Genomic DNA, 144,179 nt, shown 5'->3' on the forward strand with positions numbered 1-144,179 from the left:
TAAAGGCCCTTGTGATTGACATATGCTGCTGGCTGTTTCCAGGAAGCTCTAATGGCCACATACATGCAATCAATCACCTCCTGCACTCATGGAACTGAGTGAAGGTCCCAAAGGCCACTGCCCTTTTTGCCTGGCTCTCTGCATCTGTTGAAAAACCTGATTGGTTCTTTGAAACAGAACATTGGTGACCTTAAGTGCCAGCCTGGGCTATGCCACTCTCCTTCCCTGTGGATCCATGGAAATATCTGGAGGCATAGACTGCAGCCTCCTTGAGGGCGACTGGCATCAGGTTCTCTCCAAATCTATGGGGTTGCAGGCCTTGTTCAAGGAGAGCACACAAGTCAGTGACTGCTTCTTGGGATAGCCTCAGCTATCTCTATTTTGGCAATGCCTCTCAGAGTTGGAGGTAATTGATGCAACTTCAGAACACGTACTGATGCACCAATGCTCAACTAAGCCTTCCTTCTCACCAGTCACCCCCTCTGGTGCTGTCTATTGATGGCCATGTGGCCTCTATTGTTCGTTTAGCTATGGCCTCCTCCTGCAAATCTCTTCCTCCACCTCCCAAGTTTGCAATAAAACTGGGTGTATTACACCCACTGGAAATCAAAGTGAGCTGTGGGAAGAGTGCAGGCAAAGATATGAGCACCTCAGTGTACGTGGCCTTTGTCCATACAGCAGCTGATCAATGGAAATTACTGAGCCTCCTATGTACCACACCCAAGAGTTCTCCCATCCCACAGTTTCCTCCTCCCATTTAAACCTAGACTTCTACTAGCTAAACCTGTGTTTGGGGCAATAACATAAGAAATGCCCAGGATAATCCTTTTCATGTTCACCATCACCCTCCAGCCTCTGCCATTGAACTCGACTCTCCCAACATCACCCTGTGCTTTCCCTCCATCGCCATCACACCTCAAAAACCCTTGAGCTTGCATCTCTTACTCGTGACCCGAACACCCTCACCCTGCTTCTCTTGATCCTGGAGCCTCCATCCGTCATCCTTGACTTGCCCTCTGTCACTCTTCACTCGTCCTCAGACATTATTAACTTGTCCTCTCTCAAGCTTCAATTCTTCCCTTTGAATGTGGACCTTCCCTCTGCAGCATAGATGCCTCGCTTAGACGCCTCGCTTAGACATTCAAGACCCAGCATCTGACAGGACTAAACTGTCCTAGAGGTCAACTGTTTCTTTGAAACTGTTTCCCCCAACTGCCAACATGCCAGTTCCTTTGTACTCTTTCATTTGGCAATTCTACCCTTGCAAGTTTCACAGTTGTGCACTTTCATGCGTTGACCCCACCTGTAAGAAAACCCCCACTTCACCCTTACCGCTACCACCAATCCAGGTCCGTGAACAGGTCTTCTGCTCCTCTTTCCTTTTCTGCAGAGTTCAACAAACTCACTTTCTAATCTAAATCAACAATCTCACCTGGTGCATGCCACCGTTAAGTAATTATAAGTCAGGTGGCATGAGTTTCCCATTCGCCGCCGACTCAATCTTAAAGGTCGGACCTAATTTGGAAACATTGTAATGAAAATTCATGGAATGGTAAAGTACAGAAGTTTTCGCCACTAGACTGCATGAGTCCCAACCCACCACCCGAAATGTCACCAGCTTAATCCCTTAAACTCAATCCGGCATCGGGAAACTGAAATTATGGCTCCTGCCCGATTAAGTTACCCTGCCTGCTATGTTTCCTGCTGTAAGAAGTTTAACAACACCAGGTTAAAGTCCAACAGGTTTATTTGGTAGCAAAAGCCACACATGTTTCCTGCTCCCAGTGGCTTCTTTAAATTCTGCTCATACTGTGTGAATCACCGAGCAAAGGTCCCTCTATTACACTATCTACACCACAGTGCTAATTTCTGTGCTGGTGCTTGGTTGGGATTGATACATTGCTCTTTCTCCTCTTAAATCCTCATGAGCAAACTCCAGAAACTGAGAAGGACCTGAAAGAATAGAAATGGACAAAATGTGGTCCTTAGTGGCAAGAATAAGCAGAGTAGCAATGCACTATCAGATTGTGCTGGACATAGATGATTTCCAGATAGAGCCACATCATGCACAAAATAGTGATTTCTACTGTCTTGCCACATTAAATAGATTCAAAAATATAAGTAAATTTCATGTCAACTACACCCTAGTGCTGACTATTCTTCAAGCCAAACTTTCTCTATTCACTCGGTTGTCATATCATCTTGACAGCTTCAAGCTTATGCAATCTACTTTAATCATTCAAAACATCAGTCAATTTAAAATATGCCACTTACCAAAAGAGTCAATCAAAATCATTCCCAGTCACCAGTAATTTTATCAGTAATTACACTTGATTAATACCTAGAGCATCAGTCAAACCAAAATGAACAGTTACAATTAACCCACAAATTACTGGTTGTTGTTTAATTAAACAGTTACACATATGGATTTTGTGATAAAAACAATAGTGATGCCATCAGCACTCCATTATTAAAGGGTAAATTGGACACCAAGTACTGCCAACCACACATGCACAGTTAAACACTGAAATCAGTAGCTGTCCGAAATACCCTGCTCCTCTAGAAGCTTTACTATAATAATATCTCACCAAGAGACTTCCCATTGAAAGGAATGGAACGGAGTGAAATTGCACCCAATAGATACCTACTAAAAGTAGGGCTGGTCTATTCAAGTTTGAATTGTTAACAGAATGGCAAGTTAATTACTGCCAACCAACCTTTCTGGCACTGAAAATTAACTTTTACAAGTGCAGAGTTTCATTCCTTTATATTTTAATTATTGTCGAAGATTTTAAAAATTAAAATTATGTAGATTTATTAAAACATTTATTTACCTCCTCTTTCTCTGAATCCCTCTATTTAGTTTGCTGTGCTTTATTTGGCATTGAATTAACTGTTCTAACATATATTTTGTTGTTTAGAGTCTACATGCCTCTGTAAGGATTCTTCAATCTGATTAGTTAAGGAAACAAATGACTGCTTATCCAATTCACACAGGTCTCAGATCCACTGTAGAGGACATCACATTGTTTTGGATTTCTAATAAACACAACTTAGAGTGTGCAAAAGCTCACAAAATCTTTGGGCAAGCGTTTTGAATCGCCAGCACAATCCATTTACTGCTGACTGCAAAATATGAGCCAATATTTATTTCTTACCCACTCATTCCAGTTCGGGGCACAGCCACCCCATTGACTAGTCTCCCTTTTTACTTCACTGTTTGCTCACATGTTAGTGTGAAGGTATACAGAAAGCAGGACCTTCATAGGATTGTTCACCATCCTGAGAACACCAATGGTTCATTGTCAGGGGACATGAGTGCAACACAGCAATATGCCAATATTCAGTTGCAACAGGTAACTTTTATGTGTCCCAACTACCCAAGGAGCAAGTACAGAAATCAGATAGTTGGTGCATTTGCTAAAAATACAATGTTGTTGTGGTGAGGAACTTTTTCTAGCCAGATAGCTGTTGTGGATAGCAAGATAGCAAGTTTGTAGAGTTTTTGCAAATATTTAATTTACTATCTGTAGGAAGGGCAATCTGTGCAACACAGTTTGTTCATAGACAACCCAAGCCCAGCAAAGTAGCACCCACATTCAATGTACAGTGTTCAAAACCATAAGCAGGATAGTTTTAGACAGAACACACCTATTAAAAATATCCAACCATTTTCTGAAGTGTGCGTGTGTGTGTCTGTATGTGTGTATGGGGGGAGGGGGGAGTTAAGAAAGTACATCAAGCATTAGTCTGGGCTGTAATAATGGTGTCAAATTAAAAGGTATTACAATAAAATTTCCCCAGAACTTTGGAGGAATTGTTAATATCAGCTGTGTTGCTGGGCAAAGGCTGGGTACTTTTTTTAAAAGGAAGGAAAAACCACAGCCAGGCTGACAATGAAGGACTGTGAGGATAACAAGGAACATAGATTAAGGCAAAATTTGCGGACAAATACAATAACAGTCCAACAGTCGATTTCCTGGTGAGAGAACACTTTTGCAAAAGAAAAATATTTTATTATGTTTGGCCTGCCCAGTTGAAAACTGTATTGCTCATGCATGCAAAATTGCCGGAAAAATTGTATAAATGGGTAGCTTACTTAAGGGATGCAGTGGCTGGCAGCAATCAATTTGTCACTGGATGAGTGACCTTTGACACTCTTCACTAACATATTGTACATATTTTATATTGCATCTCTGATGGTACAGCAAAACTTGAGCTGTTAATAATCCTTTAGTTAATAAAAAAGGATTGAGATTCTCCACTTAACAGTTATTTTAAGCTAACCCATTTAATACTGAACCTTAAATTGTAAACAAAACATGCTATAAAATGATACTGCACCATTATGTACAGTACAAATTAACTACATTTGACTTTAAAATACAGAAGCAACAGCTTTTATTTCACTGAGACGGCAAAGTTGCTCAGCCCTATCATTTACTTAATTATGCATAATAATCATATATAACATATAAGGAATATTTTACACTTTGTTACAACTGAGGAATGTCACAAATTACAGCAGTTAATAAAAAGGAACTAAAATAATTAACATGGACAAAATTTTAAAGTAACCTGAAGTGCAACAATGTACAGTACAAATTAAGGAAGGAAGAAAAGCAGTGTATACAGATTTAAAGCAAAACAAATAGCATTTAAAATAATGTACAACATTGGTCTCAAGAAAGTACAGTATTAAGTGTCACTGCCCATATTTCTTTTACAAAAGTCTTGTTCTTTTTTACTGAGAGTCTTGCTCATTTCAAATCTTCTAAATCAATTCTGAAGAACTTAATTTGCCAGTTGCCATCCAGGTACAGCTGGTCCATTGGTCACGTGACGCTGAAAAGTGTCTCATCCATCTGCCATCAGCAAGACATTTCGTACTAAACAGTAGACAATTCACCTCAGACATAGAAAAGTCTGACTTTGGAAGTACTTACAAGAAGGTCATCATCATAGAATTTGGTTTCTATGACTACATTACCACTGTTGGTTAAAAAAAAGCAAACTTAAAACAATTAGAATTACAATATTTAGAAGCTACATTTGTCAAAATCTCTAAATAATAGATTTAGCTCTTTGCTTTAATCCTAAGAGCTGAAGTAAAAGGCTTTTCTTATATACACAATTTATACTTTTCCTTTCTTCCTTTCCCACACTTAATCTATTGTCTGTGTCATTTATTAAATGAACATAATTCAATGTATTGTTGATCTCTCAATGTGTTATTTCCCAAACATCTTGAAACTTTTATTCAAAATATTAGGTTGTATAATGGAATAGCATAAACAAACAGTACTCTAGAGTGAGAGGATGTTGATTCAATCTTCCACTAAACTTGTAGTTAAAGATCTAGCAGAATTGTCTTGAAGCTTGTCTGCAGGTTTTTACCTTATCAACTGACAAAAATGCCATTCCTGATATAAAACTAACGAACATGCCTGACATTGCAAAATTTACTATTGTGCAAGAGACTAAACAAACAGGAAAGTAATGGGGATGATAGCATTGTGGTAATGTCACTGGATGAGTAACTCAGAGGGCCAGGCTAATGCTCTGGGGACTCAGGCTCAAATCCCACCATGGCTGCTGGTGAAATTTAAGTTCTATGAAAATAAACTAAAATTGAAAGCTAGTCTCAATAATTGTAACCATGAAACCATCATTGTTTTTTTTATAACAATCAATCTGGTTCAGTGATGTCCTTGAGGAAAGCTGTCCTTACTTGGTCTCACCTCTATGCGAATCCAGACCTACAACAATATGGTTAACTCTTAGCTGCTCTCAAGGGAAATTAGGGCAAAAAATGTTAGTCTAACCAGTGACACCCACATACCACGAACAAATGAAAAATAAAATTCTGATAGCCCTAAAGAAGGAATTTTAAAGGAGACCAAATTGATGGTTAGATAGCAGAACTCTTCGCAAGCTACTGAAATTACTCAATCCTCCTAATAGATACCTGTGTCAACAATGTTCAGGTTAAAAGCTTGAGATCAAAGGACAATACTTGCTTAAATTGAGAACATAGAAATTGATTAATGATCAGCTCCAAAGCTGGGCTGATTGCTTTGGAAGGCTTAAAAAAATGTCATGGAATCTTGGTACTCCAAGTTCTAGACATATCCAGCAGGCTAATTAGCATAAGGTGGGCTTCAACCTTTAAAGAGCCGAATAAGATACAAGGTTATTTATGTGTTTTCACTTAATCTTCAGTTAATTAATCTTGAATTGATATTTGTTTGCTTTGAAAAACTTTGTTTGCTTGAAATGCTCTTGTCAGCCTTTTTTGGGTGGAATGGTGATCATATTTCTGACAAGACTATCTTCAGTCAAATTGTGTAGCAGCAACTATGTAATTCCACTGTTAATCTAGTTATCTTTGTCCTCTTCTTTCCGCATTCACAAATGTAATGACCATTACAATATTCATATGATTAGTTGATCCTATTCTGAAGAGACCATATATAAAATAGGACAGAAGTTACAGGAATAAGCCTGCATTGTGCCTGTAACTGATAATGTAAATGTCTATTTAGGACCAAGTAACCAAAAGTCTACCTATCCCAGACAATGTATTCAATGTATCTGTAGTAGTAGCACGTTATATGGCCAACCACTGCTCATCGGCTGAACCCAGATATAACACACTGACTTTGGGACAGGTACTTCTATATGTTGTAAAATTATTCAGGCTATCCTGCCCGAAATAATGATCTTATTTTCAGGAGGGATGTTCTGCAGACATTAGGTAGGTTATTCAAAACTATGCTGTTAGACAGAGTTTCAGCACTTATACGCAGTCTGGTAGCACGGTAAAGGTTCAGATTTTGATAGACCTGTTTTACTGGGAGAGGGAACGGAAAAAGAAATATGACAGGAATAACACTGCAGAGCAAATACAAAAGTTGGTAGTCTGAAGGCAGAATTAGAGCCGGCTTAAGCATTGAGTTGCTTTAAATATGCTGTGGTGACAACACACCTGCAGCTTAATTTGGGTCACTTTGGAGAATGTTCTCAGCTGGTGGGATTTAAAACCGGGGACCAGCACTGGTACAATCTTAAAGTACAATGTGAAGCTGGTAGACATGAAGTAATTATCAATCGATGGTGACTACATCCATGGCTCTTGGCAGATTGCACCATGGTCTTGAAAAAATATGCAACCCAAAGTATCCAACCTACTGATTTGTTTGCCTGAGGATTCTAGGCCACAAAAGCCTGATTCTAATGACTCATCATTCATGATTGTAGGATGTAAACCAAAGTATTTATAAACATGGAGTGCTAGAGTCCACCAAAGGCATATACAGACAATGCACATTGTAGATTTAACATACTTTTACTCAGATGAAACAAGGTTTCACATATCTAAACTTTAAACAAAAATATAAATTACATAAATTATTTTTAGAGCAGAATCTTGATATTTATATCCATGACTAAGGCCATTGGTTTACCATGGTTGGTTAATCAAAATTATTTTCGGTGCACAGAATTCCGGGACTTCCATCCATGTCTTTGCGATAACATTTGTGGTGATGAATCCATTTTTCTTTGGTAACGAAAGGGACACAGAAAAAAAACTTTGCCAATCCTCATGGATAAACATATGGATGATATTGGAATAGTGTAGATTAGAGGGGCTTTAGATTGGTTCCACTGGTCGGCGCAACATCGAGGGCCGAAGGGCCTGTACTGCGCTGTAATGTTCTATGTTCTATGTTCAAGTAAAGCTCACAAACTTTAAAAAATTGGAAGTTCCATTAAAGTAAGAGCAAGTCAATTTGGAAAAACTAATTTCATTACTGAGCTCAGTTTTATCCAACTGGAATCAGTCACTAGAAGGATGCATCTCAGAAATCTGACCTTGAACGAGCTTATGTCAGGATTTAAACCCTATAGACACAAAAGTCAGTCCACCCAATGAGAGGAAAGTTCTTCGGAGTTTTATTCTGAAAATGCTGAGTTCAAATGTTCTCCACTGAGAGAAGTTCTCACAATTATGTTTGTGCCAATGTCAAGACCAAAGTTTTACCCAGTTTGGCACTGACAGCAAATAGAAACTGCTGTCATTCTGGATTTATGCATCTTGGATGCAACTCGAGCAGAGTTAATCCATTTAACATTGATTACTTTTGATTTTACCTGAAGTGCAATTCTTCCCTTCACTTCAAAGCTGGCACTGGCAAGTGTGAAAACTGAAGATGATGCGAGATTTTAATATGCCATGACTCGGGCTTCCACTTGAAGCTGACAAAACGGCTTAACTGCCGGTAAATGGGAGTCAAAATTGGAGATGGGTCAGGCTGCCATCATGGACCCACATTATGGCCACTGGTAAGTTTGGGGAGAGAGGGTATGGGGTTGCGGGAGAGCTAGCTTGTCCACTATCAGGAGACAGCCTGGGGATGGGGAGAACCAAGGTGGTCCTCTGCTCTGTCTAGTTTACAATGAATCTTTAAAAAAATTAACTGAGCCTCCTACGGCCACATTCTTTGCCATCACTTTTTCTGGTAGGTTCCACAGAGCAGCACATTGTCCAAATGACATCACCAGAACACGTAGAATTTCACCGAATATATAACATAGAAAAAGCTTTTCATCCAACAAACCCATGTTGGAATTTGTGCTCCACTCGAACCTCCTCCCACCCTTGCTCATTGAGCTCATCATCAGCTCAACCCTCTATTGCTTCTCCCTCAATGCTTATCTTGCCTAATCTTAAATCAATTTATACCAATTTCTGAGACTGATTCCTGTGGTAGGAATTCAACTTTTCACCACTTCCTGGTTAAAAGGAAGTTTCTTCTGAAGTAGCAACACTTTGTGTCTAGTCTTGCAGAAAATATTCATAACCGTAAATACCTCTATCAGGTCACTTCTCAGACATCTCTTTAAGAGAAGATACTGAGGAAAGAAATGCATTCACATAATGCTGTTTCTAAAGGGGCTATGCACACTTTGTCAATTCCCCATCGATTGTGCTGTGGGATAATTAAATAATTCAACATTAAACATTAATAGCTTTGAAGGAAGCAAATGTAGTTATGAGTATTAACAGCTTTAAAAGAATAGTTCTTCGAGCCCTTTCTCAGCATGATGATATGGGAAAGTAACAATCACACACTTAAAAGACCTTCACGGGATGGTTAAACAAAAGTGTGATAAGGAGCACAAACTTGAGCTGCCCCCAATCAGATAAAGAGAGTAGCTGCAACCTGTGCAATTATGCTGATTTAGTGAAATATGGTAAACAAAAGATATCGTACACAGCCTTTGTATGAGGGAGACACCCAGTAACAGCAGATTGTCCCTCCTAAGCATGCTTGTGAATAAAAGGGCCCGATTTTACCATTGCGTCGCGCCCAAAACGTGGTAAAGTCGGGTGTGAGGCCATTAACACGATCCACGCCCGCGCAGATGGCCACTTTACCGAGACCTGGGAATGGCCGCGATCTGATTCACGGTTTAAATGCATTTGCATGCAATTAAATTGAATTAATGAACTGCCCGCCCAACTTGATCAGCATTTCCCCCTTTACCATCGCGTTCGCCAATCCGGAATCACGTTGAAATGGACATGCTGAATAAAAGTCTGTTTCGGGCGCTCCAGCTGCTGAAGAGGGGAGTTCAGAGCTTCCAACGGCTCTCTGACTCAGATCGGTGGTGGGGGGTTGGGGGCGGGGGGGAGGCAGGTCAGATCATTTTCTGGTGAGGAGGGGGGGAGGGAGGAGGAAGGGGGGAGGGCGGAGGGGTCAGATGTACCGCTGGAGGTGGGGGGGGGGGGGGTTAAGAGAGTGAGGCCACATCATTCTCGGGGGTGGGGGAGAGAGGGGAGTGAGGCCAGATCGTTCTCTGGCAGGAAGGGGGAGAAGAGGAAATGAGGCCAGATCATTCTTGGAGAAAGGAGGGCGCAGGTCAGATGTACCTCTGGGGGGTGGGGGAAGAGGGGAGTGAGGCCAGATCATTCTTGGGGAGGGGGTGGGTGGGGAGGAAGAGTGAGGTCACATCATTCAGTGGGGGGGGGTGTGAGTGAGGCCAGATCGTTCTCCCGGGGGGGGGGGGGGGGGGGGGGGAGGAGAGGAGGGGGGGATTGAGGCCAGATCATTCTCTGGGTTTGGGGCGGGGGGGGGGGGGGGGGGCGGTGAGAGGAGGCAGGCTGGTAAGATGCATCTCTTGGGGGGGGGGAAAGGCCAGGTGGATCTCTGGTGGTGGTGGGGGGCGGGGGGGGGGGGGGGGGGGAGAGGGGGCCTGCTGCCACTCTGCGGGCGATCGGTGGGTGAGGAGGGGGCAGGGGTCATGATCGGTCTGGGTAACAGGGTGGGGGGGGTGGATAAGGGGGACAGTGATGTCTGTGGGGGCCATCGCTCCCGCTTTTCACTCCCGGGCACTTTCTCCGCTTTCTACGGCTCGGGAGCGATCTGACACGGGCGCACTTTTTCAAAATTTTTTCTAACTGCACATGCGCAGTTCAGAGCTCCGATCGTTTCGGGCGCGCTAAGCCCCGCCCACAGCGTGATTCAGACTCGTGATTTTTTTTTCAGGCTAAGTGCGTATGGGGCACCTGAAAGCTGATTTCCAAGTCGGATCTGAAATGCGCCCAGATTCAGCACTTAGAATGAAAATGGTAAAATCAGGCCCAAAGTCTCTGTTACTACAACTTAGTGACTTGAATGATTTCAACTTTTACCACAAGTTGGCGTAGCAAGCAGGAACCTTGCAATATTGGACACAGGCACCAGATTGAATGCTGATAGCAGAGGACTGGCGAGTATGCTCATTTACCACCCATCAGGTAGGGCAGTCAGCATTTGGAACAAGGAGCGAGTGGATCAGTTTGAGGATCCCAACCAGCATGAGTGTGAGTGTAGCAACCAAAGATAGCATGGTGCCAAGAGCATGAGCTGGTTCCTTGGTTAAATGAAAAAGGAAGGGATTATTGTCATTGTCCTTCTCGGCCTTTTGGCGAAGATCAAGTGTAGTATCGACATGCTGTGCTTGGTTGAAGTAATTAGGTTACATTTTAGCTTCATTTGAAGCAATTTTTAAAAGCGGCATCTCGGCCTTTTGGCTAAGATGCAAATGAGATCAAGCCTTGGAGGAGGTGCAATGCCTACTCCAATCAGCTTGGATAATGTAGATCAAGCCCAAGACAGGAGGTGAGAGCCCTGTCTTGTCAGCTTGGATCGGGAATGTCTCAACTTGTTGAGACTCTGGATTGGACTTGATTTGATTGAATTGGAATTTTTTAAAAAATTGTTTCTTGGATAAATTAGTGAGAAAACCGGTGCGGTAAAACCGTATAATCTATTTCCTTGTTTCCAGTGCAATGAAAAAACCAGTGTGGTAAAACAGTACTGAACACTTCTTAGTGTCGGGTAGAGTGAGGAAAAAGTAACCTGGAATGGAGAGGGATCCAGCTCCTATTAAGAAGGCAATAATTGTGGTTAGACCATCAACAGAACATTAGCCATGACAGAAAGAAATTTAGAGGGTCACCCAATGGATATTTGGCAAATAAGATGATAAGTAAAATGACTAAGGAAGGTTGTGATCTATCATGTATCCCAAACGAGCATTAGCAATGATGGGATAAACAGATGAAAAGGGATACTCAACTAATGCCCAATCAATATCAGAGAGGGAACATGAGACACACAGGGGGATTGGTCAGGTAAGATACAAAGGGTTTGAAATGCAGTACAGAGAGCAGTGATGGCAGAAGCTCAGGCAACGTGAGCTTTGGTCATTTTAATTGCCCCTGTAGATTGAAGTCTTGAAGATTATTCTCTCCTCCCCCACTGCAACTGAAGTTTCGTTTAGAGTAGGAAAGTTTTAAGATAAATGTTATAGGAATGGAAATATATCAATCTTTGTGTGTGTGTGTGCTTGTGTGCAATGAAGACTTTGTGAACTTTAATGTATTTTCTTCATTAAATTGTCACTTGTCTGTGGAGTTTCAGCACTTTTGAGTTAAATACCTCACAATGAGTTGGATTATAAGGACAATATAATGAAACAAACTGATGTTGATTCTAAGCCAAAAAAATCACAATTTGAATGTACTCTAAGGATACAACAGGTTTTTCTGTATATAAAAAGAATCAGTCTTTGCAACACCCTCTTGGAGACTAGCAGGGAGTTAACTCTTTCTGAAAGCAGCTTGAACTGTTAGACTGATGAATTAATCCATTCCACCTCAAGCACAATGGACCCTTGTGCTTTATTTAGAATTTTTTGGCAGAGTTAAAGAAGGCAGCTCAATAACACGGAGGATAATTTTAATATTGAAAAAAGTCAGGCACAATAATTTACTGGGTTACCTTTGAGAAAATAAAAAAGTTGTTTAAGGGAAAGAAGACATAGAATCAAAACAGGCTAATACCTGGAATCAAATAGGAATGTTGGATTTCTGTTTTAAAGATATTGGGGGCGATTCTCCCAAAGAAATTCTGAACGTCGAATTCACGTGAAAACTGGAGTAAATCACACTGTTTTTTTCAGTGGGAGTTCAGAGAAGAATCTCCCGCACTCTGCGTACTCGCGTAAATCAGGTAAAAAAAATCAGGGCAGGGCAATTCAGCTACTTATGTCCAAGGAGTGAACATTACAGCAGAATGGACAAATGTTCCCCCATTTATCTGGGGACTGGGATTAGAGGGGCAATACTGTTAAGAGTGTTGTATAGATGTAATTAATCAACTTGGTTGTAGAAATACACTGTTTTAATTTGTGAATGTCCAGGTACCAGAAGCCCAATAGGTACCCAGCCACCATGTCACTGCACCCAGATAGATAATTAGAAGTGGAGAATTCAAAGTGATATTACATGATGTTACAATGGTTATGCTGGAGGTGGCTTACAATTTCACCAACTTCATCCTGACCTTACTGGTTGACTGGGCAAAACTTAAGTTCAGTGCTTATGCTTGCGAGGCAGCAAAAGTGACTAGATGGACTGTGATTCATTGCGCAGGGAACCAAATAAATTTGCAGCTATACAAGATCGGGGATGGTATACTGGAGGGATTAAAATCATTCATGTGACTGGCTCACAGTCTGGGGCAGCACATATGGCATGCTGGCTCAGGACCTGTGGAGGAGGACTTTCATCTTGCAGGCAGGGCCCTAAGAATTCAATCAATGGTGGGCTAATACATTAAAAAACTATGACCCCCGAGTCAATTAGCTTGAGTAGCAGTGGAAAGAGCCCTGATCACGATCAGGAGGTCATTGGAACAAAGCTGTTAGGAATCAAGAGAGGAAAGGGGCAGTTGAATCTGGCCATAGCCATGAGATTGGAGAATTCAGTGAATAATTGAGCCAAAATGACAAAAATGCAGTAGAACTGGTGGGAAGTAGGGAGAGTAACAGCAGCTGTTGCATCCATTGTGGTCTTAATAGTTATCATCTGCATTTTTTATCAGAGATAGATGATATTCCAAGGAGTTCAAAAAAGGTATGCCTCTCAGGAAATACAATGTCAGGAACATCAATGAAGATTTTGCAATTTAATGAAATTATAGTTCCAAGCCTAGCTGAGGTCAATGGGACTTGAGCAAAGTCGGAAGAACCGAAGCCCACTGGTCGTTCGTGAATTCCCCAGAGTTTCTACTGGGCAAAGGATTTTGGGAATGGCCTACCTGAGCCAGCTAGTGCCTGACCAGGAGGGCCAAAAGGAGGGACTGGAATGGGGTAGTTGAAATAATTCTACATTAAACATTAAGTTTTGCGGTAGGCAAATGTAGTTTATGAGCATTAACAGCATTAAAATAATAGTTTTTAGAGTTTTTTCTCAGCATGATGATATGGAAAAGTAACAATCACAAACTTAATGACCTTCACAGGACGGATAAGCAGAAGTGAGATAAGAAGCACAAACTTGTGCTATCCCCCAAATCAGATGAGAGTAGCTGCAACCTATACAATTCGGCTCATTTAGCGAAATATGGCAACCAAAATATGGTACACAGCCTTTATATAAGGGAGACACGCTTAGGAGGACCCTCACATATCAGACACCAGCACCGGATCGAACACTGTCATCGTCGGTTTTAACTCAGCGTTGGGTGGTGGGACTCTCCATGCCGGGACCACAACATGCAAACCGCTGCCTAATCAAGGGACCTGGTGGGTAGGGCCAGCAGGAATCCATTCCTTGATGCAGACCCTTCCTCCCACACCCTTCCTTTGTGAACCCACCCCTCCAGGAAACAGGCAAAATCCCCCTTCACTTACATTAAATCCAGCTCATTGGGTTCAACAATTTACCCTCATTTAAAAAAACTTTTTTTGTATGGCAGCTGTTGGCCACCTACACTGCTTACCGATGTGGTAAAAGATTGAAATCATTCAGCGTGTCACACTCCCGCCTGATTAAATGCTGGGGTCGAGCAGGGGTCATGAGGTGATCGCGGGAGCAGCTCGCTTTCTCAAACTCTGGTGCTACTCATCTTTTAATTCTTTCTTTTTTCCTAATGCATGACCTGTGATTAATATATATAATTTTTGTGCAATGTTTCTGTAAAATCCTAGTTAACTTCTTTGACTGCAGGGAGCCGAATTAAGTCGAAGCAATGCTTGTCAGTGTTGCATTCAGAGCTGACTTGGATGGGGCCTGGTTCACAGTGGCGCCGTCCCTGGTGAGCACGCCCATGCTCGGGAGGTGCTGTTGGCACCAAGATGAAGACCGTTTTAATGAGTAAAAATGTGGAAGACGTATTCTGATCCTGATCCCCAGCAGATTATGGGGCAAACTTTCCTGTTCCACCTGCCATGGGAATCGTAGCGGGTGAGGGGCGGACCATGGAAAGGTCCGTTGACGCGGGTGGGATTTTCCAGTTCGGGGCGGCCAGAAAATCCTGCCCTATGAGTGTTCACCAAGAGGAACTGTGAGATATCCTACAGAGAATGATTGATGTGGAGATGATAATCCTTTCAGTCGAGGAGATGGTTTCCTCAGGGAACGCTCACCTTTGACTCTTGGAAATTCTGCTGCACGGTGTGTCTAACATCCTATTTAAGTTGAGGGGACATGGCCAGACATGTCTGTGAGCGAGTTCCCCGGGGGGAGGAAGAGCTGTGGTGAGATTCCTGGCTGATTTTGAGAACTGGCTGCTATGCTTTCACAATCTCGATTTGAGGGCTGGGTGGCCTGAGCTCGATGAAGCACAATTAATTCGGTTTTCAAGGCCTGGGGTCAGATGGAGACCCTGACCACTGGCCTTTTATCATCTTGACCTCTGTGCTTAACAAAAGGGGCGGATCACTCCCCACCCAATGGACTCATCTGGGCTCTGGGACAATAACATGATTGGGGTGTGGAGATTTGATTAAATTCTGGATGATTCCAGGGTGCTCCGCGATGATCTGGTAATGGCTTCTGCCTTTACTTACTCTGTGGATGTCTTATAATCCTACAGCTTGTTGTTAATCCTGAAATTCGGTCCCTTATGATTTTGCTCCTGATAATGTGATGTTGTATTTTATCTTGATACGGGGATGTGTTGAACTCAGAGGCTAAGGATTTCTTTTCCTATTATCATGTAAATTCAGGATCATTATATTTAATATTCTTGTCGATGACTCTTCCACTGGTGTACTCTGGCAATGGGAGGGAAATGAGACTTCCTTTCTCTGGCAGGGGAGGGGGGTTCGCCACCTTCTTTCTTTTTCCAGTTGGGGGGGTTGTACATTTTAAAGATAGCGCAGTACATATTTCACTGTTTTTTTCTTAATTTGTTGTAGTTTTTGCATTTGCACAGAAGGAGTACATTCTTTTGCAGTATGCTTTGTTTTAGTTATAGAAAAGATGAGTAGCGCCGCAGCAGGGTGGTGAGTGGATGGATAGATGTAGACCTTGAATCCTCATTTTAGTTGAGAGAAGCCCCCCATCAAAACTATTGGTGTTGTGTTTTTCGCTAGTTATTCTGGGTCTAAGTAATCCTGTGCTTATCTTATGGTGGTGCAGACAAACTAAATATCCTGGAGTGGACTGGACTTCTTTTCCTTGCCGTAGGCACTTCTGGTTCATTGGGAGCGTGGGAAGGTGTGTGGTGGTGCACTCTGAACACATTTGATAGGACTTTGAGTTTCAAGTGTCCAGGGACTGGTTTTCTGAGGTTACTTGACTGGGTAGGCAGAGTTACTTGGGAGGGGAATCTTCTTGGTATGGGGGTCCCCTTTGTGTAGAGGGAGAACTGCATTTAGGGGCATCCCCTGTCTCGATGTTACCTTCCAGTGTACTTTGTCCTGAGAGACTCTCTTCCTATCTTGTTGCTCCCAGAAAGCGTGTGCACTATAGGGCCATGTTTTTTGTGGCCTCGTCCTGTTGTCCTGATTCCCCACACTCTTTCCTATTGTCCTTTCAATATCTGTACAAAAGGAGGTACTGACCACAGCAGCAGAGATAATATGTCTGATTCCTTTAATTATTTGTATTAATGTATGCATGTGAAATTATGATCATTCTGTACTGTGCTGAATTCTTGGAATTTATTGCATATCGTATTGAATATAAAGTTGAAAGTTCTCAATAAAAACATTATTTAAAAAAAAACACTTTCCCCAATCCAAAGATGAAGTGAGTTTTTCTCTTCACAAATGCTGCCAAACTTGCTGAATACATCCAGCGTTTTCTGTGTTTATTTCACACGTCCAATTATTGGGCGGTAACCCAAGATAAGGCAAGATAAAAAGTGAAACTTATTCTAAACAAGTATGAAGAAAATGCACACTTGAGGCAAATATATAACTGAGGATACTTCATAGCAAGACACAGTTATGAAGGATGATGACAGGATAAACTTCCTGAAATAGCATTTTAAAACTATGTAACCAATTCTGATAACAGAAGAGAATTCCTTAATATAGTTGCCAATAGAAAAGGTTGTGCTTTGTTTTTTAAAACAAACACTTCTTCCCATTTACTTGTTCAGGTATAACCTTACCTTTTGTTCAGGAATGAGTTTACCTTTTGTATATGGGAGGGCAGTTTGCCATTGTCTTTGGTTTTATTCTTTTATTTAAATTATGCAGGTGTGGAAAGTGAATTCCTTTGCACTAAGAGGCGAGACAGATTTTTCATGTTGCCATGCAGATTATTACAAAAAGCACAGAAGATGAAGAAAATTCTGGCCCTACACTGTAAATTTTCACTGCAAAAAGCATGCTTCACTCCTTAACACTTTCTTCTAAGTAACACAAAATGGCTTCCAATATCAAATATATATCTAACTTCAAATCAGAAATATGGATGAGACAAAGATGAATCAAGTAAAAAAAAATATTTTCACCAGTTATTAATATTCCATGTACACATAGGAGCTGTATCTAACAGCAATTGATTACAATATTAGGCTTGCAACCTTGCTATAATATTTGACCCCAAGATGAGTTCCTGACTCCATATCCATGCCACTGCTAAGCCCATCCATTTATACCTCCGTAACAGCATGCGACTCATCCTGTCTCAGCTCATCCACTGGTGGAACATTCATCCATGCTTTTGTAACCTCTGTACTTGATTATTCCAATGCACTCCTGGCTGGCCTCCACATTGTACCATCCATAAATTTGAGGTCAAGCTTCCGCAGTCCAAGTTCTATTCGCTTATCAGCCCTATACTTGCTGACCTAGATTGACTCCCGGTCGAGCAACGCCTCAAGTTTAAAATTCTCATCCTCGTTTCCAAATCTCTCCATAGCCTCACTCCTCCCTATCTCTGCAATTTCCTCAAACCCTACAACCCTCAACTAATTCTGCCAACTTAAGCCTCCCTGATTTTAATTACTCCAACTATCTAGGCCCTCAACATTCGAATTCTCTCCCTAATCCTCTTTGCCTCTCTTTCTTCCTTTAAGATGCTCCTTAAAATCCAATACATTGGCCATTTGTCATAAGATTGCCTTGAATGACTTGGTGTCAAATTTTGCTTTATAATGTTTCTGTGAAGTGCCTTGGGACATTTAATTACATTAAACGTGCTATATAAATACAAGTAGTTATTACTGTTTCAAGGACTTATGGAAAAGGATAAAATAAAACCAGATGTGAACAAACTCAACCGAAAGAGGGGAAAATTTTAATGAATGGCAAGATATTTGACACAAGTGGATTGGAATAAAATTTAAAAAAAAGAACTGGATAAATACTTGAAGTGGAAAAATTTGCAGGGAGTGGGACCAAGTGAATGACTCTTTCAAAAAGTCTAACACAGGCACAGGGGAAAAGAACCTTATTTTATGTAGTATCATTCAAAGACAGCAGCTGAAGTACTGTATAAGACTGATCATAGTTACAAAAGAAGCACACGAACATCTAAATCATGCAATGAATTTGTACTACAAGCTTTTAGAAAGGCAACTATCCAATGTTATCTTCCTTGGTTAATTTAGGGATTTTTTAGAGGTGGTAAGCACAAGGATAGTGTATATCAAGAATTTGGTAAAGAAATCAGGAACTCAGAAAAAAAATAAAAGAAAATGAGGTGGAAGTTTACTTTTCTTATGATCAACATAACCTTTTCATAATACAAATTCAATAACACACTAATAAAAAACATTGTATCACAGGTCACTTACGTTAACACATTAGCTGGCATCATCTGTGATTCTGGTGCTGCTTCTATTAGTGATTGCCAAGTGTTTGTGGAGTTAGGGATGACAAAGCCAAATTCAAAAAACCATTCTAGAAAAAAAATATAGAAATAAGTTTTCATAAAGATTAAATATAACGAGTACCATCTCATTAAATATTTACAATTATTTAATTTTACAGGGTCTCTTCCGGCATTTCTTATGGCTAATACAGGATTTGAAGCACAGTTCTTGATGCTTTTGTGGCATCACTATGAAATTTTCGATGGACAATTTTCCGGTGCTTAATACTTACCAAATGGAAGATCACATACTGCTTCAAAAAATCAAGAGTTCAATTGGTACAGTGCAAATTTGTAACTGAGTTCTCATCAATTCTCTAACTACACAAATGAGTCAAACAGGTGACTATTGACAATAAAACTGATCCCTCGTCTTTTTTTGTTAATCTGTTTTACATACTTTTCCGTGTCAGGAATTTATTCTGCCTACATGGCTTGCTCCTCGTGTGTTTTAATCTGTACAATTTCGAGGATTGGAATATTTCTCTTCAGTTTGATTACCAAAACTGACAAGAATATTCAAAATGCAGTTTGACCAACATTGTACAGTTTTGGCAATGACATACTCTAACTTGTACAGTACCATTTTAGCTACATGGATCAGCATTCTCTTTGTTCTATTTATAGCTGCTATGCAATGAACAAACATGTTAAATATCAAGTTTAATACGCCTGTATTTCTTTCAACTCAATTTGTTACTGCAGCACTATTCATAAAGAGTGTATGTTGCTCAATGTTTAATCTAGCATGCATATTCAATTTTATTTATCACAAATCCTTCCACTTATCTTTTAAACCAATTCATTTTGTGGATCGTTTATTGCCTTCTTAAGGGTTGACTACTCTCATAACCCACCTCTCCTTCCAGTATATTAAAACATTTCCATTACATTTATGAATCCAAGCCGTTAGTATAAATTAGAAAGTCAATAACAAAAAACCAATCCTTTAGGTGCTGCACACTCCACATTACTCTCCCATTGCTTCTCCAAAGCTCCAGTTTACCATTCAGCTATTTTCTTATCCCAGATTCTAACTTTAAGCCTCAGTCACCTTATTCTTTAGTTTCCTTTTCTGGAAGAACATTGTCAAACATTTTCTGGAATATTTATATGCCATAGAGTAAGGATTTTCATAGCCTTTCATGGTAAAGGATATCAATCCCTCTAAATGTCTAAGAATTTAATCAAGCAGAATCTTTCCAGAAATACAAAAGCAAAAATACTGCAGATACTGGAAATTGGAAATGAAAATGCTGGAAATACTCAGCAGGTTGGCAGCACCTGTGGAGTGAGAAACAGGGTAAATATTTCAGACTAATGATCTTTCATGAGGACTGATGAAGTGCAAACTATGAGAACTTCTGGCATGTCAATTCCATTCTCCAGAAATAATTTTCGACCTAGCTTGGTTTTATGAAGAAATTATTCTTGGAAAAGCAAGATGGCTGGTGATATCAGTGATAGCCTATTTGTTCAAGTGCATAAAGTTGGTTGTTTTAAGAATTGAGAATATTATTGCAATTAACTTAAAAAGCAGGAAAGATTATTGCAAAACCCAGACAAAGACTCCTTGTCCGCATCCATGTAGAGAATAAAAAGTTGGTAAAAAAAAAGAACAAATAAAGCATTCTCATAGAAGTTTGAGAGAGTAGATTTGGGCACAAGTAAACTTTTGCAGGGCTCTGATTTTGAATCAATGCTATTCATCATCTTTACAGTTTGAAGGAAGGCATTAAATAGTACCATTCTCAAGATTGTAGATAAACAGAAATCTGTACCAGAGTTGGGGATTTGAATTTTTTTTTATAGACTGATTCAATCAATTAAGGGAACTGTACCAATGTATGACAGATTTCCTTTGCTATCAGTAAGTACAGTGGGTTTGGAAAATTCCACCCACGTGTATACAGCTGTCTGTTAAATGTTACAAAGCATGAGGGATTCCAAGTTATAATGCTATCAATACGTTCATTAAATATAAACCTAACAACACCATACCTAAGCAGCCCACAGCTTTAATACAGCTGCACTTAGTAGCATTATTGCCAGTTACAAATTCCATACATTGCAGGGATACTGAGGTGCTGGAGAAGGGACAGAGGACAATAATCAAATGTTTTTGGGAGCTATTTATCAGAATAGGTCCAAGGGCTTTTGGGTACGTTCATTAGAGAAGTCCGGATTCAGAGGAATTGGCTGAGGATTTAAAAACACGGTAGCGCAGTGGTTAGCACTGCTGCTTCACAGCTCCAGGGTCCCGGGTTCGATTCCCGGCTCGGGTCACTGTCTGTGTGGAGTTTGCACGTTCTCCTCGTGTCTACGTGGGTTTCCTCCGGGTGCTCCGGTTTCCTCCCACAGTCCAAAGATGTGCAGGTTAGGTTGATTGACCAGGTTAAAAATTGCCCCTTAAAATCCTAAAATGCGTAGGTTAGAGGGATTAGCAGGTAAATATGTGGGGGTAGGACCTGGGTGGGATTGTGGTCGGTGCAGACTCGATGGGCTGAATGGCCTCCTTCTGCACTGTAGGGTTTCTATGATTTCTATGACTTCTATGATCTTGTACATCCAAGATAGGAATTGTAAGAATAGGGGAAAGGGTGCGCGTGCTCGTGCGTGTGTGTGATCACTCTCAACTTTTAACTTTTCCCAAAGCATTACAACAAAGTCTGGATGGGACAACGGGCTGTGTCGTGTTATGATCTCAGTCGAGGCCAGTAACTTTTTTTTCAAACAAAGGAATCAGAAACCCCAGTTATTGACAGGAAGATTGAAGTCACGAGATTTACTATACAAGAGTCAAGCAAATCTATATTGAGTAACCACCTATACTTTAAAACCAAAAATCAACATAACTTAAACACGAATTAACAGGCAAATTGTGGTTGATTATAAATTACACATTAAATGGTAGATATAACAAAGACTGATTTTATGAATTGGCTCAGCAATCGATTCAGCATACATGTCATCAATCTTAGTCAAGGCCACCTGTCTTGCTCACTCTCCTTCTAGAATTTAGCCTGATCCCCAGGTAATAGCAGCACAGAACTAACCCAAGGTCCAAGGACACAGTCTTCACCAAAAATGGCATCCATCTGCAGAACCACCTCAAAAACTCTACGATGGTCTGGATGGTGTAGATCCACCAATGTTGTCTTTAAGTAACAGGAATGGCTGCAGCAGCTGTATATTTGCCCATTCTCAGCATCTGGGTCTAATCTGTCTTCTTCAGCCTGCCTCTAATGCACTGCTGGGATCATCATCTGAACTCTGATGGCTGTTTTTTTTATATGATTTCAACCAGTTTCGGTTTCCCCCAAAGTTTTGGTTTTCAATCTGTTTCAGTCTTAAGTTTCCTTCGAAACTGGAAGGGTCAGATTTCTTTCTTTGTTTCCCTTTTTAGTTAAGGTCTTCCAAAAAAATACAAGCTTTGAATCCATGGATTCCATGAATGGGGCAGGCTGAATGAGTCAAATGACATGTACCCATCCCTCACTTTGTATGTTTCTATGAGTTTTTACTAAAGTAGCAAAGTGAACAGTGTGTCATATAGCATCTGTAAAGCTTTGAAGCCAGGTACATACTTGAAGCTTCATTACATCTTTCCTCTTTAGAAATGATTTACCACGTATCTTCACTTATTTCAGATGGTTAGTGACCCAGTCTACTGTGAGAAACGTGAAGAACTAATGTGCAAGGAGAAAATTCCAAGGCAGGTATACAATAAGCAGAGAATATCAAATTTCTTTATTTTATTTTGGCTCTTAAATGTTCTAATGTGAATGGCCATCCAAAGCATTGAAATGCAGAACAAAAAGCATATCAGTATAATATTGATTTAGCATAGATTGAACATGATTAGTATAAACAGCCATCAAGTTAAGTCCTCCTGCATAGCAACACAACTTTAGATTTTCAGTGCTATTTCCCCTTAAGTTGCAGTATAGTGACAGTATATTAGAGTTTGCTGAGGATGTATCAAAAATTGTAGTCCATAGCACTGAGTTTAATAAGTTAACCTCCTAAATAACTGCGCACTGCTTCTCATTTTCTAACCTTGAAGTGAGGCCACCTATAGGAAAAATAATGCATTAGTGAAGACGTAATATTTAAGTATATTTGCATTCCATGGCAATAGCATATAAAAAATCAGTTTTAGTTCCAATTGACTTTGCTCAAGTTACTCAGTTCATTAATATCGATCAGCAAAATATGACCATCTCCAAGGTTCCCGAGAAAGAGCTAAAGTTAAGTATAGGAATATATACACTGGCGTGTACTTTCTGCTCCTCCAATATTATGCATGTCTAAATAAGTAAAATATTAAAATTTTCGCCATGAACTATTAGGTGTATGAAAAATGACTAAACACTAGCATTTGTTTACCAATGTTATTCTACGAATCATGCCTGGGACAAATTATGATTATTTCATGAATTACTGACTGTTTGCATAATCTTTTCACACAATATAATCCTACAGTGAGACAATTAAACACATGATAATCACCTTCTAAGCATTGTCCTTTGAAGAAAACCTTTTGTTCTAGCCTGAATTTTTCCATCTGTTCAGATGAGGAAAAGTTTAGTTCTCTGGAAACGGCTTTACATTTCAGAATCTTTTTAGGAACCCGAGCTGCAGAGAAATCAAAACAGAAATTTTCCGTGATTTGCCATTCTAAACCACTTAACAGTCGTAGACCCACAAGGAGTCCAAATCCTTCAACTTTGGTGGAGAGAGGGAGCAGGAAATAAACAAGCACAGAAACCGAACTACAATGGATACTAAAAGAAACACCAAGTCAAATATCTAAACAGACCAACTGTATGTCGATGCTTCACAAATCTCACAAAATGCTTTCTAGAGAAAAATAAAATGCCACTCTTCCTCAATAAATGAAATTTCCAATGCCTAAAGATTATCACAATAACACGATTAAGTTCATCCATTTATTTTTTTGTGTCGTAAGACAACCTCTCTCAGAAGCCCGAGTTTGGACTTAATGTTTTGCCCAAAGTTATAGATACATCAGATGATCTCAGTTTCCCACTCCAAACACATAGTGTAACTAATGCCAGGATGCACCAGTAAGGTGTGGGGAACAGTGATATATTAGTTTTGTTACAGGATCAGTAATCTCGAGATCTGGTAACAAGTTCTTGTATTTTTAAAAATCTATCTCTTCCAGCTATCATGTGGTACACTTCCTTGACTGATAACACCATGAAGATTTGTGTAACCACATTGTTCCTTTCTGGCATCACTGGAAGATCACCCATAGCACTGCTCATTACGAGTCAGAAGTTTTAGAAGAACAAGGGTATTACGCCAAGAAATATTATCAGAAACACTGATTTATCAGGATGGTGGGGATGAGGGAACCAAGGTCCTGGAAGAAGGTCAATGGCTTGCCAGCACTGGAATGGGGCTTCAGTGAAGCATTATGGCAACTCTGAATAGAAATAGGCCAGTCACCATTATTAGTTTCTTATGCAGATATGCTGTCCTGGTTTGGTGCTTTATCATTTAGAAGTGCTTTTGACAGTGGGTCACAAGGTTTAGCATTCTAAGGGAGAGAACTGGAGCATTTTTGAAAAACTTTATGGAACACTAGAGCAGGACCAGAGGTCTGGGATAACTGAAGGGAACAGTTAGGATTTGCAAGCACTGAGGACACAGACTAAGTGGTTTGTGAGAACTTGGTGCAGGTGAAAATTCTGGCTTCATCTCGCTCTCCCTTTCAAAAAAATTCTCCTGCCTGCCCTGGTGTTTCACAATGACTTTTTTCTTTGCCTCCAGATTCACTTCCAATTCTGCCACAGGTCCTGTTTCCTGCCCCCGGACCTCCTGCTGCAGTCAGTATTGCCTGCCCCCTTTACCACTGCCATAAATCTTCCTGAGAGATGGACTGTGAGATTCCTGTTGTTGCTGTTTGCCCTTTCAAAAAAAAAACTTTAACTTTCCACTCAGTTGTTGGCTATCACTGCTCCCTACTTCTACTGTTTATTAACTGCCTCATTCAGAGAATCCTCTGCCTCCATTATTTCAATCTTGAATAATTTGCTACGGATAAGTATAGAAAGTGTAAGCCAGTTTGCGAGTTACTTGCACCAGGGAGAACTGCGAATTTAGACTCGGATACTTTGTTTCAGTCCAGTTTCAGCACTAGGAAGAGCATAGATCCAAATTCTCATCTAGGTCCTAGCAAATCAATGGTTCACTCACAACCTGTAGCATTGATTGGACCAAGTCTGTTTTAACCACTTTCCTTTCAATTCACTGCCTCAGGATAGCATCAGTGAAGGGGTCCATGGTGCTATTTTAAGGTAATGCCAATTGTTTTTTGGCTTGATGTTGCTAGTCATTCCTGTAAGTGGATCTTGCATCCCCTACCATCTGCCATGTACTTTTTTTGCCCTATATCTAAATCACTACTGGCTAACCCCGGATCATAACTGAAAACTCTTACTCCATGTGCTTACTACTGGAATGCATCATAGACCGGGAACTGCAGTCGATACAATTCGTGCATCGAACATTCTAAAAGGTTTTTGTAGGAAGAGAACTTTTTATCCCCCTGTTGCAGAGTGACTGGCTGACTTTGGGTACACCACATTAGAACAGAATAAAATTAAAAACAGAAACATTTAATTATGTAACAATGCTGGCTATTATCTAACTGCAGTGGTTAAGAGAAAACAAAGGAATGGAAGAGAAGATGAATTTTGGAACCTTTTTGAACAAAAATGGTTCATAAGTAAACTATTTCCAACCCACACAGCAATGCTGCTAAAACCCACAACACCCCTCCCCCTTCCGATGCTGTTAAATAATATGTCTAAAGACAGTAAATCATATTTATTTGAAGGTAAAAATAAAGTTTGGGTTTTTTGATATAAAATATGCAAATTTTGTCCTTAGAGTGTCAATCACCGGTGAATTGCCACTCTGTAGCAACTTACCTTCACTGGAATTCCAAAACCCATGTCGTCCTACCTTCCTCACTCAGGCTGGGTGAGACTGGAACTGGAAAGCAGCTCTGGGGCTCCAGCAGTGAGGTGTAAATAGAACAGAGCAAAGGAGGACACACCATTTTTAAAGCATGTGAAACCATTTAAAAGGGAGAAGGTAAATTTCAACGGTAAGTGAATGTGATTCAGGAGTGGGGGTTTCAGGGCTGGAGGGTGGGACAGGGGAGGAGAACAGAGCTTGTGTGTCCCGTGCACGGCTCGATCTGGGTCTTTAGACTTTTTCCAGAGTGACTGCGAGGGTAAAACTAGCAGAACCATTCAAAGCTTTGTTGAATGGCTCCCAGCCCAGTGCAATTGTCCAGGGGAAGTTAGCCCTTCTGGACAATTGCCGGGTAAACCCTAACATGGAAACTTCTGAGAGGGATTCCCATTATTCCCAAGGATAATTTGAGTTATCCCTCAAATGCAATGCTGGTGAGCCAGGATGTTATGGCCCATTATCTTTTCAACATTGGTTTTTTGTAAACAGGAAAAAAATGTGTGTTGTGGTTATCTATTAATGCAATTTATACATTTATTAAGCAGCCATATCTTTACCTTTTTTTAAATGCTATGCCCCAGACAAAGTGAAAAAGATAAAGGAAAAACTTTTCAACTTTTTCTAAGCTAGTTTATTCTAACAATCTTCCAAATTTAAAAATGGAAGCTTTCAGTTTTTGAGGTACACTAAATGGTTTCAGCACTGTCTTTTCCAATTTGACTCATTTATGTAACTATGGTGCTTTTATTTAACTATCTGTAGCGGATAAAGAAAATATTGGCCATATCTTCCAGTTTCCAGATGGCCATACCCTAGATGATGTACTGGGGGACCCTTAGGAGTCCCAATGCAGGAACTCTATAGGATTTGCTTGGGAAGTTTAATCCAATTCCTCTATGTCCAGAACCCTTCAAAATCATAGAAATCATAGAAACCCTACAGTACGGAAAGAGGCCATTCGGCCCATCGAGTCCGCACCAACCACAATCCCACCCAGGCCCTACCCCCACATCCCTACATATTTACCCACTAATCCCTCTAACCATCGCATCTCAGGACACGAAGGGCAATTTTTAGCATAGCCAATCAACCTAACCCGCACATCTTTGGACTGTGGGAGGAAACCGGAGCACTCGGAGGAAACCCACGCAGACACGAGGAGAATGTGCAAACTCCACACAGACAGTGACCTAACCCGGGAATTGAACCCAGGTCCCTGGAGCTGTGAAGCAGCAGTGCTAACCACTGTGCTACCGTGCCGCCCCAAATGGTCTCCAACTGAGACTTTGTAGGGTTCTAACTCACTTACCAGAATAGTTATCTGGGAAATGTTAAGACAGGAAAAAAACCATACCTAATGTCCCCCATGCCGACCCTCTGAACTCCTCTGACTTTTCTGAGTCTCCTCCTGACCCTTTGACTCCACCCCTCAAACTGAGCTGGGAAGACAGATCTAGGATTAACCATCCAATCTCCTATTCAGCTGGCACCCTAGCACATTGCCACCTAAAACTCTGCCCAGCTGGCATTTTACCCACCGTAACACCCCACCCACCCTGCTCCCTGCCACCCTACCCACTTACCTCACTCACATTCATTCACTAACACATAAAAAACAAGTTAAATGTCTCAAAGCTTTTCACTGTTAGTGAATGAATACTTATCAAAATGCAGCAGCTCGTGCTTCCCCTGATGATCCTGTCCTATGAGGAAGGACTCCGAGAACAGGTACACACCATTTTTTTGAAGACACCCAGTTGGGAAGTCAGGGCGAGAAATGTGGAGCCCCGGCACTGTGTAAAAAATAGGAACAGCGTGGCAATCTGATAGCGATTTCCATTCCTGGGAAGATTCAGCTCTGAATTTAATTTCCAGGAGTTAATTAAAACACAACTTTAGGGTCACAAGACTCTTTTAAACAAAAATCCAAGCCCTTTCATTTGAGATACTAGGGGGCATGGATTTGCAAAGTCATTAAAAGTAGCAATGCAGGATAGCCAGGCCATAGAAAAATGCAAACAAAGCGCTGGGGTTCTTTTCAGAGGAATAGAACTGAAAGTAGGGAAGTTACTTAAACTTGTACAAAACTTTGGATAGCCCCCACTGAGAATACTGTGTGTGGTTCATATTGCAAAAAGGTTTGAGAGGCTTCAGAGAAGGTTCAAGAATGATACCAGAACTGAGGGGCAATAATTTTCAAGAAAGACTCAATAGCATGAAGATCTTTTGTCTGGAAAGAGGAGAGTGAGGGCTAACTTACTAGAGGTCTTTAAAGTTATGGACGAGGTTGTTAGAGTGAACATAGAGAAGATGCTTGTACTGGTGGGAAGTTCAAAAATGAGGGAGCATAAATGTAAGTAGCTTCAAATAAATCCAATGAGAAATTCAAAAGAAATCTCTTTACTCAGAGTGTCAGAATGTGAATCTTGATACCACATGGAGTAGTTGTGGTGACTGGCAAAGTGCATTCAAGGGAAAGCTAGACAAGTAAATGAGAGAAAGAATTAGAAGGATATGCTCATGGAGTACAGCAAAGCAGAGTGGGAGAAGGCAGAAACACCAGTACAGATCAAGTGGGCTGAATGGCCTGTTTACATGCTGTAAACTCCCCACCCCTCGAAGACTCTGACTCACTGCAAACTATATAGAAGATTTGCTAGGTATCAACTGTGTTTGCACTCTCACCTCAGAGTCTGGAGATTGTGGGTTCAAACACCACTCTATTGCTTGAGCACAAAAATCCAAGCTGACATTCCGATGCAGTACTGAGGGACTGCTGCAATGTCAGAGGTGCTTCTTTTAAATGAAGAATTACACCATGCTATCTTGGAACGGTCTTCAAACAAGGCTTTGTGGGTAGAACTTAGGAATGTGAAGGGATCAGCCACATTACTGGGAGTGTATTATAGGCCCCCAAAGAGTCAGCGGGAAATAGAGGAGCAAATATGTAGACAGTTCACAGAGGTGTGCAAGAGTAATAATCGAGAAATTATACTAGGAGCTTTCAACTTTCCCAACATAAATTGGGATAGTCATAGGGCGCAATTTTCCGGCCCTGCTGCGCTGGTCAAGTAGCGGGAGGGAAAAAAATCCGAATTGCGCTTGGCGTCTGGCCGGTCACGATTCTCCCGGGACATATTTTAATGACTTGGTTCTCCATCCTCGCCGGTGAAGGTTCTCACCGGCAAAGATCATAGCTGTTCCCCACCAATGGGGACCAGATGTGATGGCCTCGCCAGTAGGATCGGAGGCCATTGAAGCCGCCCGGTGATGGGGGCAAAGATGAGCCAGAAAATTACAGAATAGTGAATTTCACATCAGTGGAAGGGAAACTATTGGAGAAAATTCTGAAGGAGAGAATTAATATCCACGTGGAAAGACATGGGTTAATTAGGAATAATCAACTTGGCTTTGTCAGAGGGAGGTCATGCTGACAAATTTGTTAGAATTTTTTGAAAATGTGATCAAACGTGCGGATGAGAGACGTTCAGTTGATGTAACTTATGTGGATTTTAGCAAAGCTTTTGACCAGGTCCCACGTGGGAGACTGATTGAGAAGGTTAAAGAACATGGAATTAGGGAAACTTGGCGAGATGGATCTGAAATTGGCTTAGTAAAAGGGCACAAAGGGTAACTGTAGAATGCTGTTCGGGTGACTGGAGGCCAATGTTCAGAGGTGTTTCACAAGGATCAGTACTGGGACCCTTATTGTTATATACATAAATGATATCGATGAAAATGTGGGGAGGAATATTAAGCAAATTTGCAGATGACATCAAGATTGATAGGGTGGTAAATAATGAAGATGATGCCTGTAGGTTACGAGAAAATATAGATGGGTTTGTTAGATGGGGAGAGCAGTGGCAGATGGTATTTAACCCTGATAAGTGCAAGGTGATGCACTTCTATAACAAGATGGAGTATTTAATGAATGGCAGGACACTTGGTGGCTCAGAGAAACAGGGGAATCTTGAGGTAGTTATTCACAGATCCCTCAAGGCAGCAGAGCACACGAAGAGGGTAGTTAAGAAGGCATATGGGACACTTGCTTTCATCAGTCGTGGTATAGAGTACAAGAGAAAGGAGGTAATGTTGGAGCTGTACAGAACGTCGGTTAGAGGCCTCAGCTGGAGTACTGTGTGCAGTTCTGGTCACCTCACTACAGGAAGGATGTAATAGCACTAGAGAGGTACAAAGTAGATGCACCAGGATGTTGTCTGGGATGGAGCATTTGAGCTATAAGAAGAGACTGGATAGGCTTGGACTGTTTTCTTTAGAAAAGCGAAGGCTAAGGAATCATAGAAACCCTACAGTGCAGAAAGAGGCCATCTGACCCATTGAGTTTGCACCGACCACAATCCCACCCAGGCCCTGCCCCCATATCCCTACACATTTACCCGCTAATCCCTCTAACCTACGCATCTCAGGATACTAAGGGGCAATTTTAGCATGGCCAATCAACCTAACCCGCACATCTGAGGACATGATTGAGGTGTATAAGTTTATGAGGGGAATGGTCAAGGTGAGTAGAGAGCAGCATTTCCCCTTCATTGAGGGGTCAATCACGTGGGGGCATAGTTTTAGGGTAAGGGGCAGGAGATTCAGAGGGGATTTGAGAAAAAACATTCTCACTCAGAGGGTGGTGAGTATCAGGAATACATTGCCTGGGAAGGTAGTGGAGGCTGGGAGCCTTAAAATCTTTGAAAAATATTTGTTTAAAGCTTATTTATTAGTGTCACAAGTAAGCTTACATTAACACTGCAATGAAGTTACTGTGAAAATCCCCGAGTCGCCACACTCCGGCGCCAGTTCGGGTACACTGAGGGAGAATTTAGCACGGCCAATGCACCTAACCAGCACGTCTTCTGGACTGTGGGAGGAAACCCACGCAGACACAGGGAGAACGTGCAGACTCCGCATAGATAGTGACGCAAGCCAGGAATCGAACCCAGGTCCCTGGTGCTGTGAGGCAGCAGTGCTAACCATTGTGCCACCGAACCGTCCTGATGGGCACTTGAAATATCATAACAGTGAAGGATATGGTATTAGGGTGTTTTTGTTAGTTGTCAGTGCAGACTATGCACTGAATGGCATTTTCTGCACTATATGACTCTATGACCAAGACCCTGCCTGCCCTCTTAAGTTAGCGTAAAAGATCCAGTGGCACTATTTTGAAGAACAACAATTGTGAAGTTTTAGTGTTGGGTATTGAAAATATGTCTATAATGTCAGAGACCTTTGTGACTGCTCCATGTGATGGGGTCATGGGTGCGTCCCATAAAAGCTACCTATTTATCGTGTGCAATACAAGATCTAAAGGAAAGCAATCTCTCTGGAATCATTGAGCATTACCTGCTGCAATTATTTATATGGGTGGTATTTTCCACCCCCATTGCCAGTGGGTGGAAATGGAGGAGAATCGAGGGGCGAGTCTGAAAACGGCTTTTACGCCAGAGAGATTTGCTCATTCGACCACCCCCCAACCTGGCAGTGACGCAACAGGGTTTCCGCCATGTGATGACAAGAAGCCAATTTGAATACATTTTGATATAATTAGCGAACCTCTCCGCTGCAACAACCGCCCCACCCACCCCGGGCTGCATGATACAATGTCAGCAGGGTTTACAACAGGTTTTTAAAAATGGGGAACTGACAAACAGAATCCTCCCGGGCGCACTGGCCTGAGGGGGGAAAAGAGGGTCATGACCAGGCAGTACTCTGGGGGGGCGGGGGGGATCTGTGGGGGAGCTACCGGGAGTACTGTGTCCGTTGGTGGAGATGGGGGGGGAACTCTGTGTGGGCGGCAGGAGGAGGGTCCACTTTTCTATTTTCATCTTCTTTACATTTTTCTGTCAGCAGCTGAGGTTGTTGGTGGGGTGGGTTCATTCAGAGCCTGCCCTGCCAGTGTGATGTCCTAGGACCTGCACCATCACCTTCTTTTGGTCTAAGTTTCAAAATTATGACAGGAAAAGCCAGCAGTGCAGCCAGTGGGCTACACTCTGCTTTTCCCACCTAAGTTGACACTCAAATGAGAAAATTTCACCCATGGCATCAATTCCAATTGTAACACTAATGGTAATCTATTGACCTGTTTATGAAACATATGATTCCAGTACCTTCATGCTCCACTCCAGGTAATGAGAGATCTTCTGTGCCTTGCCACAAAACTTTTCCTGTCTCTGCATCACGCAAATTCATCCAGTTACTGAAGAATGAGATTTGTTAAGTAAATAATAATTGAGCATATCAAACATATGATTTCTCATAATTTCCACTGTCCTTACAACAAACTGGTTGTAGTAGGGTGGAAGCATCTTCCAGGTGTTTCAAATTGTTATTTTTAACACAATAGTTTCAAGACTCAAGTCTCATTCCCATACTCATGAAAACATAAACCACTTCAACAATAAATACATATTTGTGTTCACAATATAAACAATAAGATACAAGTTTTACTTCAATTATTTTTGCAAAAATTGGATGTTAATGCATCACAAATAGAACACAGTCAATTTTTACAATAAAAAAGTCACACATTGAGAACTCCAATACAGTTGTAGCTGGTTCATGCTATGGTAAGAAAATGACATTTATTGAGCATATTCACTTCACTACTGTTGGGTACAGCAACTGTTATGTAGGAAAACACAACAGCCCAACTGCATACAGAAAGATCCTGTAAATAGTCATGCGATAATTGAGTGGAAGTTCTATTTTTGGAATTGTTTGCAGAAGGAGGTGGAGTTGTAGTCTAAATGAGCAATAGACTACTTCAATGTTTTTAAAATTCTAAAATTCTGTTTCTTTAAGGTTCACTAATTGTAATATTTATTTGGAAAAGTTATACTTTCAACATGGCTCATTAAAAATTAAAACATTAAAAATATTTATTTAGTGAAAGTAACTAAGTTCAGTCTCAAAACATAAACAAAATATATTTACGTGACCTTGGAGGGAGAAACCATGAAGACATTGTTCCTGTTATGACATCACTTACAAAACTTAAAAGATCGCAGAATAGGAGTTGACATAGGGGTTTACAGCATGGAAACAGGCCCTTCGGCCCAACTTGTCCACGCCACCCTTTTTTAAAAAATTAAAACCCCTAAGCTAATCCCCTTTGCCCGCATTTGGCCCATACCCCTCCATACCCATCGTACCCATGTAACTATCTAAATGCTTTTTAAAAGACAAAATTGTACCCGCCTCTACTCCTACCTCTGGCAGCTTGTTCCAGACACTCACCACCCTCTGTGAGAAAAAATTGCCCCTCTGGACACTTTTGCATCTCTCCCCTCTCACCTTAAACCTATGCCCTCTAGTTTTAGAGCACCCTACCTTTGGGAAAAGATATTGACGATCTACCTTGTCTATGCCCCTCATTATTTTATAGACCTCTATAAGGTCACCCCTCAGCCTCCTACGCTCCAGAGAAAAAAAGTCCCAGTCTATTCAGCCTCTCCTTATAACTCAATCCATCAAGTCCCAGTAGTATCCTAGTAAATCTTTTCTGCACTCTTTCTAGTTTAATAATATCCTTTCTATAATAGGGTGACCAGAATTGCACACAGTATTCCAAGTGTGGCCTTACCAATGTCTTGTACAACTTCAACAAGACATCCCAACTCCTGTATTCAACGTGAAGGGCTTCTTTTAGTGAATTGTGAAAACAGCTGCTATATGGAACTTGTGCTGCACAGGGCACTCGTGGGTAGCAACCATGTCTGGTAGAAGGGACATCATTATTACCATCTTGCTAGGATAGAGGGGTTTAGGTCACATGCTAATTTTGTACAGGGCTCAGACGATCACGGAATCAATTTTGAGAAAGCTGTCTGATGGATTGAACAAACCAAATACCTGGTGCAATAGACAATCTGCATGAAGGTTTATGGATTGTGGCTGGGGATGTATGGAGCGTGCACATCCTCCCTATGTCTGCGTGGATTTTCTCCGGGTGCTCCGGCTTCTTCCCACAGTCCAAAGATGTGCAGGTTAGATGAATTGGCTGTGCTAAATTGACCCTTAGTGCCCAGAGATGTCTAGGTTAGAAAAATTAGCTATGGTAAATGTGTGGGGTTATAGGGCAAGGGAGAGGGCCTGGGGAGGATATTGTGTCAGAGTCGGTGCAGACTCAGTGGGCCGAATAGCCTCCTTCTGCACTGTAGAGATTCTATGATGCAGGTGTGCACCTCCACATTGGTCGGTGGTTCGACAATGAGCCTACATCCATCCTCTCCAGATTGGAAAGGCTATCAAATTCCAGACAGCAACCTGTGGAACCAGGTTGGAGCTTCCAATGCAGTAATTGCAATTTCCATGGAATAGTTGGCTTGCTTGAACAAAAGTACCAAGATAGTGCCATGAGAATCATGGAGCATGAACCTACTGACCACTGTCTGGATGCCAGTACTACTTCTTCCTCCACTGCTACTTCATCATTGTCTTGCAGTTTTCTGTCAGCTAGATGCCAAGATTGTTCAAGCCCATGCTGAGATGGTACAGTCAGAGGCTATCACGGCTCACAACATTTCAAAAATATCCTAGAAGGACTTCTGAACTTCTCTTTTCAGAAGCTTAGCAGTTGGATAATGTCCAGGTCTTGTTGCATTTGAACACAGAGTGCTTCAGTATCTGGGGAGTCGCAAATAGTGCTGAACATTGCACAGTGATCCCCACATCTGACCTGATCATGGAAGGAACATCATTGATGAAGCAGCTAAAGATGGTTGGGCCTTGGACATTACCCCAAGAAACTCCTGCAGTGATGTCCTGGAACTGAGATGATTGATTCTAACCACCAGAGCCATCTTTCTTTGTGCCAGGTATGACTCCAATCAGTGGTGAGTTTTCCTCCGATTCCTATTAACTCCAGTTATGCTGGGGCTCCTTGATGCCACACTTGGTCAATATGCAGCCTTGGTGTCAAGGACAGCCACTCTCATCTCACCTCTGGAATTGAGCTCTTTTGTCCATGTTTGATTCAAGACTGTAAAAGGATCAGGAGCTGAGTGGTTCTCAAGGAACCCAAACTGAGCATCAGTGAGCAGGTTATTGCTAAACATGTGCTGCTTGATAGCAATACTGATGACCACTTCCATCACTTTACTGATGATCAAGAGTAAATTGATGAGACAGTAATTGGCCAGGTTCGATTTGTCCTGTTTCTTCTGTGTGGAACATACCTGGGCAATTTTCCACATTGCCGGGTAGATGCCAGTGTTGTAACTGTACTAGGACAGCTTGACTAGGAGCGTGGCAGGTTCTAGAGCACAAGTCTTTGATACTATTGTTGGTATACTGTCAGTGCCCAAGACTTTGCAATATCTAGTGCCTTCAGCTGTTTCTTGATATCACGTGGAATGAATCGAATTGGCTGAAGACTGACAAGTGTCTCAGCCTCATCTTTTGCACTGATGTGTTGGGCTTCCCCATCATTGGGGATATTTGTGGAGTTGTTTAAGTGTCCACCACTATTTATGACTGGATGCGGCAGTATTGCAAAGCTGAATTCTGATCCGATGGTTATGGAATCACTGAGCTCTGTTTAACACTTGCTGCTTATGCTGTTTGGCATGCATGTAGTCCTGTGTTTAGCTTCACCAGGTTGACACTTCATTTTTAGGTATGCCTGGTGTTGCACTCTTCATCGAAGCAGGATTGATCCAATGGCTTGCTGTTAATAGTAGAGTGGGGGATATGCCATGGCCAGAGATTATGGTAGAGTACAAGTCTGTTGTTGCTGATGGCCCATAGTGACTCATGGCTGCCCAGTCTTGAGTTCGCAAAGTGGTAGTGTTACACAACATGATGGAAGGTATCAATGAGAAGACGGACTTTGACTCCACAAGGGCTGTGCGGTTTACACTCCTACTGATACTGTCACAGACAGATGCACCTATGGCAGTCAGGTTAATGAGGATGTTTTTCCCTTTTGTTGGTCCTCTCACCATATCCAACAGACCTAGTCAAACAGCGATCTCCTCTAGGACCTGGCCAGCTCGATCAATAGTAGTGTTACCGGGCCACTCTTCGTGATGGATATTGAAGCCACAGAGTTCTGCGCCCATCATCAGCTGTGGGAGGTCAGCAGGAGGTCTCTTTGACCATATTTAACCTGATTTCATGGGGTCCGGAGTCCAATTAAGGACGACGGGTTTCCTCCCTGCCTCAAGAACATTAGTGAATCAGATGGGCTTTTCTTTTACAACAATCAACAATGGTTTCATGACCATCATTAGACTTTTCATTCCAGCATTTTTAATTGAATTCAAATTCCACCATCTGATGCAGGATGTGAACCTGGGTCCCCGAATTACTAGTCCAGCAACAATACCACTCTGCCACCATTCCTCAGAGCTGTGGTGACCTCCCCCCATGCAGTGGAATATGTAGCAGCCTGAAAGGTTCAGATAGCGTAACAATTAAATGTTGTGACCTTATCTGCCACAGGCAACACAATCTGCCTGTGCTACGAGCTCTTAGGCTTCATTCCACATGGCCACAGATCTTGTGATGATCTCCTTGGTAAAGTTCAGCCTGCTCATACACTGGTCTTAGATCATACGAGTGTACACATAGTGCTCTCTGAGGTCCTGGGTGGACAGGCATTTATGATGAGAACCCTTTTGTCCATCTTCCCAGCAGCAGTTGATGCTACTTGTCTTGGTCTCATCATCTCCCATTCCTCCTGTAGATCAAGAAGTCCCCTTAGCAAGATGCCCATGACCAATAACTCTTTCTCCTGGTAAATCCTGTACATGTCCAATAAGGTATGGTAGAGTAGCACAGCACTCTCTTTTTAGGTATATCCTGAGAATTTCTAGTAAATTCCAAGATGTTGTCAAAGTGTCCAGAATGTCTCCCGATTTGTCTCAAAGGTTTGCCTTCAAATATGATCACTTGATCTCCAGAATCAAAATTGGTCAAACAGCGAATGGCAGAATCTTATCAAAAAATGACAAAGGGCGGGATCTTGAGCCAACTCATGGGGAGGCATGGTGGCGCAGCAGCAAGCACTGCTGCCTCATAGCGCCAGGGACCCGGGTTGAATTCAGGCCTTGGGTGACACGGTGAAGTTTGCACATTCTCCCCATGTCTGCGTGGGTTTCCTCTGGGCGCTCTGGTTTTCTCCCACAGTCCAAAGATGTGGGGGTTAGGTTGATTGCCCATGCTAAATTGACCCTTAGGTGTCGGTGGATTAGCAGGATAAATATGTGGGGTTATGGGGTAGGGCCTGGGTGGGATTGTTGTCGGTGCAGGCTTGTTGGGCCAAATGGCCTCCTTCTGCACTGTAGGGATTCTATTCTATGAAAATTGAGCACAGAAAACTAAGCAGTGTTCTAAATTCTCAAACATTTTCTCATTCCTGTTTACCTGGTTGCAATTATGAGAAAGGTTGTTTATTGAAGCACTACACACCAAAGTGTTATGCGACATCTTTCTTGAGCACTCGCAGACAATCTAATTATCAATCAGCCGCTTAATCATCCTCTAGACAAATATTAATAGCACATGTTTCAAATCCTCTGCCAAGATAGCATCTTACTCTAAATGCGTGCTAAATCAGTGTTGCTGCTTAAGACCTCATTTTGGCACATCAAAGAACAAAGAACAATACAGCACAGGAACAGGCCCTTCGGCCCTCCAAGCCCGCGCCGCTCCCCGGTCCAGGATTGAATCCTGAATCCAGGATCCCCGCCCAATTTTCCAGCCTATCTACATACCAATATCCTATCACCGAGCTGTCCCTCACAGCTACGATGCTTTGTTCATTACAACCTATTAACTTACCCCCACCCCCCCATTCCAGACCATGTGATCTCCAGGGAGAGGCGAAAACCCAGAGTGAAAAACCCCAGGGCCAATATGGGGAAAAAAAAATCTGGGAAATTCCTCTCCGACCCCCTGAGGCGATCGAAACGAGTCCAGGAGATCACAATGGCCCCGATCGGAAAATGCTTCCCAACCCTAGTCATTTCCACTTCCACGAACACCATATGAATTCCCTGCCCCCGAGACAGGTTCCCAACTATCCGCAGTCTCACTCTGTACTGGCACCAGCAAGATGATCATAGAATGAAGCCTTGAAACGAGAAACCAGGAACAATTAGCCCGCGCCGCTCCCTGGTCCAAACTAGACCACTCTTTTGTATCCCTCCATTCCCACTCCGTTCATATAGCTGTCTAGATAAGTCTTAAACGTTCCCAGTGTGTCCGCCTCCACCACCTTGCCCGGCAACACATTCCAGGCCCCCACGACCCTCTGTGTGAAATATGTCCTTCTGATATCTGTGTTAAACCTCCCCCCCTTCACCTTGAACCTATGACCCCTCGTGAACGTCACCACCGACCCGGGGAAAAGCTTCCCACCATTCACCCTATCTATGCCTTTCATAATTTTATACACCTCTATTAAGTCTCCCCTCATCCTCCGTCTTTCCAAGGAGAACAACCCCAGTTTCCCCAATCTCTCCTCATAACCAAGCCCCTCCATACCAGGCAACATCCTGGTAAACCTCCTCTGTACTCTCTCCAAAGCCTCCACGTCCTTCTGGTAGTGTGGCGACCAGAACTGGACGCAGTATTCCAAATGCGGCCGAACCAACGTTCTATACATCTGCAACATCAGACCCCAACTTTTATACTCTATGCCCCGTCCTATAAAGGCAAGCATGCCATATGCCTTCTTCACCACCTTCTCCACCTGTGACGTCACCTTCAAAGATCTGTGGACTTGCACACCCAGGTCCCTCTGCGTCTCTACACCCTTTATGGTTCTTCCATTTATCGTGTAGCTCCTCCCTACATTATTCCCACCAAAATGCATCACTTCGCATTTATCAGGATTGAACTCCATCTGCCATTTCCTTGCCCAAATTTCCAGCCTATCTATATCCTTCTGTAGCCTCTGACAATGTTCCTCACTATCTGCAAGTCCTGCCAGTTTTGTGTCGTCCGCAAACTTACTGATCACCCCAGTTACTCCTTCTTCCAGATCATTTATATAAATCACAAACAGCAGAGGTCCCAATACAGAGCCCTGCGGTACACCACTAGTCACAGGCCTCCAGCCGGAAAAAGACCCTTCCACTACCACCCTCTGTCTTCTATGACCAAGCCAGTTCTCCACCCATCTAGCCACCTCCCCCTTTATCCCATGGGATCCAACCTTTTTCACTAGCCTACCATGAGGGACTTTGTCAAATGCTTTACTAAAGTCCATATAGACAACATCCACGGCCCTTCCTTCGTCAACCATTTTGGTCACTTCTTCAAAAAACACCACCAGGTTCGTGAGGCATGACCTCCCTCTCACAAAACCATGTTGACTATTGTTAATGAGTTTATTCCTTTCTAAATGCGCATACATCCTATCTTTAAGAATCTTCTCCAACAACTTCCCCACCACGGACGTCAAGCTCACCGGCCTATAGTTACCCGGGTTATCCTTCCTACCCTTCTTAAATAACGGGACCACATTGGCTATCCTCCAATCCTCTGGGACCTCACCTGTGTCCAGTGACGAGACAAAGATTTGCGTCAGAGGCCCAACGATTTCACCTCTCGTCTCCCTGAGCAGCCTTGGATAGATTCCATCAGGCCCTGGGGATTTGTCAGTCTTTATATTCTCTAACAAACCTAACACTTCCTCCTTTGTAATGGAGATTTTCTCCAACGGTTCAACACTCCCCTCCGAGACACTCCCAGTCAACACATCCCTCTCCTTAGTGAATACCGACGCAAAGTATTCATTTAGGATCTCCCCTACCTCTTTGGGCTCCAAGCATAAGTCCCCACTTTTGTCCCTGAGAGGTCCGATTTTTTCCCTAACAGCCCTTTTGTTCCTAAATTATGAATAAAATGCCTTGGGATTCTCCTTAATCCTGTCTGCCAAGAACATTTCGTGACCCCTTTTTGCTCTTCTAATTCCCCGTTTGAGTATTTTCCTACTTTCATTATACTCCTCCAGAGCTCCCTCCGTTTTTAGCTGCTTGGACCTAACATACGCCTCTCTTTTCCTTTTGACCAGTCCCTCAGTTGGCTTTTTAGCACATAAAGTATCCAATGAAAATAATGACCCATTATCCACATTGGTAACAGTATGAGAAGAAGAGAGGAAAAGACATTTTCAAGTGAAAATGCTTCAAATGTCCATGGATTTATTTTACCATGTGTAACATACATTGTTTCTATTAATAGAATTTTTAAAAGTTTAATTAGCACTGCCTAGAATTCCAGTGAAAAGGTAATGAGGAAATTGAACAAAAGATTTAAAACATGATTTGCCTAGAATAGAATGAAATGGAGGATATTCAATTTTAATTTATTAACTGCTACATTTATTTCAGGCTTGAAGAGGAGACGGTAACTCAGTTAGAAATATTTCAAGTAGGAATCATATTTTAAAGTAAAATGGAAAAAGCTGTAAATGGTGAAAAATCCTGAGTACACCAGAAGTACACAGCAGATCACCCAGTATCTGTAAAGTATAGGCAGATTATGAAGAGCAATGGATCAGCGTTTACACCACGACCCTCAGGGAAGCTAATGATCCTACCTGCAAACTAAATTCCAAAGGAAACTTCATGTGAAGAGTCCACACAGGGACTCCTAGTCAAAGTTCCAAAGCCAAAAGGAACAATGAAAAATTGCCCTAAGATTACTTTGCAGTCGGGCCCACTCTCTGAATCTTCCAACTCAGCGTTGAGGGCCATTGGCAGCCAAGCAAAGCCTCAACAAAGTCCTTGCTGCTCAACATTCCATTGATATCATTTATCTGCAAGAAATCCACATTGGAACAGAAGAAGCAGGCTGCTATTCAATCAAAGACTATGACCCCTTGTGCTACCACCCTCATGTCAAACTTGGCCACACCACCCATGTACGAAATGACATTGCTCAAACAAATCATCTGGCAATGACCATTTTCTCTAACACCCTCGCGGTTGGTGGGTTCCACATAGCCAATGTCTACAAACCCACAAGCATCAGCTGGGAGCAGCAAGTCTTACCCACCTTCCCCCTCCCAGCCATTAGTGTGGGGGACTTCAACATCACCATTCCCAGTGGTGGTCAATGATGGTGAAGCGCTTGCAGAGTCGGCATCCAAAAATGATTTGACACTTATACACAACCCCAAACAGTGAGGAACATTCATCCAGACGACATAGCGATTACACCCGCAACCTGTGCTGGGTTAGTTCCCTTAATGGGACTCCCTACCCTATATAGAGCCTTGCCTTAGATGACTTCCTGCACAACCAACACTGTCCTCTACTCCTTCACATAGGCTGACATGTTCGTCATTAACAGCCCCAACAAGATGTGACATAACTTCCGGAAAGCTAACCGGACAAAATACAGTGAAACCTTGGAACGCAGCAACTCAACAATCCCACTAAGAAACATCACTGTTGACAAAGCATACAACTGAATCTGTGGTGCCTTCTACAAAGCAGTCTGTATTGCAATTCCCTTAAGCTACCAACTCATCTCCATTCCATACTTAGATGGAGAGTGCTGCCCTCCTAAAGGCACACAAGGAATCAAGGGACCCAGAGGTAGGAGACCATCTGAATGAGTCCCTCAATGCTGTGTGCCACACCAAGTGGGAGGAAACCTTAGCAGAGCTAAATTTCACACATTCCAGCAGGTGCTGGAGTCTAATCTGTCACCTTGGAGCACCCACCCAAAACTGTCCCTCAGTTATCCCAACCATGTCTCCAGCCATCTACTTGCCATAGCTAAGGCACCCCTGGACAAAACACCCAAAGAAACGTCCAGGATGAATCAAGATAACACCATCAGCAACACAGAGAACACATCAGCCCCACCCCCTTTAAGGTTGCAGAACTAAAGAAAGTCCTACAGGGCCTGAAGTGTGGCATGGCAGCAGGATATGACAATATCATACCACAATTTATGAAAACGCTGACACTCCGAGCTCTTCCTGGCTGACCGAATTTTGCATGATGGTCATAAATTTCAACACCATTCCAAAGAAATGGCGGACAGCAAAAGTCATTGCCATACCAAAACCCGGAAAGGACCCCATACCTGCAGCTAGCTACCATCCAGTCTCTTTCTCTCTCCTGTTGGTCCCATACAAAATCCTTGAATGCCTCATCCTTCAGCGCTTATCCCCAATCATAGAAGTCCTTAACGTTGACCAAGCTGGTTTCCACAAGGACCACAACACAGGGGAACAGGGACTGGCCCTTATCACTTGTATTGAAAACGGCATTCAGTAAAACTTGAAAACACGTGCTGTGTTCCTCGACCTCACAGCTGCCTACCACATGATGGGCACACAGGCCTCCTGAAGCTGTCACGATCGTAATCAACTTGTACACAAATGATCTTCCAAAAGCTACCTCCCGAAAATTCACGTATGCTGACGACAGCTGCCTCGCAACTCAAGCCCCCGACTTCAGCACCTTGGGCCGGACCCTAAATGAAGACTTGTCAAAACTTGATACATGCTGACTCAAGTCAAGCCCTGCAAAAACAGTGTTGTTATAAAGCAGAGGTTTATTCCTCCCTCTGAGAACTAACACCGAAACACCCAAAGAAGAGTACCTCGCCCGGTAACCTGTAAAAAGTGTGTATGAAGTGGTGCGACCTGCTCTTCAGCAACTTCTGGCTGTTAAATAAAAATAAATCCCTTACACACTCTCTCTGAAATCAACATGTAACAATTTATTTATCTAACTAACAGTGAGCAAATTAACTAAACTATTAACAAGCCAAATAAATCCCTTCCAACTATTAACTATTCTCAAATAAAACATGATTCTAATGGTATGCTGTTCAAATAAATACAATTCCCACTCATTAACAAAATAGAATGTAGTCACTCTCTGAATTACAACCAGGTTTTGTGTCTTCCAGAATATTCTGGGCCTTCTCTGTTGATTCTTCTGTCTGGAACTTCTTTCTTCTTTGGTACCTTTGCTCTCTAGATGGTGCTTTCTCTAAGGCATAGATGAAGCTATAAGAGCCAGCGATTCTCTCTCTAAGTTGAGAACTGTTAGCTCTGGCAGGTAGCAGTTGCTCAGCCCTCTTTGTCCCACCACCCCCTTCTTTTATACTCGTGATGACATATCAATATTTCCCACAATAGGATTGGTTCTAGATTGTCAAAACCATCTGATTTAAATTTAATAGGTTTTTGGTATCTAAGTGCCCAATTCAAATTGATTGGCTAAATTCAAAAAATTCAAAAGGCCATTGTCTTGGTAAATCTGCTGCTTGGCCTTTCGGTACAAACGTTTCAGTTTGAGGCTCTCTATGACCTTGCATTTTTAAATCTCTAAGCACAGAAAAGGCACCACCTTTTAACGGGACCATGCAATGCTTTCGCCCCAGCACTTTACAATTTTACAAACACCAAATTCTAACTTTCTACCTCCCAAGCTACAATTACTCTACCCAACTTCGCAACAGTATCCAGCTTATTCCATCTTAACAGTGCAAAAGCCAATAAAGAGCTCAACATTCAGATGAATGGTTACAAGTTAAAACACCACCCAACTCAAACATACCTCAGAGTGACCCTAGATAGAACACTGACCTTCCGGGAACACCTAAAAGCAACTGCAGACGAGATGAAGTGCAGAAACAACTTGATTGTCAGACTAGCCGGCTCAATGTGGGGTGCTGCTACCCCCATCCTCCAAACCTCAGCACTCGCACTCTTACATGCAGTAGCACAATACTGCATCCCTGTTTGGTCAAGGTCATTTCATGCACGCAATGCTCACACACCCAAGGTACGACTCCTATCAAGAAGGCCAATCTGGAAAAACTCTCCACACAGGACTTCAAAACTGTGCAAGAGTGCGAGTGCTGAGGTTTGGAGGATGGGGGTAGAAGCGCCCCACATTGAGCTGGAAAGTCTGACAATCAAGATGTTTCTGCACTTCATCTTGGCTGCAGTTGCTTTTAGGTGTTCCCAGAAGGTCAGTGTTCTATCTATGGTCACTCTGAGGTATGTTGGAGTTGGATGGTGTTTTATTCCATCTGAACAAATGAATGGGAATAAAAGCAAATTACTGCAGATGCTGGAATCTGAAACCAAAAGAGAAAATACTGGAAAGTCTCAGCAGGTCTGGCAGCATCTGTAAGGAGAAAAAAGAGCTGACGTTTCGAGTCCAGATGAAAGTGAATGGGAATCTTTGGACATGACAAACTAGCACCTGGTCTCAAACCCAACCCAACAGTTACCTGGTTGCAGTCTTCCAAGGAAAAAGTGGTCCACTCTCAACAGGTTCAGAACCAGTCACTGCCCCTGCCTGGCCAAAGTCCACAAATGGGGCTTTAGTGGCAGCCCCCTATGTTCTTGTAGGAGGAAGTAAGCTATGCACCACATCATTAATGTGCGGCCAATCCACAGGCTCAGTGGAGGCTATTTTGCACTCACACAGGACAGGAAGAAACTGCTTGGCTGAGGGACTTTGCTTTCACTATATAAAAATGAAGTTTCAGATGTGTATGAACTGAAAGAACATTGAACATCTTTCAGACTTTAGTTTAGATTTAAAAAATACATATCCAAAACTACATAATCTGCTTTCTCTCCTCCAACTTGATCGAATTAACCTTGCCCTTGTAACCCTGCTTCATCTAAAGACTACAGCCTAAATTCCTCATGTTGGCCGACACAGGGGATTTATTAGCAGCTTTAGTTCAATAAAAGTGTCCCAAAATGTCTGACATCAACAAAAATAGGGATGAATGAGGCTAAAGAAATAGGAAGAAGCAAGGCCATGGAGGAACACATAAAAGGATGGTGGAACATGTAGAGGAGAGAAGTTTTCAAAGACGACTCCATCAAGACAATGCGTGTATTTTTAAAAACTGGACTAAAATAAGTATGCTCGAAATTGTTAAATGCATCAAAGTTTTAGTATTAAATATATTCACATCAACTCAAGTCAAATTACTGACAATCTGCAGTTTTAAACTGCAGTTGTACACAACAAAAGAAATGTAAGCGAAGCACTTCTCTGCTTTCACAAAACATTAGTTCCTGACATTCTCTGATTCTCACCGTCTCCAGCAGCTGCTGGCAGTTCAGTGCACCATCTGGACATGTAATACCATCAAACCCCATCAGAAAGTTTCCATTATTACACAGGCACAAGATAACTGACTGTATGTCTTCTGTAAACTAATGACCTAATTTAAACATAAACCAGAACTCTGAATGAACTCTTTCCTACCTCTGTATAATTTATTGATTCTGGTCAGGTAATGCTGAAGTCACTGACTATTTACAAGTTTGTTAAGTGACTGGGATAAGAATCTATTTAGAGAACCAATAAGGTTTCAGTTTTCATAAAAAATGCAAGTAAATTAAATACTTGCAGAAGATTGGGTTTCAAATGGAACATTAAATACAAGGACACATTGCTCATAACGTAATGATATAATGACCTTCAAGGTGATCTCTAACCTTCATAGAGCTGTTCAACAGGCTTGGGGATCCTTCCACCACTTCCCTCACTATTCCTCAAAGGGTAAAACAGTGTGGGTGTGAAGATATGCTAAAAAAAAAAGGTGATCTCTGCCCTTTATCTGAATCTTCCTTCATGCCTTCTCTGAACTCATCCTGCCCAAGTGACTCTCTTGACCCTGTCCCACCAACCTGCTGATCACCCAACTTTTCTTTGAGTCCTATGCTTGTTGACATTGTAAATGGTTTGCCCACCTTAGGTACTGTCACCTTCCCTTTCAAAGCCACTGTAATCACTGTGCTCAAAACATCCACCCTCAAGCCCCTCTACCCCTTGAACATCTCCCAAATTAGTGCCCAACCTTCCCACTGCTCCATATTTAGATTTTTTAAATGAGGGCTTGCATACCACCACATGACTGTTACTGTACCAATTATGTAATATCCCTCATTATCCTTCTAGCTGCTAGATTGGGTCTGTGGCACGTGTTTTCCTCACCACCAAGAGGGAAAAGCATACCTGACTTTATCCTCATCGACCTGCATTTGTCCATGACAGTATCGGTAGGAGTGGCCACTGCACACTTCTTGTGGAGACAAAGTCCTATCTTCATCATGTTGTGTGGCATTACCACCACGCTAAATGGAATAAATTTCAAATAGATCTAGCAACTCAAGACTGGGCATCTATAAGACACTGTGAGGCCACCAGCAGCAGAAATGTACTCAACCACAATCTGCAACCTCATGGCCCGGCATACCCTCCATTAGCCCGGCATATCTACCATGACCTCTGAGCCAGGGGATCAACCCTAGTTCAGTGAGGAGTGCATGCCAGGAGCAACACCAGGCATATCTGAAAAATGAGCTGTTAACCCGGTGAAGCTACAATACAAGAATATTTGAATGTCAAACAGCATAAGGAGCAAGTAATAGACAGAGCTACGTGATTCCACAACCAATGGATCAGATCTAAGCTCTGCAATCCTACTACATCCAACCATGAATGGTGGAGGACAATTAAACAACTCAATGGGGGAGAAGGCTCTACAAATATCTCCATCTTCAATGATGGTGGAGCCCAGCACATCAATGGAATAGATAAGACTGAAGCATTCGTACCAATCTTCAGCCGAGTGGATGATTCATCTTGGCATCCTCCGAAAGTCCCCAGCATCTCAGATGCCAGTCCTCAGCCAATTTGATTCACTCCATGTGATATCAAGAAACAACTGAAGGCACTGGATACTGCTAAGGCTATGGGCCTTGACAATATTCTGGCAACAGTACTAAAGATTTGTGCTCCAGAACTTGCCTTGCCCTTAGCCAAGCTGTTCCAGTACAGCTACAACACCTACAGGACAAATCCAACCCAATTACTGCCCCATCACTTCCATCACTTTACGTAGAGTGGTCAACAATAGAGCTATCAAGTGGCACTTCTATACAATAACTTGCTCACTGACGCTCTGTTTGGGTTCTGCCAGGGTCATTCAGCTCCTGACCTCTTTACAGCCTTGGTTCAAACATGAACAAGAGAGCTGAATTCCAGAGGTGAGGATGACTGCCCTTGACGTCTAGGCAGCACTTGAATGAGTGTGGCATCAAACAGCCCAAGCAAAACTGACATCAGTGGGAATCAGGGAGAAAATTCTCTGCTGATAGGTGTTATACCCAGCACAAAGGAAGATGGTTGGAGTCAATCATCTCAGTTCCAAGACATCGCTGCAGAATTTTCTTAAGGTAGCGTCCAAGGCCCAACCATCTTCAGCTGCTTCATCAATGACCTTTCTTCCATCACAAGGTCAAAAGTGGGGATGTTTGCTGATGACTGTACAATGTTGAGCACTATTCACGACTTCTCAAATACTGAAGCAATCTATGTCCAAATTCAGCAGGACCTACACAATATCCAGGCTTGGACTCAGAACCGGTAAGTAACATCTGCGTCAAACAAGCCATTTCCAACAAAAAAGAATCTAACTATTGCTCCTTGACATTCAATTACACTACCATCACTGCATCACATATTATCAACATCCTGGTGGTTACCTTTGACCAGAAACTGAATTGAACCATCTGTATAAAAACTGTGGATATAAGAGCAGGTCAGAGGCTAGGAATCCTGCAGCAAGTAACTCACCTGCTGACTCTCCAAAGCCTATCTACAACCTACAAGAAGCAAATCAGGAGTGTGTCGGAATATTCTACACTTGCCTAGATGATGCAGCTCCAACAGCACTCAAGAAGCTCAACAAAATCCAGGACAAATCAGCCCGCTTGATTGGCATTCCCTCCACTACTGACAAACAGTGGTATAGTGTGTACCATCCACAAGGTGCACAAAACTCCTTAGAAAGCACCTTCCAAAGATGGCTACCGTTTAGAAGGACAAGGGCAGCAGACACACTGGAACACTACCAACTGCAAGTTCCCCTCCAAGTCACTCACCATCCTGACCTGGAAATATATTTCTCTTCCTTCACTGTAATTGGCTCAAAATCCTGGAACTTCCTCCTCAACAGCACAAGTGTGTTCCAACACCACAAGGACTGCAGCGGTTCAAGATGGCAGTTCACCACCTTTTTCCTCAAGGGCAATAAAGGATAGGCAATAAATGCAGGCATTGACACTCACTTCCCATAAATTAATTTTAAAAGGATCTTCGATTCCCTTGCATAACAAGAATCGATCTACCTCCATCCTAAAATATTCAAAGACCCCCACCTCCACTAACTTCTGAGACATGGGGCGGAATTTTCCCGTCCCGCCCACCACGGGAATCGTAGAGGGCAGGACACAGACCATGCAAAGGTCCATTGATCTCGGGCAGGATTTTCCAGTCTTGGGACAAGTGTGGCTGGAAAATCCCACCCAGAGTTCCAGAGTTGCGTAACCCTCAGGAAAAATCTCTCCTAATCTCTGGAGATCCCTAATTTTAAACCATACCCCCCAACAGTTCTGGATCACCCACAAAAGGAAACATCCTTTCCACCTTGTCAAGAGCGTTCAAGATCTTACAAACTTCAATCAACTCACCCCTCACTCTTCTAAACTCCAGTGGAAACAAACCCAGTCTGTCCAACCTTTCCTCATAAGACAAGCCACTCATTCCAGATATCAATCTGGTAAACTCCCTCTGAATCATCTCCAATGCATTTACATTGGGGTGGCACGGTAGCACAGTGGTTAGCACTGCTGCTTCACAGCTCCAGGGACCTGGGTTCGATTCCTGGCTTGGGTCACCGTCTGTGTGGAGTTTGCACATTCTCCTTGTGTCTGCATGGGTTTCCTCCGGGTGCTCCGGTTTCCTCCCACAGTCCAAAGATGTGCGGGTTAGGTTCATTGGCCATGCTAAAATTGCCCCTTAGTGTCCTGAGATGTGTAGGTTATTGGGATTAGTGGGTAAAGTATGTAGGGATATGGGGATAGGGCCTGGGTGGGATTGTGGTCGGTGCAGACTCGATGGGCCGAATGGCCTCTTTCTGTACTGTAGGGTTTCTATGATCCTTCCTTAGATAAAGAGACTGCACACAGCGTGCGAGATGAGATCCCACTGTTTCACTGAAGCATGACATTCTTACTTTTATGTCAATTCTTCTGGTAATAAAGGACACAATTCCATTAGCCCTCTTAATTACCTGTTGTCCCTGCATACTAACTCTGATTCAGAACACCAACATTCCTCCGTACTTACGGCACATTTTCCCACATTATACTCCATCTGCCAGATTTTTTGCCACTCAACCTTTCTATATTCATCTTACGTCCTCATCGCAACACACTTCCCTGTCATGTCATCTGCCAATTTAGCTGCCGTGCCTTTGTTCCCTTTGTCTAAGTCACTGATATAAATTGTAAAAAGTTTCGATGAGGCCCCAGCACAGAACCCTGTGGGACTATTCGTCACATCCTCCCAATAAGAAAAAGACCCATTTGTGCATATTATCTGATTTCTGAGAGCCAGCCAATCTTCCAGCCATAAAAATATACTACCGCTACACTTACAGCTTTTATTTTCCATAATAACCTTTGATGTGGCACCTTATCAAATGCCTTCTGGAAATTGAAGTACAGTATGTCTACAGGCATACTGTACTTCATAGCATTAGCATACTGTGCATGCTAATCCTTCAAAGAACTCCAATAAATATGTATAGCAACTTTAACTGTACACTGAAATTTTGGTTTACTTTTACAGCAAATAACCTAGTTGTAGGTTCAAATGCAACAAGGTCTGGACAATGTCCAGGCTTGGGCCGACAAGTGGCAAGTAACATTCGCTCCACACAAACGCCAGGTAATGGTCATCATCAATAAAAGTCACTCTAACTATTGCCCCCTGACATTCAATGGTGTTACCATCACTAAATCTCCCACTGTCAACATCCTTGGGATTACCATTGACCAGAAACTCAACTAGACATGCCACATAAACACAGTGGCTACAAGACCAGGTCAGAGGCTAGTAATACTGCAGCGAGTAACTCACCTCCTGACTCCCCAAAGCCTGCCCACCATCTACAAGGCATAAATCAGGAATGTCATGGAATACTTCCCACTTGCCTGGATGGTGCAGCTCCAACAACCCTCAAGAAGCTTGACATCATCCGGGACAAAGCAGCCCGCTTGATTGGCACCACATCTACAAACATCCACTCCCTCCACCACCGACACTCAGTAGCAGTAGTGTGTACTATCTACAAGATGCACTGCAGCAATTCACCAAAGATCGTTGGATAGCACCTTCCAAACCCACGGCTACTTTCATCTAGATGGGCAACAGATACATGGGTATACCACCACCTGTAAATTCCCCTCCAAGCAACTCACCATCCTGACTCAGACATTTTTTTCTGGTCCTTTGCAGTCACTGGATCAAAATCCTGGAATTCCCTCTATAATGCCATTGTGGGTCAACCCATAGCACATTTACTACAGCAATTCAAGAAGGCAGCTCACCACAACCTTCTCAAGGGCAACTAGGGATGGGCAATAAGTGCTGGCCAGCAAGTGACGCCCTTGTCCTATGAATCAATTTTTAAAAAGTGAACAATAGCAGTACCCTTTACACTGCCGGAACTATGTTTGCAATCATGCTGTTAATTCAGTGGAATTTTGTGGTGCAATTTATATAAAATGGCACTTTAGTTGTGATGCTGTGTAATCTAAGTTAAGTGGCATTAGTGCAAGCCCTTGATTCGAGTTGATTGTTGCAGTCTCATTAACTCCAATCTGTGGCATCTATGTATAGTAGTCCAAATTCAATCTGCTGCATTGAGTTAACAGATCTCTAGGTTTATGATGCACCACAATTGACCTAAATGGCCTTATTTGGTGGCTCCCAGTCACTACTCCAACGGAAATATAAATTTCAGGTATGGGTGGCACAGTGGTTAGCACTGCTGCTTCACCCGGGACCCGGGTGAAGCAGCAGGGACCCGGGTTTGATTCCAGCCTTGGGTGATTTTTGTCCCCATGTCTGCATGGGTTTCCTCTGGGTGCTCCGGTTTCCTCCCACAATGCAAAGATGTGCAGGTTAGGTGGACCAGCCATGCTAAATTGCCCCTTGGTGTCTCACGATGTGTAGAGTCAGGGGATTAAGTGTGTGGGGTTATGGGGATATGGCGGGTTCGGGCCTGGGTAAGGTGCTCTGTCGGAGAATCGGTGCAGATTCATTGGGCCGAATGGTCTCCTTCTGCACTGTGATTCTGCTGATGAGTTGCATTGCCTGTAGCACTGTGCCCAGCTAGAGCTAACTGTTGGGTGGGGATGGAAGACAAATGAGGGAAGCTTCTAGTCCAGGCTCGAGTTACTCGTCTCTAGTTTGGGAGTGTGCCTCATATTAATTTAAGGGAGGGGGTGTCTGAAGTTCTTTCTGGATGCACTCTACTAGTTTTAAATAGCAAACAATGATTCTCCTTAGAAAAACAATTAGAAAGAAAAGCTGCAAAGGGATGTAAGCTGGTATGGTGAGTGGGCAAGAACATGGCAGATAGAATACAACGTGGTGGAATTTAAAGATATCCATTTCAGTAGGAGAACTAATAAAGCAGAATATTTTTTCAACTGAGATATACTGGGAAATGCTTGCAGTCAGAAGGACCTGGATGTCCTAGTACAAAGGAAGTAGGAGAAAGAATAGGCCATTCGGACCCTCAATCCTGCCCCACTATTCAACTAGATCATGGCTGATTACCTCAACAACATTTTTCTGCACTATCCCCATATATCTTTAATATCTAGGAATCTACCAATCTCTATCTTGAATATACTGAATTACCTAGTCCAATATCCCTCCAAGGTAGAAAATTCCAAAGATTCACCACCTGAGTGAAGAAATTGCTCCTCAAAACAGTCCTAAATGATTTACCTCTTATTCTAAGATTGTGTCCCTTAGTTCCAGTCATGCCAGCCAGGGAAAACATTTACTCTGTCAAGCCTTATAAGAATTTTGTGTGCTTCAAAAAAAATCACCTCTCACTATTTTAAACTCTAGAGGATATAGGCTCAATATCCTCAAACACACCTCATAGGACAAGCCTGTCATCCCAGGGATCAGTCTGGTGAACATTCATTGCACTCCTTCAATGGCAAGTATACCTTTCCTTGCGTAAGAAGGCCAAAACTGTACCTACTATTCTTGAGTGGTCTCACCAAGGCTCTGTACAATTGCAACAATACTTCTTTACTCCTGTACTCAAATCCTCTTGCAATAAAGACCAACATACCATTTACCTTTCTAATTGCTTGCTGCAATGCATGTTAGCGCTCAGCGACTCATGAACAATGACACCCAGGTCCCTTTGCCATCAATGTTTCCCAATCTCTCAATAGTCAAGAAATACTCTGTATTTCTGTTTTCCATACCAACGTGGACAACTTCACATTTTATTTCACCTGTTTTGTTCTTGCCCACTCACTTAGCCTGTGTAAATCCCCTTGAAACCACGTTGCATCCTCCTCAGAACTCACGTTTCTATCTAATTGTGCATCATCAGCAAGCTTGGAAATATTACATTTGATCCCTACATTCAAGTCACTGATTTAGATTTTGTGTAAATGGGAATCAAGCACTGATTGATCTGCTGCAACAGTAACTTATTTTCTCTTTATCCTTCCTCGGTCCCTCTCTTCTGTTGCCATACCCCACTTGTCACAGCCTTCCAACCTGAGAATGGCCTGTTTATTCCTACTCTCTGCTTTCTGTCCATTAACCAAATCTAAATCAAAGCCAGTATATTACTTCCAAATCCCATATACTCTAATTTTGTTTAGTAACCTCATTGAAAACCTTCTGAAAACACCACATCCCCTTTATCTATTCTGCTAGTTATATCCTCAAAACACTCCAACAGGTTTGTTAAACAGATTTTCCTTTCATAAATCCTGTTGACTCTGCCAAATCCAACCATTATTTTCCAAGTGTCCAGTTATATCCTTTTAGAAAAAAACTCAACATTTTCCCTACTGCCAAGGTCAGGCAAACAGGTCTATAGCTCCCTGTTTTCTCTCTCCCTCCTTTATTAGATAGTGGGGTTACATTTTCCATCTTTTAATCTGCAGGGTTCATTCCAGAATTTTGGTTGATGACCACCAACTTATCCACAATCTCTAGACAACTCTTTCAACATTCTGAGATGTGGATAATCAGAACCAGAGGATTTACCAAATTTCAGTCCCATTGTCTTTTTTTTAAACTAATACTAATTTCTTTCAATTCCTCATTCTCACTTGTTCCTTGGTTCTCTAGTATACCTGCAAGATTTATTTTTGTATTTTCCTCCGTGAAGACAGACACAAAGTATTTGTTTAGTTTCTCTGCTATTTCCTTATGCCTCATGATAAATTCTCCTGTCTCTGCTTATGGTGGGCCCACATTTGCCTTTGCTAATCTTTCTCTTTTCACATTCGCTAGAAACCTTTACAGTCCATTTTATGTTTCTTGATAGTTTACTTTCACATTCTTTATCAGTTTCTTCATCCTTCTTTGCTGAATTCTAAAACTCTCCCAATCTTTGGGCTTACTTGGCAACTTTATAAGCCTCTTCTGATCTAATACTATCTTTAACTTCTTTTGTCAGCCATAGTTGAATCACCTTTCCTGCTGGATATTTGTACTGATGTGGAGATGCCAGCGTTGGACTGGGGTAAACACAGTAAGAACTTTAACCTGGTGTTGTTAAACTTCTTACTAGGATATTTGTACCTCAGAGGAATTTAAACTTGTGGTAAACCATGCAACAATTCTTTAAATGCTAGCCATTGCCTCTCTACACTCATATCTGTCAATGTAGTTTCCCAATCTACCACAGTCAATTTGTCCCTCATAACTTTGTAGTTTCCTTTGTTTAGATTTAAAACCATAATTACTGATAGAACTTTCAAACTTAATGTAAAATTCTATCATATTATGGTCAATCTTCCTTAGATGCTCCTATACAACAGGATTATTACTTAGCCCTTTCTCATCGCACAACATTAGTTTTAAAATAGCCCATTCTCTGGATGGTCCCTCAATGTACCATCCTAGAAAACTATCTCATTTTCATGAATCACATAAGGCAAACTTGCAGATACAGCAATTAGGAAGGCAAATGCTATGTTAACTTTTGTTGCTAATATACTAGAGCTCAAGTGTAAAGAAGTCAGCACACTTATACAGCACATTGGTGATGCCTCACCAGGAGTACGTGTGCATTTCTGGTCTCCATATAGAGTTTTACAGCACAGAAGGAGGCCCTTCGGCCCATTGTATCAAATATAAGGAAGGACATACCTACCCAAGAGAGTGTGCAACAAGTAGTATAGATGAAAGGCCATTGAGCTGTTGCCCAAAATGTTTTAGATACCCCTTGAGCTGCGTATCGTACACACTTTTGAATAATCGTAGGGTCGCCACTTTCAGACCTGAAAAGTGCTGAGTCTACCTCAATTTAACCTGAAAGAGTAAGGTATCTTAGAAATTTCAGTAACAGGTGAAGCTAGCATTTCACACTGCTACCAAGCAGTAGCAACACAAGTGATATTTTCCACTACAGGATACTGCCATCAAGCCAAAAAGACGTTCTGTGAGTAATGTAGTATACGCATTTCAGTGCAGGTGCGCATAGGCTGTACATTCCAGTATCGGCCAATCATATAGGGATACAAAAGAATGGTCTAGTTTGGACCAGGGAGCGGCACGGGCTTGGAGGGCCGAAGGGCCTGTTCCTGTGCTGTATTGTTCTTTGTTATATCATGTCCCTTCAGCTGTTCACAGTAGAGTACTGACCATACTCAACCAGCCTGTGCTTGCAAAGCTCAGATATAATGTCTAATGTTAGATGTGATTCCGTGATTAGTCTGCACTTACTGAAAAATCCTAAGTGTGCTAAAGATTACTCTAACAATCAACTTAAGATCATCAGTCGGGCTCACAATGTAGCTAGCTCACTTACATGTGCCAGAAGCTACATATATAGAGCGACCTGTCTTCTGCAGGCAAAAGGAATTCATCCATTTTGTTTGAATTAAACAAAAGCATGGGGGACAATTAGCTCCCTGGTGGATTCACCACGGCAATGCCTCGATAAATCAGAGCTGACTTACCAACCAACTAGCACCCTTTTCTCATGCTGTATAAATTGCTTCCTTTGAAATTTGACATTCTTGCATCTGTCCTGATGAGTGCAAGATGAAAAGCTTTGACAGCATGTCTTTTTATCAGCAATATTCAAGTTCTGTTCGATCAAGACTGAGATTATCCAATCAACAGCCTTTCCCGCTTCCCTCCCTTTCCCACCAGGCCAAACTTATTCTAAAGCTCCCCGCAACCTAGCCCCAAACTCTCATCTTTCTTTAGTATCTCTCCCATCTCCCCTTGTGACCTCTCCAACCTCAGCTGCTCCAAGAGACTTATCTCCTGCTCTCTCAATCCGATTACCACTAAACTGCTGACCACACAACTTTTCCTCCTTTTCTTCATGGTATCTGATATTCTTAATTGTTCTCTCTTTTCACATGACTGTGATAAAGTTAAACCGTCCTGCCTCCTCCTTCTTGACTTGTCTGCAGCCTTTGACACAGTTGATCAAACCATCCTCCTCCAACACTACTCCCCTGTACTCCAGCTAGATGGGACTGCACTAACCTGATTTCATTCTTCTCTGATTAATCATAGCCAGAGATCACTTGCAATGGCTTCTCTTCCCCCGCTCCTGTGTCACGACCTTTGGTATCCGCGAGGATCTATTTTTGGCCTCCTTCTATTTCTTATCTACAAGCTTAGTGACATCATTGGAAAATACAGTATTAGTTTTACATGTATGTTGATGACACCCAGCTCCATCTTACCATCAACTCTTTCAGCTCTTCTACTTTTGCCAAATTATCAGATTGCTTGTCTGATGTTGATGTAATTATCCACAAAAAGCTAATGCATGGCGAGCAAACAGACATTCTGGAAAAAGATGCAGGGGGCAGCAGCAATAACTGTTAGGCTGTTAGAACCAAAAGGGTCAGCACAGGGAGAGGTAAGTGAGAAAGAAAGGAGATTGGCAGGTTTAACCCCAGCTTGCCCATTGGCCGGATGGTCAACAAGAAAGTGGAAAGTGGCGGTTGAGGCTGCTACTCGTATAGAGGCAGTAACCAGTGCCTTGATAGATGCAAATAGAAGCAGAGAGAAAAGCTGTAGACTCATCTAAGAGAGAATCAAGTTTAGAATGGCAGCAGTATAGTACAAAGGTCAAGGAGTACTGAAGGATAGCATTGGTCGAACAGAGTAACCAAGAGGGGAGAAATGAAAGGAGGTGTTGCAACAGAAGAGAGGGACCTCGGAAGGGGGGTAAAGAGAAAATAAGTTACTGCTGCAGCAGATCAACAATAGCATCAATATATTAAAAAGCAAAATACAGTGGATGCTGGAATCTGAAACAAAAATGGAAAATGCTGGAAAATCTCAGCAGATCTGACAGCATTTGTGAAAAGAGAATAGAGCCAGCGTTTCAAGTCTGGATGACCCTTCATTAGAGCTCTGAAACAAAAACAGAAAATGCTGGAAAATCTCAGCAAGTCTGACAGTATCTGAGGAAAAGAGAATAGAGCCAACATTTTGAGTCTGGATGACCCTTCATCAGAGCTGACGAAGGGTCATCCAGACTCAAAATGTTGGCTCAATTCTCTCTCCAGACTTGCTGAGATTTTCCAGCATTTTCTGTTTCAACATCGATATGGTGTTTTGTTTGAGAACGGGGACAGAATATCAACACAATTTTAGGAAATGTTCAAATTCTCGCCAAATCAGATTAAGATAAATATTGAGAGTTGTATTTTTCTAGTAAAATACTTTAAGCCGGAAAATATCTGTTGAGTTTCAGATTTGATGGAACCAATTGGGAGATGTTCTCAGAAGTACTGTAGCTTTAATTCAGAGTGCAACACATGCAAATATGCAACACAATATAAATCATGCTGAAATTTCATGGCATTTTATTGCTGTGCCAATTGCAACATCCTACTCCAGAAAACCAAGTAACCTAACTCTTCTCTCATTTCCCTGTAACGACCCAAACTTCTGCTATTAAACTAGATATGCAGATGAGGAACACTATGTTGCCAAACTACCAGAAGGATATGGTGGCTTTGGAGGGAGTACAGAAAAGGTTTACCAGGATGTTGCCTGGTATGTAGGGTATTAGTTATGAGAGATTGAATAAATTGGCATTGTTCTCCCTGGAAAGATGGAGGCTGAGTGGCACCCTGATAGAAGTTTAAAAATTATGAGAGGCATAGGTAAGGTGAACAGGAAGCTTTTTCCCAGGGCAGAAATGACAATCACAAGGGGGCACAAGTTCAAAGTGAGGGGGAAAAGGTTCAGTAGAGGTGTGTGTGGGGGGGGAGGGGGGGTTGTTTTTACACAGAGGGTGGTGGAGGCCTGGAATGCACTGCCAACTGAGGTAGCTGAGGCAGATAAGTTAGGGACATTTAAGACTTATCTGGATAGGCACATGAACAGGAGGGGTATAGAGGCGATTGGTCTAGGTAGGACAACTTGATTGGCACAGGCTTGGTGGGCCAGAGGCCTGTTCCTGTGCTGTACTGTTCTTTGTATTAACTAACAGGCAAGGAGAAACAAGTGTTAGAAATATAACTTTTGTTACAGGGGAGTCTATTCAGAAAGGTCTGCATTTTGTGTAAATTTAAAAAGTTGCATTCTACAGGCACATTAATACACAATGAGAATAGACTCATTTTCATTTACCATATTATCAATTAGATTATATATAAATCATGTAGGGCAATAGATCAATCGAACAATTGCAATTCTGTTCACATCCAACTTCACACAGGAATTGGTAGACTCCATTCACTATCATTTATTTGCCTACAGACCAGAAAGAAGCATCCCTATGAGACTTTCTACCTAATGATATAACTTGCTTTCAGTGAATAACTAAATCATTCCCTTTACACAACATTTTGTCAAAAGCTGTAATTTATTTTGAAATATATTTGGAAAAAAGAGACAAAACGTATAGGGAAGTCTGAGCTTTTGTTTTCCTGAGCTGTAAAATAAGAATTTAAGCACAAATCGGATTGGGTTATCTCGACTTCAAAGGCGCCATTGCCAGAGCTCATGCTCTTGAGCAGTTCTCTGGACTTGGGTCAGTAGGTTGTTTCTCTATGGACTCAAATTTGGAATAGTATTTTCCTGTATGACTCAGTGACGTGCATTTCTCCCCTAAATCATCTTCCAAGTTCTATTCCATTTTTTGATTAATTTACATTGTGCCCATGTCTTCATGGATAGGTTTGCTTTAAATATTCTACTTTCTCACATAACTTGAATCATTTACAAATAACTGTGAATAGCAGGAATTTCAGAACTAATTCCTGGGCTAATATTCTGGTACAGTTTATCAAATAAAACGACTACAACGACTGACTACCACCCTTTAAATTCCGTTATTTATATAATTTATAGACAATATATTGTTTCCACCTGATCCATAAGACCTTCCTTTTCAGTCACAACTTTTTATCAAGTTTATCAAATACCTCCTAAAAGTCTGCCTGTCAAACTCAAAAATAATTTACCCACATGCCAAGTACAGATCCCATCTCCCTAGAGGCAAATCCCTTAAGTCCAGAGAACTGAGGCACGGATGATAAAGCCAAGGCTCTGCAACTTCCCTCCCACTCTCAAGTATGAAAATATATTCTGTTGGTGTTTAAGCAGCAAAATCTATGCAGCTTAGTAATACCATTTCTTTTTTGCCCAGCAAGTTCAATCGAACTGATTAAGGGTTTAGCTTGAAGAGTTACCTAGTTCCATTAGTGAGCCATGTTGCCTGGTTAATCTTAGCCTGACATTCTGGAGCACTGATTTAATGATCAGATAACTAAACACATTGCAAATAACTGATCTGGTTCTGAAATTCTAACAACAGATATGTTGGGTAGGATTCTCCAGCCACGCTCATCCCAAAACCGGAGAATCCCACCCAAGGTCAGTGGATCTTTGCATGATCAGCCCCCCACCCGCTACAATTCCCATGGCAAGCAGAACGGGAGAATTCTTCAGGCCATCTCAACTCAGAGACCCTACTTACAAAGCACTTCATACAGTGTTTGTTATGTAGGCAGCAGTCATTTGCACCACTGTCCCATAAACAGCAATGAAATGATTAACCAGCTAATCCATTCTTTTTTAGTGTCAATGGTTAGAGGGGAGCATTGGTCAAGGCACTGGTACAGCTTTCTGCTAGGTTTTGAATAATGACAGAGTATCTTTAATTTCATTGGAACCATCTGAATAGGCGGATGCAATTTCAGTTTAATATCCCAAAGAATGACATTCCCTCAGCAACACACTGATATATCAACTGTGAATACATGCTCAGGTCTTACAGACTGACTAACACAGTATCAATGGCTAACATCCGCTGTGAAACTTACAAAGGACCCATAGGAAACAGCAAGGCTATAAAATCAAATGATCCAACACTCATTCCAGAGCCACAGGACCTTAGGAAGTCATTCTTCTTCTTCACCATTCTCGATATTCCAGATTCACCGTGATTTTACTACAGGGCAGGGCAAAGAGGCTAGCCCCAAGCCTACTCGGCCAGAATGAGGATTGAACCACATTCTAGCTGTCTGTGCGACTGAGCAACCCGGCCATCACAAAAGCCATTAGCATTTGAAAATACAACTTACCCAATATAGCATGTGGTAGGCTTACAAAAGTAACTTTAATGTCAGTCCAAAGTTATACTCCCTGATATTTTCTATGGAATTGCTCTAGGATGCTCCCTATTGATAATGTCCCCACAGCTGTCTAGAAGGCAGGGAGATTAATTTTAAAAAGTCAATTAAATTGTGCCTAGAGTCCATATTTTCTTCACTTTCCACTAAACATTGGTTGGGAAGACCAAATCCATTGTCCCCAGTCCACATCACAAGTTACTCTATGTCTCTCCCTGGCAACTATCTGAGGCTAAACCAGATTGTTTGCGACCTGGGCGTCATATCTGGCTCCAAGATGAGCTTCCGGCCACATACCCACATCATCTCTAAGACTGTCAATTTCCAATTCTGGAACATCATCAAACTTCACCCCTGCCTCAACTCATCTGATGCCAAAACTCCCATCCATCCATGTTACCTCTAGACTTAATTATTCCAACACATTTTTGACTGGCCTTCAACATTTTACTCTTTTTAAAAGGTTATCCAAAACCCTTCTCCTGGGTCCTTACACCAATTTCCAGACACCAATCATTTCTATACTTGCTGATCTACATTGCCTCACGATCCAAAAAAGCTAAGGTTTTAAAATCCTTGGCCTTGTTTTCATGTTCTCCGTCTCTATAATCTCCCCCAGCACCACAACTCTCCAAGATATCTGCACCTCTAATTCTGGAGGTCTTGAGTGTCCCTAATTTTAACTGTTCCACTATTGGTGACCATGCCTTTAGCTGCCTGCTATAAACCTCTGGAATTCCCTGAACTTCTCTGCGTCTCTTTTAAAGTACTCTTTAAAATCTACCTCATTGACCAAGCTTTTGATCATCTGCCCAAATATATCCTGATGTGACTCCAGGGTGTATTTTGTTTGATAAAGCTCCTGTGAAGTGCTTTAATGCACTATATAACTACAAGTTGTTATAGCCCTGAATATTTTACTCTTCGAGTTTTTATTCAATTTCCTTTTGAAAATTACTATTGAATCTACTTCCACCACCATTTCTGGCTCATAGTCATTGAGCTGGAGTGCAAGTTGGAAATACTCTGACACATAAAGGAAGGGGAGCAGTGTCTAGACAGTTTGCTCTGTCTCAGACTTTGGTCAACCACGTACAGAGATGCTGGTCTGTATTTTTATAGTTACAGTTGTGTTTTTCAGCTTTGCTTTTTCCACCATTTTCTCTAACATGTTCTTCTCTCCTAAAGATGCTAAACCCTCAATGGAATCGTTTTTCCAAGTGCTAGTTACCATTCAGCATTGAGCCTTTGGCACTTAGCAGAGGCATATTTCATTATCTAGCAAATGGTGCTGATTCCTGTTGTATCACTAGCATTTTAGTTAAGTCATACATCCTTGTATTTCTTGTTGCAGCAAAGTAAAAGTATGCATCACTTTGGAAGAATGATAACTCCATGAATGAACAGTAAACTCTGTTATCCAGCACTCTACCTGAATTCCCTTATAACTGGAATTTCTGACAGCTTGATAAAAGCCAATCACTTTCAGTGTTTAGATAAAGAATGCATTAAAAGGCAAATAATAGATTGTAAATCTGCACAAGTTGTTTTCAGGTTTTACACTGAAATTATTAAATTCATTCCTCAAGCATGCCAAGTAACAAAGAATTGGCTGGATCAATTAATTGTCAGACTATTCTCTGAAAAACTATCCAAATTGGCAAAGACTTTGTGATAAAAATATGCTAATAGCACTCATCATTAAAGTGCAAATCAGACGACAATTTCCGGTGACCACATTTGCACAGTTAAATGCAGAAATCAAGAAGCTACTGTCCAATGTGTCCTGCTCCTCTAGAAACTTCATTTTAATAAGACTCAACAATGAAACGCGTGGAAGGCTGTGAAGTTGGGATGGACAAATAATACCTATTAAACTCACCAGATGAAGCTAAGGACTGTCCATTCCAGTGTAAGTATTTTTTTAAAATGGTATGATAAGTCTTAATTAATTCCAAACAACCTCAGTGGCCATGAAAATTTACTTTTTGAAGTGTGAAGTCTCATTTCTTCAGATTGTAATCATTGTTGGGGATTTAAAAGAAAACATATTTTATTTTTTGCCACCTACCTGTCTCTCAATCTCATCCTTCTTTCCTTCTCTTTATGTTACACACTATACATGATTTAGCACTTAATTAGCTATTCTAACTAATACTTCCTGGTTCAGACTACATGCTTCAGTGAGGTGCTTCCAATCCCATTGCTAAGATACACAATTGCTTGCCCAGCTCACACAAGTCCCAAATCCCCTCTAGAGGGCAATGCACCAGAAGGGCTTTCTGCACACTGCAAGTTTCTGTACAATAGCCCTTATACAATGTCAGCTAGCGAAAATCTAGTGAAAGGCTAACACTGTTTGTTCATTACTGATGACAAAATCCAGGCCATACATCATTCCTTCAGACAAAAGTTTCAAATTTGCAGCTTCCAAGAGTTTAAAGTACATCACAAAGTACAATTCTTACCAGATTGTACATTATTTTAGATTTGCTCTTAAGTGGAGAATAGTAATTCCACAGCACTGTTAAATCATATAGCAGCTCACCACTACATTCTCAAGGTTTAATTAAGGATGGACAACAAATGATGACCTTCCCATGAACAAATAAAAATCAGATTATTATACCACAAAATTATTGCCAAACTACTTATTTCATTCTTTGAATTGAGACAGTAAACTTGCCCAATTGTCATTAAGTGACTTTTTAAATGCACATTAATTTGCAACCTGGATCATTTCCAATCATAAATGTCAGTCCCAATACCAGGGTCGATCTTGACAGCTTTTAAACAGCAATTCAACAAAACATGTGCAGAGTGTGATGTACAGTTAATCAATGGGGGGAAAGTACAAAGCAATCATCTTGAACTGCAGTGAAATTCAGATGTTTTGTCACCAATGCTGCTCATGTTATGACTTGGGGTTAACCTTTGGATATCTTGCCCCTGAAGATGAGCATTTGCCCTGACATGAATGATATGTAACCCCACACACAGCCCTGCCTCCACTGACTAGCACTGCGTTAAATCGCTCTCCTTGCAGGCAGCACAGGGGTGGGATTTGGGAATTACCGAGTGCAGCCTGCTTGCTTGGCCCTGTCCTGTGGAGTCACCTTCAGCGCCCTGGGCCACTGCTAAACTCGGCGCCCTTCTCCCTGAACGGTGGGAGTTTAGATCTTTCCAGCCACACATATATATGTGTATGTATATTCACACGCCCAGGCCCCGGGTGCAGGGCCGCACTTACCCCCGAACCAAGCAGCTCACACAGCGGGTAAAAGAGGCACATTCGGCCGGTAAAGGATACAGCTTAAAGCCCTTCAGGATCTCCTTAGCCCTGTCTTCCTTCGAAGACATTGCAGTTCTCCCCAGTCCGTCTCTGATAAATCGGAACAAAGGGATTAAGAGCGATTAATGTGAGGGGGGGGGGGGGAATAATATCCGTAATGTCAATAAATTTAAAATCGAGCAACAAGCTGATTATCGCCACAGCAACGCTCGGCTCATCGCCGCCGGACCCGCCCCCCCCTGCCTCCAGCAGCCAATCAGGAGGGGGGGCCAGCCGCCGCGGCCTGACTGACAGCCCGCCCGACCAATAGACTGCGGAGCAGCCAATCAGCGGAGCGATCCCGCCTCGGGAGGCGGGAGCTGCCCCACCAGCGGCGATTCCCATTGGCAGCCGCCAGGCCTGGAGCTGACTGGTCAATCCCGCCGTCAATCAAGCTGGGTCCCTCCTCCACTCTCTGCATTGTGCTGGAGAAACTGGGGCAAGGAGTCACCTGCACCTCCCAGACCACAAGGGCCCAATAGGTTCAAGCATTAGTTCTGCACTGCTGCAGAGTGGGAATATGGCACTTTTGTTTCACAGGGATATTACAGTTAGAGTCTAACTGTAATATCCCTAGAGCTAACAAAAATTAAGTAAGTTATAACTTTTTATTTAATAAAAGCAAATTACTGCGGATGCTGGAATCTAAAACCAAAAGAGAAAATGCTGGAAAATCTCAGCAGGTCTGGCAGCATCTGTAAGGAGAGAAAAGAGCTGACGTTTCGAATCAAGACGACCCTTTGTCAAAGCTGACGAAGGGCCGTCTGGACTCGAAACATCCAGACGACTACTGCTCGCCACTGGGGAAGGGATGGGCTGGACATTGGTGCGCTCTGGGGCGGGGGGGAGGGGGTGGTGGTGGTGGTGGTTCAGGACTGGCCTTGGAATTGCTGTGGGTGCCACGATCTGGCCGTGGGGGGGACTGGAGGGGCAACACTGCGGGGGTCTGCTGGTCAGCAAACAGGGAGACTGAGAGATCGGGACCACTGCACATGTGCAGAGTTCCAGAACTGTCAAACTCTGGCGCGAATAGACACCCAACTCCCCCCACCTCCCCCCCCCCCCCACCCCAAGATTTTAGTGAGATTCCCAATTGTGACCTCTGTGGTGCACAGAGTGGGAAGATTCGAGTGTGAAGTTGAACTGAGAAAACAGTCATGATCTAGAACAATTTTCCCACCAATTCAGCACTTTTGGGAGAATCAGCCCCATTGGTTCTATTCTCTCTCCACCAGATGCTGTCAGACTTACTGAGATTTTCCAACATTTTCTGTTTTTGTTTCAGATTCCAGCATCCACAGTAATTTGCTTTTTTTCTAAATCTAGAGCTTTCAGATGAGCCATGGCATTAAACTCACCTGATGAAGGGGCAGTGCTCTGAAAGCTTGTGCTGCCAAATAAACCTGTTGGACTTTAACCTGGTGTTGTGAGACTTCTTACTGTGCTTACCCCAGTCCAACGCCAGCATCTCCACATCATTAAACTGAATCCCACTGCAGATTGAAGTAAATGATTCCAAGCACTAATTGAAGGAGAGAAGGGGTATCCTAGCCAATTTTTATCCCTCAACCAGCATCACTGAAACAGAAAATACTGGAACCCGATGAAAGGTCATTAATCTGACATTTTTGCTAAAGTAATGCATAATTTTCAGGATTTCCTGTTTTTACTTCAGGTTTCCAGCGTCTGCAGTACTTTAGTGTCCATTAAATCAGAAATCAGATCGTTTAGAAATTATAGAAATTTACAACACAGGTGGAAGCCATTCAGCCCATCCTGTCTGTGCTAGCTAAAGAAAAAGAGCTATCCAGCCTAAATGTGCTTTCCAGCTCTTAGTCCAAAATAACATTTTGGAAAGTCTAATGAAGGGGAGAAAGTATACGGTAAATGGCAGAACCCTTAGAAGCATTAACATACTGGGTTCCTTGAAAGTGGCAACACAAGTGGATAAGGTGGTCAAGAAGGCATATGGTATGCTTGGCTTCATCGGTCGAGGCACAGAATATGAAAATTGGCAGGTTATGTTGCAGCTGTATAGAACTTTAGTTAGACCACATTTGGAATACTGTGTACAGTTCTGGTCACCACACTACCAGAAGGATGTGGAGGCTTTGGAAAGGGTACAGAAAAGGTTTACCATGATGTTGCCTGCTTTGGAGGATATTAGATTTGAGGAGAGATTGGACAAACTTGGTTTGTTTTCACTTGAATGTCGGAGGCTGAGGGGCGACCTGATAGAAATTTACAAAATTATGAGAGGCATGGATGGAATGGATAATGGGAGTCTTTTTCCGAGGGTAGAAATGTCAATTACTAGGAGACATAGGTTTAAGATAAAAGGAGGTAGGTTTAAAGGAGATGTGAGAGGCAAGTTTTTTACACAAAGGGTGGTAAGTGCCTGGAGTGCGCTGCTGGAGAAAGTGGTGGAAGTAGATACAATAGCAACATTTAAGAGGCGTCTTGACAGATACATAAAGAGGCAGGGAATAGAAGGATATGGATCGTGTAGAGGCAAAACGTGTCATGTGTCGACGCATGCTTGGTGGGCCACAGAACCTGTTCTTGTGCTGTACTTTCCTTGCCTTTTTCCCTATAAGGCTAAGATACTTGGAGTATGTTTCTGAGTATACTTTAACTGTGATGTGGTCGTCAGGCAAAGGGTCCCAGATCGACCCCCAATACCACTGGGTGAAAAGGTTTCTCTTCTCTCTAATCCTTGTACAAATTAATTTATATCAATACCCCGGTTATTACACTCTATACTAAGGGATACAGTCCCTTCCTATCCACTCTATCTAGACCTCTCATAATTTTATACACTTCAATTAAATCTTCCCTCAGTCTTTCTTTTTCAAGAAAACAACCTCAGAGTAAGCAATCTTTCCTCATAGTTAAATCTTTCCAATCCTGCCAACATTCCCATAAATCTCCTCTGTAGCCTCTCCAGTGCAATCTTCCCCTCCTGGGACAGACAAAGGTGCATGGAAGACAGGCATTAAGGGAATGAAAGAAGATGATTTGTTGACTTTTGTATGCAATATGGCATGGCTTGATTTATAAATTTTGTTTGGAATGCTTACTTTTTAATGAATTTTATATTAGCACCGTAAGCCTTTTTTTCAAATCCCTCCATAGCCTCACTCTGCCACATCCCTGTCATCCCCTCCAGCTACCACTACAGTCCTATCTATCCTCTTGAGCATCCCTAAACATTTAATTTTGACTTTGCTTTCAGCCTGCTCAAACTTTAGGGTTCACTCTCTATATCTCTCTTTAATTTTGGGGGCTCACTTGATGAGCACCACTCTTGCTAAGCTCCCTCAGTGTACTGAACTCTGGTTATTGCCTTGATTTACTTGCCTATTCCTGATGTTTCACAGGGCAGATTAGAGTTAACCACATTGGTCTGGGGTCCGGAGCCACATGTAGACCAGACCGGGAAAGAACAACAGGTATTCTTTCCTAAAGGACATTAGTGAACCAGATGGGTTTTTAACAACAATTGACAATTAACTGGTATTAAATTTAATAAATTCCACAGCAGCTACTGAGGGCAGGATTCAAACCAGTGTCTCTGGATGGATCCTAACCGATAGCGTTACCACTCTGCCAGAGTAGGGGGTCAGCACAGTGGGAAGCACTGCTGCCTCATCGTGCCAGGGACCCGGGTTCAATTCTCAGCCTTGGGTGACTTCTGTCTTGAGTTTGCATGTTCTCTCTGTGTCTGCGTGGGTTTCATCCGGGTGCTCTGGTTTCCTCCCACAGCCCAAAGGTGTGCAGGTTAGGTGGATTGACCATGCTGAGTTAGTGTCTCAAGATGTGTAGGTTAGGGGGATTAATGGTGTAAATGCGTGGGTTTACAGGGATGGGGCGAACTGGGTAAGATGCTCTGTCGAAGAGTCAGTGCAGACTCAATGGCCTGAATGGCCTCTTTCGGCATGGGAGGGATTCTATGAATATCCAAAGGGACAGTATGATGATCAGTAACAGAGAGAATGTAATGTCTGAGACTGTTGGCAAATGTGGGATTGGGTTGCATTACTGGTGTGCAAAATGGTTGATGCATTTCTCAATGTTACAACAGTGCTTACAATTCAATAATACTTTACTGGTTGTGAAGCACTTTGGAATGTACTGAGGTCATGAAAGTCACTATACAAATGGAAATTGTTCAGAGTTGATAGAAAGCAATTTCACACCAATTTGCAATGTAAGTGCACTCTTAAATATTAATTGCTCAAAAATGGTTTAACATAATGCATCTGAATATAAACACTTGAAAATTCAATTTAAGTGTTAGAGCTTGTGATTATTTTTAAGAGAAGGGTTTAAAAATACAGCAACATCTGGGGCTACTCGGATTTGATCACCTAAAGTAAAAGTAAAGTAAAGTTTATTTATTAGTCACAAGTAAGGCTTACATTAGCATTGCAATGAAGTTACTGTGAAATTTCCCTAGTCGCCATACTCTGGCGCCTGTTCGGGTCAATGCTCGTCTTTCAGACTGTGGGAGGAAACTGTAACACCCGGTGGAATCTCATGCAGACACGGGGAGAACGTGCAAACTCCACACAGACAGTGACCCGAGCCAGGAATCAAACCCAGGTCCCTGGCACTGTGAGGCAGCAGTGATAACCACCGTGCCACCATGCCGCCTATGTATAAGACAGGCGGGTAGCACCTTCCTCCTCAACTTGGACCAAGAGAAGGCCTTTGACAGAATGTCACATGATGGATGTGCTCTCAAAATGGGATCTAGGTAAGAAATTGGATCCAACTGCTCTACGCAAACTACAATATCATATTTCAATCAATAATCAGAAAGCTTTCTGATCAAACTCGCTGTCAGGCGAGTCTGTCCTCTCTCTTATAAAGGCAAAATACTGCGAATGCTGAAACAAAAACAGAAAATGCTGGAAAATCTCAACAGGTCTGACAGCATCTGTGGAGAGAGAATAGAGCCAAAGTTTTGAGTCAGGATGACCCTTTGTCCGCTCTGACGAAGGGTCATCCTGACTCGAAACGTTGGCTCTATTTTCGCACCACAGTTGCTGTCAGACCTGTTGAGATTTTCCAGCATTTTCTGTTTCTGCACTCTCTCTCTGTCTTGTTCATGTGCTGTATCAAACATTTTACCAATTCCCTCAGGAAGGATGTGGCATAAGAAGGAAACTGATCCTAGGCATAGAACATAGAACATTACAGCGCAGTACAGGCCCTTCGGCCCTCGATGTTGCGCTGACCAGTGAAACCAATCTAAAGTCCCTCTAATCTACACTATTCCAATATCATCCATATGTTTATCCAATAACCATTTGAATGCTCTTAATGTTGACGAGTCCACTACTGCTGCAGGCAGGGCATTCCACACTACTCTCTGAGTAAAGAACCTACCTCTAACATCTGTCCTATATCTCTCACCCCTCAATTTAAAGCTATGTCCCTTCGTGTTAGCCATCACCATCTGAGGAAAAAGGCTCTCACTATCCACCCTATCTAATCCTCTAATCATCTTGTATGCCTCTATTAAGTCACCTCTTAACCTTCTTCTCTCTAACGAAAACAACCTCAAGTCCCTCAGCCTTTCCTCATACGATCTTCCCACCATACCAGGTAACATCCTGGTAAATCTTCTCTGCACCCTTTCCAACGCTTCCACACCTTTCCTATAATGCGGCGACCAGAATTGTACGCAATACTCCAAGTGCGGCCGCACCAGAGTTTTGTACAGTTGCAGCATGACCTCATGGCTCCGAAACACAATCCCTCTACCAATAAAAGCTAACACACCGTATGCCTTCTTAACAACCCTATCAACCTGGGTGCCAACTTTCAGGGATCTATGCACATGGACACCCAGATCCCTCTGTTCATCCACACTACCAAGTATCTTTCCATTAGCCCAGTACTCTGTATTCCTGTTACTCCTTCCAAAGTGAATCACCTCACACTTTACCGCATTAAACTCCATTTGCCACCTCTCAGCCCAACTCTGCAGCTTATCTATGTCCCTCTGTAAACTGCCACTTCCCTCCACACTGTCTACAACTCCACCGACTTTAGTGTCATCCGCAAATTTACTAATCCATCCTTCTACGCCCTCATCCAGGTCATTAATAAAAATGACAAACAGCAGTGGCCCCAAAACAGATCTTTGCGGTACACCACTAGTAACTGAAGTCCAGGATGAATATTTCCCATCAACCACTACCCTCTGTTTTCTTACAGCTCGCCAATTCCTGATCCAAACCACTAAATCACCCTCAATCCCATGTCTCCGTATTTTCTGCAATAGCTTACCATGGGGAACCTTATCAAACGCTTTGCTGAAATCCATATACACCACATCAACCGTTTTACCCTCATCCATCTCTTTGGTCACCTTCTCAAAGAACTCAATAAGGTTTGTGAGGCACAACCTACCCTTCACAAAACCATGCTGACTATCCCTAATCAAATTATTCCTTTCTAGATGATTATAAATCCTATCTCTTATAATCCTTTCCAAAACTTTGCCCACAACAGAAGTAAGGCTCACCGGTCTATAATTACCAGGGTTGTCCCTACTCCCCTTCTTGAACAAGGGGACAACATTTGCTATCCTCCAGTCTTCTGGCACTGTTCCTGTAGACAATGACGACCCAAAGATCAAAGCCAAAGGCTCTGCAATCTCCTTTCTAGCCTCCCAGAGAATCCTAGGATAAATCCCATCCGGCCCAGGGGACTTATCTATTTTTACCCTTTCCAGAATTGCTAATACCTCCTCATTATGAACCTCAATCCCATCCAGTCCAACAGCCTGCATCTCAGTACTCCCCTCGACAACACTGTCCCTCTCCTGTGTGAATACCGACGAAAAATATTAATTTAGTGCCTCTCCTATCTCTTCAGACTCCACGCACAACTTCCCACTACTGCCCTTGACTGGCCCTAATCTTACCCTAGTCATTCTTTTACTCCTGACATACCTATAGAAAGCTTTAGGGTCTTCCTTGATCCTACCTGCCAAAGACTTCTCATGTCCCCTCCTGGCTCTTCTTAACTCTTTCTTTAGGTCCTTCCTGGCTAACTTGTAACTCTCAAGCGCCCTAACTGAGCCTTCACGTCTCATCTTAACATAAGTCTCCTTCTTCCTCTTCACAAGAGTTTCAATCTCTTTAGTAAACCACAGTTCCCTCACACGACTGTTTCCTCCCTGCCTGACAGGTACATATTTATCGAGGATGCGTAGTAGCTGTTCCTTGAACAAGCTCCACATTACAATTGTGCCCATCCCCTGCAATTTCCTTCCCCAACCTATGCCACCTAAATCTCGTCTAATCGCATCATAATTTCCTTTCCCCCAGCTATAACTTTTCCCCTTCGGTATATACCTATCCCTTTCCATTGCTAAGGTAAACGTAATCGAATTGTGGTCACTATCACCAAAGTGCCTCTAAATCTAACACCTGGCCTGGTTCATTACCCAGCACCAAATCCAATGTGGCCTCGCCTCTTGTTGGTCTATCTACACACTGTGTCAGGAAGCCTTCCTGCACACATTGGACAAAAACTGACCCCTCTAAATTACTCGAACTATAACGTTTCCAGTCAATATTTGTAAAGTTAAAGTCCCCCATAACAACTACCCTGTTACTTTCGCTCCTATCCAGAATCATCTTTGCAATCCTTTCCTCTACATCTCTGGAACTTTTCGGAGGTCTATAAAAAACTCCCAACAGGGTGACCTCTCCTTTCCTGTTTCTAACCTCAGCCCAAACTACCTCAGTAGACGAGTCCTCATCAAATGTCCTTTCTGCCACTGTAATACTGTCCTTGACTAACAATGCCACACCTCCCCCTCTTTTACCACCTTCGCTGCACTTACTGAAACATCTAAACCCTGGAACCTGCAACACCCATTTCTGTCCCTGCTCTATCCATGTCTCCGAGATGGCCACAACATCGAAATCCCAGGTACCAACCCATGCTGCAAGCTCACCCACCTTATTCCGGATGCTCCTGGCGTTGAAGTATACACACTTCAAACCACCTTCCTGCCTGCCAGTACACTCCTGCGACCCTGAAACCTCATCCATGACCTCACTACTCTCAACCTCCTGTACACCGGAGCTACAATTCAGGTACCCACCGCCCTGCTGAATTAGTTTAAACCCTCCAGAAGAGCATTAGCAAATTTCCCCCCCCCCCCCCCAAGATATTGGTACCCCTCTGGTTCAGGTGCAGACCATCCTGTTTTTAGAGGTCCCACCTACCCCAGAAAGAACCCCAATTGTCCAGGTATCTGAAACCCTCCCTCCTGCACCATCCCTGTAACCATGTGTTCAACTGCTCTCTCTCCCTATTCCTCTCCTCACTATCACGTGGCGCAGGTATCAAACCAGAGATGACAACTCTGTTTGTTCTAGCCCTAAGCTTCCACCCTAACTCCCTGAATTTCTGCCTTACATCCCCATCCTTTTTCCTACCTATGTCTTGAGTGTCTATGTGAACCACAACTTGAGGCTGGTCCCCCTCCCTCTTAAGGATTTCGAAAACACGATCCGAGACATCATGGACTCTGGCTCCTGGGAGGCAACACACCAACCGCGAGTCTCTCTCGTTCCCGCAGAATCTCCTATCCATCCCTTTAACAATGGAGTCCCAATGACTAAGCCTCTACTCCTCTTCCCCCTTCCCTTCTGAGCAACAACTTTGTTGTCTTTGACTTTGTTGTCTTCTGCTTAGAACCACTGTGGGTTCACAGACTGATAAGCATTTGTGACCAGTCCAAACTGACCTCGGGAGCAAAAGTAAATTATGGTAAGAGCAAAACCACATTCTTTGGGAACTGGATGACCAATCCTGTTATGATGGCCATGGGAGATCGTAAGTAGTTCTCCCCATGGGGTCTCCTAAAGTATGAGCTCCCCTCTAAGCGAACAGAGGCTCACCCAATTGGAAAGGAGCAGTGGGAGTTTAGATTTAGCTGTCTCTACTCGGGCCGACTGTCAAAGGACTCCTTGGGCTTGACCTGTGTACTGTAGCCGCAGAAACGGTGCTTTATTCACTATGTAAATAAAGAGTGTTGGTGCTGGAAGACTGGCCTCGGCAAGATTATTACAAACCACTTGTCCACTTCACTGTCAGCTCAGAATACCTGAAGGTGCTGGGGATATGGTTCAGAGTGCTTGGGATGTGCACCAAAAATCGGCAGGAGGACAGAGCCACAATAAAACAGAAACTATGAATGTGGGAGTGATGCTTCCTCTCCATTGTGAGTAAGCACCTGGTCACTGGGTGCAAAATACTCTTGGTGTTGTTGCATGTGACGTGGAATCTGGCCCATACCCTGCTCTTGTGCTGCAGTGGTCACCCAAGCCATCTTCTATTTTATCTGATGATCAAAAATGGATCATGTCTACAGGAATACCATGTACAAATCTCCTTATAAAGGAAACAAAAACATCCCCAATGTCACCATCATCTTGATGGCCACCTTTGTGTGTGGTTGCATCAAGCTGTGTGTAGACCAAGTGTCACTTCGTGCTGAGGTTCTGTAAAGTCCCCATTGTTGCAAAGGATGATTCTGGCCAGGTTGTCATGGAGTGCTCCAAACATTTGGGCCATTTTGTACAGGCTGTCCCCCTTGGAAAGGTTTGTGCAACGAAAAACCTTTGACCGCCACTCGACAATGGTCCTTGAGACCCTGTAGACAAAAGTAATGGTGGATCCTGTTGGATGGTTTCCTGAGCAGACTGCCAAAGTCGATTGGCCGAATGCCTCATTGTTGAAACATCTAAATAAGTACCAAGGCGTAGCTTGGTTGGTGGTGAAAAGTGCCATCTTTGTCAGGTCTTTCATGTACATTCATCGTCTCAGTGCTGTCATAGACTGCCCTCAAGATGGCTGCAGCGAGGAAGAGACCATTGTCCACTTCCTTCTGGAATATGCCTTTGCAAAGAATGTCTGGGAAGAGATGCATGAGTTTTGTCGAGATTCATCCCAAGCGGTGCCGTAACTCAAGGCTCTGTGCTTTCTCAGCTGTTCCCAGGGATGTTCAACTGCTACTAGAGGACCATCAATTCATTTTGGTTTGACCAAGTTTTGTTGGTTTTCCTGTATCAAAAGCTGTCCAATCCTCAATATTCCAGACTGACACATTCCAAGCTCCAGAATTACATGCATAGAATCATAGAATCCCTTCAGTGCAAAAGGAGGCTATTCGGCCCAATGAGCCTACACTGACAACAACCCCCCCGCCCCTCCCACCCAGGCCCTATCCCTGTATTTAACCCTCGTATTTACCCTGCAAATCCCACCAACACTAAGGGGCAATTTAGCGTGGCCAATCAACCTAACCTGCACATCTTTGTAGTTTGGGAGAAAACCAGAGCACCCGGAGGAACCCCACGCAGACATGGGGAGAACATGCAAACTCCACACAGACAGTGACTGAAAGCCGGAATTGAACCCGGGTCCCTGATGCTGTGAGGCAGCAACGCTAATCACTGTGCCACCGTGACACCGGGTGACCTCTGCAAAGGCTCAATGGGGAGCTGTATGAAGTTGTATGGTGAGTTAGTATGGAGTAATGAGTTGTATGGAGAATTAGAAAATCAAAGTTAAAGGAGAGGGTAGAAGTGCAGGTTAATGGAGCAAAGGGCTCAGGAGAGATTAATAAAGTGTCCAGACCACATAATAGAACAGAGAGTATAGAAGGTGGCAGGAATCTAACCTCAGGCAGAGCAAAAAAGATGACAAGTATGAGAAGGGAGGTGGTCAATGCAGGACTGAGGGTGTTCTTTCTACATGCATGCGGTATGCGGAACAAGGTAAATGAGCTTGTTGTGCACATTGAAAGTGGCCAGTACGATGTTGTGGGCATCACAGAGACATGGCTGAAAGGGGATCAGGGCTGCGATCTAAATATCCAAACATATGTGTCCTATCGGAAGCACAGTAAGAAGTCTCACAACACCAGGTTAAAGTCCAACAGGTTTATTTGGTAGCAAATACCATAAGCTTTCGGAGCACAGCTCCTTCGTCAGATGGGATGGATATCTGTTCTCCAACAGTGCACAGACACAGAAATCAAGTTACAGAATACTAATTAGAATGCAAATCTCTACAGCCAGCCAGGTCTTAAAGGTACAGATAATGTGGGTGGAAGGACAGGCAGATAGGCAAAGGAGGCGGGGTTGCATTGTTAGTAAGGAATGAAGTTAAATCAATAGCAAGAAGTGATATAGGATCAGAAGGTATAGAATCTCTGTGGGTAGAGCTGAGGAATCGCAAAGGTAAAAAGACCCTGAAGTGAGTTATGTACAGGCCCCCGTGCAGTAGTCATGATGTGGGGCAAAAAATAAATCAGGAGATAGAAAAGGCATATAAAAAAGGCAATTTTACAATAAACATGGGGGACTTCAACATGCAGGTGGACTGGGAAAATCAGGTAGGTAGTGGATCCCAAGAAAAGGAATTTCTGGAATGTCGAAGAGATGGTTTTTTGGAGCAGCTTCTGACAGAGCCTACTAGGGAACAGGCAAATCTGGATTTGGTGATGTGTAATGAGGCGGACTTGATTAGGGAACTTAAGGTGAAGGAACCCTTCGGGAGCAGTGACCACAATATGATAGAATTTACCCTGCAATTTGAGAGGGAGAAGCTGGAATCAGATGTAACAGTATTACAATTAAATAAAGGTAACTACAAAGACATGAGGGAGGAGCTGGCCAGAGTTGATTGGAAAGGGTGCCTAGCAGGGAAGACAGTGGAACAGCAATGGCAGGAATTTTTGAGTTATTCGGGAGGCACAATAGAAATTCAACCCAAGGAGGAGAAAACATGCTAAAGGGAGGATGAGGCATCCATGGCTGACGAGGGAAGTCAAGGACGCATAAAGGCAAAAGAACAAAGAAAGAACAAAAAACAAAGAAAATTACAGCACAGGAACAGGGCCTTCGGCCCTCCAAGCCTGCACCAACCATGCTGCCTGACTGAACTAAAACCCCCTACCCTTCTGGGGACCGTATCCCTCCATTCCCATCCTATTCATGTATTTGTCAAGACGCCCCCTAAAAGTCACTATCGTATCTGCTTCCACTACCTCCCCCAGCAGCGAGTTCCAGGTACCCATCATCCTCTGTGTAAAAAACTTGCCTCGTACATCTCCTTTAAACCTTGCCCCTCACACCTTAAACCTATGTCCCCTGGGAACCTCTTCCACCATGGGAAAAAGCTTCTGACTATCCACTCTATCCATGCCCCTCATAATCTTGTAGACTTCTATCAGGTCGCTCCTCAACCTCTGTCGTTCTAGTGAGAACAAACCAAGTATCTCCAACTCTCCTCATAGCTATTGTCTGCCATACCAGGCAACATCCTGGTAAATGTTTTCTGTTCCCTCTCCAAAGCCTCCACATCCTTCTGGTAATGTGGCGACCTAGACTTGAACACTATATTCCAAGTACGGCCCAACTAAGGTTCTATAAAGCTGCAATATGGCTTGCCAATTTTTAAACTCAATGCCCCGGCTGATGAAGGCAAGCATGCCATATGCCTTCTTGATTGCCTTCTCCACCGCATGGTAGGAGAAGGTAGTCTCCTACCATGCTGTTAACCTTATGCAACAACCTACCGCATGGTAGGTTGTTGCATAAGGTCAAATCTCACGGGATCCAGGGTGAGGTATCTAAATGGATACAAAATTGGCTTCTTGACAGAAACCAGAGGGTGGTTGTAGAGTGTTGCTTTTCAAACTGGAGGCCTGTGACCAGCGGTGTGCCTCAGGGATCAGTGCTGGGTCCACTGTTATTTGTTATTTATATTAATGATTAGGATGAGAATATAGGAGGCATGGTTAGTAAGTTTGCAGATGACACTAAGATTAGTGGCATAGTGGACAGTGAAGAAAGTTATCTCCAATTGCAACGGGATCTTGATCAATTGGGCCAGTGGGCTGACGAATGACAGATGGAGTTCAATTTAAACAAATGCGAGGTGATGCATTTTGGTAGATTGAACCAGGGCAGGACTTACTCAGTTAATGGTAGGGCGTTGGGCAGAGTTACAGAACAAAGAGATCTAGGGGTACATGTTCATAGCTCCTTGAAAGTGGAATCACAGGTGGACAGAGTGGTGAAGGAGGCATTCGGCATGCTTGACTTCATCAGTCAGAACATTGAATACAGGAGTTGGGACGTCTTGTTGAAGTTGTAAAAGACATTGGTGAGGCCACACTTGAAATACTGTGTGCAATTCTGGTCACCCTATTATAGAAAGGATATTAATAAACTAGAAAGCATGCTGAAAAGATTGACTAGGATGCTACCGGGACTTGATGGCTTGAGTTATAAGGAGAGGCTGGATAGACTGGGACTTTTTTCTCTGGAGCGTAGGAGGCTGAGGGGTGATCTTATAGAGGTCTATAAAATAATGAGGGGCACTGATCAGCTAGATAGTCAATATTTTTCCCCAAAGGTAGGGGAGTCTAAAACTAGAGGGCATAGGTTTAAGGTGAGAGGGGAGAGATACAAAAGTGTCCAGAGGGGCAATTTTTTCACACAGAGTGTGGTGAGTGTCTGGAACAAACTGCCAGAGGTAGTAGTAGAGGCGGGTACAATTTTGTCTTTTAAAAAGCATTTAGATAGTTACATAGGTACGATGGGTATAGAGGGAAATAGGCCAAATGCGGGCAATTGGGATTAGCTTAGGGGTTTTTAAAAAAAGGGCGGCATGGACAAGTTGGGGTGAAGGGCATGTTTCCATGCTGTATGATTCTATGACCTGTGTTGCCACTTTCAGTGACCTATGTACCTGTACACCCAGATCCCTCTGTCTATCAATACTCTTAAGGATTCTGCCATTTACTGTATATTTCCTATCTGTATTAGACGTTCCCAAATGCATTACCTCACGTTTGTCTGGATTAAACTCTATCTGCCATCTCTCCGCCCAAGTTTCCAACCGATCTATATCTTGCTGTATCCTCTGATGATCCACATCATTGTTCGCAAATCCACCAACCTTTGTGTCGTCCGCAAACTTACTAATCAAATCATTTATATATATTACAAACAGCAAAGGCCCCAGCACTGATCACTGAGGAACGCTACTTGTCATAGCCCTCCATTCAGAAATGCACCCTTGCACTGCTACCCAAAAAAAAGCATACAAAGTGGCAAGCATTAGTGGGAAGCCAGAGGATTGGGAAGCCTTTAAAAGCGAGCAGAGGACAACTAAAAAAGCAATAAGGAGGGAGAAGATGAAATATGAGTGTAAGCTAGCTAGCAATATAAAAGAAGATAGGAAGAGTTTTTTTTCAATATATAAAAGGTAAGAGAGAGGGAAAAATAGACATTGGACCACTGGAAAATGAGGCTGGAGAAATAATAATGGGAAACAAAGCAGTGGCAGAGAAACTTAATAGTTACTTTGCATCAGTCTTCATGATGGAAATCACCAGTGGGATACCGGAGCTCCAGGAAAGTCAGGGGCACAGGTGAGTGTAGTGGCCATCACTGAGGAGAAGGTTCTGGGGAAACTGAAAGGTCTGAAGGTGAATAAATCACCTGGACCGGATGGACTACACCCCAGGGTTCTAAAAGAGATAGCTGAGGAAATTGTGGAAGCATTGGTGGTGATCTTTCAGGAATCACTGGAGGCAGGGAGGGTGATGTGGAGATGCCGGCGTTGGACTGGGGTAAGCACAGTAAGAAGTCTCACAACACCAGGTTAAAGTCCAGGGAGGGTACCAGAGGACTGGAAAGTAGCTAATGTAACACTGCTGTTTAAGAAGGGAAGGAGGCAGCAGGCAGGAAATTATAGGCCCGTTAGCCTGACTTTGGTCATTGGCAAGATTTTAGAGTCCATTATTAAAGATGAGTACTTGGAAGTGTATGATAAAGTAGGACTGAGTCAGCATGGCTTCATCAAGGGGAGGTCATGTCTGACAAATCTGTTAGAGTTCTTTGAGGAGGTAACAAGGAGGTTAGATAAAGGAGAACCAGTGGACGTGATTTATTTAGATTTCCAGAAGGCCTTTGACAAGGTGCAGCATTGGAGACTGTTAAATAAGTTAAGTGCCCATGGTGTTAGGGTAAGATTCTGGCATGGATAGAGGATTGGCTGACTGGCAAAAGGCAGAGAGAATGGGGATAAAGGGGTCTTTTTCAGGATGGCAGCCGGTGACTAGTGGTATGTCCCAGGGGTCAGTGCTGGGACCACAACTTTTCACAATATACATTTATGATTTGGAGGAAGGGACTGAAGGCACTGTTGCTAAGTTTGCAGATGATACAAAGATATGTAGAGGGGCAGGTAGTATTGAGGAAGCAGCAAGGTTGTAGAAGGACTTGGACAGGTTAAGAAAGTGGGCAAAGAAGTGGCAGATGGAATACAATGTGGAAAAGTGTGAGGTTATGCACTTTGGAAGGAGGAATGGAGGCATAGACTATTTTTTAAATGGAAAAATGCTTAGGAAATCAGAAACACAAAGAGACTTGGGAGTAATTGTTCAAGATTCTCTTAAGGTTAACGTGCAGGTTCAGTCAGCAGTTAGGAAGGCAAATGCAATGTTAGCATTCATGTCGAGAGGGCTAGAATATAAGAGCAGGGATGTACTTCTGAGGCTATATAAGGCTCTGGTCAGACCCCATTTGGAGTATTTTGAGCAGTTTTGGGCCCCATATCTAAGGAAGGATGTGCTGGCCTTGGAAAGAGTCCAGAGGAGATTCACAAGATTCACATTCCCTGGAATGAAGTGCTTGTCATATGAGGAACGGTTGAGGACTCTGGGTCTGTACTCGTTGGAGTTTAGAAGGATGAGGGGGGAACTTATTGAAACTTACAGGATACTGCGAGGCCTAGATAGAATGGATGTGGGAGGATGTTTCCACTAGGAGGAAAAACTAGAAGCAGCGGGCACAACCTCGGGCTAAAGGGACGATCCTTTAAAACAGCGATGAGGAAGAATTTCTTCAGCCAGAGAGTGGTGAATCTGTGGAACTCTTTGCCACAGAAGGCTGTGGAAGCCAGGTCATTGAGTGTCTTTAAGACAGAGATAGACAGGTTCTTGATTAATAAGGGGATCAGGGGCTATGGGGAAAAGGCAGGAGAATGGGGATGAGAAAAATATCAGCCATGATTGAATGGTGGAGCAGACTCAATGGGCCGAGTGGTCTAATTCTGCTCCTATGTCTTATGGTCTTATGAAAGACCACAGTCTACCAGAGAACAACTGAGGGGCAGGAATCCATGTACAATCCCTCAGGCAGCCTGCAAAGAGAATGTTGGATTTGAAAAGTATGTGGTAAATATGACCTGGAACTGTAAGTATAATGAGACGCAGTAGAGAGCCACATACTGTATTGGAAACAATGAACTGCATTGCATTCTATGTAATAGCAAACAGTTACGTAAAGTAAAGTATGGGCAAGTGGGACTAGTTTAGTGGTTAAAACAAAGGGGCTACATGGACAAGTTGGGCTGTAGGACTGTTTTCATGCTGTAAACCTCTATGTCAATGATTCTATGACTAAGGAGTTCTACAAAAAAATTATGGATAAAGTATATTTTTGAGAAAATATTAACAATATTTAAATCAAAGTGATTGATTCTGACTCAACGGCAAACGATGATGGCCTACACAGTAAGCCTCAGGTGCCACGACGCTGCTCTTGCGACATAATTTGCTTCACGTTTTAAGGTAACCTGTATGAGTCCATAGTGCCCACCCCCCACTATTTGCTGCCACCTACTGAGTAGTATTTACATTACACTGCTGATCTCTTTTCCCCTGCTGCCATGGTTTTGGAGACCTGGGCAACTTCAGAGTGAAATCAGAAAACACATTTTTACACAAAGGCTGGTGGAAATCCGGAACATTCATGCTGCACAAAGGTTGTGGGGATCCTGAGTAAATTGAAGTTTGCAAGATTGATTTTTGTTATGTAAGGGCAGCAGCAGGTATATGGAATAATGGGAAGGAGGTACAAATTAGTCATGATCTTACTGAATGGCAGAACAGGCTTGAATGGCTTGAAAGAAATAAATTGTATTTGTATCGTCGAGTGCCTTTCATAACCTCAGGACACCCCGAGGTGCTTGATTTAGAGCTAACTAAATTGTTGTAAAACTTGAAATTGGGCAGCCAATTTATGGGCAGCAAAATTCCATTATGAAATAACTAGTTTCAGGTGTTGATTGATGGATAAATGTTACTCAAGGCACTTGGAGAACTCTCATGCCCTTTTTTCAATTGTACTGTAAATGGGATATATAATATTCACCTGAGAGGGCAGGCAGGGTCTCGGTTTAATGCCTCAGTTGAATGATGATGTCTCCAACAGGTCCTCAGTACTACACTTCAGACTAGATTACGTGCTCAAGTCTGCTGGTTTTGCAAGATGTAGAGATAAGCTTGAATCCACAACAATCTGATTCAGATGAGAGTGCTGCCACTGAGTTATGGCTGACATTCATTTATTTATTCATTCATGTCACAAGTAGGCTGACATTAACACTGCAATGAAGTTATCGTGAAAGTTCCCTAGTTGCCACACTCTGGTTAGGGTACACTGAGGGATAATTTAACATGGCCAATGCACCTAACCAGCAGGTCTTTCGGACTGAGAGAGGAAACCAGGGCACCCAGAGGAAACCCCACACAGACACAGGGAGAACATGCAAAGTCCACACAGACAGTCACCCAAAGCCGGAATTGAACCTGGGCCCCTGGTGCTATGAGGCAGCAGTGCTAATCATTGTGCCACCATGCCGTCCATGATCTGATAGGCTACTTTTGTCCCCATGTACAGAAATCCATTTTCTCTTGGGCCAAAGACAACTTCACAACTTCTGTTTGCTTCTGAACTTTAGTGATTCCACTGTTATCGACAATTTTTCATGGAGGCTATTTTCTGCTGAACTGTACTCTTGCATCCGTTTCCGTACCACCACTGGTGATATTTAACTCTGCACAAATTAAACCCTGATCTGCCAGTCTGCTCTGTATTCTGTTCCATTGTTGCTTAAGTGACCGATAATCGGTTCCTGCAGAAATTTCCTCCACTTAAATGTTGGGAAAACTGAAGCCATTATTTTTGGTCCCTGTTCTAGATTCCATTCCCTTGCTATTGATTCCATTCCTCTTCTTAGCCACAGTTTGAGATTGTGCCTATCTTTTCACAACTGTGTTGTCATGTTTGACCCTGAAATGAGCTTTCAAGCACACATTCATGCCATCACTAAGACCGCTTATTTCCACCTCTGTAACATTGCCCTACGTCACCCCCATCTCAGTACATCTGCTGCTAAAACCCTTGTTCATGTCTTTGTTACCTCTATCCTTGACTATAATACTTTCCTGGCTGGTTTCCCACATTCTACCCTCTTTAAATTTGATGCCATCTGAATCTCGGCTGCCTATGTCTCAACTCACACCAAAGTCTGTTCACTTTTTACCCCTGTCCTTGCTGACCAATATTGGCATTAGATATGACTTGATTTTAAAGTTTTCATCCTTGTTTTCAAATTCTTCCTTGGCCTCGTCTCTCTCCATCTCTATAATCTTATTCAGTCCCACAACCTTCCAAGATCATAGAATCATAGAATCCCTACAGTGCAGAAGGAGGCCATTTGGCCTATCGAACCTGCACTGACTCTCCAACAGAGCATCTTACCCAAGCCCACTCCCACCCTATCCTTGTGACCCCCATGCATTTACCCCACTAATCCCCCTAACCTACACATCTTGGAACACCAAATGGCAACTTAGCATGGCCAATCCACCTAACCTGCACATCTTTGGACTGCATTTATCTAATCCTGGCCTCTTGAGCATCCCTAATTTTAATCATTTCATCACTGGTGGTCGTGTCTTCAGCTTCCTAGATCCAGATCTCTGGAATTCTCTTCCTTGCTGTCTCTCTGTCTTACTTTCCTTCTTCAAGGCACTGCTTAAAATGTACCTTTTTGACCAAGATTTTGGTCATGTGATATCTCCTTATATGGAATGTTTTATATTTTGTTTTATCATACTCCTGAGAAGCACCTTGGGATGCTTTATTATGTTAAAGGTGTTTTATATATTAGTTGTTGTTGCTTCACTTTGCTTCTTTAAGCTTGTTTTCCATCATCATTAACTTCACACTTCATTTCTCTATCAGAATTGCTGATTCACTATTCAGTAGACTGGTTCATCAAGCTACTTCTGATGCCTTTGATCTTAAGTGTTCCTTGCCTCTCTATTGATGACCCTTGGACCAGCTCCTTCATCTGCATGGATGCCATGAATTTACCTTTTACTGTATCTATCCTCTTCCTTTCACCCAACCATATCACTTTTAATTTTTCACCCCTCAGGTATTTTGACCTCTCAATTCCCTACCCAGCCCATCGTTATCCTCTGTCTTCCTACTCAACTGCTACTGTCCCAAGCTTGAATCCATCTCATATAAGCCCACAGCCACCTTCTGTGCTTCTCTCAGCATTCTCTGCAAAATCTATCAAGGCTCTTGTTGCTGCATCCTTAGGATGGCTCGGTGGCACAATGGTTAGCACTGCTGCCTCACAGCACCAGGGACCCAGGTTCCCTTGGGTGACTGACTGTGTGGAGTCTGCATATTCATCCCGTGCCTGCATAGGTTTCCTCCAGGTGCTCCGGTTTCCTCCTACAGTCCAAAGATGTGCAGGTTAGGCGGATTGGTGTTTCTATTTGATGCCAGTGCTCCTAATAAGACCTTTATTCTCTTCCACCACATCATTCTTCTCGGTGATCCAATCTTGGCCTTCAAGCCAGGAACACAGACTTGAGCATATCTGGCATTAATTAGTCATCCACTGCCTAGCCTGCATTGAGAACTATCACTAAAGAGCAACACCATCCATTTATCTGCCTCATCTCACCTTTCTCTTGCCCACCAAGTAAAACCTCCCATGTGTTCGCTCTGCCGGAGTCCAAAATCTGGTTTTTTTTCTAGTTTCTCACCTAGCTTTACTTTGTACCCAGTCTGAGCTTATTTTTAATTTTTGAAAAGTTCATTCACAGTATGTGGGCTTTGCTGGCTAGGCCATCATTCATTGCCCATTCCTAATTGTCCTTGAGAAGTTGGAGATAAGCTGCCTTGAACTGTTGCAGTTCCTGTTGTACACCCACAGTGCTGTTAGGTAGGGAGTTCCAGGGTTTTGGCCCTGCAACGGTGAAGGAATGTTGATATATTTCCAAGTCAGGATGGGAGTGACTTGGAGGGGAACTTGCAAGTGGTGATGTTCCATGTATCTGCTGCCCTTGTCCTTTTAAATGTTAGTAGCCATGGTTTGGAAGGTGCTGTCTAAGAAGCCTTGGTGAATTTCTGCAGTGTATCTTGTAGATGGTGCACACTGCTGCCACTGTGTGTCGGTGGTGGGGAGAGTGAATGTTCGTGGAAGGGATGCCAATCGAGCAGGCTGCTTTGTCCTGAATGGTGTCAAGCTTCTTGAGTGGTGTGGAAGCTGCACTCATCCAGGCAAGGGGAGAGGATTCCATCACACTTCTGACTTGTGCCTTGTAGATGTGGACAGGCTTTGGGGAGTCACAAATTCCCAGGAACCAACCTCTCCTCTCTTCGTGCTATTCTCATTAAACCTGACCACCTAACTTCCCTTTCCTGGCCCCCATGTTAGCTGACATTACAAATAATGCCCTCTCCCTTTAAAAATCAGCATTAGACGCCCCCCCCCCCCCCCTCAGAGAACCCATCCTTAACTTCACTGCAAAGTACCATCTCATCCTGGAGGTCTTGTGCTGCAGTGGTAATGTCCCTACCTCTGAGCCAGAAGCTCCGGGTTCGAGTTCCACCCCACGACTTGATGGTCATGGAAGGTGGGTTCATAACCCAGCCAATAAGCTTGAATGTGTCAACCTGCAAATCCTTCCAATACTCCAATGGTTGGCGGAAGAGAGGAAGAGATTACTGGTCAGCCATGCTGATTATGGAGTGACGCCCTTAAAGCTGTAAGCCCCTGGCGATAGACTAGCGACCTCTTCTGGGAATCACTAGGTGCGGGAAGAGAATTGGAAAACTTTAGATTGGGTGGCATGGTAGCACAGTGGTTAGCACTGCTGCTTCACAGCTCCAGGGACCTGGGTTCGATTCCCGGCTTGGGTCACTGTCTGTGTGGAGTTTGCACATTCTCCTCGTGTCTGCATGGGTTTCCTCCAGGTGCTCCGGTTTCCTCCCACAGTCCAAAGATGTGCGGGTTAGGTTGATTAGCTGTGCTAAAATTGTCCCTTAGTGTCCTGAGATGCGTAGGTTAGAGGGATAAGCGGGTAAATGTGGAGGGATATGGGGGTAGGGCCTGGGTGGGATTGTGGTCGGTGCAGACTCGATGGGCCAGATGGCCTCTTTCTGCACTGTAGGGTTTCTATGATTTCTATGATTAGATTCATAGAATCCCTACAGTGCAGAAGGAGGCCATTAGGCTTATCGAGTCTACACCGACAACAATCCCAACCAGGCCCTATCCCCGTAGCTCCACATATTTACATTGCTAATCTCCCTGACACTAAGGGGCAATTTAGCATGACCAATCCACTTAATCCGCACATCTTTGGAGTGTGGGAGGAAACCGGAGCACCCGGAGGAAACCCATGCAGGCATGGGGAGGACATGCAAACTCCACACAGCTAGTCACACAAGGCCGGAATCGAACCTGACACTGTGAGGCAGCAGTGCTAACCGCTGTGCCACCGTACCACCCTTATCTTATCCCAGGTGCCACTCTTACTACTTTGACAAAACTTTTAATAACCCGCCGAATTAAGCTCCAGCAGAACCTGGATAACATTAAGGGCTGATAAGTGGTGGCAACATACCGGTCACATAAGTACCTGGTAATGGTTATCTTGAACAAGAGGAGCTCTGCTATCTCTCCTGACCTTCATTACCTAATACACCACTGTGATCTAGATAGATATCACTTTTCCTTCACCATAACAGGGTTAGAATGTTGCAATTCTCCATGAAGGAGCACCATTAACACAAGGACTTGCAGTTCAGAAATCGGGTCCACCCCAACATTCCCAGGGCAACTTAAGGACTGGCAATAAATGCAACTTTATTCTCGTTTGCAACATTTCAAAAATGCATTTTTTTAAAAGCCAACAAAACTTTGAAATATGTGGCAATAAATTCTGGATCAGGTTGTTGCAATATATAAAACATTTTGAAGCTTAAAAATACATTACTCTTCAAATATATAAAAGAGGATTTGAAGACAAATATAAATCGCAACTTCATCTGTGACTTTGAAATGGTTTCAAAACAAATTGCAGCCTTGCGCCGGTATTCTACCGCCTCGCCCACCACGGGAATCGGAGCGGGCGAGGGGCGAACCATGGGAAGGTCCATTGATCTCGGGCGGGATTTTACGGTTTCGGGACCAGTGAGGCTGTAAAATCCAGATGGTCTTATCTATCGAATACAAAAACAGACCAAAGAATGGCTTTTAAAACTTTATAGGTCCACTAGGTGGTGCCAGACTAAAGTAGATTTATAAAGCTAAAGGGACATACGCACAAACATGATATGAGAACAGAATAGAAAATATTGGTTTGCATTATGCTTGATAAATCAGATGTCAATGGAATGTTTATGTCCTGAGAGTAAAGCATGATAGACACCTTGTTCTATAATATTCCAGTTACTGCCACCTGTAGAGCAGCATTTTTATTATTTGACAATCCTCGCAAGTATCTATGCATTGTGATGGGGGAAAAATATGTGTAATATAAGGAATGCACATCTAGTTGAGATGGTATCATTCTGAAGGCAGAAGATCTTGGCCTAGAAATTTGATTGCGTCCATAATGAAGCACATGCCAGGGCCACTCAGTTCCTGACCTCATTAAAGCCTCGGTTCAAACATAGACAAAAGAGCTGAACTCCAAAAGTGAGGTGAGAGTGACTGCCCTTGACAGGAACAGCTGGTTAACTTCCAGCAAGCAGTGTGAATGAATCCAGATTTGAAAACCAACTGCTGGTTAACTTCAGGAGCAACCATAACAAAAGTCAAGACACCGTGAGGTAAAAGCCACTGGATCTTTATAGATCTTAAAACCTGAATAGATTGGGGAAGGTTAGATTTGAAGGTAGATAAATTAAGATGGTTTAAAATATTGGTATGCCATGAAGGCATTGCCTTATTTTAAGTATAATTCTGTTTCATTTTACTGTTTTTCCTATGTCTTAATAAACATTTATTTTGCTATAAAATCATCACAAGTAATCAGGGACATCATTTCTGGAATTCACAATCTCTCCTCATACTATACAAATTGCAATCACAAGCACAATCTCTTCTGAGATTTGAATAGCTTGGCATTTACCATTAGCTGTGCTTTTAACAGTAGATATTATCTGTATGGATTTTAACAAAGTGTTTGACAAGGTACAACATGAAAGACTTGTTAACAAAATTAAGGTATATGGAATAGGAGGGCTAGTGTGCAATTGGATAAAAAAAGCTTAAGGATATGAAGCATCGAGTCGTGGTAGATGATTGTTTTTTTGGACTGGAGGGTGGTGTTCCCTGAGGTTCAATGCTAGGATAACTGCTTCTTTTGCTATACTTAAATGACTTGGATCTTGGAATATGAAAGAAAATGGCAAAAATTTGCCCATGATACCAAGCTTGGAGGAGTGGCAAACAATGAGGATGATATTGGGGAGGTGATAGCTGAGTGATATTATCGCAAGATTAGTAATCCAGAAACTCAGCTAATGTTCTGGGATCCTGGGTTCAAATCCTGCTATGGCAGACGGTGGAATTTGAATTCAATAAAAATATCTGGAATTAAGAATCTACTGGTGACCATGAAACCATTGTCAATTGTTGGAACAACCTATCTGGTCCTTTAGGAAAGGAAATCTGCCATCCTTACCTGGTCTGGCCTACATGTGGCACCAGAGCCACAGCAATGTGGTTGACTCTCAACTGCCCTCTGGACAAGGACAACTAGGGATGGGTAATAAATGCTGGCCAGCCAACAACACCCATGTCTCACGAATAAATTTTTTAAATGCCTAGAATGGGACATAAATAGGTGGAGAATGTGTAGAGAAGTTGGAGATGAAATTTAATACAGAAAAGTGTGACGTGATTCATTTTGGCAGAATGGATGGGGAGAGGCAACGTAGACTTAATGGCATAAGTCTAAAGAGTAAGCGGGACAGAGGACCTTGGGGTGCATGTACATTGATCTTTGAAGGTTGCAGGACATATTGAGAGAGTGGTTAGCAATCATCTAGCATTTTGGACTTCATAAATAGAAGCATTGAGACAAAATCAGGGAAGTTATGCTAAACCTATATAAAGCTTTCTTTAAGCCTGAATGACAATATTGCATTCAATTCTGGGCACCACACTTTAGGGAGGATGTGAAGGCCCTTGAGAGGGTGCAGAGGAGATTTACCAAATGGTTCCAGTGTTGAGTTGGAAAGGCTAGGGTGCTTTCCCTTAGAGCAAAGAAGATTGAGTGGAGGTTTGACAGAGGTGTACAAGATCATGAAAGGGTTAGGTAAGGTATGATGTGGAGATGCCGGCGTTGGACTGGGGTAAACACAGTAAGGAGTCTAACAACACCAGGTTAAAGAACAACAGGTTTATTTGGTAGCAGTTTGCTAGTGGCGTTTGCTACCAAATAAACCTGTTGGACTTTAAGCAGGTGTTGTTAGACTCCTTACTTAGATAAGGTAGACAGAGAAAAGCTCTCCCATTAGTTGATTGCATAAGGGCTGAGGGGCATAGATTTAAGATTTTGGGCAAGGGATGCAGAGAGAATGTGAGGAAGAAGTTTTTTAGGCAGCATATGATATTGACCTGGGGATCTCTCTGCCTTAATATTCTTATTACAGCCTATTCAATGATTTGCAGAGGTGGATCCTCCCAGTTTTAAAGATTTTTGTATCTGTATCCAAAGGTTCCTCTAGTTTTAAACTTTTATGATTTTGTTTGATGAATGCCAACCATTTTTATTAATCACCAATGGGATGTTGTACAATAATGCTGATGTCTGAACTGAACACTTTGCTGCAGCAATACTGTAGAGAATTCTGTTAAAAAGGCAAATTGATTGATCATAGAGTACAGCAACTGCAATGCTTGATAGGAGAAAGTGGTGTGTGCTCAATAATGTTCTTGTATGCAGGTCTCTGGGGACTCCAATGAATAAATAGAAACTCTATTTGCAATGTTATGCTACCCAATTAATGGCTTCTTACTTTACATCAGGCAGAAGCTCAGTACAGAACACAAAATACCGTACAATCAACTTTTATTGTGATTTATTTTGTTCAAAAATAGCTGTACTCATTTTTTTTCGGTTGAGTGCAGCTGCAGCTGAATGTGATGTAGCTGTGTTCCTATACATCAGTCTAAATTATTGGCATTCAGTGGCTGACATCACATTTTCAGTAAATAAACCTGTTTCAACACACAAGGATAGATTTTCACATCAAGTGGTTTTTAGTTGGGTGCATTTTTGGGTTTTGTGTCCACGATCACCATTATGCTCCTCGTACCCGCCCCACCCCTGCACACCCCCCTCCCCCCCTGCCCCGCCACTTTTACTTTCATAGCTATCTCTGTGTCACCAACAAATGTAAGAATCATACCTGCTCCTCGCCACTCCTCCCCATAAATATCAGGCCTTAAATGTCAATGACTGGAGCATAAATCCCAGGATATACGATCAGTGTTACAAGCAGGTCATTCAACTTACCAGAGGGTAAGGATTGCATCATGCCATCTCTTTTATTCTGCATTACACCCTGCTACTGCACTTTCTGTCCCCCATCATTCGACACACTTTTCTCCCCCACTCCATGGGCAGAATTTTAATCATGACACATCTTCCTAAGGGTGGAACAGGAAGTCGGCGCCACCTCTGCTTTTTGCTGATTCCTAGGCAATTAAGATTAAAATTTCAAGTGTTGACGATCTGCACAGGAGACACATGCAATCACATGGCAGGGAAGCCTATCAGAGGTCAGACCTGCTGTCAGCTGACAATGCAGTAGATACAGGTGGGCTGTAAATAACCTCCTGGACATACAGGGAGGCTCTGCTTCACTGCAACAATGTTCCTGCCCAACTCCATTTCCATTACTGTAAGACTTATTGAGAGCACAAAGTTGCCAAGCACCTATTTCAATACAAAAATCCACTTGTAAATATTTCACATTATTAATACTTGTGTTATCATAAATTGTTGAGACTAAGCTTAGTTAAATGCACTGGCACACCTCATAGTTGGCACATCTTGATGTTCACAGGGGAGTTAAGGATATTTCTTTATCATGAAAGAAGTGATGTGTTTTTGCCTTCATTCTTATTGAATGTTCGTGTTAGTGTCCAATGTTATACTTACCACTCTGTGGGACATGGCTGAAGCTGCAGGCTCAGCTGGCGTTCCCTTACAAAGATATGAAGATATGAATTAGGAGCACGTGGAGGCCACTCGGCCCTTCAAACCTGTTCTGCCACTCAATAAGATCATGGCTGATCTGATTGGAACCGCAACCCCACATTCTTGCCTATTCGGATAACCTTTCACCACCTTGCTAACCAAGAATCTATCTAGCTCTGCCTAAAAATATTCAAAGATTCTGCTTCCACTACCTTTTGAAGAAGAGAGTTCAAGAGACTCACGCTCCTCTAAGAGAAAACATTTCTCTTCATTTCTGTCTTTTATACGTGACTCCTTAATTTTAAACAGTGAAACCGATTTCTAGATTCTCCAACAAGAGGAAACATCCTCTCTGCATCCACCCTATCAATACCTTTCAGGATCATAAAGGTTACAATCAAGCCACCTCTTACTCTTCTAAACTCAAGTGCATACCAACCTAACCTCTTCAACCTTTCCTCATAAGACAGCTCAGCCATTCCTGGTATTAGTCTAGTAAACCTTCTCTGAACTGTTCTAATGCATTTACGTATTTCCTTAAATAAGGAGACGAATACTCTGCAAAATATTACAGATGTAGTCTCACCAATGATCTGTATAACTGAAGCATAACCTCACTACTCTAGTAATAAATTAATTTCACAATAAAATATACCATTCTGTTAGCTTTCCTAATTACTTGCTGTATCTGCATACTAGCCATTTGTGCTCCATACACTAGGATAACCAAATCCCTCTGCACGTCACAGCTCTGCTAATTTTTCACCATTTAGAAAATATGCTTCCTTTTTATCCTTGCTGCCAAAATAGACAATTTCACATTTGGCCACATTATATTCCATTTCCCAATCACTTAACCACTCTATATTTTTTGTAGCCTCCTTATGTCCACTTCACACTTTACTTTTGTACCTACCTTTGTGTCATCAACAAATTTAAGAACCATGCCTACAGTCCCTTTATCTAAGTCATTTATATAAATTATAAAAAGTTGAGGCCCCAGCACTGATTCCTGTGGCACACCAGTTGTCACATCCTCCCAATCAGAAAAAGACCCATTTATGCCAACTCTCCATTTCCTGTGAGCTAGCCAATCTTCAATCCATGCCAATATGTTACCCCCAGCACCATGAGCTTTTATTCCCTGCAATAGTCTTTGACGTGGCATCTTATCAAATGTCTTCTGGAAATCTAAGTACACTACCTCCATCAGTTCCCCTTTATCCACAGCACATGACTCCTTCAAAGAACTCCAGTAAATTGGTTAAACGTGATTTCTCTTTCATAAAGCTGTGTTGACTTTGCCTGATTGCCTTCAATTTTTCCAAGTGCCCTGCTATAACATCTTTAATAATGGCTTCCAACATTTTCCCTATGACAAATGTTAAGCGAACTGGCCTTTTGTTTCCTGCTTTCGGCCACCCTCCCTTTTTGAATCAAGGAGTTATATTTGCTATCTTCCAATCTAATGGAAGTCGCACTGAATTTGGGAAATTTGCAAAATTAAAACTAATGGATCAACTATCACATTCGCCACACCTTTCAAGGTCTTAGGGTGAGGTCCATCCGGATCCAGGTATTTGTCTGCCTGCCCTCACATCCAACGATTTGCTCAATACCACTTCCCTGATGATGTAATTTTCCTGAGTTCCTCCCTCCATTCCATTTCCTGATTTACAGCTTTTTCTGGGATGTTACTTGTGTCCTCTATGATGAAGACCGATGTAAAATACCTGCATAATTCACCCACCATGGCCATACTTTCCATTACAATGAGTGGCTGGTCATTCCAGTCCTCCTGCACTGAGAGTTCCTTCATAAAATACCCAAGGACTACCTGGGCATCATCAAGTGCAGAGCATGGGCCCAATCCCCTGTCTGGTGGCCAGGCATTTCCAAGGCGATTGAAGACACCATTGCAAATTGTGTGCATTGTACAGGCAGGACCAAGGAGAGCCCCTCATCTCAGTGCAATTCCCTACCAGGCCACGGGAAAGACATTGACCAGTTTATCTTTAACAGCAAACTATTCCGTAGTATGGGATACTACTTCTTCTGATGAGAATGAGGTGAAACAAATATATACAACTACCACAGAGGCAGTAGTTGTGACACTAAAAGAAACAGTCATGGGCTACCGATTCCAGATGAGATTGTGTCCAAGAACAATCCACAATTTTCAAATGTGTACTTCACACATTCCGCTGACATGTATTCTCCCACTGATGCATCAATGAAACACATTGTAGCCAAACAGTCTTTACAGAATTTCATGTCATTGGCCTTGAAGATTTGAGCAGAGCTGAATCTGGAACCATTCAGGATCTTGGCCTCACCATCTCTAGTACTTTCAAAAGGATTTGAGAACACCCTCTTAGGTGCCTCAATCACATCACAAGCCCCCTACAACGTATTCTCCTGCAGGTCAATGCTAGTGATGAACCACAACCCCATCAGAGGCTTATATCAGCTTCTTTCAGGAACAAAACAGTAAGGGAAAGTTCATGGTGTTGAGAGTAACACATTGGCATGGATAGAAGAGTGGCTAGCTGACTGGAAACAGAGAGTAGCCATAAATGGGTCTTCTGGTTGGTGAAATGTAACAAGTAGTGTGCCACAGGGATCAGTGCTAGGGCCTCAACTTTTTACCATTTGTGTAAATGACTTGGAGGAAGCCACAGATGGTATGGTTGCTAAATTTTCTGATGACACAAAGATAGGTAGGAATGTAAATTATGAAGTGGACATAAGGAGGCTACAAAGTGACATAGATAAGTTAAGTGAATGGGCAAAGTCCTGACAAATGGACTATCATGTGGGCAAATGTGAAATTATCCATTTTGGCAGGATGAATAAATAGAAGCATATTTTCTAAATTGTGAGACATTGCAAAACTCTGAAATTCAGAGGGATCTGGGTGTCCAAGTGCATGAATCACAAAAGGTTAGTCTGCAGATACGGCAAGTAATTAGGAAAGCGAATAGAATGTAATATTTCATCGTAAGGGGAATTGATACAAAAGTAGGGAGGTTAAGCTTCAGTTGTACAGCGCACTGGTGAGACAACATCCAGAGTGCTGTGAACAGTATTGTTCTCCTTATTTAAGGAAAGATGTATATACATTAGAAGCAGTTCAGAGAAAGGTTACTAGACTAATATTAGGAATAGGCAGATTTTCTTATGAGGAATGGCTAGAAAAGTAAGGTGACTTGATTGAAACCTTTAAGATCCTGAGGGGTCTTGAGATAGTGGATGTGGAGAGTATGGTTCTTCTTGTGGGAGAATCTAGAACTAGGGGCCGCAATTTAAAAATAAGGGGTTGCTCATTTGAGATAGAGATCAGGAGAAACTTTTTCTCTCAGAGAGGCACGAGTCAGTGGGACTCCCTTCCTGAAAAGGCAGTGGAAGCAGAGTCTTTGAATATTTTTAAGACAGAGCTAGATAGATGCTTGATTATCAAGTGGGTGAAAGGTTTATTGTGAGTAGGCATGAATGTGGGGTTGAAGTTCAGTCAGATCAACTATCAGCAGGTTTGAGGGTTGAGTGGCCTACTCCTGTTCCTAATTTGTATGTCTATATATTTGCACATCCAAAATTCCAATTAAGTGGAGGCAGTTAAAATTGGCCCACAACATGCTTTAAAAATTAACTCTTCAATAATGTTCATGCATAATAACTTCGCAAGTTTTTATTTCTACTGTTTTCTGGGTTTTGAAAACATTTACTACTATAAGAGATTTATTGTAACTGCAATTCCCTTAAAGGGAATATTAGGGGGGGCTTCTTCATGCAGAGAGTGGTGGGAGTGTGGAGTGAGTGTGGAATGAGCTGCCGGATAAAGTGGTAAATGCGGGGTCACTTTTAACATTTAAGAAAAACTTGGACGGGTTCATGGATGAGAGGGGTGTGGAGGGATATGGTCCAAGTGCAGGTCAGTGGGACTAGGCATAAAATGGTTCGGCACAGACAAGAAGGGCCAAAAGGCCTGTTTCTGAGCTGTAATTTTCTATGGTTCTATGGTTCTATGCATCTGGATTGATCAAATCACTGTTCACCTTTTAAGAACATCCAATAAGGAAATTGCCCCTTGAGCATTCGTTGCAAAAACCTTGTATTATTTAAGAAATTTGCATTTAAGGTCTTTAAATTTTATATATTATCCTACCTTAGACATAAAGAGCAATTGATATACCATGGCAACTGGTGGAATTTAAATTCAATTAATAAATCTGGAATTAAAAGCTAGCCTCATGGTGACCATGAAACTATTACCAATTGTCATGAAAACCCATCTAGTTCACTAATGCCCCTTTCGAGAAGGAAATCCACTGTCCTTAATTGGATTTGCTGGCATGTGATTCCAGACCCACATCAATGCAGTTGACTCATAAATGCCCTCTGAAAGGGCCTAGCAAGCCATTCGGTTGTATCAAACCACTACCGAAAAGTTGACAAGACATTATCCCGACATTGACATAGGTACTTGAAATGACAATCCCACACTCAACCCTGTCAATCCCGCAAAACCCTCCTTAACAACAGCTGGGGTTCTCATATCTAAGTTGGGAGAGCTGCTCCACAGACGAGTCAAGCGGAAGTCACAGAATCATACTTTATGAGACAATATCCTTGCTACCATCATCACCATCCCTGGGCATATCCTGTCCCACAGGCAGGATAGACCCACCCATTATTTTCAACATGTCTGTTAATACAGAATGAAACATAATTCATTCAATGTTCGTGGAGATGTACAAGTAATTACCATATTTAAAATATTTATTTTCAGAGTCTCGCACTAATATGTCAGTGTAATTTCCATTTTCTTGTGGTAAACTTGACAGTCATTCAGTGGCAAAACATATTGGGCGGGATTTTCCGGCCAGGCTCACCCCAAAGTCGGAAGATCCCGCACGAGGTCAATGGACCTTTGCGTGGTCCGTGTCCCACCCGCTACGATCCCCATGCCGGGCAGGATGAGAAAATTCCACCCATGAATGCTACTCAATATACTATTAGACATTTTCTCTGACTAAACTGATGCTATGCTTTTTAAAAAAATATTTCCTTATCAAGACTGTTTTTTTCTGTGCGTAATGTTTAAGACATTTTTTTTACCAGAATGAATGATACAGCAATTATATTGCCTTGGGACATTCCTAATTTATGCTGAAACAATGTGGTCTAATTAGATGAGCCCTAAAGGTAGCTAGCCATACGTTTCAGTAAATTGATGTATATAGTATTTTCATCATCATGAACCATTTTACTTTTAATGGGTGCAGTGATTTAGAGCTTGAGTTGTAATAAGAGACTTCCTCCATAAAATAATTTAATTTGTGAGATTGATGCACAATGCAAACGAAGCAGATCATTGCATTGTTGATGTCGTAACTTTATCTCTTCTAGTCATTCCAGTTCTTTCCAGGATCTAAAATGAATGAATTATCCCTCTTTTTGTGGCAGGGTTTTGTGAAGATGTGGGTAAAGGAAGTATTATTCCTCCAAAAACGCTGACTAAGATTTGTAAAATATTCTATTATGAAAAACTGTTTTTATTGGATAATGCCTAGCAAATTGATTTTAGTTATGGTAAGTTCACTCTTGATTGGAGGGACATCTTTTAGTCAACTGGCTATCTGAAATGCAAAGAAGCTCATCACCAAATAGAGTACCCAAACTAAATTACTGCAAAATCCACATTACCAGAGTACCTGCTTGTCTGGTTTGAACTGCACAGTCACTCTCCACGGAAAGAATTTAACTAAGTCTAGAGATCTTGAACACAGGTTGGTTTGGCTGGCCAGCATTTATTGCCCATCCCTAGTTGCCCTTGAGAAAGTGGTGGTGAGCTGCCTTCTTAAATCGCTGCAGTCCACATGCTGTGATTGATCCACGATGCCGCCAGGGAGGGAATTCCAGGAATTTGACCCAACGACTGCGAAGGAACGGCGATATATTTCCAAGTCAGGATGGTGAGCAGCCTAGAGTGGAACTTGCAGGTGGTGCTGTTCCCATGTCCTTCTGCTGCCCTTGTCCTTCTAGATGTAAGTGGCCGTGGGTTTGGAAGGTGCTGTCTAAGGATCTTTGGTGAATTGCTGCAGTGCATCTTGTTAATAGTAGACACTACTGCTACTGACCGTCAGTGGTGGAGGGAGTGAATGTTTGTGGATGTGGTGCCAATCAAGTGGGCTGCATTGTCCTGGATGTTGTCAAACCTCTTGAGTGTTGTTGGAGCTGCACTGCCTTGAAGATGGTCAGCAGGCTTTGGGGAGTCAGAAGGTGAGATACTCACCGTCGTATTCCTGGTCTCTGACCTGCTCTTAAAGCCATTGTGTTTATGTGGCGAGTCCCATTGAGCTTCTGCTTAATGGTAACCCCAAGAATGTAGACAGTGGGGGATTCAGTGATGGTACCACCATTGAATGTCAAGGGGCAGTGGTTAGAGTGTCTTTACTGGTGATGATCATTGCCTGGCATTTGTGTGGCGCGAATGTCACTTGCCATTAAATCTGAAGTACTTCCTCTTTTCGAACCATAGCCTTTTTTAAACAGGCTTTCTCTTTGATCTGAAGAACTTACTCATATCAGCAGCTGCTGGTTCTAACCACAGCTTTTTTAAACAGGCTTGTTCTTTGTTCTGAAGACCTTGGCTGGCTTTTTTTTCATAGTGGGTCGTCTTCAACCTCTTATACTGAAATGGCATGCCTGCACTAGAGGTAGCTTTAAGCTATGGAACAGACTGGCACCACTCCCCCAGCCACCCCAGTCAAACTGGCACTGACATCCTGGCACTGACATTATCACAGTGATACCCTGGCAGTGACACTGCCAGATTGTCACTGTGACACTGTTACTGCCAGTGGAGAGTCAAGATTAACTCCAGTATAACTATTAGTCCCCTTAGCATGAAACATTACCACTTTTAATAAGCAGTTTTGCCTCGCTTAAATGAAAACGTACCATTGTGTGTTACATCGTCATTGGTGCAATGTATTATTACTTAGAATTAAATGACCAGAAGCTACCAAATACTTTTGGTGCCCTCAGCTTTATGAAGAGATAAGTTGCCAGATTACAGTGATGCTGAGCAAGCACATTACAGAAATTGTTTATTACAACATGTGTCTGTTCCTGAAAAATCCATTAAAGCTGATGCAAGCTCGGCCTAAATTCGCAAAGAACCTTAAAAAAATGATTGCGTCGGAACAGATGAGGCTTAGCCATTAATCATTATGAAGCACAAGAGGAGTCAGCACATTCTGCTTGCATTATAAAATATTTCCAGCGGAGCACTGTAAAATATATAACTTCTTACAGACTTGAATTGACATTACTATCGTATTTCTTTTTCAGCTGTATTAATTATGGTTAATGACAAAGTAAATATTACCTTGAGCAGGGGATAAAATGCTTTAAATTGTGCTTTGTTCTATTATTCATGAATGCAGCTGCAATTTTAGCTAAGACATTTATGTGGATGAAGGAATTTTACGCATGCACATTTGTTATTAATATTTCAAAGTATGATCTGAACTTCAAAATTAACTTGAATTTATTCTTAAAGCAATCCCCTTTTCTGAAGTGAAAGCAAGTCAAATGCTCGTAAAGTATTAGAAGTTTCCAGTGAGGTATGTATAGTATTTGTTTCATGACTGGTGTTTTCTATTTTATTCTTGGATTCAAATGCATTAGCCACAGGTTTCTTACTTACTGTCACTCAATACGATGGTTGAAAAATACTCTAAATTTGCTGCAGATTTGGAGAAAAATTTGCAACAATCTCCCTTTGGGAAGAAAAGAAATAACATTTTCAGATAACTGAGCTGGTCTGTAAAGGTTGTAACCTTCATACCATAATGCTTGGCTTCCCTCCATTAGTTCAGGACATACCAGAAGGTATGCAGGAGGTTATTTTATTGTTTTGGTTTTGTACTGCTTTGTGATAAGTTTCTTACGATTCAACTTGTCACTGTCGCACAACCATGAGCCATCCGGACTAACAATCTAGAGACATGGGGCTGAATTACATTGGGTGCTGGGTTTCCCCCCCATTGTAAGTTATTTTTGGATGGCCTACAAAATAACATTCAGTCAGTGAGTATGCCAACAATCTGTAAAATGAGGCGGAAGGCTGGAAATAACTTCTGTCTCCTTAACATCTCTTTGTTGGATCTGCACCTACTACAGGTACAGGACCATCTCCATCTCCACATCCACTAAAGCTCCAACAATTATAGAACAATGGAAGAATGGAAGAGACCTTGTGAAATGGGTACCCACTCCTTTTCATGACCTCTGTACTCAGAGAACTTGGTGTTCCCCTCGGGCAATGGTCAAGAAAATTGATCCATTAATTTCTGACCAATAGCGAAGAGGGGCACACTGCATGAATTCTGTGGTGCTACCTACAGTGGCCACCCATCACATGGGGAAAGATAGTCCTCAACGGAACTCTGCAACATTACTTTGGCTGGGAGTCACTTTTGTTAATTTGAAATCACTGGATGGAATTTTATGCAAAAATTCTAAGAATGGGATTTTAAGGCCGTGCTCACCCCAAAACTGGAAAATCATGCCAGAGATCAATGGAACTTTGCATGATCCCCCCCCCCGCCCCCCTTCCCCCCCGCCTGCTATGATTCCCATGGTGGGCGAGATGGGGAAAACCCCTCCGAAGTGCCAAATGAGCAAGAAAATGGGAGAATTTCAGATTAGTTTTTTGGGTGAGTTTGGAAATGCTATCTTATGGCACTTGGTGCAAAAAAATGGGGTGGTGGGGGGTAGGGGTAGCGCGAGAGTTCACCAGGGGAAGCCAGCTGCTGAGCTCTAGGGGCACCATAGCACAGGCACCCTAATCTCTCAGTGCATTTGGAGATCTCCTGCTGCCCTCCCACCCCTCCGCATTGGGAACCCCTCATGAACATTGGAAACGCCCCACAGACATTGCCATTCCCCCACCTCCATGGACATCCCCACTGCTCACCGCTCCATGTAGAGTTCCCTCCCTCCCTGATCACCAACCCTGCTGCAGACTTCACTCTCACTCTGCGGCCAATTGCCCCCCTCCAGCAGAATCCTCTTCCCTCCCACCCCCACCCCCCACCATTCGCCCCCTCCAGCAGAGTTTCCTGCCCCCCACCTGCCAATTGCCTTCGGCAGAGTTTCACACCCTCCCACCTTGCCAGAGCTCCCTCCTTCCCACCCCTGCAGAGCTCCCCTCCTTGTCTCCCCCCCGCCCCTCCCCTCAGCCATAGCTCCAGGTGGCACTGCCAGGGCACTATCTTGCCCTGCCCCCGACCATCTGGGGGGCTTCTATGTCCCCAATCTCCCCGATGAGGCCATTCACATCTGGCCCTCATTGGTGGGGACTATACCTGATTCTTGTTGGGGAGGGGAGAACCTCAGCGGGTGAGGTCAGGGAGCCCAGTCGATAGCGTATGGGATCCGTTAATGACATGCAAAGCATGCCATTAATATTTAAATCGACTTCACGGCCTTTCTGGCAATTTCACCGGCAAAACAGTACTGGTGAAATCGGGGGAAGTGAAAAACCGGGTGCGAACCTAATATTTTGCCTCCCACCCGATCTTACCACCTCACCTCACTAAAGGCCAGGCGGCACGAGGTCCTAAGATCGCGCCCACTATTTATGAATGTCTGGAAGTACTTTGTGAAACATACTGAAAATTTAAAGGGAGCTATGCACAATGAAATTATGGATTTTCATCTGGATGCCCGATTGTTCTTTGTTGTGGAGGAAAACAATGAGAACATAAAGGAATACAACAGCATGCAGGAGGCAACAGCCACCACATGTGCAAATGGGCAGGAAATTATCAGCTTAACATGGTCTCTGTCTGCACAGTAATCCCTCATGATCCCTTACCATGCTTTCAGATGATCTTTTAGCTAATCTGTCACATCTCTAATATCTTCCGTGCAAGTTAAAACGTTAATCAGTGTACAAGAGGACATTGATTAAGAGGACACTTTCCTCCCTGGAAATAATGCCCAAACATACTGAAGTGGAAAAAATGTAGTTTGCTATCATCTTGTCCTTTTGATACCTCATCACTTGACTGTTCCAACGTTCTCCTGGTTGGCTTCTCATTTTCTGCCCATCGTAAACTTGAGGTCATCCAAAGTTTTTCTGCCACAATCCTAAATCACACCAAATCCCATTCACCCAGACCATACACATAATTCTAAATGCATTGTGGGTTCACCAAGAAGATTAAAACATGTCTCAGCACATGTCTGCCTCGTAATTTATCATAAATGAGTCTACATTTTCCAAATTTATTTTTAAATTTAGTTACACTCCAAAGCAATTCAAGCATCATTTTCCATTAATTAGAGCTCTAATTGGAAAATGAAGAGCTTATATAGCTTCAAATAAAACACTTGTTGTGAGAACTGTTGTTTTTTTGCAGAGGTAGAATTTGTTAGGCAAACATTTTGGCACTTAACCACTTTAAGAAACATTGCTTGAGGCAATTTTAGATAAATGCTCCAGCTCTTTATTTGCTCACGTAAGCTGAACTAAGCAAAGGACAGTATGCAGCCTTACATATTCAGACTGACATTGTCATACTTAATCTGTTGCATTGTTTTTAGCCTTTAAAATGTCTTAAAAATTAAATTGTTCCAAAATGGAAAATGTTCAACTTGACAATGCTAACATTTACATTTCTTTTCTCATTGTCTTTTTGGTGCTTAAAAAACATCATGCAGTATCCTTTCTATTCTTTGAGGAGATGACAGCTGCACCTGGCACCAGTACATTGGGCCTGATCCACTCCGAAATCAGAATCCATGCAGTGTTGCACAACAGTGACGGGGTTGGGGTGGGGGTAGTCACATCGGTTGTATATTTGGGTGGGTTCGGTGAGCATTTGCTTCAGATCTTGGGGGAGGTTGGTGGGGGGGGGGGGGGGGCAGGGGGGCGGGGAGCGGAAATGGCGCTAGAGTCAGGTCAGGTTGGGTGGGTTGCCGTTTCAGGTTGGGGGCGGGTGGGGGTACTTGGGGTAATTGGGTCGGGTCAGGTTTGGTGGGTAGTTCCATCAGGTCAGGCAAGGGGACGGTTGGGGGAGAGGGTTGCTAGTATGGTCAGATCGGTAGGGTAGTTGCACTGGGGAGGTTGTCGGGTCAGGTTGGAGTAGTCTTGTCATGTTGAGTAGTCCAGGTGGATAGTCGAGTTGGGGTGGATAGTCAGTTTGGGTTTGAGGGGGAGGGATACACAGGTTGGGGGCAATAACAGGGTCAGGTTGGATGAATAGTTAGTGGGAGGTAGTCAGGTGAAAAGGGTTGATTGAGTTGGGGGTTATGGTGAGTGAAGGAGTCAGATCGGGTGAGTAGGTAACAGAAGTGGGGGGGTCAGTGATGGTGTTCAGTTCTGTTGCGCTGGTTAATCGCTGAGTTACATCAGAGATTAAACTGTGCAACATTTCCTTGGTAAGTATTCAGTAAGTCCTGCGTATCTCGTCCAAGTCTGCAACCTTGAGCTCAGGGTTGGAGACATTAGCAGATTATCCCGGGCAGCACAAGTCGGTTATTTAGAAGTTTAAGCTTCCTGGGCAATTACAGTGTATGTACATTCACCAGGATTTCTGCAGGGTCCAATGGACAGCACAGGCTTAGCCAGGATATTTAGGATGGTGGAGTTCCTCTTCCTGCCATCTGAAGGGTTGGCAGTGAAAGCAGCCTCACTGATATCAGATACCCTGCTGCCATTTAACTCTTCAATGAGTGTTATTTGACTGGAGATGGGACTTCTGCCCCCCACTCAGGAGGAAGTCCCGCCTCAGAGAACTGCTGTCCAATCTGATTGGCTGGCAGTGGTGTCAGAGGCTGCAGTGACAGGGCTGAGACTGCAAGCAGTCCCCAGAGTCTAAGGGCAGAATTCTCCCATGCTCCTACCAGCAGGGAACCTGTGGAGGTCAGCATGCTTTGTATCCCAATAATGTGATGCAGTTGAAGCCTCAACTGGAACATTCAACCCATGCCCAATTCTCTGCAATGCCAGCGATACTGAATGCACTTGGAACTATATGGCTTGCAGAAGTCAGGAAGTCACCTGAACAATGCCTGGGGCTGCCTCTGGAGTTCGGGATTGAGGCTGCCAGCAATCCTGGACTCTGGAACACCACAGAGGTGGGTGGAGGAAGCATCTACAGGTGGATCTTCCAGATTGAGTTTCATCGAAGAGGTTCATCTTCCAACCTCAGAATGTTCCTGAAGATCCATCTTCTTTTTCAGGAGGTCCATCTTGCAGCCTCAGAATGTTCTTGGAAATCCATCTTGTTTTTCTTTCTTCAATGGTGGTTCAGTGATAGTAGGCACCTTTTCAATATGGCACCCAGATATGATGGCAGACTACGCACAATCAAGCCCGTCCTGCCACAGAGTACAGTGCTAAACCCCCAAGTACATAATTAATGAGGTTGGGGATGGAAGATATGGCATGGCTTCCCGTCAGCCTCCATAGCAGTAAACACAACCCATTTCTGCCCTGCCACGGGACATATTCCCAGACAGAAGAATTCTGTCTTGGGAGTCCAGGACCAGTAAGTGTGGAGGGCCTCAGGGCAGGGAGGCAAGGGGAGATTGGGGCTGTTGGTGGAGAGGCCAAGGGCAGAGGGAGCACCCACAGAGGCCAGACATTTTGAGGGGGATGGGGCAGGTGAGTATGTGTCCAGTGTTAAAAAGAGACTACTGATGGAGACCACACCACACCACTTCAACTTCCTGCTCGAAGTCTGAGCATTGGCACTTTCCAGGCTTCCCCCTGTCCTTGAACATCACCCGCCAATCTGAAAATTGAGGCTGGGCGGGAAACAGCCCTTAGCCGGTCAATTATTGGCCACTTGAGGGCCTCAACTGGTGCAAGAATGTGGGGGGTGGGCCAAAGACTCACCTGTCTACCATAAAATTGGGGAGAGGTCATGGCACGCAGGAGCCTGGTGAGAAGCCCATCTGAGGAAATTATGCTACCCATCCCTTCAACTTGCAAACCTGTTGGCTTAGAACGTAGAAATTCTGCCTATAAGTCCAGATTTCACTGTCCTGGACATTGGAAGATTTGAGCTAAGTTTTGATCTCCTTATTTAAGGAGTTTCATGGACAATTTTAAGGTTATCTTTAATTGCTTGTGATCAAATATACTTGTATGTGGATATGTGTATTTCTTACCCTTGAAGTGATTCAGTCAATTTATAGAAACTCAGCAACAAGCTTTTGTATTTAAAAAGGAAAAAGTTAGTTTCACCTTGGAGGTTAATAAAATGATGATGTCTCGCTCACACTCTCAAACTTAAAAAATTAGTTACATATGAGCACAAAAACAGTAATTATAAAAATGGAATTTAATATATACACCTATCAAGTCCCCTTAGAATCTTATATATTTTAATAAGATCACCTCTCAGTCTAAACTCCAATGTGTACGGTGTTGTGGAGGTGTGTTGATGTCAAATGTTACATTTCAATTTCATCTGCTGGACTCACATGGTGAACTTTAAAAAAAAGACAGTTTCAATTATTAAAACAAAGACACTGAATTAAGATGGCTGCGATAGGTCACAGGCCATATCTGCAACTGCAAGTTGTTCCAGTTTCTGGAAGTTTCCAATGTGGATTACAATTAGGACTTGTCCAGGCAAACCTCCAGTGGAATTTCACACCTGCTGATGTTAAGAATTACTTCAAAGATGGAATGAAACTTAAAATAGCTGCCATCATTCACATCACTAAACAAGCCATGTTCCATTCCATTCGATATTCCATTAGGTGGATGCTAAGAAAGTGTTTCCCCTTACTGGAGAATCTAGAACTAGTTTAAAAACAAGAATCTCCCACTTAAGATGGAGATGAGGAGGAATTGCTTCTCTCAGGGGGTCGTTAATCCTTGGAATTCTCTAGTACAGAAATCAGTAGTAGTTGGGTCACTGAATGTATTTGAGGCTAAATTAGACAAATTTTTGAACAACAAAGGAGTAAAAGGATATGGGGAGCTGGCAAGAAAGTGGAGTTAAGGCCACAGTAAGGTCAGCTATGATCTTGTTGACAGGCTTAATAGGCTGAATGGCCTCCTTCTGCTTTAATTTCTGATATTTTGGAGTTCTTATATCCTTTATTGGAGGTTATGTAACATTAAAGAACCTAATTTTAACCATATGTGTAATTTCTTTATAATCTACTGTTAGCTATTTTTTGATAATACGGCATCACTTACAAAATACTAAGACACTGGAACCATGCACAAGTTATTCCCTTGGTTTAGCATTTGTATATTATTAAACTTAACATGTTTCAAATAGATTTCACTTACAGATACGTTCAATTGCAGAACTGCTTTTGGGTTTGATATTCTAACTCTTGTCCAATACACAACTTGCTCACTTAAAAAATGATTTTCTCAAGGCTTCACTAATATATAAAAACCAGAATTTTTCCATTTTTCAAAAGTTCCATGTAATGGATGACCAATTATCAAATATTAAATCACATTAGGTTACGTTATTACAATTTGAATAACTATTTAATGCAATTATAAAGCAATCACGTGATTACGTATTTTTAGTATCTGAATCAGGTCATTATCTTTACATTTTGAAAAGTATTAATGCAACTGAGATCTGTTCTGTTTCAGATGATAAAATATAAGTAGACCTTCTGATCAATGAAATTCATATTGAAATGGAATACTGCATTTCTAGTGCACCATTTTACACTGGCATTAACTCATTGGAAATATATGTCCTACTTTTAAGGAATTTTCAAGGCGTCCCTATCCTACAAACATGGTTTATTTAATTCCCTTGTAGGAACATGTGGGTTTAGTTACAGACAAGATTTAAGATAATCGAAAATTTGATCGCATTTGGAAACTGGCTTCAACAAGTTGACTTCCAAGTTTGACTGAACGCTTTTGGCTGCTTCAAGTAGCTCCCTATGGAGAGGTGGTTAGCGATTTAACTCGGTTAATTGGTGAACTCAAATAATATTTCAACTGGTATTTCAATTTAATGGCACATGAACAGGTTGCCTGGGCTTCCTGAAACTCTCCATTGAAACAAAGACAAGAATACCGAGAGGCAGTTCATGGAGAACAGCTTCGTACAGATCAGTGATACATTGTAAGGCCAAGGCTCATGTGACTGCCACCCTATTAAAGGAACCAGATTTGCTAGCATCCTGAATCTCATGGCAATGATCAAGACTGCCATGTATTCATTTGATTGCAGCAATTGATGTTCCACAGAACTGGCCATATTGTATGAAAGAAGAGATCCTTGCAATGCCTCGTCAACCCGATCATGTTTGAACTGAACATACAAACCTACAAACAAGGAATGTTATGGGGAATATTAAAAGGGGAGTTTTGGACAATTAAAACCAATGCACCAACTTCTTTTAAAATCCTTGGATGAATTCCATCAGGATCCAGTATCATGTCAGCCGCAGGTCAAATAAGTTACTCAGTACCAGTTAGTTCTTTGATGATTGTAATTTTTCTGAGTTTCTCCCTGTCTTCCATTTCCTGGTATATAGCTGCTCCTGGAAAGTTACTTGTATCGTTTATAGTGAAGACTGATGCAAAATACCTGTTCAATTCATCTGCCATCTCCTTGTTTTCCATTACCAATTTTCCAAACTCACATTCTGTAAGACCAATGCTCATTTTGTTAACTCTTTTCTTCTTGAAATACTTATAAAAACTCTTACTATCTGTTTTTATATTTCTGGCTAGCTTTCTCTCATGCTCTATTTTTTTCTTCATTAATCTTTTAGTCACCCTTTGTTGTTCCTTATATTCTGACCTGTCACCTGTCTTTGCACAATTATATGCCTTTTCTTTAAGTTAGATACTATCTTTAGCCTTTTCTAGTTAACTGTGTGTGTGGGTCCATCCCTTAGACTTTCTTTTATTTATAGAACTGTATCTATCCCACGCATTCAGAAATATCCCCTTAAATGTTTCTCACTGCATCTCTATTGACCTAACCCTATTAGGCTAATCAGCCAATTCACTTTAGTCAGTTCAGCTTTCATTGCCCTTATTTAAGTTTAAAAACATTGCTGGATTTTCTCTGACTGTTTTGCTGGTGGCACTGCAAACCCCCACGTGTTTCCCAGTGGTGTGGGGCGGGGGTGCATTGAATGGGAAACCACGTTGACAGTGGTGGGATCATCCATTGGCAGGCCACCTCCATGACTGTGGAACACACCACAAGGGATGTGGAAAATCCCACCCATAGTCTCAGACCCAGTCTTCAAACTGAATGTAAAATTCAACCATATTATGGTCAGTGCTACCTAGGGGATGCCATCACAATGAGATAATTAATTACTCCCATACCATTGCACAATATCAGGTCCACTATAGCCTATGTTCTTGTTGGCTCCAGAACAGGTTCTTCTAAGAAACTATCCCAAAACCATTCATTAGGCCAGCTTGCCTATCCGACTTTTCCAGACTATAAGTAAATTAAAATCTCCCATGATTATTACTGTACCTTTCTGACAAGCTTCGATTATTTCTTCCTTCATTCTCAACCCTTCCACGTGGTTATTGTTAGGGAGCCTGTACATGACTCTGACAAGTGATTTCTTGTTTGAGGATTTGAGTATAGGAATGTTATGCTGCAATTGTACAGGGCATTGGTGAGGCCGCATCTGGAGTATTGTGTGCAGTTTTGGTGTCCTTATCAGAGGAAGGATGTCCTTGCTATAGAGCAAGTGCAGCGAAGGTTTACCAGATTGATTCCTGGGATGACAGGTCTGTCATAAAAGGAGAGATTAAGTCGGTTAGGATTATACTCACTGGAGTTTAGGAGAGTTAGAGGGAATCTCATTTTATAAATTTGTAAAAATTCTAACAGGTTTAGACAGGGTAGATTCAGAAAGAATGTTCCCAATGGTGGGGAGTCCAGAACTAGCGGTCATAGTTTGAAGATAATTTCATAGTTAGAACTGAGGTGAGGAGAAATTTCTTCACCCAGAGGGTGGTGACTGTGTGGGATTCACTGCCACAGAATGTAGTTGAGGCCAAAACGTTGTCTGATTTCAAGAAGAAATTAGATATAGCTCTAGGGGCAAAAATGATCAAGGGATATGGGGGGAAGCGGGATCAGGATATTGCATTCGATGATCAACCACGATCAAAATGATTGGCGGAGCAGGCTCGAAGGGCTGAGTGGCCTACTGCTGCCTCTAGTTTCTCTGCTTCTTGCGTTTATCATTTCTCATCTTAACTCAAACTGTTTCCACATCCTGGTTTTCTAAACCTAGGTCATCCCTCTGTATTGTGCTAATACAATCATTAATTAACAGAGCTATCCCCACCTTTACTTCACTTCCTGTCCCTCATAAATATCTCGTATTCTTCAATATTCAGGTTCCAGTCCATGACCTTTTGCAGCATGTTTCCGTAATCGCCATCAAATCATACTTATTTTATTTCTGTGTGCAGTCATCTGTTTTGTTTCAAATGTAACATAAATTCAGATACCGAATTATGAGTTTTATCCTTTTATTCTTGTTATAACCTCCAGTCTCATTTGTTGATTTACTGTGAGACTTGTACTCTCTATCCCTTCCTGTCATGGTCTGTATTTCATTTCCTGTAATAATACCTATCTCTTTTGCCTTGTCTCTGCTGTTTGATTTACCACCATCTTCTCAAATCTGATCCTTTCCCCCAAGTATTAAGTTTAAACCCTTCTCTAATTCCCTAGTTTTGCAGCTCACAAGAACACTGACCCCGAGCAAGGTCCGGGTGTAGACCGCCCCAATGGTCCAGATACCACTTTCTCCATTATTGATGCCAGTGCATCATGAATTGGAACGCACTTCTCCCACACTAGTCTTTTGAGACATGCATTCATCCCTCTAATCTGATTTGGTAAATGTCACTTTGCAAATGCCTCAGGTAATAATCCAGAAATTATGACCTTTGAGGTTCTGTTTCTTAATTTAATGCCGAGACCCTCATACTGATGATGCAGAATCTCCTTCTTTGTCCTGCTAATGTTGTTGATACCTCTGTGAACCACGACAACTGGGTCCTTCCCCCTCCCACTGCCAATTTCTCACCACCCCTGAGCAGATGTCCCGAACTCTGGCATCTGCCAGGCAACATAGCCATCTGACCTCATGTTCTTTGCTTCAGAAAAGGGTGTCAATCCCTCTGACTATACTATCCCATCCTATCACTACATTCCTTTTTTCTTGCTCCACTTGAATGGCTTCCTGTACACGTTGCAATGGTCAGTCCATCCATCCTGCAGCTCCCACTTTCATCCAAGCTGAAAAAAACCCATAACTGTTGGACAATTGTAAAAGGTGAGGGTCCTGTTTTCCAGCGCTCTGAGTCCCCTTACCTGCCTCACTGGCAGCCACACTCTCCTGCCCCTGACACTGACCAAACCAACTGACCCTGTTCTAAGATATGTGACTGTCTCCTAATATGAAGAATCCACATAGCTTTCCTCTTCGCTGATGCATAACAGTGTCTGCAGTTCAGCCTCCAGCTCATAAACTCTGAGCTTAAGATGCTCTAATTTCAAACACATTCCTTGGCAGTTTTTGCCCTGGATCAAAATGGCATTCAGAAGCTCCCACATGCTGCAGCTGTGACACAATGCCTGTCCTGCCAGCTTTAATGCATTCTAATTAACTATTTAGAATAGAATAGAATCCTACAGTGCAGACCACAATCTGCATCGACCACAATCCCACCCAGGTCCTATCCCCATAACCGCATGCATTTACCCTAGCCTAGCTAGTTCCCCTGATACTAAGGGGCAACTTAGCATGACCAATCCGCCTAACCCCGCACATCTTTGAACTGTGGGAGGAAACCAGAGCATCTGGAGTAAATGCACACAGACATGGGGAGAATATGCAAACACCGCACGGATGGTGACTCAAGCCGAGAATTGAATCCGGGTCCCTGGCGTTGTTAGGTAGCAGTGCTAATTACTGTGCCACTGTGCCACCCTAATTATGATATTCAATTACATATTTTGCTTTTGTTTTTATGTATTTTATTAACCTGACCACCTGTTGCTAAATTATTTTGAACCTTAGGAATAGACTAAACCGTAGTCAGATACTAAACCAGATACTCTGCAAATAATTAGCTTCTTCCCCTGCAGCAGAGTAAGGCCACTTTCTGCAGGCTGGGAAAGTGTTAAAACAAAAAGCAAAAGAGCACCACTTTCCCTTCCTTCCTTTACAGCCTTAATTACCAACTCTCAGCACTCAACTGTAAGTCACAGCTCTTGCGGTAAGCCTCACCTAAAGCATCTCTTTCTCCCTTGCACCAAATTCTCACTTTGAACCAAATTCCTAAATATACTCACTCAGTCTCTGCCTCACTCAGGCTGAAGTCTACGCTCATTGATCCTGCATCCTTACTGCACTTCTCCATTCTCTCTGCTATCTTTGATGTTGTGCATGGAAAGCTTGCTATTTTGAATCAGATTTTTGTTGCCACTCATCTATTATCCCTGGGGTACAGTATCTGTGTCTAACTGAGCAGAACTTGAAGCGAGCTAAATCCTCATATATGGACTTTCCATAGCTCTCCCTGCCATCACTACCTTCCTTTGCTTACTTGTGAACTGAGAGTCACCAGGTGACATTCCAACTAAACCCCTAACTGGACCGATGTGCAAGTATCTGCACTGGTGCATGGTAGGTATGAGTCCTGTGAAGGTGCACTTTCAGAAGAAATCAATTTCGATTTGTCATCTGGGAGGTAAAGTGACATCTGTTGTATGAAGGTCCCGATGGAGAAAAAAATATATAGGGTGGGATTCTCCCAAAAAACTCGAAGTGTTGAATTTGCATAAAAACTGGAGTAAATCATGTTGGTCTTTCAGCGGGATTTTCAAAATGAATCTCCCACACTCTGTGCGCTGCAGAGTGCACTAGTCTCGTGAAAAATCAGTGGGCTGGAGAGGCCGGTGTAGCGCTGAGTGGGCCACTGCCAAGCTGGCAAAGCCCAGGGGGCACCACCCCATACCCCCGACCTCCTGGGCGGGCCTCCATGGCCCCCATTCACTGCAGCGGGGTCGGGCTGCCAACACCCCACCAGTGGGGAGCTATTGTAAACTCCGCTGGAATGAAACACTCTGGAGATTTTGGTCCCGGGCCCGCCAAGCAGATGTAAATTCTAATTTGAATAAATAATACAGCTCTGCGCCGATTTCTGGCGCGGAGCTGACAGCACTGGAAATCCGCCGGCCAGGGACTCGTGGAGGCCGTGGTGCCCAGCGGGGAGTCTGCAAAATGGCCTCCACTTGAGTCTCCCAGCCCGCTGCACTGCAAAAGCAGCACAGTGGGCTGGGAGAATCGCCCCCCCCCCCCCCCAATACCTTTTTCATTCATTCAGGGGGTGTGGGCATCGCTGGCTGGACCAGCATTTATTGCCCATCCCTAATCACCCTTGAACTGAATGGTTTGCTGGGCCATTTCAGAGGGCGTTTAAGAATCAATCACATTGCTGTGGGTTTGGAGGGGTGGGGGGGTTCTGGGGGGCAGAGGGTGTTGCTGATCTCTAATCTCAGGGAGGCGATGGCCTAGTGGTATTATCGGTAGACTATTAATCCAGAAACTCAGTTAATGTTCTGGGGACCCGGGTTCGAATCCTGCCACGGCAGATGGTGGAATTTTAATTCAATAAAAAATATAGGGAATTAAGAATCTACTGATGACCGTGAAACCATTGTCAATTGTCAGAAAAACCCATCTGGTTCACTAATGTCCTTTAGGAAAGGAAATCTGCCATCCTTACCTGGTCTGGCCTGCTTGTGACTCCAGAGCCACAGCAATGTGGTTGACTCTCAACTATCCATTGGGCAATAAATGCTGGCCAGCCAGCGACGCCCATGTCCCATGAATGAATAAAAGAAACTCTGCTGATTGAGGTGCCCTTTAAAAATGGCTCCCCAATCTCTGTGGATCTGGAGAGATGCAGCCTGGTTTTCAGTCAGAGCCCGACACCCTGACAAATTATGGGAAAATTACGCACAGTATGTCAAGTCTTTCCTGATATGTAAACCCAGGGGCATTTAATATCATCCTTGTAAATCTTCTCTGCATTCTCTTCAGTGCTTCTAATATGGCAAGCACTGAGGTTTAATTTGTTCTCTCTTTTAAAGCAATATATTTTTCCTGCATTCTGTTGAACAACATGTTAAATGTTTCCCATGTTCTACATCATTGCTTGACAACATAGCTGCCCATTTTATTTCCCCAAATTCTTTTCTCAGACTCTCAAAGTCAGCTTTTATCTAATCTAATCTAAGAAATTAGTTTTTGTCATCCTTATGTTCTTCTCATTCATAATCTTAAAGTGTTTTATATTATAGTCCCTGTTACCTAGATAAGCCCCTTCCATCACTTCCATTACTTCCATTACTAGTTTTTGTCATCCTTATGTTCTTCTCAATCATAATCTTAAAATGTTTTATATTATAGTCCCTGTTACCTAGATAAGCCCCTTCCATTACTTCTCTTATCTGTAATGATTAATTCCCAATTACTAGATCCAATAAAACAAATCTCCCCTTGTGTTGGGCTTTTTACATATTGAGTTAGGAGAGAGTCCTGTTCACATTGTAGGAACTCGATCCCCTTATCCCCTTTGCCTATGTTGTGCAATTTTACAGATAAATATATGTTTTTTTATGTCTAAGGGGAATGCTTTATTCTATGGGTAGTCAGTATGTCTGGAGGGCAGCTCAGGAGAGCTGGACTTTTGTCTACTTAAGTTCCCCTGGGATTTCTGATTAAAGCGATTGACACAGTCATGTGATGTTGTGTTTAATGTGCAGAGCTGGGTCTGTAACAAAAAAAAGCTTTTGCAGAAAGTAATTAGTTGCATCTGAACCCTGGTTGAAGTTAGAAGGATCTTGCAGACTTCTGGAACTCTATGTCTCTCTGAAAGCAAGTGTGCTTGGATTTGCTAGCTGTATTTAAAAGTGGATTTTATTTATGCATGAATATGGCTTATTTGAAACTAGAACAGTCATGTTAGAAAGTAAAGTTGCTTCTTTTCATTTTTAAATATTGTTCAATTGTTAATGGTTAGCTGATTCAGTTATATTTAAACTGTGCTATTAAATAAAGTCTGTTTTACTATAAGAGAAATGAAACCGCATTAATGCCTAATGGGGCTGAGATGGGAAATGGACATGTACACTAAAAGTTATGTAAGACTTGGTCAATTTTCAATGCAACCTTCATTTACACATAGTTTCCTGGTCCAGTGGCCCACAAATGGTTGGCCAGTAGATGTAGTGTTTCAAGTTTCAAGGGGCCATCAGCAAGGACCTATGAGAAAGTTATCCAGACCTAAGATAGGCTACAGACCAACTGCTGGAAAATGGGATTGAAATAAATAGGTGGCTATAAATGGCTAGCACAGACATGATGATAGTTGACAGAAGGGCCTCTTTCTGTGCTGTATACCTCTATGGCCAGGATTCTCCTATCTTGTCCGTTCCCACCCCACTCCCAGCAAGAGTAGAGAATTTGGCGCTCAGCCAAAACTCTATTCACCACAGCGGCACCGGAGAATCCCAGCCGCTGATGAGGTTGGAGGTTTAGGAACATAGGAAGACAGGAATTTGGAGCAGAAGTAGGCAAATTCAGCCCTTTGAGCCTGCTTAGCCATTCAATCGGATCATGGCTGATCTCTCCCTGGTCTCAAATCCACTTCCCCACCTGTTTTTGGTGTATGACTCTGTGACTAAAAAGGTAATTGCAATCAGGGGGTGGAATTACAGGGTAGGGAAAGCCCATATTTCCTTGAGGGCCCGAGCAGTGCACTCCTGCTTTAATTCCCAATGTACGGTATTTGCAGTACATGAAAGAATACAATTTTATAAAAGTCAATGACAGAAAATTTGTGAAACTCAAAAGGAGTAGCTGCACCTATGGGTCAACCTTAGATTCTCATGATTGATGCAAATTTTCTTGTCGTTTCTGCTTCAAGGCATTGGTTCACTTTGTTGTTTATGTTAATATTCTTCATAATGCTTTTGAGGCAAGTTTCCAGATCCCCATAGCATTCACGCAGTAATGAAATCTCATGGAAAATGGCCGTAAGGAGTTTGAAAATTGACTTCTTTAATTGGAAATGGGAGTTTTATTTTAATTTATTGGACAGCCATACCCACCAGCAAAAAAACATGAACCTGTCACAATTTTTCACACGATTGCCTCTGCTTATTATTTGTTTTTGTGGAAGAAAATAACACGTAATTCAATGGTTAAAACTATATTACAAATTCTTACAATAAGTTTATGTTTAACAGCAAATTAACTTAATTATCAAACACTGCAAAATTTCACAATCAGTGAGATCCAGCCCTCAAAGTAATCTTAGGTGGCAGTTTGATCTGATTTAAGAATCTTCAGTTTAAGGGAATGTTTCTGTTGGGGAAAAATAGGATATATTCTCATAAGTTTGCTAGTTCAAGTAGCTTATCGTCAAATCCATAACTGGCAGAGATATCTAGTTATTATCTTGATATCCTGTTCAATTATTTTCTCATTTGTTCCAAAATAATAAATCATAAAAATTCAAATAAATATAGACGTAATTCATTCAATTTACATCATATTAGGGCGTATTTAATGGCAGCCACTGCCTTAAATGTCCTCAGATAATTAGACTGTGATATATAGTCAAACTTCTTCAACATTTTCCACCTAATGTAGCTGTGAAAATTAATTCTCTAATGGCCTTGAATCAATCTCAGCTAAAGAGTTGGGCAAATGATCTGTCCCCACCAGATAGGTCATCCGGCCTCGCTCATCCAGAAACCGTAAAATTCCACCCGCGGTCAATGGTCCATGGTCCATGGTCCACCCCTCGCCCGCTCCGATTCCCATGGTGGGAGGGATGGTACAATTCCAGCCGTCGGTGTCAATAATGTTCATGAAGTATGAAGAGTAGGTTGAGGAGTCATATTCTGATTTTTCCCCTCCTAATGGGTAAAGAACACCTCATGGGAAAGAACATAGCCCTGACAAAAACATTGCTACATGTACAATGCAAAACTATGCCCTAGACGATTTTCACAGTAACTTATTTGCAGTGTTAATGTAAGCCTACTTGTGACACTAATAAATAAACTTTAAACTAGGATTGTGTGGCAGAGCAAGTTCAGGCATAAGTTTATTTTATCACAATGTCACTCTTCCATAGTAAGTTCCTTTGTCCTCCGTTCCTCAGTCCTTTGTTCCATTATCTCTTATTGTTGGCATTTCCATCAAATGCCATGATCCTTTTGATCTAATATTTGCAATTTGTCTTCACAATCGTACTTAATATTACATCCAGCTTCATGTCATAAATAATGAACTGACTCTAGCGCGGTGCTATAATGGGCTCTCACAGAGGACAAACTGCATAAATGTATCCATGAGAAAACTTTTAAAATGTTGCCTTCACAAGCTATCAAAAAGTAGAATGACAAAGCAAAATCTACAGCACTTGGTACCAAAAACACTGATATTTAGAACCTTTGTGATTAATATAGCTACTGCTGAACTTACAAAAATCATTATCAAACTACACTCTCACCCATTATAAGGCAGAAATGTGCAATTAAATAGTTTACAGATAAAATACCCAAGTACAAAAGTCATTATTAGCATTTCCATTCTCGTGTTTTAAAATGTTATCAGCATTCCAGGTCTCAATAATAGCCCTGAAGCTAATTTAGAGCAATACTGGGTGCAAAACTGTGAAGAGGTTTCAGCACATCTGCATAAGTTAAATAGAGCCACCTCATTGTAATTTTATTTCCACATTTGTCATTGACTGTGCACCAGTCGATGCAAGGTGAACCTGAGTTACATAATCTCAACTGGGGTATTTAAAAGTGCAATTCAAAGAAGGAACTTGGAAGAGTTCTGAGTTTTCATAAAGAGAAGTAGTTTAGTCATGAAATCTGGACATTCAGGTGTTGTGCCTTGATTTAGCAGCACATTGATGCACTGGTGGGCACAGTGTGGGACCAGAGGGAGATACTCTTTCCCACTAATAGATGGAAGAAGGTTGTTGCTGCCACAAAGGAGACATGGTTGGAGGTGACCAAGGTCAGTAGCTGGAGCATTGTGCTATGTTCCTAGGTTCAGTGCACAAGGTGCTTTAATTACCTAACTAGGTCAAGAAAGATGAGTAAGATTGTATAGTGAGATAGAGAGGTTGGGACCTCCCAGCTACCTGGCAACTAGAATTGAATATCAGCGATATACATGTCATATATGTCAGTCATGTTAACTTGATTTCAGCAGCAAATTAAATATAATCAACTTCATAACACTGAGTTGCAACATTCTTATATTTCCAATACAAATTCATATGCCCCCATCCTCTGCAGCCTTTGTGCACACAACAGCAGCTCCCTGACCTCCTGAATGATAAATTCTCAGAGGAGCTGATTTATCCTGAAAGCGAACTGTCATAGGACTCATGTTTATCAGGTGAGCATGAGCAGTGACATGTCAGTAAGACATTAAATAAATCATAAACTGTGTTAACAACCGTTATTTTTTTTGTTTTATTTAAAAATGAACTTTGCTGAACCAATCAGATGGCCATAAGAAGTCACCTGATGTATGGTAAGGTGATGGCTAAGGCACTGTACTGGCGACATGCCCTGACATGTTGCTCATGGAATCTCACACCTTGGACTGTAAAGGTCCATTTCAAAAAGGAAATGGACATCATTTGCCTCTTTATAAGCTCACCCCTCCAGCACAGTCTGAGGTTCCATCAAGATAATAGCTACCTGGAACAGGTCAGTAATATGGATAAAGACTCTTCCTGTGGCTAATGACTGGGACATTAAAAGCCATAAAAAAAAGTCAGGTCCAGACACGAGACAAACATCCCTTTATTAAATTATTGTGGATGAAAAAGCTCACATGACTCAAGTGATCATTTTAAATCTCTTTGTCCGCTCGAGAACTCAGAAGCAGATAAATCTGCTGATCTATCTCCAACCTGCCAACATCCAACAGCAAGACACCAGCTGACCAAGCAGCCTACAACAAGCCCTCCACAAAGCCTGTCATCTAGAAGCCACTGGCCACCATTTCCCAAACAGAACAAGTCTCTGAATAAGAATTTAATCTCACTGTGGTGCCATCAGCTCAAAAGAATTCTGCACTTCTCCCTTCAGTCAGGAATCTGCCTGAATTGGAACTTCTCTGTGAGGGAACCCCCAGTGGATTTGGACATTCTGACTCTGGAAATCATGTGAACTTCTACCTATTTTCATGGTTTGTTTTACTATTAAATTATTAATAGTTGTGAAACCCATTTTCTATCCCCGTGTATGTGTGTGTATGTGGTGTGTGGCGTGCATACGTGTGTGTGGTTGCAATCAGCTTTTGGGTATATACATGAATAAACGTAACTGCAATTTTAATCCTAAGCGAATTTGTGGGTTACTTTAAATATTGATGACACAAACCAGGTTTTTTTGGAACTACAGCCTATTTTTAAAACAAAAATCAGCTCTGCTTACGGACATATGGCAAGAGAATAAAGGAGTTTTACCTCTCTCTCCTGTCTGTCATGGCAGTTTGTGGTGGTGGCAGGAACAACTATGGAGAATTATTTTCAAAGGGTACAGCTCTCTCCAACTCTGCACAACTGGATGCAGGTCCTATAACCGCAGAAGCAGCAGATGGAAAGGATATTCATCAAGGGGAAATCTACAATGTATTATCATAGAAGATATCATAGAAACCCTACAGTGCAGAAGGAGGCCATTCGGCCCATCGAGTCTGCACCGACCACAATCCCACCCAGGCCCTACCCCCACATATTTACCCGCTAATCCCTCTAACCTACGCATTTTTTTTTAGGATTCTAAGGGGCAATTTTTAACCTGGCCAATCAACCTAACCCGCACATCTTTGGACTGTGGGAGGAAACCGGAGCACCCGGAGGAAACCCACGCAGACACGAGGAGAACGTGCAAACTCCACACAGACAGTGACCCGAGCCGGGAATCGAACCCGGGACCCTGGAGCTGTGAAGCAGCAGTGCTAACCACTGAGCTACCGTGCCCCCAGGCTTGCTAAGCAGTTGCAGAGAGAATGGAGAGAATGGAGAAGTCCAGGACAAAAATGGATGAATTACTTGCAAGGATGTCTTCATCCATGGTTGCTTTGTGACAGCAAGTTTTCTATACAGATTGAAGCACACCAAAATCAGAGGAGGTGATGCCCTAGTGGTATTATCACTAGACTATTAATTCAGAAACTCAGCTAATGTTCTGGGAATCGGGTTCGAATCCTGCCACAGTAGATGGTGAAATTTGAATTCAATAAAAAAATATCTGGAATTAAAAATCTACTGATGACCATGAAACCATTTTTAATTGATGGAAAAACGCATCTGATTCACCAATGTACTTTAGGGAAGGAAATCTGCCGCCCTGGTCTGTGACTCCAGAGCCACAGCAATGTGGTTAACTCTCAACTGCCCTCCTGGAGCAACTGGGGATGGGCAATAAATGTTGGCACCCATGTCCCATGAATGAATTAAAGAAATGATCATTCTTGACAATGTGACAGTGCAGCGCTGGAGGGATCCATCCAGGCACCTGAAACACAACTTGAGCATGCTTTCATAGTTGTCACATGGTTGAATCACTCATAGACATCATTTGTTGGGTGTCCATAAGTTTGAAAGAGATTTATTTTTCTTCTTATGTCTGCTTGCAAGTCCAAAGATATTGGGGATGTATCATTGCAGTTCCCTGGAAATCTGACACACATCTACATCAACCTTTTTAGGTGTGCACATTGATAGAATGAAATCTCTTTCATTCTACTTATAGTGCTGGGTGATCTATATGTGCATTGATTGCCATATGTGTGCACATTTGTGGGAAACCAGCTCGAGAGGCAAATTTGAGCACCTGCTTTTGCTGACAAGTATTGCTGCGGGCATAGTTGGCATAAATGCCAGTGGTGGTGAACATCTATTATTCTGCCTAATACAGTTCTGTGCAGCCAACTGGGAGATCCTGGATATGTTTCCCAGTAGTGCTTGAAGGTAAAAGGATCAGATTTGTGGTCACCTGATACGATAATCTATATCTCCAGTTACATTGCTCTTCCACAGGATAAGGGAGACTGAGCCTCTGCCTGTGCACTTTGTTCCACGTGCAATGCCTGCTATGCCCTGAGTCCCTGAATGCTGCTCTACTTTCTACTGACTAACTAAACGTCTCCCTGTGGTAAGTAACTGGTGCTGTTGATGGGCTCCTTCCTCCTCATCCAGAGTTGAACTCAGGCAGCCATGGTGTCACCCATCCTGCCCCACGTACCTCACCCACACACTCCTCAATGTTAAAATTCGGCACCCATCCTCAACACCCCATCTCAAATTTTACTTTTAGTAAAGTAAAATAATTCAGATGCTGGAAATTCAAAATTGAGGCAGAAAATACTTTTTTTAAAGTTCATTTATTATTGCACAAGTAGGCTTACATTAACATCACAATGAAGCCACTGTGAAAATCCCCTAGTTGCCACACTCTGGTGCCTGTACGGGTACACTGAGGGAGAATTTAACATGGACATTGTACCTAACCAGCGTGCCTTTTGAACTGTGGGAGGAAACGGGAACACCCGGAGGAAACCCACACAGACACGGGGTCCCAATCTGGGAATCAAACCCAAATCCCTGGTGCTATGAGGTAGCAGTGCTAAGCACTGTGCCATTGTACCACCCAGGTCTTACAGCATCTGTGGAAAGAGAAACAGAATTAGCATTCCAAGTCAATGACATTTCATCAAACATTGCTGCCAGACCTGCTGAGTATTTCCAGCATTTTCTATGCATCCTTTTGGACTTTGGATTAGCCTCCTTCCTACACCATAATTGGTGAAGCTATTAATCTAAAATCTTATTTCAAAGATTGTCGTGTTTCAGTTTATCACCATACAATAAACTGCACACCATATTCCGCTACCTTAACATAAAACTACATGCAAGACTTCATGAAATATCCTCATAATGCTTTGTTTACCAAGACATTAGCTAGAGTCAGGAAATATTCATATAATTAACTGTCAGACTTTTCAAGACACGGATCAATTTATATTTCTTAATTGAAGGCAGCTAATAACAATTGAATTTCATAGTTGGGAGTAAGTTATTGGAAGCAATTTTTAATTAGCTAGGAAGCCTTTTTCAATGTGTACTAGAAATCATACGTCTGTGTCAAAAAAAATCAGTGGAATGAACACAACATTTAGAAAAATGTGAAATGAGTAAACCAATGAATAATACAAATATTCTGTCAGCCAACCACATCCAATGTATTTGTGGCACATTCTATATATATCACAGACATGGCAGCAAATTTTTGCATCATTCAGCCACTTATGGGTGTTCAGTTACAAGACAATAATAGCCAAATGTAAACAACACCTCTACATGAATTTATAGAATGTATATAACATTTCACCATTCCTGCAATGTTTTTCTATTTTAAAGTAACAATTCCCGTACAAAAACAGAGGTGTGAAATCTATATAACAGACAATGCTAGATTTCTCTCTCTGACAGAATTCATGCTCCAGTTCTATAAACAAGGGTTACATTAGTAATAATCTTTATTGATTGTGACTCATTTCAGACAACCACAAAATACATATCTTGTATTGCACAGGTGTTTGTGCCACTTTGAATTCCTTATGTTACTGTTGCTCTTATCAATTGAACTGGCCCTGATGTAGGGTTCCCTTAGGCAGTGCAGGAAGAGAAAAATACGGCCAAATATGGAATAAACAAACAGTAGGCTTTGGACCAATTAGGTGACTGGGTTATAGATGACCTGCCAAGAATAAGTTCACTTTCTATAACAGTGAATTGTTGTCACCAGTGAACATTTATTGAAAATTGCTTACTTTTTTGTAGATGTGTTCTGTTGGCTACCGAATGCAAATGATGCATCCAGTAGCCAACTGTGAATCTATGTCATCAAAATGATGAGTCTAAAATTATCCTTCTAACCCCAATTAATTCCTAATCTTGCTGAAATATTTACTCCCTTTTACTGCGCAACTGTAAGAGTTATTTTGTGAACCGTATGGCTTTGATAAGCTGAAAAGAGACAAACAGTAATACATTATCGCGAATGCACAAAAAAGCAAAGGCTTTGTTAATGACCTTTCTGAAACCTTCAACACGTTCTTCACAGTACGGTTGCTATAGCTATGATTGTGGAAGAAATAGAAAAATATCTATTGAGTGAAATTTAAGATAAATTCTTGTATTATTTTAAAATTCAAATCCTACCTTCGTTGCACAATTGAAAATTATTTAAAATTTTATTTTTAGGTGTATAATTAAGTGAATAGTTCATTTAACGAATACATCATTTGCATCCGGTAGCCATCAGAACACATCTACAAAAAAGTAAGCAATTTTCAATAAATGCAGTTAAATCATCAGTTAGATGTCAAAGATAAATTTTCTTTGTAAGAAAGTTCATCATAAGATTCTTGGAAGAACACTGTGGTGTTTTTCTAAAGATAGGATCATTCTGATCATGATCATGTTCTGTAGTTATAGTACATTAGGGGAGGCAATGGCATCAAAATGGGTGGCACAGCAAAGACCATGAACCAATTGTCAATTATGATAAAACCCATCGAGTTCACTAATGCCCTTTAGGGAAGGAAATAAGTTCACCGGGTTCAATTCCAGCCCCAGGTCACTGTCTGTGTGGAGTTTACACATTCTTCCCCTGTCTGCGTGGGTTTCCTCTGGGTGCTCCAGTTTCCTCCCTCAGTCCAAAGATGTGCAGGTTAGGTTGATTGGCCATGATAAATTGTCCCTTAGTGTCAGGGAGATTAGAAGGGTAAATATGTGGGGTTATGGGGATAGGGCCTGGGTGGGATTGTTGTCGGTGCAGACTCGATAGGCCAAATGGCCTCCTTCTGCACTGTAGATTCTATGAAATCCGCCGTCCTTACCTGGTCTGGCCGACATGTGATTCCAAACCCACAGCAATGTGGCTGACTCTTAACTGCCTTTTGAAACAACCGAGAAAGCCATTCAATCTAAGGGCAATTAAGGGATGGGCATTAAATACTGGCCCAGCCAACGGCACCCACATCCCATGTCAAAATAAATAAAATATAAAATTTCATGAAAATTTAGTTCATTACAAGATTAATAAAAGGCCTGCAATATAAGAACATATTCATAAATCAATGAATGAACTATTCGCTTAATTATACACCTAAAAATAAAATTTCAAATAATTTTCAATTGTGCAACGAAGGTAGGGTTTGAATTTTAAAATAATACATGAGTTTATCCTAAATTTCACTCAATAGGTATTTTCCTATTTTTTCCACAATCATAGCTCATAGCAACTGTACTGTGAAGACCCTCTGTATAAGGCCTGAAATTATGTCTTGTTTGAGATATGAATTGCAGGCATAATGCGAGCATATAGAAAAGATGAAGGAGAGGTAGCTTTGGCCTTCAAGCCAATTTTCTCCACAGACCAAAGACAAATTGCTATCAATTACAGGCAAAATTTCCCATAAAATACAACACTGGTTTATTTTCCCCTGGCCGACAATATCCAGAATATTAACCTAGTCTTACAGCTCACAAATCTAACCAGAATCATCTTGTTCTGCAGCTTATTTTTAAGACAAATGTTCTGAAAGTAGCCCTTCCCATATGCATTGCAATTATACAGAGGCAAATTGCACACCACCAGCAAATAATTTTCTGCCCAGTAATTTAAAAATAGATTGCCTACAGTGCAGGAGGAGGCCATTCAGCCCAGCACCAACAACAATCCTACCCAGGCCCTATCCCCGTAACCCCACATATTATCCTGCTAATCTCCCCGACAATAAGGGGCAATTTAGCATGGCCAATCAATCTGACCCACACATCTTTGGAGTGTGGGAGGAAACCAGAGCATCCAGAGGAAACCCACACAGACATGGGGAGAACGTGAAAACTCCATGTAGACAGTGACCCAAGGCTGGAATTGAACCTCATTGGCAGTGCATTCTAGGTCCCCACCACCCTCTGTGCAAAAGAAATCCCCCCCGCATATCTCCACTGAACCCTTCCCCTCTTATCTTGAACTTGTGCCTCCTTGTAATTGTCATTTCTGCCCTGGGAAAAAGCTTCCAACTGTTCACCCTATCTATACCCCTCATAATTTTATAAACTTCTACCAGGTTGCCCCTCAACCTTTGTCTTTCCAGGGAGGGAGAACAAGCCCAGTTTATTCAATCTCTCCTCATAGCTAATACCCTCCATACCAGGCAACATCCTGGTAAACCTTTTCTGCACTCTCTCCAAAGCTTCCACATCCTTCTGGTAGTGTGGTGACCAGAATTGGACACGGTATTCCAAATGTGGCCCAACCAATGTTTTATAATGCTGTAACATAATTTGCCTACTTTTAGACTCGATCCTCCATCCAATGAAGGCAAGCATGCCATATGCTTTCTTCATCACCTTTTCCACCTGTGCTGCCACTTTTAAGGATCTGTGGACCTGTACTCCCAGATCTCTCTGTGTGTCTATGCTCCTGATGGTTCTGCCATTTATTTTATAGCTCCCACCTGAATTGGATCTACCAAAATGCATCACCTCACATTTGTCTGGATTAAATTCCATCTGCCATTTCTCTGCCCAATTTTCCAGCCTATCTATATCCTGCTGTGTTCTCTGACAATCTTCATCACTATCCGTAACTCCGCCAATCTTAGTATCATCCGCAAACATACTAATCAGACCAGCTACATTATCTTCTAAGTCATTTATATATATATTACAAACAGCAGAGGTCTCAGCACTGATCCCTGTGGAACACCTCTAGTTACAGACCTCCAATCAGAAAAACACCCTTCCACCGCTACCCTCTATTTCTATGGCCAAGCCATTTCTGAATCCATCTAGCTAATTCACCCCGATCCCGTGAGATTTAATCCTTTTCACCAGCCTGTCATGAGGGACCTTGTCAAATACTTTACTAAATCCACGTAGGCAACATCCACAGCCCTTCCCTTATCAATCATTTTTGTCACTTCCTCAAAAAACTCAATTAAATTAATGAGACATGACCTCCCTCGTACAAAAGCATGCTGTCTGTTGTTAACAAGACCATTCAGTTCCAAATGTGTATAGATCCTATCGCTGAGAATCTTCAACAATTTCACTATCACTGACGTCAAACTCACTGGCCTATAATTACCCGGGTTATCCTTGCGACCCTTCTTCAATAACAGGACAACATTGGCTATCCTCCAATCCTCTGGGACCTCACCAGTGGCCAATGAGGAAACAAAGATTTCTGTTAGAGGCCCAGCAATTTCATCTCTTGTCTCCCTCAGTAACCTGGGATAGATGCCATCTGACCCTGGGGATTTGTCGACCTTAATGCTTTTTAATTCACCTAACACTTCCTCCCTCATAATGATGACATGTTCTAAAGTGTTTACATACCCTTCTGAGACATAATCAATCGACGTGACCCTCTCCTTTGTGAATGCCGATGCAAAGTACTTATTAAGGATCTCACCCACTTCCTTTGGTTTTACGCATAATATCCCTCCTTTGTCCTTGAGTGGACCAACTCTTTCTCTAACTACCCTCTTGTTCTTCTCTTGGACTGTGGTTTCTCAATGGGCTTCCTTTTCTACGTTGTAGATAGGTTTAATAACAATAATCACCTCTCCTTCTCATTAGCTGCAGAAAAAAGATTAATAATAAAATGTATGGAAAATAAGAGTTATTCAAAAGAATATTGTTAATTTCTGTTTAGGAAGGACTATTCTCCACTCTGAAGACTTTAGAAAATTATGTTTACTCACCTGACTTTATCATGTTGCTGTTCACAGGCTTCTAAACCCCTGAGGTTAAGAAGGATGACTTTCTATTACAGTGACAACAAAGCTCCAGAATCTGAGGTGGAAATGAGATCTGCCAGGGTGTTGTCCCTTTATTAACACCACTGTAAATTCAGCTATTTTGATAAGATGTATATTATGCCCCCATATCACAATATAATGTAAGAAAGGAAAAAACATTATATAATGCTGTCACATTTAACACCAGGGATATGTGTGAATATTTGCTATCCTATGTTACTGGGTTCATGGGAGAAGTTTCAGAACTCCTATGGCACTATCAACAACGTAGCTGATTGCCTCCTAAAACTGGAGCAAGAATCATTTATATTACTTTTGCCTTTCATCCGATAGTTTTGAAAAGTACCACAGCTACATTCCTACCCCAACGCTAAGACATGTTCCCAATTTGTGACAAGATTAGCACAGCCTCCTCCCATAGATATATAAATTAGCCAGACCCTATGATTTTGGGTAGGATTAGGGATGTAATAAATGTGTGAGTTGTTAGGGACCAGATCAGAGACTCCAAGGTATGTTATTGAAGTTAGCTTAGACCCTAACTTTTACATTTGATTTTGGCATCAGGGTGTGCATAAGGTGTTTCACTCCAGTTATGATTCAAGTGACCCACTGGTTTATTAAAACAAACATTATTTAAGAACACAGTTAGAATATAACAAAAAGAATTAGCATAACTTTTATCAATTAAAAGACTTAAACATGACAAAATATAATTCCTAACAGCTAGCTATCTCCATTGTTCTAATTCAGCCACATCCCCCATAGATACAAATACCTTCTGTAGAACCAGTTAGCACAAAAACCAAAAATGCTTATGTAATGCTAAATTTTCAGCTTTTTAACACTTCTGGATAAAGATCCAGACAGCAGTTTTCAGGGAAGGATATATCTTCAAAACATCAAATCTTCAGAGAAGTAAATCTAGTCTCTGGCAGCTCCCAATCTCCAGACTTCAGAGCCAGAAAGGGATACCTCCCTCTGCAGCTTCCAGAGCAGCAAATCTCTTATACAGCAGAATTTATGAGAAACAGACTTATCGCTTGGCAGATTCCCGTCTCCAACTTCAGAGAGGGGAAAATAGAGACACTCTCTCAACTCAAAAGCAGCATCTGCGCTTGAACATTCTGTGCAAGCCCAGCTTCACCCCATCACATGACCACACCTGTCAATCATCCTAATCAAGCCCCACTCTGCAGAACACCAAGAACAGCAGAACAGATTGCCTAATTCAGATTAAGCAATTATGCTGCTGCAGCAACAACGCAGGATGCCAATTGTACACAGAATGGCTCCAATAAGATGGAAAGGACTGCTCGAAACATCCTGCTCAGAAACATGACTAACACACATTTTCTTAGAGGCACAGTATCATCACAGAGTGAAGGTTTTACTCTGCCACAAATCATATCCAACTCTCTATTAACACCCTGTTACTCCAAGATTTGCCAGAAACTTAAAACCATAAAAACAGTAATTTAATCTAAGCGTTTTCACAGCACAAACCCATATTTGATCAAAAAGCTTCTATTTCTCCATTTATCTAATAGTCTGTTATTCCAAGTTAATTTTCAATACTGCATCCAACAAAGTAGTAGGTGGTAGAAAAATAAACCTTTACGCACTACCAGAAGCATTTTTGGTATTAAAGGCATCAACAATGTAACTGTGAGTGTATGGCCTCATTGTGGTGACGGCAGGTGTGTAAAATGCAGTGAGCAATTGACTTCAATTGACTTCAGCAGAACTGGAATATCCCACCAGCAGAAGGGGCTGGAATATCCTGCCCCAGGTCTGTGCAACACATGCAGACACATATTCCAAGATACAACACAGTCGGGATTCGCCAGCCTCCCAGCCGTGTGTTTCCAGCCAGAAGGAGGTGGCGCGTTGTTTGCTAGCAGCGGGATTCTCCAGTCCCACTGCTGTCAATGGGAATTTCCTTTGACGTCACCCCACGTTGGCGGGAAACCCACAGGCAGGGGTGCACTGTCGGCGGGACAGGCAAATCCAGATGTCATGAACAGCCGAAGAATTCTAGCCCACATTTTCTTGGGATCCACAGAAATCTTTATTTCGCTGGCTTGTGGAACTTTGTCTCTTTAGTAGAGATCCAAGGACAAACCAAACTGCACATAAAAAATTGAATTTTTTGGTAATTTCAACATTGTCATGCATCCAGCGGGGAGCCATGTTAGAATTGACCCTGAGAGAAATATTGGCGATGCAGCAATAGGCATGGGAAGATCAGGGAGAGTTGTTAGAAGCTGTCACCAGACTAGAAAGAAGGATGGAGGACTCGATCTAAATTCTTTCTGATGTAATGACTCTAGCATGTGAGCACCGACAGGGCATCTCATACAGGCCCACCGCCCCCCCCACCCTATCCTCGCAACACTCTGCATTTCCCATGGCTAATCCAAATAACCTACACATCTTTGGACACTAAAGGGCAATTTAGCATGGCCAATCCATCTAACCTGCACGTCTTTGGACAGCGGGAGGAAACCGGAGCACCCAGAGGAAACCCACGCAGACACGGAGAGAATGCGCAAACTCCACACAGACATCGGGTCATATATTCTCCCCGTGTCTGCGTGGGTTTCCTCTGGGTGCTCCGGTTTCCTCCCACAGTCCAAAGATGTGCAGGTTTGGTTGACTGGCCATGCTATATTGCCCCTTAGTGTCAGGTGGATTAGCAGGGTAAATGCGTGGGGTTACAGGGATTGGCTTACAGGAATAGGGCATAGAGGGGATTGTTGTCAGTGCAGGCTCGATGGGCCGAATGGCCTCCTTCTGCACTGTAGGGATTCTATGACTCTATTTTATGAAGTAAGCTAACCATAGCACCTCACAAACCTGTTTTAATCAACAGCTGGGGTTAGCCAGGGTTGCAGACCTGCAGGGAGGGAGTGTGCTTGAGGACTGGGTTGCATTTTGGAGGGAGGGAGAGTTTGTGATGGGATTGGGGGTGTAGAGGGAGAGAGAATTTTTGAGTTTGTGAGGGGGAATGGGCAGGAGAAGAATAGAGTGAGTGTTGATTGAAACCCAGAATCACAGCTTCACAATCAAAAGAATCCATTTTTTGCAGAGCTTGAATTTAAGTTGATAAAAATGTGGGATAGACTGTGCAAATGCCTGCTCCTGCAGACATTTCATTAAAATCAAGTTCAGTTTCTATAGTAATGTGAAGCGACGCTATCAATTTGGCAGTCAAATTGCAGAAAATTGGCAGCGAGGCAAGAGGACAAAACTGGGCAAAAGGACAGTTTGTCATTTTTCTTTCAAAAGTTTGAAGTGTTGAACAGAGCTCAAACTGCACATTCATCCTCATCCACCGAAAGTATGGGTGAGTTATCAGCTGACTTAGATTTGCCAATTTTGGGAGATACAACATTGCCTGAAAATGGTGGCAAGATGACACAGTGGGTAGCACTGCTGCCTCACAGCGCCAGGGACCAGGGTTTGATTCTCGGCTTGGGTCACCATCAGTGTGGAGTTTGCACATTCTCCCCATGTCTGCATGAGTTTCCTCCAGGTGTTCCAGTTTTCTTCCACAGTCCAAAGACATGCTGGTTAGGTGGATTGGCCATGCAAAATTTTCCTCAGTATACCCGAACAGGTGTCAGAGTGTGGCGACTAGGGGATTTTCACAGTAATTTCATTGCAGTGTTAATGTCAGCCTACTTGTGACACTAATAAATAAACTTAAACTTTAAAAAGTTGAAAAAGAAGAGGACTCTGAAATGATAATGGAACTCCAAGATAATGCTGATTCTTTTGTTGAAGTGAGGGAAGAAACCTATTCTGAATACGTTGCCTTATGGCCAAAATCTGTTTCACTGGTATAATTGAATAGTTTGCACTAAATAAATCAGAAAACATAGGTCCTATGGAAAATTTGAGATGAGTTTGACGTTTGAGGCTGAAAGCATGTTGGAAGTCTCCATACGTCCCATTTTCTGAGGGTAAAGAGAAATGGGATGATGAAAATTAGAAATTGGTTGATATTTTTGGACACCTCTAAGTCAGAATACTGTTATGTTTGCAAATTATTCCCTGACCCTAGTAGAGGGAATCAAGTATTTGTCGATGGGTACTCTAACTGGAGAAATGTTTGGAAGAGATCTTACTAATCATGAAGCTTCTAAAGCTAATATTAAGGCTATGTGTGTATTCGTTCAAAGATGTAAATTATCTGGAAGAACTGATTCAGCGTTATTGCCTCAGTTTGAAAAGGAGTGTTCTTACTAGAGAAAAGTGCTGAGACATGTTGTTGCTACAATCAAACCGTTGTCTCCTTTGGGATTATCTCGAAGAGGACATGATGTGTCATCAGTGTCAAGTCAAAGAGGTAATTTTTTAGCCTGCCTTGAATATCTCAGTGAGTTTGATGAGCTTCTCAAAGAGCATTTGAAAAGTTATTAATATTGTGGCTCAGGGAAGACCAACTTTTTAACACGCAGAATCGATGATGACTACATCATTATAATGGCAGAGCAGCTCAGAAACCAATTCACTAATGAAGTAAAAGATGCCAAATACTATTCCATAATATTTGATTCAACACCAAATGTGAGTCATGTGGAACAGTTAACATTGATTTTAAGATATGTGACCAGCAATGGTAAGGTTGTGGAGTGATTTCTTTGTTTTGTCCAGCTACAATGGAGTGTCTGGAGACAACTGTTTTGGAAATCATTGCAAACTTAGATTTCAACATCAAAAATGATCATGGGCAGAGCTTTAATAATGTGCAAGTATGTCAGGAAAATATTCAGGTTTAAAAGCAAGACTGAACAATCTAAGTCCCTGTGCATTATTCATCCCATGTTCCAGTCACTCTTTAAATTTAATCTGCAATGTTGCAGCTGAATCCTATGAGGGAGCTGTACATTCTTTGACTTTGTTCAAAATGTGCATGCCTTATTTCAGTTTACATATATCGGTGGAGTAGGTTGCAATCACACTTAAAGCTGTCAAATGGAAAACGCTTGACAGTCAAAAGCATTTGTGATACCAGGTGATCTGTTCGTGCAAATGCTGTTGTGGCTTTGAAAATGAACTTTGCTGATAAAAAGGAAACCTTAGTAGACATAGCTGCATCATATTCAGAAAAAATACATGGGAAAGTTGATGCAAAATCCTTAGCAGAGAAGTTTGAAAAGTATCATATTGCTGTTTTTATTCTTTTGTGGAATCATTTACTTCAAAGAATGAATGCTGTCAGCAAATCACTGCAAAATTTTAATACAACTTTATTGAATGCTGCACAATTGTTAGCCTCAGTTTAAAGTTTTTGTCATGGAAGTTTGAAATGACTATAGCTCAGTGGAAGCAGGGGCACTAATATTAAAAAAATTATAGGTCCCTCTGATAATGAAAAGCATTCAAGATGCAGGAAGTTCTTTTTGATAAAACTAGAGACAATTAAATCACATTAAAAGGGAAAGAGAAGATCATTGTTGCGATTGCCAATGCTATTTGTGACACAATGATGGTGCAATTGCAGAGTAGAAGTGAATCTCTGAAGAAAACTGCCAAGGAAGAAAATTACTTTGGATACAAGAATCTGAAACAAAACAGAAAATGCTGGAAAATCTCAGCAGATCTGATGGTATCTGTGGAGAGAGAATAGAGTTAACATTTCAAGTCTGGATGATCCTTTGTCAGATTTATTTTGCGTGCTTTTTGACAAGTTTGGATAAAAATGCTAAAAGCCACTGCAGTATGTGAATCCGACAGATGACATAGACACAAATCTTTTTGAAGATGAAATGAAACAATTCATCCATTTCATCCATAATGTTGAGCTCTGTGCTTTGAGATCAGCAGCTGATTTGTACAGACTTGTACATGATGGTTTGCAGGCCAGCTTTCCAAGTGTGAAAATGTTAAAAAATAATTTTAACAATGCCTGTCACAAACGTTTCTTTCTGTTCTTTTACTGTACTGAAAAGAGTTAAAAATTATTTGTAAAGCACACTGAGTCGGTAACATTTGACAAATTCAGCAGTATTGACAATTGAAAGTGTGTCTTTACAGGATTTTACCTACGATGTAGAAAAAAAGTGTAGAGAAAAGGCCATCTAAATTGCCATGCTAACGAGGGATGAAGCAAGAAAATCTTCCCTTCTTCCATATTCTGTTGTTTTAAATTCTATTTTTGAAAATGGATCATTGCTGGTCTGATATAATGGCTGCAACTGGTCACATACGGGGTAGTTTTAACCACATCGCTCTCAAGCAAGGCCTTCAGAAAGTCTTTAGGACAAAGAATAGAATCCTGTCAGACAAAGCCACTGATATTGCACTTGGACTCACTGGACAATCCACTCTCATGAATTTACAGCAATAGCTTATTTTTTGTGAGAGGAAGTAAGGACGTTATCTTTTATTTTTGAAACTGAATGAGACTCTGAAATATACTGAATGACAGCGTATGCATTTTGTTGATTGGAGTATTTGCTCCTTCACTGTTCTGGCTCATTTTGTTCTGCACTGGCCTGTGCTGCAGTGGGGTCATCAGCTGATTTTTCCATCTTGTTGCTCATCAGCAAGTTCCATGTTCGCTCGCCTCAAGATTCACATCATAATATTGACCACCTTTACCGTCATTCTGACAAGAGGTAAGCTTGGATTTCAATTCAGCAATTATTCATAAAGGCGTGGTTTTACAAGTTAAAAAGCACCAAAGCAGTCATCAATTTGTGTATTTTTGTGGTTTCCACCTTTGCATTCTGTGGGACGAAAGTGGGTGAGGTCGGGAAAGGGTGTGAGGTCGAGAGAGGGTCAGAAATGAAGGTGAGTTCAAGGCCCCACGCATTGTAAATCTGCCTCTGCCCATATATTTTTGCCTTTTTTTTCAGGCCTGCAGTGATCTCTTTGTTTTATTTATTCATCCCTGGTTTGTAGATGTTGCTTCAAAGTCAAAATTTATTGCCCATCCCAAACTGCACTTGACAACTTTGCAGTCTGTGTGCTGATGGTACATCCACAATGGTGTTAGGGAAGGAGTTCCAGGATTTTGACTCAGTGACAGTGAAGGAAAAGCAAATTAGTTCCAAGTCCAGGTGCTGAGTCACTTGGAGGGAAACTTGCAACTGTCGGTGTTAGCTGCATCTGCTGCTTTGGCCGTCTATGTGGTAGGGTCTGTAGATTTGGAGAGTGCTATCAAGGAAGGCTTGGCAAGTTGCTGCAGTGCATCTTGTAGATTGTACATTCTGCTGCTGGTGATGGAGGGAGTGAATGTTTAGTGCCAAACAAACTGGCTGCTTAGTCTTGTTGGTATCAAGCATTCTGAGTATTGAAGCTGCTCTCATCTTGGCAACTAGAGAGTATTCTATCACAGTCCTGACTTGTGTCTTGTGGATGGAGGACAGGCTTTGGGGAGGTGAGATATTCTGCAGAGTTCTGAGAATTTGGCCTGCTGGTGTAGCCACAATAATCTTCCTTTGTGCTTGGTATGATTCCAAATGGTGGAGAGCTTTCCCCTGATTCTCATTGTCTTCAGTTTTGCTAGTTTTAATGCCACACTCAGTCAAATGTTGCCTTGAAGTCAAGGGCAATCCTCATCTCTGGAATTCAGGTCTTTTGTTCTTGTTTGGACCAAGGCTGTAATAATGTCTGGAGCTGAGTGGCCCTGATGGAATCTAAACTGAGCATTGATGACCAGGCTGTTACTGAATAAGTGCCACCGGATAGCACAGTTGACAATACCTTCCTTCACTTTACTGATGATCGAGAGTAGTCTAAGGAGAATAATAATTTGCCAGAATGTTTTTTTGTGGATAGGTAATTTCCCACATTATCGGTAGATGCTAGTTTATCCCAGTACTGGGACTGCTTGACTAAGGCCGTAGCTAGTTCTGGAGCCCAAATATTCAGCACCACAACTGAGTTATTATCAAGGCCCACGACCTTTATTGTATCCAGTGCCTTCAGTCATTTCTTGATATCACCTGGAGTGAATTGAATTGTCTGAAAACTGACACCTGTGATGCTGGGGGCTTCAGGAGGAGGCCAAGATGTATTATCCACCCAGCACTTCTGGCTGAAGATGGTTGCAAATGCTTCAGCCCTGTCTTTTACCTCAACGTGCTGGGGTCCCCCATCATTGATGATGGAGATGGTTTTGGAGCCTTCTCCTCCAGTTCGCTGTTCAGTTGCCTACCAACATTCATGACTGGACTTGGCACGAATGCAGAATTTTGAACAGATCCATTGGGTGGTAGCTCTAGCGATACCATTTTGCTTCTGCTGTTCAGAATGTATGTAGTCCTGTGTTGTAGCTTCACCTGGTTTGTACTTCATTTTTAGGTAGAACATAGAACATAGAACATTACAGCGCAGAACAGGCCCTTCGGCCCACGATGTTGCACCGACCAGTTAAAAAAAAAACTGTGACCCTCCAACCTAAACCAATTTCTTTTCGTCCATGAACCTATCTACGGATCTCTTAAACGCCCCCAAACTAGGCGCATTTACTACTGATGCTGGCAGGGCATTCCAATCCCTCACCACCCTCTGGGTAAAGAACCTACCCCTGACATCGGTTCTATAACTACCCCCCCTCAATTTAAAGCCATGCCCCCTCGTGCTGGATTTCTCCATCAGAGGAAAAAGGCTATCACTATCCACCCTATCTAAACCTCTAATCATCTTATATGTTTCAATAAGATCCCCTCTTAGCCGCCGCCTTTCCAGCGAAAACAATCCCAAATCCCTCAGCCTCTCCTCATAGGATCTCCCCTCCATACCAGGCAACATCCTGGTAAACCTCCTCTGCACCCTCTCCAAAGCCTCCACATCCTTCCTGTAATGTGGGGACCAGAACTGCACACAGTACTCCAAGTGCGGCCGCACCAGAGTTGTGTACAGTTGCAACATAACGCTACGACTCCTAAATTCAATCCCCCTACCAATAAACGCCAAGACACCATATGCCTTCTTAACAACCTTATCTACTTGATTCCCAACTTTCAGGGATCTATGCACACATACACCTAGATCCCTCTGCTCCTCCACACTATTCAAAGTCCTCCCGTTAGCCCTATACTCAACACATCTGTTATTCCTACCAAAGTGAATTACCTCACACTTCTCCGCATTAAACTCCATCCGCCACCTCTCGGCCCAACTTTGCAACCTGTCTAAGTCTTCCTGCAAACTACGACACCCTTCCTCACTGTCTACCACACCACCGACTTTGGTGTCATCAGCAAATTTGCTAATCCACCCAACTATACCCTCATCCAGATCATTAATAAATATTACAAACAGCAGTGGCCCCAAAACAGATCCCTGAGGTACACCACTTGTAACCGCACTCCATGATGAATATTTACTATCAACCACCACCCTCTGTTTCCTATCCGCTAGCCAATTCCTGATCCAATTTCCTAGATCACCCCCAATCCCATACATCTGCATTTTCTGCAGAAGCCTACCATGGTGAACCTTATCAAACGCCTTACTAAAATCCATATATACCACGTCCACTGCCTTGCCCCCATCCACCTCCTTGGTCACTTTCTCAAAAAACTCAATAAGGTTAGTAAGGCACGACCTACCTGCCACAAAACCATGCTGACTATCACCTATCAATTCATTACTCTCCAAATAACTATAAATCCTATCCCTTATAATTTTTTCCAACATCTTGCCGACAACAGAAGTGAGACTCACCGGTCTATAATTCCCGGGGAAGTCTCTGTTCCCCTTCTTAAACAATGGGACAACATTCGCTAACCTCCAATCTTCTGGTACTATACCAGAGGCCAACGACGACCTGAAGATCAGAGCCAGAGGCTCTGCAATCACTTCTCTTGCCTCCCAGAGAATCCTTGGATAAATCCCATCCGGACCAGGGGATTTATCTATTTTCAGACCCTCCAGAATATCCTGCACATCCTCCTTATCAACTGTAATACTGTCTATTCTACTCCCCTGCAACCCAGTGTCCTCCTCAGCTATATTCATGTCCCCTTGCGTGAACACCGAAGAGAAATATTGGTTCAATGCTTCACCAATCTCCTCCGGTTCCACACATAACTTCCCTCTGCCATCTATAACTGGCCCTAAACTTGCCCTAACCAACCTTCTGTTCTTGACATACCTATAGAACGCCTTAGGATTCTCTTTAACCCTATCCGCCAAAGTCTTCTCATGTCCCCTTTTAGCCCTTCTAAGCTCGCTCTTCAACTCCCTCTTAGCCAATCTAAAGCTTTCTAGTGCACTACCCGAGTGCTCACGTCTCATCCGAACATAAGCCTCCTTTTTCTTTTTAACCAACAAAGAAACTTTTTTGGTGCACCACGGTTCCCTAGCCCTACCAATTCCTCCTTGCCTGACAGGGACATACCTATCACAGACTCGCAGTAGCTGCTCCTTGAAAAAACTCCACATGTCGGACGTTCCCAGTCCCTGTAATCTCCTAGTCCAACCTATGTTTCCTAATTCTCTCCTAATAGCCTCATAATTACCCTTCCCCCAGCTAAAACCACTGGCCCGAGGTTCATGCCTATCCCTTTCCATCACTAAGGTGAACGTAACCGAATTGTGGTCACTATCACCAAAATGCACACCAACTTCCAAGTCTAGCACCTGGTCTGGCTCATTTCCCAGCACCAGATCCAATATAGCCTCACCTCTAGTTGGCCTGTCTACATACTGAGTCAAAAAACCTTCCTGCACGCTTTGAACAAAAACTGACCCCTCTAACGAGCTAGAGCTATAACAATTCCAGTCAATATTAGTCAAGTTAAAATCCCCCATAACAATTGCCCTATTACTTTCACTCCTAAGCAGGATTGACTCCGCAATCCTTTCCTCAACCTCTCTAGAACTTTTAGGAGGTCTATAAAAGACTCCCAACAGGGTGACCTCTCCTCTCCTATTTCTAATCTCCGCCCATACTACCTCAACAGATAAGTCCTCATCAAACCTCCTCTCTGACACTGTGATACAATCTCTGACCAATAATGCTACCCCTCCCCCTCTTCTACCTCCTTCCCTACTTCGACTAAAACATTTGAACCCCGGGACCTGCAGCATCCATTCCTGCCCCTGCTCTATCCATGTCTCTGAAATAGCCACAACATCGAAGTCCCAGGTACTGATCCACGCTGCAAGTTCACCCACTTTATTGCGAATACTCCTGGCATTGAAGTATACACATTTCAAACCCTGCTCCACCCCACCTCTGCAATGCCGTGCATTGCAGTCCCCATCCATGCATCCCTCACTTTCAGCCCCACTACTCAGGATCCCTCCCCCCCCCCCGAATCAGTTTAAACCTCCCTGCATGGCCTTAGCAAATTTACCCCCCAGGATATTGGTCCCCTTCTGATTAAGGTGTAGACCATCCTTCTCATAGAGGTCACACCTTCCCCAGTACGAGCCCCAATTGCTTAAGTACCTGAACCCCTCCCTCCTGCACCATCCCCTCAGCCATGAATTCAAACCTTCCCTCTCCCTATTCCTCTCTAAACTATCCCGTGGTACAGGCAAGAGTCCAGAGATAACCACTCTGTCAGTCTTGGCCTTTAGTTTCCACCCCAACTCCATAAATCCCTGCCTAATATCCCCTTCCCCTATCCTCCCTATGTCGTGTGTCCCCACATGTACAATAACTTGTGGTTTATCTCCCTCCCCCCTAAGAGTCCTGAATACCCTGTCAGACACATCCCGGACCCCAGCCCCTGGTAGGCAACACACCAACCCTGAGTCCCTACCTTTAGTTCCGACCCTCCTATCTGTCCCCTTAATTGTGGAGTCCCCAATCACAAGGCCCAGTCTTTTACAGCCCCTAACCACCTGAGCTTTCTCACTCGGCTCACCCCCAGAGATCTGCTCTCTATGCTCAGTTGATTCCTCCTCAACTGTAGCCTCCAGCACCGAAAACCTATTATGGAGGGGAACCGCCCCAGGGGATTGTCTTCCCGATTGCTTCTTACCCCTCCTCCTGGCATTGACCCAAGCCTCATTTCTAGGAGTTACTATTTCTCTATAACTCCTATCAACTTCCACCTCCGCCTCCCGAATTATGCGGAGTTCCTCTACCTCCCCCTCCAGCTCCTTTACACGCTCCTCCAGAAGCTGCAATCTAATGCACTTCTTACAACTAAAATCTCCTGAAACACTACTGGATTTCCTCACCACATACATCCCACAGGAGATGCAGCATACTGCCTGAACTGCCATCCCTGAAGCCATTACCAGCAAGAAAAAAAGAAAACAAAAAACTTCCCCACACTTATAATTAGGTTAGAGGAGGATGGGAGCGTGGGATCCTCTACCAGTGTAGAGGATCGGGTATCTCCTCTGCACCAATTTATAGGGCTAGGGGCCCGAGAGAAAAAAAAACTACTACTGAGGGGGAACCACCCAGGTAACTGACTTTTAAAGTTAAAATAAAAACCCTTCCCAGACTCCTTTGCTGCCCACTTCTAGTTTTCACTTTAAACTTGAAAAACTGCTGTTAAAGTAAAGGCCAAAAAAATACACACACTAGCTGACTAATTAAATAAATAAACAATTCAATTAATCCAATTAATCTCTTACCAGCACTGCTGCTTTTCAATCACCCCTCTCAGCTTGCTCCAGTGGATCAATGAGGGGGAACCTCCCAGGTAACTGACTTTTAAAGTTAAAATAAAAACCCTTCCCAGACTCCTTTGCTGCCCACTTCTAGTTTTCACTTTAAACTTGAAAAACTGCTGTTAAAGTAAAGGCCAAAAAAATACACACACTAGCTGACTAATTAAATAAATAAACAATTCAATTAATCCAATTAATCTCTTACCAGCACTGCTGCTTTTCAATCACCCCTCTCAGCTTGCTCCAGTGGATCAATGAGGGGGAACCTCCCAGGTAACTGACTTTTAAAGTTAAAATAAAAACCCTTCCCAGACTCCTTTGCTGCCCACTTCTAGTTTTCACTTTAAACTTGAAAAACTGCTGTTAAAGTAAAGGCCAAAAAAATACACACACTAGCTGACTAATTAAATAAATAAACAATTCAATTAATCCAATTAATCTCTTACCAGCACTGCTGCTTTTCAATCACCCCTCTCAGCTTGCTCCAGTGGATCAATGAGGGGGAACCTCCCAGGTAACTGACTTTTAAAGTTAAAATAAAAACCCTTCCCAGACTCCTTTGCTGCCCACTTCTAGTTTTCACTTTAAACTTGAAAAACTGCTGTTAAAGTAAAGGCCAAAAAAATACACACACTAGCTGACTAATTAAATAAATAAACAATTCAATTAATCCAATTAATCTCTTACCAGCACTGCTGCTTTTCAATCACCCCTCTCAGCTTGCTCCAGTGGATCAATGAGGGGGAACCTCCCAGGTAACTGACTTTTAAAGTTAAAATAAAAACCCTTCCCAGACTCCTTTGCTGCCCACTTCTAGTTTTCACTTTAAACTTGAAAAACTGCTGTTAAAGTAAAGGCCAAAAAAATACACACACTAGCTGACTAATTAAATAAATAAACAATTCAATTAATCCAATTAATCTCTTACCAGCACTGCTGCTTTTCAATCACCCCTCTCAGCTTGCTCCAGTGGATCAATGAGGGGGAACCTCCCAGGTAACTGACTTTTAAAGTTAAAATAAAAACCCTTCCCAGACTCCTTTGCTGCCCACTTCTAGTTTTCACTTTAAACTTGAAAAACTGCTGTTAAAGTAAAGGCCAAAAAAATACACACACTAGCTGACTAATTAAATAAATAAACAATTCAATTAATCCAATTAATCTCTTACCAGCACTGCTGCTTTTCAATCACCCCTCTCAGCTTGCTCCAGTGGATCAATGAGGGGGAACCTCCCAGGTAACTGACTTTTAAAGTTAAAATAAAAACCCTTCCCAGACTCCTTTGCTGCCCACTTCTAGTTTTCACTTTAAACTTGAAAAACTGCTGTTAAAGTAAAGGCCAAAAAAATACACACACTAGCTGACTAATTAAATAAATAAACAATTCAATTAATCCAATTAATCTCTTACCAGCACTGCTGCTTTTCAATCACCCCTCTCAGCTTGCTCCAGTGGATCAATGAGGGGGAACCTCCCAGGTAACTGACTTTTAAAGTTAAAATAAAAACCCTTCCCAGACTCCTTTGCTGCCCACTTCTAGTTTTCACTTTAAACTTGAAAAACTGCTGTTAAAGTAAAGGCCAAAAAAATACACACACTAGCTGACTAATTAAATAAATAAACAATTCAATTAATCCAATTAATCTCTTACCAGCACTGCTGCTTTTCAATCACCCCTCTCAGCTTGCTCCAGTGGATCAATGAGGGGGAACCTCCCAGGTAACTGACTTTTAAAGTTAAAATAAAAACCCTTCCCAGACTCCTTTGCTGCCCACTTCTAGTTTTCACTTTAAACTTGAAAAACTGCTGTTAAAGTAAAGGCCAAAAAAATACACACACTAGCTGACTAATTAAATAAATAAACAATTCAATTAATCCAATTAATCTCTTACCAGCACTGCTGCTTTTCAATCACCCCTCTCAGCTTGCTCCAGTGGATCAATGAGGGGGAACCTCCCAGGTAACTGACTTTTAAAGTTAAAATAAAAACCCTTCCCAGACTCCTTTGCTGCCCACTTCTAGTTTTCACTTTAAACTTGAAAAACTGCTGTTAAAGTAAAGGCCAAAAAAATACACACACTAGCTGACTAATTAAATAAATAAACAATTCAATTAATCCAATTAATCTCTTACCAGCACTGCTGCTTTTCAATCACCCCTCTCAGCTTGCTCCAGTGGATCAATGAGGGGGAACCTCCCAGGTAACTGACTTTTAAAGTTAAAATAAAAACCCTTCCCAGACTCCTTTGCTGCCCACTTCTAGTTTTCACTTTAAACTTGAAAAACTGCTGTTAAAGTAAAGGCCAAAAAAATACACACACTAGCTGACTAATTAAATAAATAAACAATTCAATTAATCCAATTAATCTCTTACCAGCACTGCTGCTTTTCAATCACCCCTCTCAGCTTGCTCCAGTGGATCAATGAGGGGGAACCTCCCAGGTAACTGACTTTTAAAGTTAAAATAAAAACCCTTCCCAGACTCCTTTGCTGCCCACTTCTAGTTTTCACTTTAAACTTGAAAAACTGCTGTTAAAGTAAAGGCCAAAAAAATACACACACTAGCTGACTAATTAAATAAATAAACAATTCAATTAATCCAATTAATCTCTTACCAGCACTGCTGCTTTTCAATCACCCCTCTCAGCTTGCTCCAGTGGATCAATGAGGGGGAACCTCCCAGGTAACTGACTTTTAAAGTTAAAATAAAAACCCTTCCCAGACTCCTTTGCTGCCCACTTCTAGTTTTCACTTTAAACTTGAAAAACTGCTGTTAAAGTAAAGGCCAAAAAAATACACACACTAGCTGACTAATTAAATAAATAAACAATTCAATTAATCCAATTAATCTCTTACCAGCACTGCTGCTTTTCAATCACCCCTCTCAGCTTGCTCCAGTGGATCAATCAGTGTCGCACCAGGTATGCCTGGTGCTACTCCTGGCATGCTCTCCAATATCCTTCATTGAATCAGGGTTGGTCCCTGTTTTGATAGATATTGTAGAATGAGGATGGCACATGAGATAACAGATTGTGATTCAATACAATTCTGCTGCTGCTGGTAGGCCACAGCACCTCGCAGATGGTGTCGAGCTTCTCTAATATTGTGGAATAGCACTCATCTAAAAAAGTTCAAGAATAGGGGTGTGATCTAGCGGCCGCGTTACCAAATCCCGTAATGGCCGCTAAATCTCATAATGGGCAAAAAACGGGATTTGCACTGGCGAGATCTTCCACCCCCCTACCCCCGGCCGGTATTTTTCAGGAATTTTTTATTGCTCCTACTGTGGCCCTTTAAATTCACTTCTGTCTTTAATTTACCGCCTAACTGCAGGATATGTTTTAAATCGAGTAGGTGTGAATGGCACTCAGAGTAAATGAGCTGGTTCTGATGACAAACCAGACCATCATCCAAATCATTTCCACTTTGTTTAGGCATGCTTTTATTTGAGTGAGCAATTCTGGCATCAAATGGACGTAATGCCTGAAACTATGAAGGAGATGTAAACAGGCTGAAATTCAGCGTAATGGGTGTGTGCCCCACTTTCCAGACCCATCCATGTTAATACTGCCCAAACACTCAGAACAAAATCCACCCTCTGCCATTGTACTCTGTAATAATTTTGAATGCCCACCTTATGATAAAGTCTTTAGTAGGACAGGAAGATAGCTTTGCTGTCTGGAACAGTTAAGCCAGCATTACAACAATTTTATTCATTCATATTGCAGAAACACATCTTACAGTCAAGTATTTCAAGTTAGGACATTGGTTTGATCCCTTATGGAATCAATAAAGCATTAGGTTGGTAATGTTTCTTGGCTGTGGTTAACTTGAGTGAGTGACTGTCAGTTTTCAGCATACTGTTGAACAGGAATCACAGAAATGTGACATGGGTTGCCAAAATCCATTACTTTAATTGAGAATAATTTAAAATTTATCATTAAAGTGCATTACTTCATCTTGGTAACTCAGTGTACTAGGATATTTATACATTGATCATAGAATAGAGAGCCTTTTCTATGATTCCCACAGGAGTTTTCCTGATTTTAGTTGAATTATTTGGTGTGACACTTACTGCAAACTGTATATGGTGTTGAGGAAAAGCTAAAGTTTAGTCAACTGGCACTAGCTCAGGATAATAACAACCAGGATCTATTGGTTCAGAGTAAAGCCCAGCGCCATTTAAAAATAAAGTATAAAAAATCTTTGCCACAACATTTGGATGCAGAGCACCTGCATTTTTGGTGCCCGAGGTGTTGGTTCAGCTTGAGCATGGCATCCATACTGGTGTAGGCCATGCTAGATGCCATTTTTGGTCGGTCAAGGGAGTGGGCAATGAGAGTATGCACTGGAAGTGAGCAGAATAAGCAAATCATGATATCAGCCAGCATCTGTTCTTCTGCAGCGAGGCAAGGAGGAGCGATTTGTTGCAGGAGTGCTAGGGTGAGAAATTGACCTTTAAATTACATTTTCGCGGGCTTTATTTATTTAAGTTTCAAACTGTAAACCGGACGTAGGCCGTGGGGTGTTCTGGGAAGGGTTTTTTGGAGTGCTTTTTTTTAGCGCGCGGGAGGTTTAAAGACAGGCCGCACTATTCAGCGGGCAGCGTTGTAGTGGGCAGCGGAGTGAGCAGGGAGCACAGTGAGAGCTGAAGGGCTTTGGCTCAACGGGCTTCGGCGTAAACAGGCAGAGGCAGGATAGGTTCTGTTCTTCGTTCTTCCAGTAATTTAAGAAAGGGGTAATTATGAGTGGGAGGCCAGTTTGTTGCTGTCGGTGTCGGATTTGGGAGTTCATGGAGTCGCCTAGCCTCCCAGAAGTCCATATCTGCACCAGGTGTGTCGAACTGCAGCTCCTGAAAGACCGCGTTAGGGAACTGGAGCTGCGGCTCAATGACCTTAGTCTAGTCAGGGAAAATGAGAAGTTAATAGAGAGAAGTTACAGGCAGGTCGTCACACCAGGGCCACGAGAGGAAGACACGTGGGTCATGGTTAGGAAGGGTAAAGGTCACGTACCAGCGAGTACCCCGGTGGTTGACCCCTTAACAGTAAGGGATGGGTGACAGACAGGAGAGAGGAGGAGAGAGAGCAGTCAGTGATGGGATCCCCTGTGGTTGTCCCCCTCCAAAATAAGTATACCGTTTTGGATACTGTGGGGGGGGGGATGACCCTCCAGGGGTAAGCCACGGTGACCACGTCACTGGCACGGAATCGGGCTCTGTGGCTCAGAAGGGAAAGAGAGGGACTAGGAGAGCAATAGTAGTGGGGGATGCAATAGTTAGAGGCACAGACAGGTGGCTCTGTGGGTGCGAACAAGACTCCAGGATGGTAGTCTGCCTCCCTGGTGCCGGGGTCCTGGATGTCTCTAAGAAGGTAGGAAGCATCCTAAAAGGGGCGGGTAACCAGACAAACGTCATTGTCCACATTGGTGCAAATGACGTAGGCAGAAAGAGCAGGGAGGTCCTGCGAGAGCAATTCAGGGAGTTGGGTAGTAGGCTGAAAAGCAGGGCCTCTAGGGTAGCGATCTCTGGACTACTCCCAGTGCCACGTGCTAGTGAGGCTAGGAACAGGGAGATTGTACAGCTGAACGTGTGGCTAAAGGACTGGGGCAGGAGGGAGCGTTTCAAATTCGTGGATCACTGGGAAGACTTCAAGGGAGGATGGCACCTGTACAAGAAGGACGGGTTACACCTAAACTGGAGGGGCACGAAGTTTTGCTCGTGTGGTTCGGGTGGGTTTAAACTAATGTGGCAGGGGGGTGGGGATCAGAACAATAGGTCAATAAGCATAGAGGCTGGGGACGAGGTTGGGGCCAAGACAAGGCTATCTAAGAGGAAGAGCATGCTGGGGGAGGATGACCTCAGTGGGCCTGGAGGTCTGGAGTGCATCTGCTTCAATGCAAGGAGCGTCACGGGCAAGACAGACGAGCCTTAATGCTTGCGCGGAACTTGGATGTGGTTGCAGTGACGGAGACTTGGTTAAAAAAGGACAGGCCTGGCAGCTGACTATTCCGGGGTATAAGTGTTTTAGGCGAGACAGAGGAGGGGCTAGGAGAGGTGGGGGAGTAGCAATGCTGGTTAGGGAGCATATTACAGCGGTACAGAGGGTGGACAATTTGGAAGTGTCAGGTAACGAGTCACTGTGGGTGGAGCTCAGAAACAGGAAGAGTGCAGTCACTATGCTGGGGGTATACTACAGGCCTCCCAACAGCCCACGGGAAGTTGAGGAATGGATATGTAAGGAGATTCTGGACAGGTGCAGAAAAAATAGGGTTGTTGTAGTTGGAGACTTTAATTTCCCTTGTATAGACTGGAAATTGCTTAGGGCTGGGGGCCTATAAAATGCGTACAGGAAGGTTCTTTGGAACAATATGTTGATAGTCCAACTAGAGAGGGGGCTATATTGGACCTAGTACTGGGGAATGAGCCCCGTCAGGTCATCAAAGTTTCAGTAGGGGAACCTGTGGCAAATAGTGACCACAATTCTGTAAACTTTAGGATAGTAATGGAAAAAGATGAATGTTGTCCTATGGGTAAGGTGCTGAATTGGGGGAAGGCTAACTACAGCTGGATTAGGCAGGATTTGGTGGCTGTCGATTAGGAGAGGCTGTTCGAGGGTAAATCCACATCTGGCACGTGGGGGTCTTTTAAGGAGCAGTTGATAGGACTGCAGGACAGGCATGTGCCTGTAAAGTGGAAGGATAGGAAAGGTAGGATTCGGGAGCCGTGGATAACCAGTGAAATTGTGGGTCTAATCAAAAAGAAAAAAGAGGCATACATGAGGTCCAGGCAGCTAAAAACAGATGGAGCACTGGAGGAATACAGAGAAAGTAGAAAAGAACTCAAACAGGGAGTTAGAAGGGCAAAAAGGGTCACGAAATGTCCTTGGCAGACAGGATTAAGGAGAATCCAAAGGCATTTTATACATACGTTAGGAACAAGAGGGTTGTTAGGGAAAGAATCAGACCTCTCAGGGACAAAGGAGGGGAATTATGCTTAGAACCAAAGGAAGTAGGAGAGATCCTAAATGAATACTTTGCATCAGTATTCACAAAGGAGAGGGACATGTTGACTGGTAATGTCTCAGAGAGATGTGTTGACCCGTTACAAAAAATCTCAATTACAAGGGAGGAAGTGTTAGGTTTTTTAGGAAACATTAAGACAGACAAATCCCCAGGGCCGGATGGCATCTATCCTAGACTCCTCAGGGAGGCAAGAGATGAAATTGCTGGGCCTCTAACAGAAATCTTTGTCTCTTCACTGGACACAGGTGAGGTCCCAGAGGATTGGAGGATAGCAAATGTGGGCCCGTTATTTAAGAATTGTAGCAAGGATAACCCGGGTAATTATAGGCCGGTGAGCTTGACGTCCGTGGTAGGGAAATTGTTGGAGAAGATTCTTAGAGATAGGATATATGCGCATTTAGAACTAAATAATCTCATTAGCGATAGACAGCATGGTTTTGTACGAGGGAGGTCATGCCTCACAAGTTTGGTTGAGTTTTTTGAGGAGGTGACAAAAATGATTGACGAGGGAAGGGCCGTGGATGTCGTCTGTATGGATTTTAGTAAAGCGTTTGACAAGGTCCCTCATGGCAGGCTGGTGCAAAAGGTTAAATATCACGGGATCAAAGGTGAGCTAGCTAGATGGGTGGAGAACTAGCTTAGCCATAGAAGTCAGAGGGTAACAGTGGAGGGGTCTTTTTCTGGTTGGAGGTCTGTGACTAGTGGTGTTCCGCAGGGCTCTGTACTGGGACCTCTACTGTTTGTGATATATATAAATGATTTGGAGGAAGATGTAGCTGGTGTGATCAGTAAGTTTGCGGATGACACAAAGATTGCTGGAGTTGCGGATAGTGATGAACATTGTCAGAAAATACAGCAGGATATAGATAGGCTGGAAAATTGGGCAGAGAAATGGCAGCTGGAATTTAATCCAGATCAATGCGAAGTGATGCATTTTGGTAGATCTAATGTAAGGGGGAGCTATACAATAAATGGCAGAACCATCAGGAGTATAGACACACAGAGGGACCTGGGTGTACAAGTCCACTGATCCTTAAAGGTGGCAACACAGGTGGAGAGGGGGGTCAAGAAGGCATATGGCATGCTTGCCTTTATTGGACGGGGCATAGACTATAAAAGTTGGCATATGATGTTGCAGCTGTATAGAACGTTGGTTAGGCCACATTTGGAATACTGCGTCCAGTTCTGGTCACCACACTACCAGAAGGACGTGGAGGCTTTGGAGAGAGTACAGAAAAGGTTTACCAGGATGTTGCCTGGTATGGAGGGTTTTAGCTATGAGGAGAGATTGGGTAAACTGGGGTTGTTCTCCCTGGAAAGACGGAGGATGAGGGGCAACCTAATAGAGGTGTATAAAATTATGAAGGGCATAGATAGGGTGAACAGTGGGAAGCTTTTTTCCAGGTCGGAGGTGACGAACACAAGGGGTCACGGGTTCAAGGTG

The 144,179-nt window shown here is 42.5% G+C and overlaps 1 protein-coding gene across 1 annotated transcript; it reads right to left on the reverse strand.

Annotated features, from left to right (window-relative positions):
• Positions 1–2,218: 2,218 nt before the first annotated feature.
• pde6d (phosphodiesterase 6D, cGMP-specific, rod, delta) lies at positions 2,219–62,914 on the reverse strand. The gene is made up of 5 exons (XM_078207915.1): positions 62,698–62,914; positions 31,798–31,886; positions 23,180–23,305; positions 18,591–18,696; positions 2,219–4,992 (listed from the first exon to the last, which is right to left on the reverse strand). The coding sequence occupies exons 1-5, from the start codon at positions 62,745–62,747 to the stop codon at positions 4,911–4,913; spliced, it is 453 nt and encodes a 150-aa protein (XP_078064041.1). The 5' UTR covers positions 62,748–62,914; the 3' UTR covers positions 2,219–4,910.
• Positions 62,915–144,179: the final 81,265 nt, after the last annotated feature.

Source organism: Mustelus asterias, chromosome 3, assembly GCF_964213995.1.
Source record: "Mustelus asterias chromosome 3, sMusAst1.hap1.1, whole genome shotgun sequence".
NCBI classification, from domain to species: Eukaryota; Metazoa; Chordata; class Chondrichthyes; order Carcharhiniformes; family Triakidae; genus Mustelus; species Mustelus asterias.

What these genes read in the sequence shown, in the direction of transcription:
- pde6d (XM_078207915.1), bottom strand. Translation starts at nt 62,747, where the DNA reads ATGTCTTCGAAGGAAGACAGGGCTAAGGAGATCCTGAAGGGCTTTAAG. An exon ending in ATCCTGAAGGGCTTTAAGCT is followed by an intron (nt 31,887 to 62,697) that starts GTATCCTTTACC and finishes CTCATTCTTCAG; the next exon opens with TAACTGGATGAATTTGCGTG. An exon ending in ACCTGGAGTGGAGCATGAAG is followed by an intron (nt 23,306 to 31,797) that starts GTACTGGAATCA and finishes ATTTCTCTGCAG; the next exon opens with CTCGGGTTCCTAAAAAGATT.